Source organism: Aspergillus brunneoviolaceus, assembly GCF_003184695.1.
Source record: "Aspergillus brunneoviolaceus CBS 621.78 unplaced genomic scaffold BO95scaffold_19, whole genome shotgun sequence".
Lineage (NCBI taxonomy): Eukaryota > Fungi > Ascomycota > Eurotiomycetes > Eurotiales > Aspergillaceae > Aspergillus > Aspergillus brunneoviolaceus.
Window position 1 is genome coordinate 340078 of NW_020290749.1, and position 135559 is coordinate 475636.

Consider the following 135559-nt stretch of genomic DNA (forward strand, 5'->3'; position numbering starts at 1 on the left):
TATAAATCTTTTCTAATTATTATTTTTTTTAGGCCTTTATAGTTTATAATAAATAGAATTTTTAGAATCAAGTTTTATACTTTAGAATTATTTATTATCTATTATTTTAAACTATTAAGTATATTTAATTTAAATAAATAATTAATCTTACAGCTTTATTTTTTTATTAAAAACTAAATTCTTCTAATTGAATATAAATTAAAAATATTTTTTAAAATTATTAAAAAATATTTATATACAGCTGTTATTAAAGTTTTTAAATATTAAATAAAAATTAATTATAGTAGACTACTGGACTAGTTTTAAATTAAAAAATATTTCTTATTTTAACCAAATATTTTTTAATAAAAAGTATAGATTATTATAAAGTTCTACTAGACTTTTAACCAGTATCTAAATCTTATACTAATAAAAATCTAGTTATAATTATTTTATTAGTTTTAAATAAATATAATCTGTTTTATTAGTTATTAGATATAATAACTAATAATACTAGTAATAATAATTTAATATTTAATATAATTTTATCTAAATTTTAGATTTAGTTTAACTAAAATATTTAGCTTTATAATATATTATTTAATTTTAATCTTATAATAATTATTTAAAATCAGTATTATATATTTTATTTTATCTATATAATTTAGCTTATAGTTAATATTCTTCTACAGAAATTTTAGATTAAGATTTTAAATAATACTATTAAATATATATAAAAAAATTATAATAAAAGTCTTAAAGCCTTTTTGAATATTTTAAAAACTCTTAAAAAAATATATTTTAAAAGCTATTTATAAAAAACTAATATAAAAAACCTCTACTATAGTAAAAATTATTTAAATTAATTTTTTATAGACAGGTTCTAAAGGTCTTTTTTTAATAATAACTAATAATATTAATTCTTAATTATAAATTTAGAAGATTATATAATTTGTAAATATAAGCTTTTAATATTATAAAAAGTTTTAATTTATGTAACTTAAATTAAACTTAATTTACTATTTTTTTTTAACTGTAAAACTTGCTAGAACTTAATTTATCTTATAATTTACCGGATATTAAATTTTTATTAAGTAATTAATAGTTTTATTTAGTACTATAATTATAATAATATTAATTATTTTTATTCTATTATAATTAAATAAAAATAAATAAAGTATTTTTTTAAACTTCTATATTTTTTTTTATATTCTATCTATCTTAAAATAGTAGGCCTACTGTTTATAAGATTTTTAATATTTATAATAATTTTTTTAATTATTTAGATTACTTAATTAACCGACTAATAAGAAAGTAGATATTTTAAAAAAGGATTTTTAAAAATTTAAGAATATATATTAAAAGCTTTAGAAATACTATTATTATATTTACTAAATAAAAGACTATTTTTATATAATTATAATTATTCTACACCTAATATTAAAGCTTAAGAAATTTAAAAAAAATATCTAGTTAAATAATAATATTAACTGGTATTTTAAGTACTAAACTATTTTTAAAAAAATATTTTATTTTTATTATAGTTAAAATCTGGCTATTAATATATTATTAACTATTTTCGGATTATTATTAGATTTAGATAAAGTCTTTTGTAATACTTTTAAATATTAAAAATTCTTAACAGCAGCCGAAATATTTAAAAAACTTAAAATATATTTAGATATTAAAAATATATAGCTTATTAAAATATTTTTAATTAAACTAATATTATTCTAGATATTATAAAGTATACTAATATTCTTATTTATTAAAAATCCTATTATAATTAGTTTTTTATTTTTTATTAGATAACTAGAGATTTTCTTTTAATTACTACTAATAGTATTAATATTAAATATTTATTTAATAATTTTTAAAATATCTGCTACTATTACCAGCGCTGTTTTTATTCTAATATAATTAAAATAATAATACTTTAAATATATACCGAATATTTTATTATTAGTAAGAAATACCAGGATATTTTTAATAATTTTAATTTAGATTTCATTATCTTTATATTTAAAAAATAAAAAAAATAAGATAATTATTATCTTTTATATTAGTAAAAATAAGAATATAGATAATTTTAAAGATAATCTAAAAAATAAATTATTTTAAAAATAGAAAAACTAGTTTTATTTAAGTCTTTAAATATAATTAGAGTGGCTAACGGCCAGGTCAGATCAGATTAATTAGAATTTTTATACCTGACCGCCAGGTTATAACTAGATTAAGAAAATTTTTATGTCTGACTGCAGTATAGCTAAAAAAAAAATAATTAACTATTTTAATTATTTTTAATACTAAGATTTATTTATTATATCTATTTAGGCTCTAGTATGGTTAAAATATATCTAGATTAAGTAGTTATTAATCTAACTATCTTAACTATTGTTTAAAAGTATATAAAAACAAGCTTTTAAAATTAGAAAAAATAATTAAAAAAAGTATTAGTATCTTTTTTATCTCTATCTTAAAGAATTAATTAGAGATTTCTAATAATATTAATAAAATTTAGTTTTTTATAAAATTATAGTTCTTATAGTAAGAAATATATATAAAAATATATAATTATAGCTCGGTTTAAGCCATATACCTTAATTATAATATGTAATATTAGAAAAACTGTATATTTACTAATAATCAGACTACTAAAAATAAATATATTATTTTTATTTTACTATTTTTTTTTTTACTTCAGTTTAGATAGTCTATTATATTTTTATTTCTATTTAAAAGAGCTGAATTATCTGTATAATAAATTAAACTTAAAAAAAAATTTATATAATATTATTTATATAATTTTTCTCAGTAATTATATTTTTTCATAACTATTTTATTAAATATTAGATACTGTAAGAATAGTCTACTATTTTTATTTTTTTAATTTAATTAATCTTTTTTATTCTTTTTATCTAGTTAATCTTTTTAATTTATTTAATTTTTTTGACTTTAAATACTCTAAAAATCTGTTATTAACTATATTAATTTTATTTTATTTATTTAATTTAACTAATTTTTCTGTATAATAATAATATATATTCCAAAGTCTTTCTGTATTTTTTTTTTTTTTTCTTTTTTTTTTATACTTAAAATTCTTATATTTTAGTACTAAATAGATTAGTTTTTAATTATTTAAACAGCTTTTATAAATATTATATTTTTTATAAAGAGCTTTATATAAGTCTTTTTTAAATCTTTTTTATAAATATTAAAACAATCTTACTAATCTGACTAATTTAATTAACTAAAATAAATAAAATACAGCAGGCGTCTTAGCTGTATTTAAAATATAATAAATTATATTTATATAAAAGTATATTTTAAAATAAAATAAATTGTTTTTATAGAATTTTCTACTTTTTTTTTTCTATATCTATTATTTGTAGAGTAGTTTTAGAATTATAAATTAATTATAATTATCTGGCTTATTTTTAAAAAATATTATTAAGTCTTTTTTTTCTGTTTCTTAAATATTTATAAACTATAATAATATTTAAACTGAGATAAACTTTTTAAATTAGATTTTTTTTTTTTTTTTAAATCTCTAGATTACGCGCGTTGCAAAGAATCGAAAGATTATTTTATATTTAATTTATAAAAAAAAATATTCTATTTTCTAAAATTAATAGCAGAAGATAATTTTTTTTAAAGCTTATATATAAATTTAAAAACCGCTATTTTACTTTAGTTAAAAGAAGATATTAATAATATAAAATAGTTTTTAAAAAGATATATTATTTTTTAATAGAATTTTTTATATTTACTATATTACCTGTTTTTATATTTTATAATACCCGGGAATTAAAAACTTAGAAACTAGTTCTATAAGCTATTATCTTTATAAGAATTATAAGAAGAAAATACTATTAATAATATTTAAACAAATAATTAATTAGATATTAAGTAAAGAACTATTATAGATATTTATTTATTTTTTTAATATAAATTTTTTTTAATTATTATTTTCTCTAGGCCTCTACAGCCTATAATAAATAGAATTTTTAAAATTAAGTTTTATACTTTATAATTATTTATTATCTATTATTCCGAACTATTAAGTATATTTAATTTAAATAGATAATTAATCTTATAGTTTTATTTTTCTGCTGAAAATCAAGTTCTTCTAATTAAGTATAGATTAAAAAATATTTTTTAAAGTTATTAAAAAATATATATATACAGCTGTTATTAAAGTTTTTAGATATTAAAAGAATATTAGTTATAGTAAACTGCTAGATTAGTTTTAATTAAAAAGTATTTTTTATTTTAACTAGATATTTTTTAATAAAAAATATAAATTATTATAAAATTCTACTGGGCTTCCAACCAGTATCTAGATCTTATATTAATAAGAATCTAGTTATAATTATTCTATTAGTTTTATATAAATATAATCTATTTTATTAGTTGTTAGATATAACAACTAATAATATTAATAATAATAGTTTAATATTTAGTATAATCTTATCTAAACTTTGGACTTAGCTTAGTTAAAGTATTCAGCTTTATAATACTTTATTTAATTCTAATTTTATAATAATTATTTAAAGCTAGTATTATATATTCTGTCTTACTTATATAATTTAGCTTATAATTAATATTTTTTTATAGAAACTTTAGATTAAAATCTTAAATAATACTGTTAAATATATATAAAAGAATTATAATAGAAGTTTTAAAACTTTTTTTAGTATTTTAAAAACTTTTAAAAAAATATATTCTAAAAATTATTTATAAAAAACTAATATAAAGAGCCTCTACTATAATAAAAACTATTTAAATTAATTTTTTATAAACAGATTTTAAAGGTTTTTTTTTAATAATAGCTAATAATACTAATTCTTAATTATAGATTCGGAAGATTATATAATTTATAAATATAAGCTTTTAATACTGTAAAAAATTTCAGCTTATTTAATAATTTAAATCAGGCTTAGTTTATTATCTTTTTTTTAATTATAAAACTTACTAGAACTTAACTTATTTTATAATTCGCCGGATACTTAATCTTTATTAAATAATTAACAGTTTTATTTAGTACTATAATTATAATAATATTAATTATTTTTATTTTATTATAATTAAATAAAAATAAATAAAATATTTTTTTAAGCTTTTATATTTTTTTTTTCTTTTTATATTATATCTATCTAAAAATAGTAGGCCTACTGTTTATAAGATTTATAATATTTATAATAATTTTTTTAATTATTTAGATTATTTAATTAACCGACTGGTAAGAAAGCGGGTATTCTAAAAAAAAAAGATTTTTAAAAACTTATAAAATATATATTAAAAGTTTCGAAAATATTATTATTATATTTACTAGATAGAAGGCTATATTTATATAATTATAATTATTCTAAACCTGATATTAAAGCTTAAAAAATTTAAAAAAAATATCTAGCTGGATAATAATACTAACTGGTATTTTAAGTACTAAACTATTTTTAAAAAAATATTCTATTTTTATTATAGTTAGAATCCGGCTATTAATATATTATTAATTATTTTTGGATTATTATTAGACCTGGATAAAGTCTTTTATAATATTTTTAAATATTAAAAATTCTTACCGGCAGCCGAGATATTTAAAAAACTTAAGATATATTTAGATATTAAAAATATATAGTTTATTAAAATATTTTTAATTAAACTAATATTATTTTAAGTATTATAAAATATACTAATATTTTTGTTTACTGAAAGTCCTACTGTAATTAGTTTCTTATTTTTTATTAAATAGCTAAAGATTTTCTTTTAGTTACTACCAACAGTATTAGTATTAAATATTTATTTAATAATTTTTAAAATATCTACTATTATTACTAGAGCTGTTTCTATTCTAATATAATTAAAGTAATAATACTTTAGATATATACCGATTATTTTACTATTAATAAAAAGTATTAGAATATTTTTAATAATCTTAATCTGGATTTGATTATTTTTATATCTAAAAAATAAAAAAAAAATAAAATAATTATTATCTTTTATATTAGTAAAAATAAGAATATAAATAATTTTAAAAATAATTTAAAAAATAGATTATTATTAAAAATAAAGAAGCTAGCTTTATCTGAGTTTTTAAATATTATATATACTTAAATAAAGATAGAGATCTGGTTTTTTTAATTTTTTTATTATTATAATTATTATTCTAAATAGTATAAAGAATAGTATAATTTTATTAGTTTATCTAATATTAAATTCTATATTTCTTATACTGGATTCTGTAAATATTTTTTTTAAAGTATAGTATACTTCTCGAGATTATAGAAAAAGAGGTCAAGCAAATTAAATAAATTAAATAAATTAAATAAATTAAATAAATTAAATAAATTAAACAAATCGAGCAGATAAGCTAAATTAGAGTGGCTAACGGCCAGGTCAGGTCAGGTTAATTGGAATTTTTATACCTGACCGCCAGGTTATAGCCAGGTTAAGAAAATTTTTATATTTAACTGTAATATAGCTAAAAAAAAGATAATTAACCGTCTTAACTATTCTTAGTATTAAGATCTGTCTGCTATATTTATTTAGGCTTTAATACAGTTAAGATATATTTAGATTAAATAGTTATTAATCTGACTATTTTAACTATTATCTAAAAATATATAAAAACAAGCTTTTAAAATTAGAAAAAAATAACTAAGAGAAGTATTAGTATCTTCTTTATTTTTATCTTAAAAAATTAATTAGAGATTTCTGATAGTGTTAATAAAATTTAGCTTTTTATAAAATTATAATTCTTATAGTAAAAAATATATATAAAAATATATAATTACAGCTCGGTTTAAGCTGTATATCTTAATTATAATATATAATATTAGAAAAACTGTATATTTACTAATAATCAGACTATTAAAAATAAATATATTATTTTTATTTTATTATTTTTCTTTTTATTTTAGTTTAGATAATCTATTATATTCTTATTTCTATCTAAAAGAGCTGAATTGTCTGTATAATAGATTAAATTTAAAAAAAAATCTGTATAATATTATTTATATAGTCTTTTTCGGCAACTGTATTTTCTAATAATTATTTTATTAAATATTAGATACTGTAAGAATAGTTTATTATTTTTATTTTTTTAACCTAGTTAACCTCTTTTATTTTTTTTATCTAGTTAATTTTTTTAATCTATTTAATTTTTTTGACTTTAAATATTTTAAAAATCTGCTATTAACTATACTAATTTTATTTTATTTGTTTAGTTTAACCGACTTTCCCGCATAATAATAATATATATTTTAAAATTCTTTTATACTTTTCTTCTTTTTTTTTTCTTTTTCTATACTTAAAATTCTTGTATTTTAGTATTAAATAGATTAGTTTTTAATTATTTAAACAGCTTTTATAAATATTATATTTTTTATAAAAAACTTTATATAAGTCTTTTTTAGGCCTTTTCTATAAATATTAAAATAATCTGACTAATCTGACCAATCTAACCAACTAAAATAAATAAGATATAATAGACGCCTTAGCTGTATTTAAAATATAATAAATTATATTTATATAAAAGTATATTTTAAAGTAAAACAAACTGTTTTTATAAAATTTTCTACTTTTTTCTTTTTGTATTTATTATTTATAGAGTAGTTTTAGAATCATAAGTTAATTATAGTTATCTGGTTTATTTTTAGAAAATATTATTAAATTTTCTTTTTCTGTTTTTTAGATATTTATAAATTATAATAATACTTAAACTAAAATAAGCTTTTTAAGCTAGATCTTTTTTTTTTTTAAATCTTCAGATTACGTGTATTATAAAGAATTGAAAGATTATTCTATATCTAACTTATAAAAAAAAATATTCTACTTTTTAAAATTAATAATAGAAGATAATTTTTTTTAAAGCTTGTATATAAGCTCGAAAACCGCTATTTTACTTTAATTAGAAAAAGATATTAATAATATAAAACAGCTTTTAAAAAAATATATTATTTTTTAATAAAACTTCTTATATCTATTATATTATCTGTTTTTATATCCTGTAATACCCGGGAATTAAAAATTTAGAAACTAGTTCTATAAGCTACTATCTTTATAAGAATTATAAAAAGAAAATACTATTAATAGTATTTAAATACATAATTAGTCAGATATTAAATAAAAAATTATTACAGATATTTATTTGTTTTTTTAATATAAATTTTTTTTAATTATTATTTTTTCTAGGCCTCTACAGCCTATAATAAATAGAACTTTTAGAATTAAATTCTATATTTTATAATTATCTGTTGTCTATTATTCCGAACTATCGAGTATATTTAATTTAAATAAATAATTAATTTTACAGCTTTATTTTTCTGCTGAAAATTAAGTTCTTTTAATTAAGTATAGATTAAAGAATATTTTTTAAAGTTATTAAAAAATATATATATATAGTTGTTATTAAAATTTTTAGATACTAAAAGAATATTAGTTGCAGTAGACTGCTGGACTAGTTTTAATTAAAAAATATTTTTTATTTTAATTAGATATTTTTTAATAGAAGATATAAATTATTATAAAATTCTATTAGGCTTTTGACCGGTATCTAAATCTTATACTAGTAAGAATCTAATTATAATTATTTTATTAGTTTTGTATAAATATAATCTATTTTATTAGTTATTAGATATAATAACTAATAATATTAGTAATAATAGTTTAATATTTAATATAATCTTATCTAAACTTTGGACTCAGCTTAATTAAAGTATTCAGCTTTATAATACTTTACTTAATCCCGATCTTATAATAATTATTTAAAACCAGTATTATATATTTTGTCTTACTTATATAATTTAGCTTATAATTAATATTTTTTTATAGAAACTTTAGATTAAGGCCTTAAACAGTACTGTCGAATATATATAAAAGAATTATAATAAAAGTTTTAAAGTCTTTTCTAATATTTTAAAAATTTTTAAAAAAATATATTCTAAAAATTATTTATAAAAAACTAATATAGAAAGCTTCTACTATAGTAGAAATTATCTAAATTAATTTTTTATAGACGGATTCTAAAGATTTTCTTTTAATAATAACTAATAATACTAATTCTTAATTATAGATTCGGAAGATTATACAATTTGTAAATATAAGTTTTTAATATTATAAAAAGTTCTAATTTATTTAATAACTTAAATCAGGCTTAGTCTATTATCTTTTTCTTAATTATAAAACTTACTAGAACTTAATCTATCTTATAATTTACCGGGTACTTAATTTTTGTTAAGTAATTAATAGTTTTATTTAATATTATGATTATAGTAATATTAATTATCTTTATTCTACTATAATTAAGTAAAAACAGATAAAATATTTTTTTAAGCTTTTATATTTTTTTTTTTTTTTATATTATATCTATCTAAAAATAGTAGGCCTACTGTTTATAAGATCTATAATATTTATAATAATCTTTTTGATTATTTAGATTACTTAATTAACTAATTAATAAGAAAACAGATATTCTAAAAAAAAAAGATTTTTAAAGACTTATAGAATATATATTAAAAGTTCCGAAAATACTATTATTATATTTATCAGGCAGAAGATTATATTTATATAATTATAACTATTTTAAATCTAATATTAAAACTTAAAAAGTTTAAAAAGAATATCTAGCTGGATAATAATACTAACTAGTATCTTAAGTATTAAACTATTTTTAAAAAGATATTCTATTTTTATTATAGTTAGAATCTGACTATTAATATATTATTAACTATTTTCGGGTTACTATCAGGCCTGGATAAAATCTTTTATAATATTTTTAAATATTAAAGACTCTTACCGGCAGCCGAAATATTTAAAAAACTTAAGATATATTTAGATATTAAAAATATATAACTTATTAAAATATTTTTAATTAAACTAATATTATTTTAGATATTATAAAATATATTAATATTCTTACTTACTGGAAGTCCTACTATAATTAGTTTTCTATTTTTTATTAAATAACTAGAGATTTTCTTTTAGTTGCTATTAATAGTATTAGTATTAAATATTTATTTAATAATTCTTAAGATATCTGCTATTATTACTAAAGCTGTTTTTATTCTAATATAATTAAAATAATAATACTTTAGATATATATTAATTATTTTACTATTAATAAAAAATATTAGAATATTTTTAATAATTTTAATTCAGATTCGATCATCTTTATATTTAAGAAATAAAAAAAGAATAAAATAATTACTATTTTCTATATTAGTAAAAATAAGAATATAAATAATTTTAAAAATAATTTAAAAAATAAATTATTATTAAAAATAGAAAAACTAGCTTTATCTAAGTCTTCGAATATTATATATACTTAAATAAAGATAGAGACCCGGTTTTCTTAATTTCTTTACTATTATAATTATTATTCTAAATAATATAAAAAATAGTATAATCTTATTAGTTTATTTAATATCAAATTTTATATTTTTTATACTAGATTCTATAAATATTTTTTTTAAAGTATAGTATATTTCTCGGGATTATAGAAGAAGAGGTCGAGCAGATTAAACAGATTAAATAGATTAAATAAATTAAATAGATTAAATAAATTAAGTAAATAAGCTAAATCTAGATAATATTATTATACTATAATTAAAAGTATATTATACTTTATATATTATCTATATAAAAGAAATATATATATTACTAATTAACCTATGATTATTAATCTATCTGCTATATCTAATCTTTCTAACCGGCAGGTATAAATAGTTAAAATAATAGTTATATCTTAACCTAACCGTAACCGTATAATTAAAATTTTTTTGTATCTTAATCTAACCGCTAGGTTATGGTCAGGTTAAGGTTAAGGTATAACAGTCAGGTTAATCCACTCTAGTAATATATATATTTTTTTTATATAAATAATATATAAAGTATAATATACTTTTAATTATAGTATAATAATATTATTTAGATTTAGCTTATCTGCTTAATTTATTTAACTTATTTAACTTATTTAACTTATTTAATTTATTTAATCTGCTCGACCTTTTTCTCTGTGGTCCCGAGGGATATATTATATTTTAAAAAAAATATTTATAAAATCTAGTATAAAAAATATAAAATTTAATATTAAATAAATTAATAAGATTACACTACTTTTTATACTATCTAGAACAATAATTATAATAGCAAAAAAATTAAGAAGACCGGATCTTTATTTTTATCTAAGTATATATAATATTTAAAAATTTAAATAAAGCTAGTTTTTCTGTTTTTAATAATAATTTATTTTTTAGATTATTTTTAAGATTATCTATATTCTTATTTTTACTAATATAAAAGATAATAATTATTTTATTTTTTTCTTACTTCTTAAGTATAAAGATAATTAAATCCGGATTAAGATTATTAAAAATATTTTAATTCTTTTTACTAATAGTAAAATAATTAGTATATATCTAAAGTATTACTATTTTAATTATATTAAAATAAAGACGGCTTTAGTAATAATAATAGATATCTTAAGAACTATTAAATAGATATTTAATATTAATATTATTAATAGCAACTAAAAAAAAATCTTTAATTATTTAATAAAAAATAAAAAACTGATTACAGCGGGACTTTTAGTAAATAAGAATATTAGTATATTTTATAATATTTAAAATAATATTAGTTTAATTAAAAATATTTTAATAAACTATATATTTTTAATATTTAAATATATTTTAAATTTTTTAAATGTCTCGGCTGCCGGTAAGAGTTTTTAATATTTAAAAATATTATAAAAAATTTTATCTAGGTCTAACAGTAACCCGAAAATAGTTAATAATATATTAATAATTAGATTCTAACTATAATAAAAATAGAATATTTTTTTAAAAATAATTTAATATTTAAGATACTAGTTAATATTATTATTTAGCTAGATATTTTTTTTAAACTTTTTAAGCTTTAATATCGGGTTTAGAATAGTTATAATTATATAGATATAATCTTCTGTCTAATAAATATAATAGTAGTATTTTTAAAGTTTTTAATATATATTCTGTAAGCTTCTAAAAATCTTTTTTTTTTTAGAATACCCACTTTCTTACCAGTTGGTTAATTAAATAATCTAAATAATTAAAAAAATTATTATAAATATTATAGATTTTATAAATAGTAGATCTACTGTTCTCAGATAGACATAATATAAAAAGAAAAAAAAAATATAAAAGCTTAAAAAGATATTCTATCTATTTTTATTTAATTATAATAGAATAAAGATAATTAATATTATTATAATTATAATACTAAATAAAATTATTAATTATTTAATAAAAATTAAATACCCGGTAAATTATAAAATAGATTAAGTTTCAGCAAGTTTTACAGTTAAGAAGAAGATAGTAAACTAAATCTAATTTAAATTATTAAATAAGCTAAAACTTTTTATAGTATTAAGAGTTTATATTTATAAATTATATAATCTTTTAAATTTATAATTAAGAATTAGTATTATTAGCTATTATTAAAAAAAAATTTTTAGAATCTGTCTGTAAAAAATTAATTTAGATAGTCTTTACTATAGTAGGAATTCTTTATATTAGTTTTATATAAATAACTTTTAGAATATATTTTTTTAAGAGTTTTTAAAATACTAGAAGAGGTTTTAAAACTTTTATTATATTTTTTTATATATATTCGATAGTACTGTTTAAGATCTTAATCTAAAGTTTTTATAAAAAAATATTAATTATAAACTAAATTATATAAGTAAAATAGAATATATAATACTAGCTTTAAATAATTATTATAAGATTAGGATTAAGTAAAGTATTATAAAGCTGAATATTTTAGTTAAACTAAGTCCGGAATTTAGATAAAATTATATTAAATATTAAACTATTATTATTAATATTATTAGTTATTATATTTAATAATTAATAGAACAGGTTATATTTATATAAAACTAATAAAATAATTATAGCTAGATTCTTACTAGTATAAGATTTAAATATTAGTCGAAAGTCTAGTAGAACTTTATAATAATTTATATTTTTTATTAAAAAATATTTAGTTAAAGTAAGAAATATTTTTTAATTAGAACTAGTTTAGTAGTCTACTATAACTAATATTCTTCTAGTATTTAAGAACTTTAATAATAGTTGTATATATATATTTTTTAATAATTCTAAGAAATATTCTTTAATCTGCACTTAATTAGAAGAACTTGATTTTTAATAAAAAAATAAAGCTGTAAGATTAATTATTTATTTAAATTAAATATATTTAATAGTTTGGAATAATAGGCGACAGATAATTATAAAGTATAGAACTTAATTTTAAAAATTCTATTTATTATAGACTGTCAAGACCTAAAAAAAATAATAATTAGAAAAGATTTATATTAAAAAAATAAATAAATACTTATAATAGTTTTTTATTTAGTATTTAACTAATTATTTACTTAAATACTATTAATAGTATTTTTTTCTTATAATTCTTATAAAAATAGTAGTTTATAGAACTAGTTTCTAAGTTTTTAATTCCCGGGTATTATAAAATATAAAAACAGATAATATAATAAATATAAAAGATTCTATTAAAAAATAATATATCTTTCTAAAAACTATTTTATATTATTAATATCTTCTTTTAACTAAAATAAAATAGCAGTTTTTAAGTTTATATACAGATTTTAAAAAAGATTATTTTCTACTATTAATTTTAAAAAATAGAGTATTTTTTTTTATAAGTTAGATATAAAATAATCTTTCGATTTTTTATAACACATGTAATTTAAAGATTTAAGAAAAAAAAAAATTTAGCTTAAAAAGCTTATCTTAGTTTAAGTATTATTATAATTTGTAAATATTTAAAAAATAGAAAAAAAAAACTTAATAGTATTTTCTAAAAATAAGCCAGATAACTATAATTAACTTATAATTCTAAGACTATTCTATAAATAATAAATATAGAAAAAAAAAATAGAAAATTTTATAAAAATAGTTTATTTTATTTTAAAATATACTTTTATATAAATATAATTTATTATATTTTAAATACAGCTAAGATGTCTGCTGTATCTTATTTATTTTAATCGGTTAGATTAGTCAGATTAGTCAGATTATTTTAATATTTATAGAAAAGATCTAAAAAAAGCTTATATAAAGTTTTCTATAAAAAATATAGTATCTGTAAAAACTATTTAAATAATTAAAAACTAATCTATTTAGTATTAAAATACAAGAATTTTAAATATAAAGAAAGAAAGAAAAGAAAAAGAAAATATAAAAAGACTTTAGAATATATATTATTATTATATAGAAAAATCGGTTAAACTAAACAAATAAAATAAAATTAGTATAAATAATAGCAGGTTTCTGGGATGCTTAAAATTAAAAAGATTAAATAAATTAAAAAGATTAACTAGATAAAAAGAATAAAAAAAATTAATTAGATTAAAAAAATAAAAATAGTAGACTATTCTTACAGTATCTAATATTTAATAAAATAATTATTAGAAAGTATAATTGCTGAGAAAAACTATATAAATAATATTATATAGATTTTTTTTTAAGTTTAATCTATTATACAGACAATTTAGCTTTTTTAGATAGAAATAAGAATATAATAAACTATCTAAACTAAAGTAAGAAGAAGAATAATAAAATAAAAATAGTATATTTATTTTTAATAGTTTAATTATTAGTAAATATACAGTTTTTCTGATATTATATATTATAATTAAGATATACAGCTTAAACTAAACTATAATTATATATCTTTATATATATTTCTTACTATAAGAACTATAATTTTATAAAAAGCTGAATTTTATTAATACTATTAGAAATTTCTAATTAATTCTTTAAGATAGAGATAAAGAAGATATTAATATTTTTTTTAGTTATTTTTTTCTGATTTTAAAAGCTTATTTCTATATATTTTTAAATAACAGTTAAAATAGTCAGGTTAATAACTACTTAATCTGGATATATTTTAACTATATTAAAGTCTAAATAGATATAATAAGCAGATCTTAATACTAAAAATAATTAAAATAGTTAATTGTTTTTTTTTTAGCTATACCGCGGTCAGGTATAAAAATTTTCTTAACCTGGCTATAACCTGGCGGTCAGGTATAAAAATTCCAATTAACCTGACCTGACCTGGCTGTTAGCCACTCTAATAGTAAATATAAAAAGTTTTATTAAAAAATAATATATCTTTCTAAAAACTATTTTATATTATTAATATCTTTTTCTAACTGAAATAAAATAGCAGTTTTTAAGCTTGTATATAAACTTTAAAAAAATTATTTTCTACTACTAATTTTAAAAAATAGAGTATTTTTTTTATAAGTTAAATATAAAATAATCTTCTGATTCTTTATAATATACGTAATCTAGAGATTTAAAAAAGAAAAAAAAATCTAGCTTAAAAAGCTTATCTTAGTTTAAGTATTATTATAATTTATAAATATTTAAAAAATAAAAAAAAAAAACTTAATAATATTCTTTAAAAATAAGCCAGTAAAAAAAATCAACTAGATTAAAAAAATAAAAATAATAAACTATTTTTATAGTATCTAATATTTAATAAAATAAGTATTAAAAAGTACAGTTGCCGAGAAAAACTATATAAATAATATTATATAATTTTTTTCTAAATTTAATTTATTATATAAATAATTCAGCTTTTTTAAATAGAAATAAAAATATAATAGACTATTTAAGCTAAAGTAAGAAGAAGAATAATAAAATAAAAATAATATATTTATTTTTAGTAGTTTGATTATTAGTAAATATATAGTTTTTTTAATATTATATATTATAATTAAAATATACAGCTTAAACCGAGCTATAATTATATATTTTTATATATATTTTTTACTATAAGAACTATAATTTTATAAAAGACTAAATTTTATTAATACTATTAGAAATCTTTAATTAATTTTTTAAGATATAAATAAAGAAGATATTAATACTTTTTTTAGTTATTTTTTTCTAATTTTAAAAGCTTATTTTTATATATTTTTAGATAATAATTAAAATAGTCAGGTTAATAACTACTTAATCTAAATATATCTTAACTATACTAAAATCTAAATAAATATAATAAACAGATCTTAGTATTAAAAATAATTAAGATAATTAACTATTTTTTTTTAGCTATACCGTGGTTAAGTATAAAAATTTTTTTAATCTGATTATAACCTGGCGGTCAGGTATAAAAATTCTAATTAACCTGACCTGACCTGGCTGTTAGCCACTCTAGCCGGTAAGAATCTTTAATATTTAAAAATATTATAAAAAATTTTATTCAGGTCTAATAGTAACCCGGAGATAGTTAATAATATATTAATAACTAGATTATAACTATAATAAAAATAGAATATCTTTTTAAAAATATTTCGGTACTTAAAATATGTTAGAAACTACTTGATGTTAGAGTGGCTAACAGCCAGGTTAGATTAGGTTAATTGGAATTTTTATATCTGACCGCCAGGTTATAGCTAGATTAAGAAAATTTTTATATTTAACTATAGTATAGCTAAAAAAGAAATAATTAATTATTTTAATTATTTTTAATATTAAAATCTGTTTATTATATTTATTTAGACTCTAGCACGGTTAAGATATATTTAAATTAAGCAGTTATTAATCTGATTATTTTAACTATTATTTAAAAATATATAGAAACAAGCTTTTAAAATCAGAAAAAAATAACTAAAAAAAATATTAGTATCTTTTTTATCTTTATTTTAAAGAATTAATTAGAGATTTCTGATAGTATTAATAAAATTTAACTTTTTATAAAATTATAGTTTTTATAATAAGAAATATATATAAAAATATATAATTACAGCTCGGTTTAAATTATATATTTTAATTATAATATATAATATCAGAAAAACTGTATATTTACTAATAATCAGACTATTAAAAATAAATATACTGTTTTTATTTTATTATTCTTTTTTTTATTTTAGCTTAGATAGTTTATTATATTCTTATTTTTATTTAAAAAAGCTAAATTATCTGTATAATAAATTAAACTTAAAAAAAAATCTATATAATATTATTTATATAGTTTTTCTCGGCAACTGTACTTTCTAATAACTATTTTATTAAATATTAGATATTATAAAAATAGTCTATTATTTTTACTCTTTTAATCCAATTAATCTTTTTTATTTTTTTTATTTAGTTAATTTTTTTAATTTATTTAATTTTTTTAACTTTAAGCACCCTAGAGACCTGCTATTAACTATATTAATTTTATTTTATTTATTTAATTTAACCGACTTTTTTATATAATAATAATATATATTCTGAAGTTTTTTTATATTTTTCTTCTTTTTTTTTTCTTTTTTTATATTTAAAATTCTTATATCTTAGTACTAAATAGATTAGTTTTTAATTATTTAAACAGCTTTTATAGATACTATATTTTTTATAAAAAGCTTTATATAAGTTTTTTTTAGATCTTTTTTATAAATATTAAAATAATCTAATTAATCTGACTAATCTGACCGACTAAAATAAATAAGATGTAGCAGATATTTTAGCTGTATTTAAAATATAATAGATTATATTTATATAAAAGTATATCTTAAAGTAAAATAAACTATTTTTATAGAATTTTCTATTTTTTTTTTCTGTATCTATTATTTGTAGAATAGTTTTAGAATTATAAATTAATTATAATTATCTGGTTTATTTTTAAAGAATACTATTAAGTTTTTTTTTTCTGTTTTTTAGATATTTATAAACTATAATAATATTTAAACTAAAATAAGTTTTTTAAGTCAGATCTTTTCTTTTTTTTTAAATCTTTAGATTATATATATTATAAAGAATCAGAAGATTATTTTATATCTAACTTATAAAAAAAAATACTCTATTTTCTAGAATTAATAATAGAAAATAATTTTTTTTAAAGTCTGTATACAAGTTTAAAAACTATTATTTTACTTTAGTTAAAAAAAAATATTAATAATATAAAACAGCTTTCAGAAAAATATATTATTTTTTAATAAAATCTTTTATATTTACTGTATTATCTGTCTTTATATTTTATAATATTCGGAAATTAAAAATTTAGAAACTAGTTTTATAAGCTATTATCTTTATAAGAATTATAAAAAAAAAATATTATTAGTAATATTTAAGCAAATAATTAGTTAGATACTAAATAAAAAGTTATTATAGATATTTATTTATTTTTTTAATATAAATTTTTTTTAATTATTATTTTCTCTAGGTTTCTACAGCTTATAATAAATAGAACTTTTAGAATTAAGTCCTATACTTTATAATTATCTGTTATTTACTATTCCGAACTGTCGAATATATTTAATTTAAACAAATAATTAATCTTACAGCTTTATTTTTTTATTAAAAACTAAGTCTTTTTAATTAAGTATAAATTAAAAAATATCTTTTAGAATTATTAAAAAATATATATATATAGCTGTTATTAAAGTTTTTAAATACTAGAAGAATATTAGTTATAGTAGACTGTTAGATTAGTTCTAATTAAAAAATATTTCTTACTTTAACTAGATATTTTTTAATAAAAGATATAGATTATTATAAAGTTCTACTGGGCTTTTAACTAATATTTAGATTTTATATTAATAAAAATTTAGTTATAATTATTTTATTAGTTTTATATAAATATAACCTGTTTTATTCAATTATTAAATATAATAATTAATAATACTAGTAATAATAGTTTAATATTTAGTATAATCTTATTTAAACTTTGGACTTAGCTTAGTTAAAGCACCCAGTTTTATAATACTTTATTTAATTTTAATCTTATAATAATTATTTAATATTAGTATTATATATTCTGTCTTATTTATATAATTTAGCTTATAGTTAATATTCTTCTGCAGAAACTTTAGATTAAGATTTTAAATAATATTATTAAATATATATAAAAGAATTATAATAAAAGTTTTAAAACCTCTTCTAATATTTTAAAAATTTTTAAAAAAATATATTCTAGAAGCTATCTGTAAAAGACTAATATAAAAAATTTTTATTATAGTAGAGATTATCTAAATTAGTCTTTTATAAATAGATTTTAAAGATCTTTTTTTAATAATAGCTAATAATACTAATTCTTAATTATAGATTCGGAAGATTATATAATTTATAAATATAAGTTTTTAATATTATAAAAAGTTTCAGCTTATTTAATAACTTAAATTAGACTTGGTTTACTATCTTTTTTTTAACTATAAAACTTACTAGAACTTAATTTATTTTATAATTTATTAGATATTTAATTTTTGTTAAATAATTAATAGTTTTATTTAGTACTGTAATTATAGTAGTATTAATTATCTTTATTTTATTATAATTAAATAGAAATAAATAAAGTATCTTTTTAAGCTTTTATATTTTTTTTTTTTATATTATATCTATCTGAGAATAGTAGACCTACTATTTATAAAATCTATAATATTTATAATAATTTTTTTAATTATTTAGATTATTTAATTAACCGATTGGTAAGAAAGCGGGTATTCTAAAAAAAAAAAATTTTTAAAAACTTATAAAATATATATTAAAAACTTTAAAAATATTATTATTATATTTATTAGATAAAAGACTATATTTATATAATTATAATTATTCTAAATCCGATATTAAAGCTTAAAAAGTTTAAAAAAAATATCTGGCTGGATAATAATATTAACTAATATTTTAAGTACCAAATTATTTTTAAAAAAATATTCTATTTTTATTATAGTTAGAATCTGGTTATTAATATATTATTAACTATCTTCAGATTACTGTTAGGCCTGGATAAAGTCTTTTATAAAATTTTTAAATATTAAAGATTTTTACCAGCAGTTAAAATATTTAAAAAACTTAAAATATATCTAGATATCGAAGATATATAGCTTATTAAAATATCTTTAATTAAATTAATATTATTTTAAATATTATAAAATATACTAATATTCTTACTTATTAAAAGTTCTATTATAATTAGTTTTTTATTTTTTATTAAATAACTAAAGATTTTCTTTTAGTTGCTACTAATAGTATTAATATTAAATATCTATTTAATAATTTTTAAGATATCTGTTATTATCGCCGGAGCTGTCTTTATTCTAATATAATTAAAACAGTAATATTTTAAATATATACTAATTATTTTATTATTAATAAGAAGTACTAGAATATTCTTAATAATCTTAATCCAAATTCGATTATTTTTATATTTAAAAAGTAAGAAAAAAATAAAATAATTACTACTTTTTATATTAATAAAAATAAGAATATAGATAATTTTAAAGATAATCCAAAAAATAAATTATTATTAGAAATAAAAAAACTAGCTTTATTTAAGTCTTCGAATATTATATATATTTAAATAAAGATAAAAACCCGGGTTTTTTAATTTCTTTATTATTATAATTATTGTTTTAAACAGTATAAAAAGTAGTATAATCTTATTAGTTTATTTAATATTAAATTTTATATTTTTTATACTAGATTCTGTAAATATTTTTTTTAAAATATAATATACTTCTCAGAATTATAGAAGAAGAGGTCGAGCAGATTAAACAGATTAAATAAATTAAATAAATTAAATAGATTAAATAGATTAAGTAGATAAGCTAAATCTAGATAATATTATTATACTATAATTAAAAATATATTATACTTTGTATATTATCTATATAAAAAAAATATATATATTATTAATTAACCTGCAGTTATTAATTTATTTATTATATCTAATTTTTCTGACCAGCAGATATAAACAGTTAAAATAATAGTTATATTTTAATCTAACTATAACTATATAATTACAATTTTTTTGTATCTTAATCTAACCGCCAGATTATGGTCAGGTTAAGGTTAAGATATAACAGTCAGATTAATCCACTCTACTTGATGTAGTAGACATGCTGGTTAGACAAGGCAAGCAAGATAGTTAAAAGTAGTCTTTTCTTAATTTTAAGACTAATTCTTAAAAAATCTTTTTTTTTAAAGAATCTCAGGACAATATATTATATAGAAAGAAGAAGTAAGTAATATAATAATATAGATATTCGGATTAAAAGCCTGATAAATCCATATCAACCCCGAAGCGGGCTGCCATAGTAGTAGGTATGGGCTGCTGTAGCGATAGGTATTGTATAACATCTTTAGCTTATTTTAAGAATTTATAATCTGTTTAAATAATTATAATCATTCGCGGAATTTATAAATAAAAATATATATTTTTTTTCTACTATATAAAATCTTTTTTCCGCGGTCAATATATAGTTTTCTGCAATTAGATTAAAAAGTTACTTCTGGTTCAGCTTTATATATTATATTTAGTTATTATTTATCAAGTTATTTTGTAGAATATAAATAATAAAGTTATAAAAATTAATATAATAAAATAACATAATAAATAAATAACTCTTGCAAGACTAAAAATACTAATATATTATTTTAAAATATTATTACTAATCTTTTTAATTCGCGAGATATCTGCTTTTAAATAAGAAGTCGCGGTCTGCTTGCCTAATTATCATATAACCAATTTCTGAGGCCCGATATATATAGATTTCCCTTCGCGGTATCCGCGAAGGTTGGAAGGGCTGGCTTAGCCCTTACACCGAGGATGAGAATATCCATATCTTGCAGGCTCACCGAACCGATACTCTTTTTACCGACGCACAGGTCCTGGTCTTATTCGCTATTGTAATGCCGATTAGGCTGGTCCTCACGTCCTTAATTTGCTGCTCGTAATCCAATCCCTTTTTAAACCAGTTGAAAAGAAATAGATTTATAAATCTGTTTAACAGTATAATAAATAAAAAGTATGCTTTTCTTAAAGATATAACTATTACGTGCTTAATATAAAGATTTTTGGTTCTATAAGAATTGGTTTAATTGCGTACAAGTTATTATAATATAATATAGGATTGTATCTGAAAATATCTATAATCTTAATAAGACTATCTTTACTATAGGTCTAGTAGCTACTGTCCGAGTAGTCACTAGATCTAAATTTTTATTAAAAAAAAACCTACTTATACAGCCAAGAAATCGGAATAGATTACTTCTATTGAGTGTATTAATGCTTCTGGATGGGCTCTTCCCAGTGAGGAGCATGTGGCTGGTTGGGGCGGAGCTTATAGTGGTGCAGCTAGAGAGTAGCCGCATGTAAAACGCCGTGCGGAAGAAGCAGGACGTGGTGAAGAAGAAGAGAAGCAGGCACAAAAGCAATAGAGCAAGTCTAACAGAAGACAGAACAGAAACTGCTACTATATTAAATAATCTAATTTAATTTTCTGATTGTTGTGTCTACTTTCTGTCTAGCGTTATCTGTATTAAGACGGTTGCTTTTAAACTAGAACGATAAATGACTTGGTTAGTCGCCTGTATAAAGAAAGAGCGTCTGTAACATTTCTACTTCTGCTTTCCATGTTTCTATATTTTTAAACTTTTTATTATGGGAGTTTAGATTTCTACTATTGCTTTGAGTTTTATATATTAATTGGATAGTATGAATCTAACTATTAATCTGTGGTACAGTATTGTGTTATTTATTCAGCCCTGCTTAAGAGTATCCTCTTGATCTTCAATATTATTCAATGTAAGAAGCAATCAGGTGTGCGACTGCTGGAAAGAGTGGCGGCTACTGCAATGAGAAGAAGTAAGTTACTTCTTGATTTGAGCTGCTGTTCCATCCCTACGTATTCCATGCTAAACAGCCTGATAGGGTCTATGCACCTGCCATTAGATGAGGATAATGCCTAGTCTCGTCTGCCAAAGAGGTGATCGTTATGGGGAATATCATTCATTGGGGGGCACAGAAACCGCGTAATATCATGGGAACCCAAGCGACGTTATTTGGACAATTGCATATCAGTCGCAGTTATTTCTCGCTGAGCGCCATCTTGTAATTTACACTGCGGTCTAGAAGATATTTTCCAATAACCTAGTGATACAGATTATGGTAGGCTAGTGGAAGCCCCCCAGCAGTTCTCAGTATGTGAATAACACGATCCCATCGTTGAATGAGATCTTCATACCCATTCCTGTCGTAATCCTTGGATATTTCCATTCTGTTCCTGTCCGTGCGCCGTCCTTTCAAAGCATAGTCCATTGGAGTTAAGTGCAAAGGCTCTTTCATCCAATTATAATTCTGAACCATTATAGCGTTTACTGGCGCACCATGCGCAATAGCTGCCTGCACACAGATCGGCATGCAATGAAAGACAAAACGGTGTAGTAAAGTATCTCCATTGAAATCACCGTCTTCTATCATCCACCGCAGTCCCCCTTTGTCGGTGTGGTTGAATAGATGACCTGCTAGGATCTGAGCCAAGGCAGCGTCGTTGTCCTGTCGAAAGGGACTGTCTATCCGGGCAAGCTTAGCGAAGATGCTTTGACCGGAGACCGGATGCCTTTGGTCAATATCCTTGCATTTGGAGAGCAAGAGCTCAGTAGTATGAATGAACCCCGTGCTCGCGTAGTGGAATACTGCGGAAAGACCGTCATTACTTCGATGATCCGGATCAGCTCCGTGATGCAGCAGAGCAGAAACGCATGCATACACCTGATTTTGCATCTTTCCGTCCACGAAGGGGACAAAGCTTATCGCTGTACGCCCCTGTTCATTCTGCTTGTGAATATCGGCTCCCGCTGCCAGAAGAGCCTCCACTACGTCCGGTAATCCAGCAGAAACAGACATCATGAGAGGCGTCATAGAAGGACACGAGAAGTCGAATCCCTGCGCATTGTGCTGGTTCGGAGTAGAGAGTAAATCAATGTCTCCGCCCAGTGCCTTTATAGCTTTCACGGTGCGGCCTAGCTTGGCTCTCATGTGCCCTGCGTTCCCTAAAAAGGGCCGAGAAGAGAATGGGAGTCCTCGTCTGGTGTACCATGTCTGGGAGTGACTAAGCCTGTGGAATACATTAAGCCCTTCTTCATCCACTGCATTAATATCAACCCTCCTCTTGACAGAGAGCAATAACTCGAAAATATAAGGGTCATGCTGCATAGCAGCGTAGTCCAGAGGGGAGAGGCCTTGAGTTTTAACTTTCGAAAAGGAATATTGCTCGAGATTGGAACCTCCAAATTGATTCAAGCACCGAACTCGTTCATCATGGATATACGGATCGCATCCATCTCGAATCAGAGCATCTGCGGCCCCATTTTGAACAAGAACTTTGATTGCATTGCAGCTGGAGGTAACTACTGCCCAATGTAAAGCAGTTGCCGCCGGAAGGTGAAACGGATAGTAAAATAGCGGGACTGGTTTTGAGGCAACGGAGTTGATATCGCCGCCAGCATCAATTAATCGCTTCACGGCAACCGCTTGATACTGCTCTCCAAGAGCAAATGTCCAATGAATGCAGCTAATGTGGTAAGGTGTGCACCGTGGGGAGGCGCTGGCTCCAAGATTCAGAAGTTCCTCGATGATGTCCCAGGATCCTCGCGCGCAGGCCAGATAGAGTGGTGTCTCCAATTGACTCGTCATTTGCTCGATATCTTCTCGGGGGTGAAGCTTGAAATATTCACGGAGATCATACATTGTCCGATAGGTAGCCAGAAAATGAAGAGCGGAGAATCCCTCGTCCACGTGTGGGCTATAGAGCTCATTGAACCCGCCCTTGTCATGGAAGTACCGCACACACCGATCAAGTGCCTTCGGATCGCGCTCCCCAAGGGCGGCTCTCGCTGAGATGACGCCCTTAGAAACTGCGTTTTTCAGCCATCGGGTAAGAATATGACTCTGTCGCTGCCCAGGATCTCTCTTATAATACTGGTATAAATCCGGGAGGGCAGCTTGGGCCGCGGCGTGTCCTGCAGAGGCAGCGGAAACCGCTAAGCTGAGCCTATCGGAATCCTGAATATCCAGTAGACTTGGAACGGTGAGTGCCAAACAGAGAGGGAATAAAATTGGCAATGGCACTGATCTCTTGTTCTCCTGGAACCTGTCATAGATGTCCTTGGCGAATTCAACGGAGAGAGGGTGTGGCTCCCAGTCATGAATTTGACCGAGGTTACGATCCATGAATGTACGATCAACAAATAGTCCGTGCGGGTCATCCGGGTCTATTCCACCTGAGGGCTCTTCTCTGCAAGCTTCTTGTTACTACCTGTATGGACGCATTTGATATTGCCTCGACTTACACTTTTCTGGCTCCCCTGTGCCGGTTGAACGAAAATCCTTCGCATAGCAAACGAGGTCGTAGCTTCGGATCTACCTCCAGAAGCTGAGACAAAAACCCCACTGCCGTTGATACCTGGCTAATCTTCGGGATTTCACTGTTCCTGCTGGCATCTTTCACCACCAACGTGGCATGCGACTCCTCAATTGTTGCCCGAGGGGGGATCTTACCGGATAGGAAAAGAACGCTCCATGCTAGCAAGCCAAATGAATAGCTATCAGTAGGCACTAACTCCTTGATCGTCAAAACACGTCCTTCCTCCACCTCTGGCGCCTGCCAGCCTGGAGTCCCCCCCAGGCAAATCCCGCTCTTTGCAAACTCGACCTCATCAGTAGAGAGTGCAAAGTCAGCAAGCTTCGCGACGGGCCCGTGGCCAGATGGGAAGATCAAGATATTCGCCGGCTTTATGTCCCCATGAACGAGCCCGATCTCATGTAAAGCGTCTAGACCTGCAGCCACATCGCAGCAAATCCGGTAGGCCTCTGCTAGTGTCGGCGGCTGTTCGGTAAGGAACGTATTCAAGTCCCATTCTGCAAGTTCCATTACCAGGAGGGGAGGCCAATGAAATGAGTCCCCTTTCGACCATGCAAGTAGCTTGACGATGTTCGGGTGGACACTCAACGATGGCGTGGTCAGTGACATAATTTCCAGATAGAAATCATGCAAATGCTTCCATGTGCCCGTGGTGGCAAGACTTATTTGGGTATTGAAGCCTATATCGAATTTGGGTTGTTTTACAGCGACAGGGATTTGCATGACTGCTCTGGGAGTGGAAGTCTGCATGTACTGCCGCGACACGACAAACTGAGTACCCTGTCCAATATAGGCATAATCAGTCAGAAGGACAGGGCCCGGGACCCCGGATTTATAGATCGCGTCAACGAGGACCTCCACCGCTGTCCATCCGCTACGGGAGGCGTCACGAAGGGACGACAAGCGATCCCTGGTTACTGAAAAAGTATCCCGGCTGAACCCCTCTGGCATCCGGGATGATCGCCTACTGCTATAACCAGCCGAGGAGATGTATGAACGGGGGTGTTGCCAGCCGGGGTTGTTGCTCATCTTGTTCACTGCCGTGGGGGGTTGTTTGGTCTTCTGTCCGATCGTCCGTGTCTTTAATCATCTCCGTTGGCGGCAGCTTCTGAGGTGATAAGAGCCATGGTTTATGATTGATTGTGCAAATGACCTTGTTCCAACAGCCGAAGCTAGCCCCCATTCGGGCAGAATTGGGCACAAAAGCCAAGGACTTGAGTCAGCCTCGTCTTCCAGCCCCGCCGGTAGCGCTCGGATTCCACCTAACATTCCACCCAACAGACAAATGGAATTGTCCGAGAAAATTCCCTGCATCTGGAAAGAACATAAAGTTGAAGCAGACGACAACGCACCGAGGAAACCATCGAAGCAGCGAAATGCCTACAGACTCCGCTGGCTGGAAGGACGACCTCAACCGGCGCCTGAAGGATTCAGCACAGCGCCAAGGATACGCGGCGGTCAAAGCGCTGATAATCTATTGGGAAGAAAGCGACCCCGGATTTGAAGAAGAGGGTAGAGCACTGGCACAGCTGTTCCAGTCCTCATTTGAGTATGACGTCGACATATTTCCCATTCCAAGCTCGCACTCGTATCTTCGATTACACAACTTCATTACGCAATCATTGCTGGCAGTGACCTCCGATGCCGAGAGCAGAAAAGGGGCGCCATTGCTCATTATCCACTATGGAGGCCACGGGGATCGCAATGATGATCGACATGGCGGCGAGGAACGACAGTCAGTCTGGGCTGCGCATGCGCACGGGGGTCCGAGCCTGGAATGGTTTCGCATCCAGGACGATATTAAGGCGACCGATACTGACACCCTCCTGCTTCTTGACTGCTGTTTTGCGGCCCAGGCTGCACGCAGTCGCGATACCCGACAGCGTCCCGGGGGACTAGAGATTCTCGCCGCCGCGGCGATGGGGATGGAGACCCTCGGGCCGGGCCGAAGATCGTTCACCGTCGCCCTGATGAAGGAAATGCAAGGCCTGCTCGATGCCACCGGCGCCGTGGCAATCACCGACTTACACGCCCGATTGGCCCACCGGGATGCAAATCTCTTCGCCACGCCGTTTTATGTCAACCTCCGATCTGGGGCCCGAACGATCAGACTCGGCCGACTTGCCCCCGTCCATGGGCGGGAGGATATTGACATGGTAGAGGGATCTGTTTTACAGCTACTCATCCAAACAAAGGAGCAACTAGATGGATCGTCCGTCGGTCAAATTGCCGAATGGCTAGAGACGGATATGCCTCGAACGATAGCGAGACTGGAGGTTCTGGACACCTCCACCAAAATTGATCGATTTGTGGAAGGCATTCGACAGGAGAAGCACGCATTTCCCCAAGAACTAACCGATGTCGGCCGACGAGACATCATGGAGGCATGGAATAAGGTCGCTACGCTAGTCAAACTCCATTGCACCCAGAGCTCCAACGCTCACCATCGTCAGGAAAATGGGCATGGCATGGGTGATGATCTCGACAGCACGAGTGCGTTCCTTCGGCAGCTCAACGTTCAAAACAGTGCCTTTGTAGATACTGTGGAGCGTACCATCTTGGAGGCCTCAGCGGATCCCGACTCCAATGTCTTGGAAACGGCTATAGAAGATCCTGGCGTGCAGACATTGGGCATCGTGGATCATCTACGTCTCCGTCAAATTGTTCTTCGGGAGACGCCACTCAGTGAGCAGGAAGCTCGAGGGTCGTTGACCTACAACCAAGTGGTCCTCGTGGAGACGAAGCAGTACAGTCAATACGTGGATCCGGCTCAGATTCCCGATCTTACCTCCAGGGTCCGTCGTTTGGCCGAACTGTTAAAGGCCCCAAAGGGAAGACAGTTCCTTTCCCTGAAATGCTGTGCATGGGAACATCAGTCGTGGGATCATCGTTATGTACTTCATTTTGAAGTCCCGGAGGTGTATGTCGATGGATCGAGCAGTGACCATCATACACTGCAGTCAATTATAAAGCAAGTTAAAGGGGCCAGGCGACCCTCGCTGGACCAGAGATTGAGGATTGCTTTATTAATTGCCCAGGCTGTGCGAAGCTGGCACCAAGTTGGTTGGGTGCACCAAGGAATCAGCGCGATGAATGTGATTTTCTGGAGCTTCAAGGGATCCGAAGAGATTGACTACGCCAACCCATTTCTTCACGGCTTCGACTTTGCTCGACCAGATTCAGATCCCTCGATTGGCCGTTCGACAGACGACATCGCGTTTAACGTCTACCGTCATCCCACTCGGCAGGGGGCTGCTCGTAAAGGCCACCGGAAGGTGCATGATCTTTACTCGCTGGGTGTCGTTCTACTTGAAATCGGCCTCTGGCAGTCCGCCCACGATCTTGTCGCCTCGAGGAGGCCCGAAGCCCCGGCCCCCTACGTGTTACAGAAGAAACTGCAGGAGGCTTGTTTAACACGACTTGCGCACTACGCGGGGACTACCTACCAGCAGGCCGTTGCGGCATGCCTCGCTTCGGACTTTGGGGTTGACCTTGATGATGCCCAAGGAACCAAATTGAATGACTCTTTCCGAAGACTGGTAATTGATAGAATAGCCGAGGGCATTACCATTCGTTAGATGATACAGTGGTTTTGGCCGACTCTCGTCCCTTCCTCACTATGCAAATTCGAGATTCGCCTCGCTAAAGACCTTTCCATTGTCCACCCTTGTCCCATCTTGTAGGCTGAGAGTATAGATTCCACCAGCTCCGACGCTGGCAATTAGGTAAGGTCCTCGCAATGCACGGCCGCCAGGCTCGCTGAGGTAGACCTCGTCACCAACACAGAATTTGGTTTTCTATGGCTTTCAGTGATATATCAGCACTGGGAAGCAGGCTAAGTACATGCACTTACGTTGGCATAAGCCCCAATCCTTGGGCGACGGTCCCAGTCTCCTAATTTCTCACGATCCATGGCAGCTTTGCTTTGTTGGATCAGTATCACAGGCGAAACGCATTTGATGAAGATGAAGACTATAGTAAGGCCAAGGAGATAACATGCTTACCAGTCCTTCTCAACTCGCAAAGAGAAACGGGTGGGGATGACATCAACTACTCTCCTGGCCGGGTGAACCATAAATAAATATCACGTTTTTGGGGCCAAAATGAAGAGCCCCGCTTACCCTCAATTAATACGTGGTTGTAGCTGATTGGACATCAACAGGTTGTCCACCGAATATGTTATGCAACTCGAAAACAACGGCGCGACATGGTCATGCCATTTCCAATTTGTTTTCCCTCTTCGTCAAAGTACCGGTCTTAAATTGGCCGCACTACTCCAGAGACCTATCCAGCGCCCACAGCGATAAATCCATCAGAATGAATTCAGCCGACGGCGAACCTCGTGTGTCTTACTGTATGCTGACTCGTGGTTCGTTAATGTTCGTTCACAAAGAGTGCTCTAATACCTGTCCCTAGTGGAGACTTTCCGGCCTGGATATCCCAGATATTCAGCGTTATTGAGCACACACGCATCATTTCAGAAGTTCCGTCGATTCACAGAAGTGCGGATGCGACTTCTGTTGCTAAAACAAGACGAAATATCTGTTCTCGAGCAAGCGCTGAGCCGTGCCGATGCCGATGAACCCCATGGGCTATTTTTAGGTTGCGCTCGTCGTGACCAGAATTCTACTCGCAAAAGAATTCTGGACGAGCTGAGAACGCATCTCGCCGAATATGGTAGAATCTTCCAACCCGCAGTATAGTGGGCAGCTCGAAGCTTATATTATTTTAGATACCATGTTGCAGCAGAGCCAATGGGTCCAGTCCCTGTCTGACTCCAGTGCAAGGGATATTCAAAGTCTGCAGAATTGGGTGCAAGGAACCGGCTGTATCGCGCGAGAAGAAAGGGAGTACCTGGATCATGGCCAAGACCTGGCGAGTTTGGTGACGCCCCCTGATATTGCCGTCGAGCGTACATTGCCTTTGTTGGAAGACTTTCTATGCTTTCTTCAACGGACAAGTCGAAGAGTGTGTATTGCCCTAGCCCATGTTTTCATTCTACTCATTATGGAAGATATATTTCCTCCTCCTGTGGTCAATCAAGGCCAGAAAGGAAGAAGAGAGATAGGATGGAAGAAGAACCGTTCATCAGCGCCGCATATTAATTTTAAAGGCAATGCTTATATTACTGTCGACTGATATGATCATTCCAGCTCTCATTCTCTCCGGCGACAAGAAAGAATCACTACATTACAGAGGACGAAAATATTTTCATTGTCGGTCCTTGGATACGCCGCGTCAGCCAAGCTATTGCAACATGGATGGCCACACTCGCTCTTCTGACTCCGATTATTATTCTCTTTGTTACAACAAGTCCAGTCGCGCGGCTAGTCACTATCATTGTCGCCGCTGGGGTATCCCTAACAACCATGTCCCTGTTCACCGGAGCAAAAACCATGGAGATATTCATTGCCGGGGCGGGGTAAGCAAGTCCAAGCACAAGGAGACTGTACAAGGAGCTAATGCATATACCATTGCACAGCTATGCAGCGGTTCTCGTTGTGTTTACATCGGCTAGCAACACGTTGTTTTCCACACAGGAGTGTTCTTGTCCCTAAGCTTTTATTGCATGAGATGGTAAAACGAGGCAAAACCGGCCGGACAGAGTGGTAGACCAGTGGCCGACTTGATGTCGAGCTATTTGAAGTTATTATGATCATGGCCCCTCTAGTCTTAGAGGTACTCAATCTTCCGCGGAGATGACGAGAATATGATATGGCACGCCACCTGTGCAGCTGAATTCAGTTGAACAGCCTCTCATGAGCTCTCTTACATTGTAACAAAAAGAGCCTTCCAGCTTGACTAGGAAGGAATGGGTTCCACACCGCTAGGAGGCCCTGCTATGTAGGGGCAAGGGATAGACAGCGTTGAGATGCTCCAAGAGGAACATGACCGTTCCTGTCCTCGGGCAGAAGACCTGGCCGGAAGCTAGGAAACATGGCATGCATGTGAATCACGCTATCATTCCCACTGGGCCTTTGTCATTCACCACATGTTCAAACCGGTTGCATTTGAAAAGAGCATACATCTCAGAAATGAACAGCTAGAGTCCTACCCACGACCCGTGAAATCAGAAGGGAAAATTGGCTTTCAGCGCTGCCCTGAGACACCTACAACACGAGTAGACGTCGCGGATTGCTGCGTGTGGTGATCTCCTGACTACCCGCAAGAGCGAAGATCGGGAATTCCGGAAGATAACCAAAATTGCGGAAGTTGAAACAGTTCAGATGTATTTCGCAAGTACTGGAGTGGACACAAAGTGGGGTGCCTAAAATTCATGATTTGTCAAAGCCAGGCAGCAGCACGCAGCAGCACGGAGCTTCACGGATCTTCACGGAACTTCAGCCCTCTAAAACGCAGTCGCACTAAGCGCGAGCGCAGCCGTGCTGAGCACCTTTAGAGGCACCCACCCGACTACTGGCCGCAGAGAAGCCACACGCCGGGAGGTTAGTAGTTGGGTGGGTGACCACCAGCGAATCCCTTCTGTTGTATATTTTTGTCTTTTTGGTCGCCTCTTTCAAATCATTTGTTGACATGGACATGCGAGGTCCAAAGGGCTATTTACTGCATGTAAGTAGAATTGAATTCATTCATTGATTTTATTATTTCTTGCTGCTTGGTCGTAGTTGTTGAGTGGAAGATTTGTGCTACTGCCCCTGCATCAGTGCAGTTACCCCAGTTATAATCACTGCGTCAACACTACGAGCCGCGAGCCAAAAGGTCGCTTGCTGTAGTAGAATCTCCTGGTAGAGAAGTTTAACAATACTTCAGCAACTGACAATGAGACTAGTTGTTAGATCTTTCAACATTATACAAGTCATTCGCTCATGGTTTCACAAGTCAATCCAGTTATCCCTTGCACATACTTGAATCCTTGTGGCTGTGACTGCTGAGGATTTAGGATCTGACGCTCGCTACCAACACTCCTACAGACTCGACGCATCGAATCGGCCTATGAACATCAGACCTCGGCTGGAACAATGCAGTCTGACTATAATCAATTTATTACCCTTGGATCCTGCTGGTCATGGCTGCAGCATGATATATTACGCCAAGACCTACGACTGATTGTGAGGGAGCAGGGAGCACGCGTCATGCTACGCCGTGTGTAAGCTAGACTAGTGGCTACCAACTCCTGATAGTATAGATTGTGGCGTCTCGTCCATTTTCGCAGCACGGTCTCAGTACGTGAGCAGATTGTACGAGGAAGATCATTCCAGATCTGGCCAAGGCGGCGTAACGACATTCCCTGTGATTCCACCCGTAACAACATTAGACAAGCTTAATGGGCCGGCAGAAGTTCGGCTGCGGCCAGACCCATGGTCAAGGTCGTCCGACTCGTCATCAGCGATTCTGCACCAACTTTCGCCAAGAACTAAGCTTATTGTCCGCGCCGAAGTCTGACGGCAAGTCTGATGACCCCAAAGTTGGTTAAACTTCTTATCAATCTCAAGCTTCTCCCCAAGTGGAACCCTACTCTGCACGGCACATGCGGAGACTAAACTTCTTGCAGATAAGTGCCTCCATCCGCGCCGTCTTGGCAATTTTCGGAGCGGGGCGGGATCCCTCGGAGCCAACGGGATCTGAACTATGTATTCCGTAGTACCTACCTGCTTGCGATCATGCTTCAGCTGTTTCCTGGCAATCCTTCTTCACCACCAGATAGCTTGGTCAGCCATGCTCCGCAGGAACTGCTCTATATATTCAGCGAAATATCCCACCGAAATCTGACTGACAGACACGCAGAACTTCTCTGATCATGTTTCCCTCTCTTTTCCTCGCCCTCGTGGGCATCTCTGCTCCCTTGGCTGCTGCAAAGACCAACACTCCAGGCTTGGAGCTGGTCTACTCGCTTGAGCGCGCCACCCAGGGCATCAGTATCTCCGCCGATGGCCGCAAATTCCTGACACAGCGTTACTCCACGACCGCCGCGCCCCAGATCGTCGAGCTTCTCGCCGACAACAGCACCACTCTCTATCCGGACGCGGCGTGGAACGCATACAATTCCAGTGACCCGAACTCCGACCCGACGACAAGCTTTGTCAGTGTCGATGGAGCGCGCATCGGTCCGGATGGCCGCTACTGGGTCGTCGATGGCGGCTCGTCGGGCGTCAATGGCTCCACCAAGCTGGTCGGTGTCAACCTGACCACCAACGCAGTCGACAAGCTGTACTACTTGGACAATGTCAAGGCAGAGGAGAGCGGTGTTGACGATGTCCGCTTCAACGCCGCTGGCGATGTCACCTACCTCAGTGACACCGCGGGCGCGCTCATCATCCTGAACATGACGACCGGCGACGGCGTGCGTGTGCTCTCCGACCACTCTTCCGCCCAGGCCTGGTTCCCCATGATGTACAATCACACCCTGGTGCCTGGCTACGGCGCCGCCGGCAGCACCCTCGCCGTCGGGCTCGACCAGATCGAAGTCTCCCCCGACGGCGTCTGGCTGTACTACCAGCCCTGCAACGGCGGTCTGTACAAGATCGAGACCGCCTATCTCGACGCCGCTCTCACCAACACCACCCTCGCCGCCTCGCTTGGGGACTACGTTCAGGCTGTTGCTCTGACCCCCAGCACGGGCGGCACCACCATCGACGGCAACGGCAACATCTATTTCAGCGATACCAACCTGTTGGCCATCTGGAAGGTGACTCCCGAGGGCGTGGCATCGATCCTCTTCCAGGATGACCGCCTGATCTGGACCGACCTTATGTGGGTTACCCCGGACAAGAAGCTGTGGCTGCCGGCTTCTCAGATGCGTCCTGGTGGTGATGGCCTGATGGCTGCCGGCCCTAACTACATCTTTACCTACCCTATCGAGGCCGGTCCCTCCCCGATTGACCACGCCTAGTGAATAACTGTACCGGACTTGTATCATAGTATTGGCATATCCCCGGCTTGTATTATGGCATTGTGATTGTGTATATCTAAGAAAGGTTATCTCGGCACGAGAGAGCGACAGAACATAGAACTTCCAGATAAGAATCCACTCATGGCTTGTTCATGATACAACCTTTGTGCTGTGAATTCGAATTGTAACTGTTCACCGCACAGCAGGATCACGTGACTGTAGCAGCTACCAGGCGGAGGGTCACGGGCCGCGCGGCGGGGTCTTCCCGACAGATCCTGATTAGGTCTAGCATCTCAGACGGTGCGGGGGAGCTTTCCCCAATCTGGAATTAGGTTGATTGTGAGTCTCCTGGATTCACACCTGGATTCGCACGCCCCACCTGCTAACTGCGCACTCTCCCATACTGCATCTGAATTGATCCTTACACTTATCTGAATGAGCATGATGAGTGTTACCGACCTGTCAACCCACATTATCGACTCTGACGGCGATGTGGTGATCGTCTTACAGGATTCCAATCATGCGTTTGCGCCCTGGAATGAGGCCGGATCCCCGGAGATGGCTCGTCCACCTTCGTCATTAGGCATCGATGAGGATGATGAGTATCAGGAGAATTCCAACGTAGAACCTGTCGAAACCGCCGGTGACTACAAAAAAACGCCGACAAAAGAGGTTCACCGTATCTTAGTATCCGGAAAACATCTAGCTCTCGCGTCATCCTACTTCAAGAAGATGCTCCGCGGGACGTGGAAAGAGACCACCTCTCACCTCCCAGCAGACCCCATGGTGTTAGCCGCCAAAGGCTGGGATTTAGAAGCACTCTTGATCGTCCTCAAGGTATTGCACTGCCAAAGCTCACAGATCCCGAGGAAACTGAGCTTAGAGATGATCGCCAAGATCGCGGTCGTGGCGGACTACTACCAGTGCAAGGAGGCGCTGGACCAAACACTTACTGCAGGGACCTCTTCTTGTGGATCTGGATCTCGTGGTTCTTCGGTCGCCAGAGTCAGTTCCGACAAACCACCTCGACGGCGGCGTCGCGGAGCACCTCGCCTGTAGCCAGCCTCGGCTTACCAATTCCTGGCGCAATCATTGGTAGGGGACAGAATTCCGGGAGATTGGGGTGGTATCCAGCTGATTGAGATTGGGAATATCCAGGTCTCATCAATGCAACGCGAACCACGGCCATCGCCGCCATTCTGCACGGACTGTACAGCACGCTGGATCGGCTCCTCGACGACCGCTGTTGTAGCTTTGAGTGCAACGCCATGCTGTATGGAGCTCTCAGTAAGAGGATGCATTCGAGCGGTCTGCTATACCCCAGGCCCGTGGCGCCTTTTCTGGGTATAAGTCATGAAGAGCTTGTGCAGCAGGTGTTGTCCTTCGAACCCCCAAAGTGGACCTTAAGGTACGACGATCGTCCACACAGATGCGCTCAGTCTTCCTTCAAGGACCTCCTGGGCAATCTAAACACTTCCATCTCCGGACTGGATCTTTCTAAGATGGGAACATTGTGCACCCATGATGAGACGGACACCCTAGTGCGCTCATAGCGCCGCAATGAATCCAAGTCAAAAAGGCCAAGTCAACAGTTCAACCAGAGGGAAGTGTATTCAAGAATCGTCTTAGTCTCGAGCGTGACTGATCGCAAATTATGGGTGTTTGTAGCTCGTGTAGCCTGGTTCTGATAAAGTGAGTTAGTGGCCTTTGACCGAGGGTGGGGGGGAAAGCCTGCAACCTGCGGAGGCAATCTACACTCCATTGGCCTTTTTTGACTCTATCGTCTAACACGATGCCTAAGAGAAACAACCTCCAATCGAGCATCTCATGTCATCAATAATACGTAAAGAGATGAGCTTTTCTTCTATGTTGACTTATTGTGTAGTATTTTAGATGGTTTAAATTGTAAACCATGACGGGCTTGCGATCCGATGCGTAACTAAAGTAGAATATGTAATGAATAATTCGTACTCAAAGCAACAGACCTTGTCCTTCGTCAAGAGGTTTTCCAATTTGTCAAGCCTCGAGGGATGATGCTAGATAAAGGTTTATCATCGTGCAGCCACAGACGTCCCTGTCTGAGAGCGAACAGAGTCTCGGTCGCACGTATCAGCATAGATATCCAGCCCATCGCCGATGATCTTCAGGAGAAGCCACTGCTCATTGCCTCGAATCAACCGCGCCCAAAGCTTCGCGACAGCAAAACCCAGGTAGACACAGTCCGAGGGGACCGCCGGTCGGGCCCACAAGTCCTCGTCTCCGGAGGTTCGTCCCTCTTCGACGATGTCGGTGATCCAGCTTACCAACCGTGTCTCGTGCTCTGTGCGTTTGGCATGTCAGTACTGAGGTTTTGATGATCTCCCATGACACAACGCGGAAGAATACATACCGTCCAGCGGCCGCCTCGTCTGGCAATCCGCGATACAGAACAGCCACTTGCTGAGGAAGATGGCGAACTCCAGCCCGCAAAGCGAGTGTTGGATGCTCCAGACGAAGGCATGGCTCTGCGCCACGAAGTTCACGCCCAGCTTGACGGGAATGCTGAGGGCGTGGGTGGCATGCAGGATAGCGGGAAGGAGATGTGGCCCGGCGGGAAGCCGTGGCATGTGTAGCAGCCGGCTGGCTATCTCGTTCGCGTCTCGCGATCGAAGGATTCTGTAGGACCCGATGTCGAGGCCGAGGCGAACATATGCCACCCCGAGGAACGCGGTTGAGGTGAAGGTCACGGGGCCGTTGGGGTTGCGGGGATCCAAGCTCGATTCCGGGGCGCGCTGCCATAGAGAGGTCCACGCGTGAAGGGCATGTCTAAGAGCATGAGCACGCTTTCGATCAGGGCCAATGAGAATTGGAAGGAAGACTCGGTCCTCATGAACTACTCCACTTACCGCATGATCTCCTTCTGCCCATTGATCAAGGATTTGTTCGCGTCGTTGTATGGCCCGAGAGCACGGTATGCGAGGAGGATCTGCTGGATGAGCGCATGCAGCAGGATATAGTTTGCTTGGGGTGATGGCACCGGATGCGCGTTGGGGAATCCCGGCGCCGGCGGGTTCTTCATGATGTGACAGAGGGCATCTTGAAACATCATCTGCTCCCGAAACCCGGGCCTGGTTCGGATACGGTTCCATTTCTCCGAGCTTGGAGCAATCCACTCCAGACAGCTGCATGGCAGGCGAACGCGAATCTCATCGGTCAGGATCACGGAGGGGGTGCCGAAGGCCAGAGACTGCAGGTTCAGGAGGGCAAAAGAGAACAGCTTGATCCTGCGGTCTGTTTCTTCTTGGACCCAGGACCGCCAATCTGTGGCACTAGCATCGGGCCCCTGATCGGCCTGTTCGAGCTGACATTCCCGGATGCATCGGGCCAGGAAGCTTTGGAGGTTGAACGCCTCTCGTGCTAGATCGTCCTTTCCTTGCCAGGTTGCGAAAGCGATCAGTAGAAAGGCGCAGCGTGCGTCGCGCATGGTTTCGCGGTATTGCGCGCTTTTGTGGTTTTGGACAGATCCCTGATGTAATGGAGTCGTACTGTTCCCAGACGGCGCAGCTTTCCCATCATTTGTCCTTTGCGTTTCACGCGTTCGTTGCTGCAATATATCCGTAGCCGCCTGAAACAGTAGCACCGCTTTGCGATTCTCATGCCGGAACTCAGCACCCAGGGCGCACATAGCTAAGAGACATTCTGGCTCACATTCATCGATCCTGAAGGTTGGGATGTGCACCATGGGGTAATGGGGATAGAAACCATCGAAAAAGCCATTCGCGAACCGTGACAATGAGTGGCAAGACGGCAAGTCGTTGGCCGCTTGAATGGAATGGGCCCGTGTCAGCGCTCGAAGTAGGCGTTCGCGATGCTGATTTGTTACAGTCAGGATTGGCAACGTCAGGACGCCAAATTCCGCTATTGTTGATGTTTAGCTGCGTCTTTAGACTCGGGTAGACGTTGAAGGTGTCTTAGGCGTCTTACCAACTGCTTCTCGCTCGGTTGGTAACTTGCTCAGAGCCTGATCAGGACCAACGGGAAATGCGCCGGATGCTGGTGCAGTAGATGGATTTGTGGTGAGATTGAAGCTGGAATCGCCCGCGAAGATCTGTGTTATGCTGGGCTCAGTTGGGAGATACCACTCGTTGTTCAGCCCCATGTTGTTACTAAACATCTCCAGATCTTGCAGGACAAGCAGATCCTGGGAGCTGAAGAGCGGATTCCCTGCATGAAGTCAATCCCGCTCCGGCGATTTATCGAGATTCAGCATTAGAAGATGCTACTACACCATACCTTCAAGTTGCACATTGGGATATTGGCTAGTCTGGCTTGGAAGGACTTGGGCGATGTCATGAAGATCTGCTAGCTCCGGCAAAGAAGACTGGAAATTGGAATGGGAATACTCTACTTGAGACTGCACATTGCTGGTATTGTGAACCTCTGCAGGTGACGGGTCCTCCGTCGATGGAGTAATCGGAGCGTGGCCAATATTTTGGTGGCGCTTCAGCAGATCTCGCCGACTGAACGTTGCGCCACAGTCACACTCGTAGGGTTTCTCATGTGTATCTAAGAGTTGCCATTATCTCAGCCTCATAGACCCACATTCGGTTTCGTGGGAGTTCTGCACTAACGAATTCGAAGATGTCTTTGGAGATGTTCGTAGCGCCGGAAGGATCGCTCGCAGTAGGAACATATCCGTGGCTTTCGTTTGCCTGCTGATGATGACTCCTGGGTTGGCTCTACTGAAGACAACTCCATACGTGATTTTTTGAGGGTTGGGGGATAATGGGGAGAGCGTGTGCAGGATGAAGAGAGTTGGGTTAGGATGGAGGCATTGGAGGTGTGGAGGTGGTAGCCGTCACGTGGCCATGGATGACGTCAATGACATGTCTAACTGGGGACCAGTACACCTATACTAAACTCATGCTTCTCTATACTTTCATTGTTCATGTGCATCGTACCTCCATATTATGCTAAGAATAGAACCAGAAAGAATGTATAACTGATATATATATTTGTTACACCTTAGAATTCGCACACACAACAAGCGGGACGGTTGAAACTGGAGAAATCTTCTGGTCATTAGCACACACTCAGATCAAAGATATTTAATACCCTTACATCAAGGCACTGATGAAATGGAGGCAACGTTAAGCTTGATTGTTGAATGCCTCAACCTCGACCTCAATCAACATCTCCGGGAAAGCAAGGCGGGGAACTGAAATAGCAGTCCAGACTGGTCGATGTCCAGGAATGCGCTTCTTGAGCTTCTCGACTAGATAGTCATAAGAAGCTCCCATGTCGACGTGGTAAGTCCGGACAAGATAGACGTCTTCCCAACCTTTCAAACCTGTGGCTTGAAGTACCTTATCGACGTTCTCAAATGCAAGGTCAACCTGCTTCCGAGTATCGCTAGCATCGAGGTCTCCCGAGTTCGTCCAGCCACCCTGCCCAGCGCATTTCACAATGTTCCCGGGGAGAAGAACAGCTTGGGAGTAGTGGCAGAGATCGCTGTGCTTCTGGCCAGCACCATCTTCGTTAACATAGGTGAGGGATGCCATATTCAATATTGGGGGCAATGAGTGATGAAAGCTGTCTGCAAAGTCTTTGGCTGATCCTGGTGGTCTGGCTTCGAGAATTTATAATGATTGCTGCTGGAGAGTTGCGGTACTAGGCGGCGACTTGCCTGCATGGAGATGACGTGGGAGCTTTTGGGGGCGTCTCGGCAACGTGGAACCGCTCTTGTTGGAGAGTGCAAAGTAAGAAATGAGAACATGGCATGCTTTAATGACTTCGAATCTCAATTCACTCCGTGACTCTAGTCGCCACATATCCTGCACGGCTCTTCTCAATTTCATTGCTGTGGTCGGGTTGCACATGGGTCGGTAGATGATCTAGACCTTTTCCGCCTTCCCTGGCCAAAAAAGGGTACAGTCCACTGCGAGATCTTTTAGTGATTCGAAAAGCGATGATAGATACGATTGGCACTCACATGGTGACATACAGGCCTCCTGCATTGCCAATTTCATGAGTAGTGGGTTTGTCATTTTCGGTTTGTCCTGCTCGTTGGAGGTGCTTGGAGGTGGTTTGGAGGTGGTACCCACAATCCCCCCACAGCCCTACTCGCGGCCAGATGCAGCCGTGGCAAAGGAAACCAATCTCCAAGACCTCCAAAATTGTATAAATCATAAATCCCAGCTTGGGGAATCATTTCACAGCATGAAAAACAACTACTGTTCGGGTATTCAATTCCTAACCAACAGAAGAAGGGAAACACCACAAGCATTCAAGACACCACCACTGAAGTCGATCCGCCATGACGCCCTCCAAGCTCTTCGAGCCTCTGCAGATCGGAAACCTCCATCTCGAGCATCGAGTCATCATGGCTCCGCTTACTCGACTCCGCGCCGACGCAGAACACGTCCCTTTACCCATAGCCAAAACGTACTATAAGCAACGAGCATCTGTGCCAGGGACGCTGCTCATCGCCGAAGCCACTCAGATCTCAGCATCCGAAGGTGGGATCCCACATGGGCCAGGAATCTGGAGCGGGCCCCAGATTCAGCGCTGGAAAGAGATCATCGACGCCGTACATGAGAAGGGCAGCTTCATTTATTGTCAATTGATTGCGCTGGGCAGGGCGGCTGATCCCGCTGTGCTTCGTGCCGATGGCGAATATGAGCTACACGCCCCCAGTGCAATTCCCATAGACCCGGAAATGCCTGTTCCCACGGAGTTGAAGGAGGAGGAGATTCAGAGCATCATCAATGACTTTGCGACAGCGGCGAAAAACGCAATTCGAGCTGGGTTTGACGGCGTCGAAATTCACGGAGCCAACGGCTATCTGGTCGATCAGTTTCTTCAGGATGTGTCGAATCAGCGAGTCGATCGATGGGGTGGCAGTGTTGCCAACCGCGCACGTTTCGCGCTGGAAGTTGCTAAAGCTGTGGTGGATGCTATCGGGGCTGACCGCGTTGGATTCCGGCTCAGTCCGTGGAATACTTGGCAAGGTATGAAGATGGCTGATCCGGCCCCTCAATTTGCCTATTGTGTGGAGCAGCTCAGGCATTTGAACCTGGCTTACTTGCACCTCATTGAGTCGCGCGTTATCAACAATGTGGACTGTGAACAAGGAGAGAGTAACAAGTTCCTTCTCGACATCTGGGGCAAAACCTCCCCTGTCCTTGTCGCGGGCGGATATACCCCGGAAAATGTGGAAGCTGCTCTTCAGGGTGATTACAGGGACTACAACGTCGCGATTGTCTTCGGACGCCATTTCCTTGCGAATCCTGATTTGCCCTTTCGCATTCGCCATGGACTTGCTCTCAACCCGTATCATCGAGATAGCTTCTATACCCCTATACAAGAGAAGGGTTACATCGACTATCCCTTCAGCACGGAATTTGCCAACGGCAACGCTTGATTTTTTCCTTGGAAGACTTTGGACACGCCTAGACCGAGGACTTAGAGAAAAGAATAGATATCGTATCGTTCCCTACGGGTGGTATTTGGGACCACTGTCATCTATCTTAGCGACCAAAGAATGCTAATATATGTTTAATATATGTTTACTAGTAATTACGGTGCGGACCCTTATGGCGGAACACCTTCATAGTGTTGTACCATGCTTGTATTGGGAGAATAGATAAGAGTTCGATTGAAATTCTAAAATTCGCAATAAGGCCACCTCACACGTTTTCTTCAGTTGCGAGTGTAGCTGCTCAAGATGTGACAGAAAGACTGCGATCAAGCCTCTGCCATCCCCTTCCTATCTATGATTCACCGCCTTGATTGATAAGCAGCAATGCGAGCAGTCACGTGGCTCCGGATAACGATAAGAGGAAAGGATGTATTTCTAATCTTATCGAGCAACCCCGCGGCTTCATCTTCACATCAACAATCATCGCCACCCAGACAGATCTCGTTAAAATGCAGCAGGAGATTCCCATAGCAATAACGCTGGACAACAGCGAAGAGTCTACTCCCACGTGAGTACCTAAGGTCCAATTTGCCTTCCTCATAGTCCTTCTGCTAAGCTCTCTTCCCCAGGACACTATGCTACGAGTGCGGTGCGCCTTTAAAGGGAACGACACTCTGCATTGACTGCATCAAAACCTCGGTCGACATCTCGGCGGGCATCCAGCGCGACGCGGTTGTACACTACTGTCGGGACTGCGAGCGATGGCTCTCACCCCCGGCAACCTGGACGGTCGCCGCCCCGGAGTCGCGCGAGCTATTGGCTCTGTGCCTGCGCAAGCTGAAACGCCTCAACAAAGTGCGGGTGATGGACGCCTCGTTCATCTGGACGGAGCCGCACTCGCGGCGCATCAAGCTCAAGCTCACGGTGCAGGACTCGCTGGACAACGACGCCCTCGTCCAACAGAGCTTCGAGGTGACGTACGCCGTGCTGTACCTGCAGTGCCCGGACTGCAAGAAGTCGTACACGCACAACCACTGGCGGGCCAGCGTGCAGGTGCGCCAGGCGGTCATGCACAAGCGGACCTTCCTCTACCTCGAGCAGCTGATCCTCAAGCACAAGGCGCACAACGAGACGATTAACATCAAGGAGGCGCGCAACGGTGTCGACTTCTTCTTCGCGCAGCGCAACCACGCGGAGGCCTTCGTCGACTTTCTGCATTCCGTCGTGCCCATCGAGGTCACCAAGTCCCAGACGCTGATCTCGGAGAACATCCACACGTCCAAGAAGTCGTACAAGTTCAGCTACTCGGTCAAGCTCGTGCCAGTATGCAAGGATGACCTCGTCGCATTACCGATCAAGCTCGCGCGGCAGATCGGCAACATCGCGCCCTTGGTGCTGTGCCAGCGCGTCGGCACCTCCATCACCTTCCTTGACCCCAACAACCTCCAGACTGCCGACCTGCAGCCCAAGATCTACTGGCGCGCGCCGTTCACGCCGCTCGCGGAGGCGCCCAACCTCGTCGAGTTCATTGTCCTCGACATCGATCTCACCGGTCAAGGCGAGGGCAAGTGGCAACTCGCCGAGGTGACGGTTGCGCGCGCCTCGGACTTTGGTGGGGATCGGCAGTACTTCACGCGATCGCACCTTGGGAGCATTCTGCACCCAGGCGACTCGGTGCTGGGTTACATGATCACGGGGGCCAACTTCAATAGTCCCGAGTTCGAGGCTCTCGAGGAGTCGAAGACCTACGCCTCCCGGATTCCCGACGTGGTGCTGGTGAAGAAGCACTACCCACGGCAGCACAAGAAGAACAAACGCAATTGGAAGCTGAAGCGGATGGCGGTCGGGGAGAGTGAGCTGCTGCCCACCGACCACGAGCAAAGCCGCGTGGAGAACGATCTCGAGATGTTCCTGCGGGATGTGGAGGAGGATGAGGAGCTACGGGCGACCCTCGCGCTGTACAAGAACAAGCCCAAGGATGACGAAGTCAGCGTGGCGGGGACCGAGTTGACCGATGGGGAGGTGCCAAAAATCAACATGGAGGAGCTGTTAGATGATATGGATGCGTTGGAGATTCATGAATCTTAGGGTACATTGTATTCGGGAAGTTTAAGTGAACAAAATGCTTCATCTTGGCTAACTTTGCCGGATACTTTCTCGATATGTCAATCTTCAGAGACAGAAAAAAGAGTGTATCGGATGATTGAAGACCCAGGAAGAACTAAGGCAAAACATAATCATGCCTTGATTACTTCTGTCAGGGGTGATTAAGATTATGTCATGCTGTTACATACTTGGCCCGAGGCCTCGCCGCACGATAATACATAGTCCCGTCCGTAGCGAGCCTTGGCTAGCGAAATTGATCATTCAGCCACATCCCTCAGTTCTTGATAGACTATTTAGGTTTGAGCCTCGTCTCTACCTGTTGTTTAGCACCGCACACGTTTTGCGCATCCTTAGGTTTATTATCCCGCGTGTCAGTTATAGGTGACTGGGGTGTAATTAGCAATGAATGCATCCAGAGATACTGGTTTCATAGTGATACTTCTTGAAACACGATTCCATTGACTTCAGGGGCTGTGCCCTTACACCTGATGGATTGGAGGTAAGTTCTCTCCATGGTTCCCCTGGCGGGGTTCCAGGGAACGCAGGTGATCTGCCAAAGAAGCTATACGTACAGCATATATAATCTCGGTAAAACGGGTATTAATAGCTATGCAAGTCACTGAGCAGAAGTCACAGGCATGATATCAGCGAACTCGGCCGGGAACTCGAAGTCCAAGGGAATTGTGATCGAAGGGTCCATAAAGGCAGGGTAACTCTCCCTCTCGTTGGGGGTCCATGTTTCAGACAGATCAGACGGAAAGGAATTGGTCGTTGTGTCGGCCCAAACAAGTGTCCCAGGGTGATGAGCGGTGGAGACAGCGTCGCCCGCAGGGAAGATTTGGTTGTGAGACTGCGAAGGTCGCACCTGGGTAAGCGTGGAGGCGTCCCTGACTTCGGCCGCATTGCCCCCGCGGCTCTCCATGTCAGAGAAAAGCGACTGCGAGAGGGCAATGAATTCCTCAAAGAGACGTTGTATGACCGTGACGTGATGACTACTCGAGATACTGGGCAAAAGAACCGTCGCCACAGTCTTGAGAAGGTTTATATCTCCCAGATTTGACGTCGTCACGGCGTTGCAGAACAAGACGAAACACGCGGTCAAGGGGTAAAAAGTCAATGTCCTGTTTGGATAGAGCGAAATTGGTCAGCGTTGCGGGCAATATGGCACAGAATGATAAGAGAGGGGGGTCCAAATGACTGACCAATGGAGGAAGCCGATGGCACGGTCTTTCTCGTTGATTAGACATATAGACAACAGTGACGATAGCTCTTGACGAGCAGATTGGAGGAGCAAGTCTCCCGACCCAATGGCCCGCCCTTGAAATTGGTCAGAGAGATAAAGAATCGTGGTTCGGATGGAGTGGTGCGCGAAGCGAATGGCAGCAATCTCGTTCTCAGCATCAAGGCCCATCCAGCATTGCGCCGAAGACGCAGATATCTTGTGTTGTAGTCAGCGTCAGATCGCATGCCTATGCGTCGGGAATTTAAAGCTTGTTGAGGTAGCATCGTACCTGCTCAATTTGTTGCTCAATCTCATCCACTCTCTGTAATAGCGATTCGACGGAATAGCGCGGGGGAAGTTGCACTGAATGTGAGGCACTCGACAGGATGTTCTTGAGTAATGATAATGTGTCATCCTGTACTCGGGCCATGGCAATATAGATTGCCAGAAGATCGGCGGTTGTATCATGAACATAATCGTCAAGCATCCCGGGCTCGATCTCGAAGAAGGTTCGCGAAGGTTCGAACTTCCACGCGTAATTCTTATCTAGCATATAACACCAAAGAGCGCAGAAGACTTCCTCCTCTGTCCTGGGTTTCCGCTCCGAGTCAGGACTCGCCTTATCGAATCCTAGGTCAGTGGCTATCCGACAAGCAGTCCGAGTCAGTTCATAGCAAAAGTGGGTGTTGCCAGAGCCTTGATGGAGGAAAACCTATAGAATCTCCGTTAGAAATCGACAAAAGCACGATGTATCACAGACGTTAGGTAAGAAATATACCCACCCCGCAAAGAAGGGCCTGAAGAAGTGAGAAGGAAGGAGTGATCGTGAGTCGAATGCGCCCTAACGCTGCCTGTGCGGCAGATTTGTATTCGACAGACCGAAGTCGCAGATGGTCGGTGAGCTCGTCATCGTGCTCCCCAATCATGAGAACGGTCATTAGGAATTTGTGAGCAGCGGCGTTGACGCAGACACTGAAGATGTCTCTCTCGTCATTCGAGACATCGTTGGACAACAGCCTTAAACACATACCCTTTAGGGTGGTCTTGGAAACGTGTTTGAAATAATCTGACACGTATATTCCAAACTTGTTACTGCCGATGTCTTGTTCAACCAAGCAAGACCGTATTAGCCCCAGCGCGCATAGCCGTTTCCTTTCAACCTGGCATTGAGGACGTTTCTTACCTTGTAGCATCCAAGTCAGAAACTCAAGAGGCACGCCACGTTCGTCCTGGAGGGGTGGTCTTAGCCCTTGAGGGGCATGAGTTGCACGAACCAAAGCTGAGCGTAACACTTCCTGCGCTTTGCAGACCAAGCCGTGCTCGAAGTTGCCCATGTGGCTCGGAATTTCAAAGCGAGTCTCGATTGATCGATTTAATGGCACCCACGCAGCCAAGTCACAACCAGCTGGTATTGGCTGATCACTACCTGTAGGCTTTGCCTCTAACCTGGGTACAGGTGTGTTGCTTGTTTCAATTCTCCCAGTTGAGGTCTTTAGTTCTTGCTGTAAGCCAAACCGTTCAATGGACATGTCAGTCTCAGTCAACGCGACCTGCTCAAGTCGACTAGGGGCGAGTGCCTGAACGGTGGTTGTTGCTGAAGTCGTCGTCTGAACTTTAGGGTTTAGGATTCTTTTCGGCAAACGTCGCCGGATCCGCTGTCTTTGACAAGAAAGACCTTGATCAAGGCAGTTGCTACATGGTAATCCTCGATTGCACCGGACCTGGACAGGAGATCAATGTAAATGTCGACGCTCTAGACTGCTAAAAAAAAGGTTTGGCATTTTGAACACGATATCAGGGATGGTAATTTACCTTCCGCGCATGACAAGAATCGCACTGTGTAGATGTCAGCCTAATTACCTTGGCGGGGAAGACCGGCGGGTGGAATTACCTACAGCTGGAAAGGGGTAGATCTGTTGACGATTGTAGTCTGTGGCCTGCATGATCTGTCATTGTCCTAGAGCATCAAATTTCCATGCTCCTGTGATGGCTATCTTATACAATAATCTCGGATTGTGAATACCGAAGCGAGAGATGTAAGGCGCAGCAAAAGCCCTGCAGGCGATTTTGACTGCTATTTTGACTGTGGCGAAGACTTGACTTATGCTTGGCGATTAGTAATATCATCTGGCATTGCTATGCACGCTCAGGAAAATGGACAAAAATACATTTCTCCCACCAAACCTTAACGCCTGAAGCCCCACAAAATTGCACGGTAGCGGAATAGTACACACGCCAATTGGTCTGGTTTCGTCCGCCATAAGGCAATCGCACCTTGCCCTGAAAGAAGATTGTTACAAAATCCCCCTCCCCGACTGGTGAAAGGCCTTGAAATGGTAGCAATAAAACCGGGGTAGAGGGGTCATTGATAGACAATTAGTCTAGTGCTGCTTGGGAAAGTGTACAGTGCCTTGTAGTTCATTGAACGCCAAGCGCCCAAGACCACCTTCAACCTCGAACTACTAGGTAAAAATAAAGAGCACAGGGCCATCTTCCAAGGCTTAACAATGAGAATATCCAATGTCACTTGGCTCGCAGTGACACCAGTAGCCAGGTCAACTGTTCGCGCTGGCTCGCATGGCACAGTAGGTACAGCATGAAATAAAAGTGAATGTTGTATCTAGCCACTAGCCACCCTCGTCGGGGCCCGCGGGGCCGAGCTGAGCCTCACTCATCAGAATTGATACATATACAGTTGCAGGGCAAGGTTTAGCCTGTTGTAAGGTGCGATTGTGTTTGTGGAAGTGATCAGACATCTTGGGTGCCATAGTTCAAAGTTGGCTTGGCATTCAGATTAAACACGCTGGTGATACACCCCGAACTCCTTTTGTCTCATTAGTTATCTCCGGCGCATATCAAATAATGAGTCGGCCACTTGGGAATATTCTTTCAGGAACCATGACGTCCCGTTGAGTAGTAAGTATGAGTGTCTCACAGCCGCTCAGGAAGGTCATACTTGCCCATCAAATCTGAACTTCAGTGATCGCCAATTGAGGCCATCAGCATCAAAAATAAAGCCCTCTCAATAAACCCCCCTTTTCCCAGAAATTTACAGGATCGCGACCGAAGAGAATACATCCATGATCTGGGCAGGAAGCGAAGGCTTCTGTTGAGGTGATGATTGGGTAGGGGAGCCCCATACTTATCCCGAACCAATGGGAGTTCCCGGTTACTCTTAGCCCACCGGTTGTGCGCGCCCCGCTCTTATGCCGAACCCCCCGGCTTGGAATTCCCCCCCCCCCCCCCCGGGCCGGGACTGACTCGGGATTGTATGTAAATCTTGTCCCATCCTGTAACTCTTAGCTAGACAAAGGTTCATCTGACTGAAAACAGATACACGAAACGTGAGAGAACCCAAATGGACAGAAATCTTCATCTTGAGACTACGCCAGGAGCCCCGAACAAAAATAGCCGCAGTATTGCGCTCCAAAACATGACAAAGGCCAAGACAATGCGCCCGCGAAGCCTGCAGTGATATTCAATGACAAAATATCTCTCGCACCGTCGAATAAATTTCCGAGGATCCTTGGTCAGGGACTCGAGAATTCGACGATAATCGGCTTCGATCTCATTTTGTTGAATGTTCTGACCTTCCATGTCTCTTATGATGAGTTACTTTGTTCCTACCTCGCGTACGGACTTGCAAATCGAACTAGACAAACCTGAGCCGACATATACAAACAACGATTGCGTCACGGGGCACGTGATCCTCAATCTAGACTCCCCAGTCGACATATCGCAGATCACCGTTACCCTGCTGGGACGGTCTATTTCAAGAATGGAACGCTCAAGCCACACAGAATGCCACCAGGTATGTTTTTTAACCTACCTGTGGCGCCCAGTAATATGCAGGCTGACCTTATCCAAGCTTATTCAGGAGACACTGCAGATATTCCCCCCATGCGGGCAGCTGGATCAGAATACCTCGAGATTCCGGACCCTAGGCCCTAAGCAGTACACATTTCCATTCTCCCTCGCGGTACGTATCCTACCCCTTAGATGACCAGTATAATACCGTTAGTGACAAATTCCCACTGCCAGTTTCCTACGGTATCAGGATGCTACAAAGCACACTCGACCAGGTGCTTGGAGAAACAGTCCCAAACAGAGCCTGCGCCACCCGTCCGGGGCCAGGAGATGCCCCATTTGCTCCGACGGCTTCCTCCCTCCACGGGCGATCATTCCGGCCCGGCCGAGATTGCATACGCCGTCGAAGCCAATGTCAACATTGGCGGATTCCTGAAGCAATCCATCAAGCAGGTTGCGTGGCATGCACACCTTCAAACATGCCCCTCTTGCTGACCCAACAAAGCAGTCCCGCAGAATATTCTTCTGCCCCACATCCAGCCTCCCGCCACCCCGGCAGTCTCTCTCGCGGCACCGCGCCGTTATCATCCGGTGCCATCAGAGCACCAACGAAACCACCGCACACGAGGTCACAGCGGCGATAGCCACCACGTACCACGTCAGCATTGAACTCATGTGCGGCGCCTATCTCCACCTCGGCCAGCGACTTCCCATCAGAGTGCAAATCACCAAGGTCAATTGCGCCGATCACGACCTCATGCTGAACGATTTCCAGGCGATGATCGTCGAGGAAACAGAGGTGCGGGCCGCCGGCCAGGTACGAGTCCAGCGTCTCTCGCGTATCCTGCGCACCGTAAGCAATCTGCGCATGTTTGTCTGTCTTGCCGAAACGCCCGTCGGGACGACGGTGAATATACCGGATGACTACTGGGGTGGACAGCTCCTCCCGACAGCGATCACGCCAACGTTCGAGACGTGTAATGTGCGGCGCAGTTACAAGCTTGAGGTTCGGCTGGGGTTCAACAGCCGGCCGTCCAAGGTATGTGACCAGCATGAAATCTCTTCCCTTGCACAAGAGTACTCCGTACCGGAGTTCGTTCCCTGACTGCTTCATTTTAACGCAGGTCCAGACGAGGATCCTCGAAGTGCATTTCCCGGTTCATATCGTGGCGACAGAGCCTGCGCCTGTTCCAAGCTCGATTCTCCGGTTCTCCGAGAAGCAGCAGGAGAACGCGGAGGATGCCATTCCATGGCAAGGTATGACCCAATGATCTAGATATAGAGATTAATATATTTATGACTGGAACACGCATTGCTGAAAGGAAGCGGTCTTCCAAGTATAACACAACTTCTTGTGACAAACCTATCTGGCTAGTAGAAGGGTTGGCTATAAGTTGGGGTCGCTCAAGGTAGCTTAAGTAGTGTATTTGATGTGTCATTGAGTAGGCTCTTGGTAGTAATTTGGTTCTGCTTGTGATTTAAACAAATGGCTACGTCACTAAGTACCAGCGCTTCAGAGTAGTTAGACGCTGTGTTTTGTACCCGGAAGCATTTTTACGGCTATGGACCATCAACGCCCCGACAATCGAAGGCCTTCGGACATTGCAACTTGCGGGTTTCTATGAATTCAACATACTCCACCTCTCTTTTGAGTCTCCCTGTCCGCAATCAAACCCTAACACAGAAGAGCCATCACCACAATACCCACTAATCCCACCGCAGACTTTGTGGTGAAGGTGACAGCACCGCCCCCTCCCGTTGCCGACGCCGTCGCAGCAGTCCCTGACTTTGTGGACGAGGATTTCTTGTCCTCAATGGTCTTGGAGGTCGAACTCGATACCGCTTTTGTTGGCGTGGGGAAGGAAGTGGCAGTGGCCGTGGAATTGACACCGCCAGTGCACCAGACATCCGCCCAGGCGACTCCGCCCTTGTACAGACAGTCGGTCAGGTCTTGCACGGATTGCCCCACGGCGAGAGCGTAGAGTGCGCAGTCGTTATCGTAGGGCCGCACCCCGGCGGGCAGCGCGCACGAGTCGAAGACGGTCGAGTAGTTGGCTTGGTTGGGCACACCGCAGGCGGCGTCGTGGACCGGGAGTTCGTATTGATAGGAGGTTCCGCAGGCTGTGGAGGTGGTGGCTGCGCCGGTTGCTGTGGCGGTGACCATGGTTGGCGTGATACGTGGTTTGACGGGAAGAGGAGTAGATATCAGGATGCAGGATGTTGGAGGACGGAGAGTGCGAGATAGATTCATAAAACCACTCTGTGGATGAGCCTTAGCCCTGAGTGTATATATTGGGTCTGTCTTCTTTGCCAAGATGCCTTCAGGGTTGTATAATGGGCGCGTCAGCCGGGCTTTCGGCCGCCTATTTTTAGCCGGGGTAAGGCCTCTAAAAGTGCGACCTTTCTATACCCGCTGTAAAGGGCAGTGTGGGCTGCACAGCCCTGTCACCGATATAAGGGGCTACTACCATGTAGCACCCCGCTAACATGCGATGACGGGGCCCTCGGATTCCGGTTATGAGTGGACCGAAGACTTGCCCCATGAATGTACCGGGGAAATCAGGTCAACTCAATTCTTATCTGCTAAGCATGTATTATGGACGTTGATGACTCTAGCAACTATCACCCTTGATCCTAACCTCTTCCCCTACTTATTATCTTAATGCATCAATTTTTACTCCTTCAAATTCTCATTCATTTTCCATTTACGATATCGTCTCAATGCCTTTCCCTTAGCATTGACCTCACATTTCCCGGCTGACGTGCTTTTATCTTGTTTTTCCATCAACTGTCTCTTACATATTGTAATGGATATTGAAGGGAGGACACACCCAGAAAATCCAAGTCTCTCCCACCATGGTTTGGAAGGCAGAAGAAGCGATGCAAGAAGAGGTAGTCCACATGCTTGTAACTCGATACGCCTGAGATCTAACACCAGCACTGATAATCAAGGCACGGATGGACAACGGAACGGCAAATTCATTCCGATGCCAATGGTTGTATCACACAACCCAGAAAGACAGGGCATATTTCCATCTCCGAGTTCCACCCATCGTGTGCTCAGCGAGAAGACTGCTGCAAATGATCCTCCGCTGGCGCGGTCGGCGAGCGAAGTACGTCTGTATCTTCTTCGGCAGGACGGCAGGACAAGATAAAGGATCGCGAGGTCAGGAGTCGGTTGTGGGTATGGCGCTGTCTGCGGCCGTATTCCTGAGAACTGTAGGGATAGCTTTGAAGCCGGTGTTTCTTCGACCCGAGATGATGAACGAAGACCGGTCGCATTGGCGGGATGCAGCCGCAGACGATGACCACGAATAGCTCGGACGCGGACCAGATACTCGAGTCGAGAGAGGACCCTATTCCAATGCAGAGCGCCAGTCAGCGTTTCTATCGCCGTGTGAGTTGTAGACTAGGGATCTAAGATCCATACAGGTTAGATCCGTACGGGAGCGTAATTTGACGACGTAGGTGATCTTGACTATGCCACACGCCGCGGCTCTGTTGATGAAATGACCCAGCCAGTCAGTGGAAAGAGAATAGGAGATGAAAACAAAATCTTGACAATCATTCCATGCTTTCTCTGCTAGTGGAACTCACAGTGGCCCAAGTCCCAACATCGTACACGCGGCCACGCGCTGCTTCACGGACAGGCTTGTGTGCCAGATAACAGGAACGGGTATGGCGGCGAGGACTAAATCAATATAGATATTTCACACTACACTTGCATAAATCAGCGTGACATGATTCTTCAGCCCGAATCGATACATCATCCATTTGGACGAACCTGAGAAGAACAGCGAGAAACCGGTTTGCACGCTGGTGTCCCAGCATTTGTGCGGAACCCACGGTTCCCACATAGCACGTGGTGGAGTGCACTGCACGAAGCCGAAAATATAATCAATTCCACAGATGGTACATGTTAGGCATATGACGAGCCAGAGTAGCCACCTCGTTTGGCGGTTGTTTGGGCCGAGGATGCGCCGGATCTGCAGCGCGACCGACGTCTTGCTGGTCGCAAAACCCAGAACCCCGAATGTTTGAGCAATCCACTCATACTTGACCACGTGGAGTTGTTGCGCCGTGGTCAAGTAGTATATATGGCGGGCAGCCCCGATGACGGCCAAGTATTGGGCAAAGGCGACCATGACGATGAACAAAATCTAGGGATATAGTGAGCGATGGCAATGGTGGTAAACGTGAATCCGCGTAGCCTACCTACCACTGTGAATGCCATCAGCTGATCATCAGCGCCAAAGCTCTTGACCAAGCGTCGACCATAAAGTCGAAGCACGAGGGCTGCAACTGCCACGGCAGCTTCAGTCCAAAGGACCGCCATGATAGCCGGACCTCGATCACGATCACCGCTAGCGGGCGGTTCGGTGGTGGCCATGCCAGTGCACTACTACTGAAAGACCATGAAGATTGAGAGATATTGAGAGTGAGATTCAGCAGGAAGAGGGTGAGTACAGTCATATAATGGACAGAGACGAGTCCATGTAGCATAGCGAACCTTGGCCCCAATGTTTGCCTCGGGGGCTGATCGCTTGATCGTGGCCGCCGGCCCGTGGTTAGGGCTGCGACAGACGCATGTCAGATTTTAGCTTCGGCTTCTTGATAGACATCCACCCTCAAGCAAGCCCCAAAACAAGGAATGTACAGAACCCCTGATCATTCATCTGCAAGCCTATTTGCAGATTAAACAGTATCCTGCCAGTCTTATTTATGGTTTCTTGATGGCAGACGGAAAGTATCTTCAGCAGTCGTCAAATAGAAACTTTGCAATACATAGAAGATAAGTTTACGTACATGTCACAACTGCGGATTCCAAAATCACGATGAGTTTAGTTTCAGGACGATTCTTCTCCCGAATGCACCGTACCCAATCAATTCAGCAAGGGATGCCAGTATTCCAAATCATGGTAGTTCGACAAATTGGCTAGGCAAGGGCTTTGGCCAGTTGTCGGTCGACTTACCCCTCACAGATCGTCGTCTCCTGCATTCTTGGTGGCTGTGACTTCTTGGCAATCGGGAACGACGTTCAATGCCTCGAGTGACTCAAGGACAAACTGTTCGGGGCACATTGACATCAGCAAAGTACCAGAAAACTAGTTGACCTGCCAGCCACAACGGGCATACACAAACCTTGGTCTTTGCAGTAATTGGCATGCATGAGCCGTTCCGCGAAGGTTAGGTCCACAAAGGCTCAAGTAGCAATTTCAAGTTATGTTGGAACTAGATTCCATCACCATTGATCGACGTATAATTACAGGAAAACGGCATCGGGGCGACTGCATGGTAAGTGATCCAAGCTAGCCCGAACAAACACGCCCTGTTTTGGAGACTCTGAGCATCAACTCTGCTATAAATTGTCCTATCTACCACAGAAGAATCGGCTTGATTGTCCTTCCACTCTTCACATTGCGGACCGCCTCCTCGAAGTTCTCCGCTGGATAAAATCCAACGATCTTATGCAAGGGTAACAGACCCGACTTCACCCACTCGATCATCTTCGGCACGAACTCCCGGTGCACCACATCCCCCTCCACGACACCCATGAACACCTTTCCTGCCACCATAAACTCATGGATGGGGAGATTGAGCGTCGCCGTTTCGGGCGCCGTCCCCAGCTGCACGATCTTGCCCTTGTTAGCCGTCATGCGCACCGCCTCGGCCACAAGCTCCGGCACCCCGGTAGTCTCCAGGGTGACATCGACTCCCGTGCCACCAGTGAGCGCACGAACCGCCTGTGTGACGAGGCTGAGATCCGCATCGGGGTCGATCCGAACCACATGCGTTGCTCCCAGCTCGAGGGCCAGCTTGAGGCGGGCCTCGTTGCGTGCGATCCCGATGATCGTCTGACACCCCGCGATGCGCGCGCCCATCACAGCGCTCAAGCCCACCCCTCCCAGCCCAAGCACCGCTATCGTATCCTCTCGCCGTGCGCCCGCCGCATTGAGAACCGCTCCTGCCCCCGTCTGGATCCCGCAACCCAATGGGGCCAGCAGTTGCAGTTCTTCCTTCTTCTCGACCATGCCCGCCACATTGATCACCGCGGACTCCTGCACGATCGTCCAGCTAGCGAAACTCGATTGTCCGAAGAATCGGCCGAGGATTTCTGGTTCGCTGGTGTGTGGTGTTGCTGCTCCTTCCTCCCAGAACACGCGGTCCGTGGACGTTGACTCGAAGTTAATGCGGTCGAAATTGTAGCAATGGGCCGGGTGGCCGCGGCGACAGCAGCGGCACGTCTGGCAGGAGGAGAAGGACATGAGAACTGGGTCGCCGACGCGCGCGGTGGTGACCCCGTGTCCGACCTGTCTCACGTATCCCGCGCCTGGAAGGAAAGACAGTCTGTCAGGATCGTGGTTTAAATATGCCTTGAAGAGCGACAACGGCAGGGGAATGACGGCAAATACCTTCGTGACCCATCACCCGCGGATAATGCACGCCAGGGCCACTTTCTAACCCGGCGAAATGCAGGTCAGTCTGACAGATGCCCGAGGCAATGATCTCAATCAGTAGCTCGTGGTCGCGGATGGGTCGCAGAACAACGTTGCGGAGCTTCCAGCCTCCATCTTTGTACGGACCATAAGATACCAGCGCTCGCCCGGTGGTGCGTTGGAGGTCAGCCATGGTCGATATTTGTTATACAGCTTACGCAGGTTCTCACATGGTCTTAACAGATATATGCTCGTCTCAGCCCATTGCCGAGTGAACATCCCGAGAACCATAGCGCAGATCATATAGTCTCAGGGGGTGGTCGGCATGCCGACATCGAGACCGCGGCGTTTGAATACATCCGGATTTCCGAACGCTGAGGTGGGAACAGGCCAAAGGATGATTCGTAATGTGGATTCCTGTCGCGGGTTTATTGGGACACGGATATAGAGAATTTCTCTCGGGTTAATCAGTTGCGCCCGAGACCCACTCCGCCGAGCCCTGGCGGAAAGTCCGGCATTTGAAAGATCCTTCAAATGTGAGTCTTGATTAGCTTTGTTATGAGTATGATATAGTCGTGTGTCAACCACCATAGCCATCCCTCATCTTCTCTATAGGGAGCATCTGGCCGTCGGTATGCGCTGCTACTGCATGCTACGGCCGGCATGCCACGAGGTTTTGCCCATTACACGCGCACTGCGATAACTTCTGAAAAGTCATCTTTGCAGTCACCTTCTCAATCAGTTCTAGATAGCTCACAAGACATAGACATACACGTGATAGGCGAAGCGGAGGGCAAAGGTATGGGTCGATTCGCCTGAGGCATCATATCTCGGGGCTAAGTTTTTCAAAGCACGTGCTGGCTCTCTTCTCGGCACCCCAGGCACCAAGGCCCTTTATCAATGGGTTCTCGAATGTTGACTATAGAAACGTCCGGCCTACAGCAGGTCACTTTGGACGGACTAAAAAGCGGCATCCCCGGCGTGTTGCTTTCGTTCCGTTTTCTCTTTCTTTATGTGTTCTCTTTCTGGGATGGGAAGAATGCCATTTGGGCTTCCCCAATGCAAAGAGCAGCGAGAACATCCTTTCTACGCTTCATATACATCGTCCAGACGTTCTACCACCTCGGCGGGGCCTCTAATCCTCCACCTCCAACGGCTGCCCAATCTTCCCCAGCAACCCCACCAACGCCTGCTGATCTTCTCCCACGCAATCCACTCCATCACCATTATAGGATGGCTCCTCGTCATCGCTGTCATAGATCGTGGTATGCATATACGGCGTCGGCCCGAAGCCGTCGCAGAAGACCATGTAACTGTCGTCATGCATCCCAACCGTAATCTCCGTCTCGCGCTCCAGGGGCGTCATGTCATCCTCCCCACACGGTTCCGAGCGCCCGTAGCGGAAATGGCGCAGGTGCGGGAGCCCCGCCTGAAAAGCCCGAAAGTAGTGGTGCCAGCGCTTGTCGTACGTCGCGAAGTGTTTCTCGCGTAGCCCGGGTTTGTGGGTGTATCGGCCAGAGTCCAGAAAGGCCCGGTCTTTGTTGTAGACGGAGACCTCGAAGAGGATGGGGGTTTTGTCGAGGTAGAGCTCGGTTAGGGTCTCGCCGTGCGAGAGGATCCATTGGAGCTGGGAGTCGTGGACAAAGGCGTACTTGCCCAGGGCCAGTGTCTTGAGGCGCGGGAGGTGAACCCCTCGTAGATCCAGCTTGGGGTAGAAGCCGAAGTAATTGCTGGAGTAGATGGTGAGGTGTTCGAGGGTCGCGGCCGCCGGGGTCAGCCAGAAGGAGGGAAGTTCGGGGAAGAATTTGTGCGGATCGTCTTGCTAGAACTTGGTCAGGAGACTGGGAGATGCGAAAAGCTAAGGAGAATGAAAAATGAGAGCGTCCCACCTCAAGATCGTTTTCGCCGTTGCCTTCGTCGTGTTCATTCGCGATATTCAGCCGCAGTGCGCGCAGACTGCCCAAAATCTGGGTGAGATTCAAGACCACCGTGGGGTCCGTCGGGTTGATGTTCTGGAAGTTGCACAGGGCCAACTCTTTGACGGGCTCGTCGAGGGACGCCACCGCCAAGAGAAACTCAGTCATTACACAGGAGCGGAACTCGGCACTCTGAAAGTAGTCATCCCAGGTATCTTCGACATAACAGCCCGGATGAAAGCGAAGCACGATGCTTCGTAGAGAGGGGAGTTCCTTCAAGCGCGGGACGAGCTTCATGAATCTGCGCAACTGGAGGATCTCCTTATCGCGGTTGCTTTGATTGACATAGCGTGCTTGTGTGAAATACTGTGTCGATGAGTACAGGGTTCAGTGTGCATGAGAGAGGAGGAGAATCTACGCCGGCCCAAGCGCTGACATCCAGGTATAACCTGTGCACCAGTCGTGCCCGAGTCCTGTCTTCGAGGATCTCCTGAAATCTTTCTCGACTCTCTTTCCGGGGGTACACGGTCACCACCTTCAGCAGCTCCCTTTGACTGATTGCACTCAGGCGGCGATTGGTGAGGGCAAGTTCGCAAAGCGAGGATAGATCCATGAAATAAAGCACGCGGTGAATGATCTCCAGCGGGAGAGACGCGAGGTTGGTGCTGGTCATTGTGAGGTTGTTGATGTTTGTGTGTATGTGATGCCCTGTGGGGTGTGGAGGCTCTGCATATATTTATGGTTGTTGGTGGCCGTAGGCAGCAAGTCCCGCCGCTGCCTGGTTGTGGTCTTGGCATCCGCCCGATCGTTGAATTCCCTGATCCACACTAGCTTCTCCAAAAGTTTCCACTCGGACTTTGTGTCTTGAAAATGAGTCAACCTGCCTTTGCATCATTCACAAACCTAGAGAGCAAACCTTGGCATCGCCGGCCCAGATTGTAGACCAACTCAACTGGTCCGATCGAGCTCAGCATCAGACTACCATTTATCACATCACCACTCCAGGCTATTCGGGGTTTAAGTCGAGAACTTTGGTTCATCCATGGCAGATCAAACAACTATTTCAATTCAACTAATTATTCGAATCACCTTAAATACACAGTACATTCTTTAGTCAGACATAATAAGGTCAGACATCGACCGGAACAGCTCCGATCAAACTTTTGCGCGCCAAATCCCGCACCGAGTGAGGTTCCACCCCCGCGCGCAGACAAGCGTCGTCTAGGGCTTGTCGTAGCACGTGTCGCAACCGCGTCTGCGTCAGATTGAGATCAAGCATGTTATCCAGAGCGACGCATAGCACCTGGACCAGTGCATCCATCAAAGGATGAGTCAGAAGATCCGTGTTATAGCCCAGCCGCAGCGACACCCCCTGCTCATCGGCCGTGAAACGCCACTCGAACAGGAGAGCAAAGATCGCGCCATCGGGCGAGACTGGGTGAGGCACCAATCCATCGATGTCCGGGAGCTGCTGGCCATCCTCAACACTGCGCTCCTCTCGAAAGGTGACGGCGCAGTCAAAAACGGCTTCGTGAGTGGAGGGAAATGGGAGTCCCAACAGCGCTAGCAACGCATGCCACGGGACCGCATGCGCTACGGCGGACTGCGCTGTCGTTTCCACCGCCCGCAGTAGATGTTCAACTGTCTGTGTTGACTCTGAGGAATCTGCCACCCTGAAGCGAAGAGGCAGCGGCTCCAGGTGGAGTCCGATCGTGTCTGCGCCTGCTTCATTGGAGTGGTTGATGTATGGGCATCCGAGTACGACGTCTCGGGTATTGGCTAGTGTCTGCAAAGTGATCGCTACAACACCTAGAGCAAAATGTCGCAGCGATACATGGCAATCCGCACAGGTCTCCCGGAGACGTTTTGCTGATGATACGGGGATTATGGATTGCACGGAGGCTCCACGGTAAGAACGGGCTCGCTGCACCGCTAGAGAACGTGGAACCTCAAGGCCCGTTAGATGGGCGCTCCAGAAGGCTTCTAACTCTTTTGGCAGTGGCACCGGGAAGGACCAGGGTTCCTCGTCGAAGTATTCACGCTTCACAGCAGGTATTCGTTTACCGTGATACAAGTTCCCAATCTCCTGCAGGAGATGTGTCAGGGTGTCATTGTCACAAAGTAGATGAGAGAAATTGAGAAGCAATGTATCTTTGGTCATGGCGGCTCGAACCAAGCCTTGATCAAGTTGGAACGGCTCACTGATCCATTCCCCTATATCGATGGTCGTCTCATATGCCACCTCGATGGGCTGGTCCGAGATGGTGCGCATGTTCCCGTTACGAGTCCTCTTGATGCGAGTCCGCAAGATGCGGTGTCGATTTAGTGTCTCCTCCACGCTCGAGGCGAGCCTGTGGAGATCAACGCGTGGCGAAAGGCTAGCATAGAATGGAACATTGAACGCGCTTTGACATTCAGAGGTGGTGTAGTAGTGCACCCACAATGTCTCTGGAGGAGACAACCCGGTGGTTCCTAGGCGCCTGGTGTTCTTCCCTTGGGCCTCCTCTGGGCTGAGTGAAGCTTTGGGGAGGGCATCGATCAAGGCCGCAAGATCCCGCAGGACAGACCGCAACACGACATCCCGCACCGTCACCCGAATCTGAAAGGTGTCGTTCAGCTCGCGTGCCAGCTTGAGCATTGATATTGAGTCTCCGCCGAGTTTAAAGAAATCATCTTCTCCGTTTATATTAGCGGAGGGCTCGAGGCTTAGAATGCGTTTCCAGGCTTCAGCTATAGCTCTTGCCGTTCCATTGAGTGCGTGGATTCGCGTGTCCGGTTTCGACCCGGAGTCTCTCCTGGGGTTGACCTTCTTCAGCGCTTGTAGATCCATCTTCCCATTTTTCGTCGTCGGCATTTTATCCAGTATCTGTATCTGAGAGGGCTGATAATGAGGCGGTAGGGAGGTGCGCAAGGCTTCACGAATACCGGCCTCATCCACCCTACCCGGGCATACAACGAGCACGATTGTACTATCTTCACGCAGAACCGCCACGGCTTTGCGGACTGTGGGCACCAGGCGGTAGACTGCATGCGTGATGTCGTCCAGGTTCACTCGATATCCGCGGACCTTCACCTGGCGGTCTTTGCGGCTGCAGTACCAAAGATTGCCCTCGTGGTCAAAGTGGCCCAAATCTCCGGTGCGATACATTCTTTCGTGCCCATCGACAAAAGGATCTTGCTGGAATTCATTCTGTTTTGGCAATGTCGTATTGATGTATCCATCACTCACCTGCACACCCGCAATGTGGATGTGTCCGACCGTATTCGGTGGAACAAGATCCCCGTCATCGTTCAATATATACAGCCGAGAGGACGGGACTGGACTGCCCAAGCATATTGGCAAATCGGGGGCCAGTCGGCCTAGGGTATTCATTACCGTAGCCTAGCAAATTTCGTCGTCAATAAAAAGAGCAATGGCAAAAGAAGGAAGATATCTACCTCGGTAGAGCCGTAAGCATTGTACAGCTGCCGCTCTGGGGACCACCAGCGGGCGACAATGGGCTCTGTGGCCGGTTCGCCGGCAAAATAGACCTACCAGCCATGTGGTGTCAGCAATGTCATGTAAAGAACCAGGAGAGGAGAGTAGATGTCCCACTCACAAATTTGATGTTAGGAAAGTGCCAGGGAACCATTTCGGCGGCAACGGATGGGGTAAGAATGGTGGCGTCCACCTGGCCCAGATGTGACAACATGTCATCGTCCTTTGCTCGTAGCACCAAAGTGGCTCCATAACACAAAGTACCAAAGACCTCGAATACGCAACCTCCAAAGCCAGGAGAGAGAAACTGGGCAATCCGACGTCCCGGTCGGCTGAAGACCCGATATTCCTCGCGGGATTGAAGGGCCACTAATCCCCGGTGAAGACACTTTACACCTGTTTGCAATGAGAACATTAGACGAAAAGCGAGCTTCTGGGGAGAATCCTCGAGGAAACACACCTTTGGGAACCCCAGTCGACCCAGAGGTAAAACAGACGTATGCCACATCACTTGGTTTTTGTGTCGGCCTCGATCTCATAATGGGGATTTTGGCGGTCTGTAGAACTTCCTCAGTTGCAACAGCTGTCACGCCTTGGAATCGCCCTCGTCTGCGTTGCTCTGACGATGGAAATAACACTAGAGGGGCACGGCTTTGCATTACCAATGATACCTGATAGTCGATTGAAAATGAAGCATCAATCGGGCAATAGGCCGTGTTAGCCAGCACAGCAGCCCAAACTCCGATAATCCAGTTGATGGATCGATCAGCAATCACGGCAATGGCATCTCCTGGGCGCGCGTGTGAAAGGACGGCAGAAGCCACGCGCTGAGCCGAGTCGAGTAGTTGGCGATAGGTTATGGAAATTGTGTCCTTTGTTACAGCGATGAGGTCGGGATATTGACTCACTGTGTTCCGGAATATGCTGCCGAGTGTCGGTCCAGCGTTGGTCACTCGTGATTCTGGTCGATCGGTATTACCCAGCTGCAGGAGAGTGTGATGCATGGGCGATGGAAGGCTGTGGTGAAGGCAATGCCCTACAGTGAGACGGTCATCGGTGCTGGTAAGAAGGTGAACGATGTTTCGAAAGATAGCCGCCACGTCCTGTATTGTTGGAGCAGTGAACCGATCACTACGGTACACAAGGCGCATCCCGCCTGCGCTTTGCACCTCCATGACAAGGGGAAGGCTGGTAGTTTCTCTCATGCGTGGTTCACGCAATGGGGGCAGGATCACTGATGGCCTGCGCATGTCGTTGTCCTGCACCACGAGCATGGTGGTAATCGGCGGGGTGCCCACGGGGCTCTCAAAAAGCTGAAATCGCGCGTAGTCTCGAATGTCCTTATGAACGCGCTGGACGAAGGTAGACACGGCCATTTGTCTTTTGATTGCGCAATTGTAAGGCAGCTGATTAATTAAAGGGCCGATCACAGACGGGGCCCAGGTGAAAGGCAAGTCCCGGCCCGAGAGAACCATCCCAAACATCACCTGGCTGGAATTAGAGTACAGTGAGACCAGCAAGGCCCAAGCGGCGTGTAGAATCGAGGCCGAGGTTACCTCCAATCGTTTTGCCCTCTGGTTCAGTTGCACTCGGTCCACAGGTTCCGGGTGAACATACTCGATATTCACCGGGCCACGCCTATCCTGGGACACTGTATCAGGAATATTGAATTCGCCTTTGGACTCTAACAGCTCCTTTTGACGATCTTCCCAGAACCTCGATGCCTCATTCTTTGTCCGTTCTCGGAGCTGGTACAGATCTTTTCCTGTTTGCGCAAAAGGAATAGAGGGTTTGATTCCGTGTCCTTGAAATGCCAGATCCAGCTTCTTCAACAATAGGAGACTTGAGAATCCATCCAACAGAGCACGATGAGTGGTCCACACTACCATGCTTTCACCGCGTGGCAGCTCGATCCCTTCGTGGCGTAGTACCAAAACGGACATACCTAGAGCGGTTCGTCTGATAATCTCATCCTGAAGTTTCTTGACTTGCTGTGAGGTGCGAACTGCCTGTTCCTCCCAGTGAAATTGGCTCTCCGTTACCACCTGTTGAATAATATCGGATTCACTTTCTGTGAAGACCGTCCAAAAAATCGGCTCTGCGCGCGTCACAGTCTCCCATGCCTTCTTGATGCGCCTGATATCCTGGGTGCGATAGTAGGAAATGTGTTGTGCATAATTCACTCGGGGGTCAACCTTTGTCTCCAATACCATCTTGTGCTGTAGAGGGCTAAGGGTTGAATGCGTCACGAGACCTGTGTGCTCGCTGGAGAACTTGCTACTCGGCGCGGTTGGTGGCGCTCTACATCGGGCAAACACCTGCTTGAGTGACGGTGCTTCCAGAATATCAGCTACGGAGATTGCATAACCAGCCTGCCCGCAGAAGGAGGATAGGTTGACTGCAGCGAGCGAACTGACTCCCATTGACATACACGAAGCATTCAAGTCAATCTCAGTGGAAGGAACCTTCATCTCATCCTGGAACCAGGCCAGGACAATTTGCTTTGGCGTCTGGTTCAATTGGGAGAATGAAGTCTTTGATCTCTGGGCTTTCCGGGGTTTTTGAAGCCTCTTCTCCATAATGGATGAGAGTTGATGCGGATCCACTTTGCCGTTGGAACTCAAGGGCAGCTTGGGCAGCCGAATGAAGTGGTCGGGAACGGCGTAGGGCAGGGCCGCTGACTTCCAGGTGGTCAGAACTTCTCCAGTATCCAGGTGCGGGCTGACGATGGCTGTACAGAGCATTCCATTGAGCTTCAGTGAATAAGCCGCTTGCACCGAGGGACACGATCGGATGATCCCCTGATCGACGTCCTGGTCTAAGTTGACTAGGAACCCCCGGTTTTTGATCAGGCGATCTTCACGCCCATGGAATTGCAGAATACGAGTGCCATCCATGTTCTCTACCCACTCTGCTATGTCCCCAGTGCGGTATGTTGTATGGCCACCGAGATGAATGAACTTCTCGCTGGTTTGAATCGCGTCGTCGAGGTAGCCGGCCGAGAGACAGGGTCCTGCAATCCCGATCTCCCCTGGCGTCTTGAGCTCAGTAATGAGGCTATCATCTGTTGGGTTTAAGAGCATAATCGTGGATCCTGGAATCGGATGCCCGAGTCGCGTGGGCGAGAACCGTCCCGTTTGTGGGTCACGCTGTAATCTCTGAGTCAAGACGGCGCAGGTGGCCTCTGTCGGCCCATAGGCAATCCAGATCGGTACGTGTATGCTATCCCATAGGTCAAGCAGATGTTCTGAGGCAGTCTCACCCCCCAAGACAATGCGCCTCAATTTCGAATACTTCGCGGGGGTAGGGGGCCCGAGCGCCGCCAAGATCGAAGGGGTGGCAATGATGATGCTGCTTTCTCTTGCGCGGTCTGCCAGAGAATCCGAGTCGGCCAGGACTAACGTACCCCCATTGCACAGGGTGTTGAACATGGTCCCCATGCACGCTGTGAAATTCACCGTCAGCATGATAAGCCGTGATGATCGAAATCGGTCGATGGAAAATCGCAAGATACGTACCATCAAAGCCAACGGATAAGACCAGCAAGACCCGATCAGCCGGCGTAACATCGTAGTTAAACCCTGGAGAAGTCACAAAGCGCGCTACTGAGCTGCTTCTGACCCGGACACCTTTGGGTTTATTCGTTGTCCCAGAAGTGAATATGATAGCGAGAACATCGTCGATGCGATTGGCTACCTGGTCGTTATAATCAGGAGAGACCGAAGCCATCGGTAGGCGAATTGCTCTTGCCTGACCGGCGGAGAACTCAGTTCCCGTATATAGCACGATCTTGGCTTGGCTTTTGTTTATCACATACTCTATGCGGTGACGGGGACATCGTTCTCGGTCGATGGGGACATACACAGCGCCCGCTTTCATAATGCCAAGGATCCCTACCACCATCTGTATGCAGGTGGTGGTAACGATAGGCACTATGTGGCCTGGTCTCACTCCGTTGGCCTTCAAGGACGCTGCCAGGTCGGTGGACTCTTTGTCCAGTTGTCGGTATGTCCTCGAGCCCTTGCGCCCATCGTCTACCGCGATATGGTCGGGCCAGCAAATCACTGGCCCAGCGAAAAGACCTAAAACAGTGTCTTGCTCGGCAAGCACCATGGCAACAGAGTTTTATGAGTCGCTTTGCTTTGATTCTTGAATCTTCAATCATGCATTTATATATTATTTCGTAGTTTGCCCAGAAGATACAAAGATCGGCAGAGGAGCGGGGGCCAAGATGCAGTGTCGATTCTAGGGTCAAAAGACGTCAAGAACAGGCAATCGAGAACGAGCCCACCCACCGGGGTCCAGCGCCATGGTCAGGTCACCGACCCATCGCTGTCGCCGGCGCTTGAGTCATGTGTCATATCCTCTGTCATGGCATTGTAATGGTCGATTACGTTATATGTCTTCTGAACGGCATGGTCTTTCGGCATGTCCGACCCTCCTCATCCAAAGAATCTAGACCGACACACAGCGAGCTAGAAGCACTCGGGATTACGACAGATTGACACCAAACCAGATCTCTGCTGCCCATCTAAGCTTTGTGGGTCCAGATCCGGTGAGCTTGTCATCGGGAATCTGCTTTCCCACTTGCCGAGCCATAATCATCAACAATAAAATGCCCCCAGATTATCATTGACCTAGAGCCGCGTTTTGAATGATCATTGAAATGTTCATACAGAAAGAACACAGATTTACTTTCCCTGAGATGAACCTCGCTCTCCCTGCTGGATCTACAGTCGTCGTGACGGGAGCCAACGGCTACCTGGCGTCACACACCAGTAATGAACTGCTCAAATTGGGGTACCGCGTGCGCGGCACCGTTCGCAGCCCTAAACCTTGGCTAAATGCCTTTTACGAGAGAGAGTTCGGGCCAAACAGCTTTCACACAGTTCTCGTGCCGGACTTTCGTGATCCCGAGGCCATCGAAGCTATACTGACCGGCGCGGATGGGGTCGTACACCTGGTGACCAATCTCTTTCTCTCCCTGCGGACACGGTCCACACTTTCCATGTCATCGTTCATTTTTCACTCGTACTGCTTCTCCTTTCCCAATCTACAGCCCTATGTCTCTAATGTCTGTGACTTCGTGTAGGTCTCCGACTTCACACTAGGAACTGACATCAATGAGGTGGTTCCTTGGTCCCGACAAGCAACCTTGAGCGTCTTACAGGCGGCGTCACAAGTATCATCCGTGCGTAGGGTGGTGCTCATCTCCTCGTCAATGGCGTCGTATACTCCAAACCCTGGACAGCAAGGCATGGTGGTCGACCAAGGTAAGCATAAAATTGAACGAAATGGCTGTTTGGCATTCACCTGAATTCCCACCCGAATCAGATACCTGGAATGTGTCCGCTGTTCTCAAAGCCTTATCGCCCTCTTGGAACCTCAAGACGCAACTACATGACGCTGCGCCCCGAGGGGTGCAGAAACGGCAGGTCGAGGTATACAGCGCCTGTAAGATGATCTGTGAGTGGGAGGCGTGGGAATGGGTGCACTGCCACCGACCTGCCTTTCAGTTCAACACTGTAGTCGCAGCGTTTGCGGTTTGTTCTCGTCCCTCCAATTCCTGGCGTGTGTTTCCCTCGCTAAAGCAAAACAGGTCGGCAAGATCCTGATGGACGAGATCCCCGGCTCGACCATGAACTGGGTACGCGGCCTGCTTCACGGGGACCGTACCCCAATGACTCTTGTTCCACCCAGTGAGCCTCTCAGCCTTTCAATTCAGGCCCTCTTCTTTTTGGATTGAATAGTTGTCCACCAACTGACTCGTCCCAGAGTGGTTTGTCGACGTCGAAGATATCGCCCGGCTGTTTGTGATTGCTTTGCTCGAGCCGACAGTAGCCTCGGAACGCTTGTTCGCCTTTGGTGAGTCGGCCAACTGGACAGATGTCCTCACCATTCTGGAGCAGCTACAGCCCGAAAACCCGTTGATTCCACGCCCGATGCCCGGGGAGTTGCACGATTGCGCGGACATTCAGCCCCGCGGGCGGGCGATGCAGTTGCTTCGCGAGTTTTACGGCCAACCAGGCATGACGCCTATTGCAAGGAGTATTGCCCGCGGAATTGGCTGTGAACCCTTGAAGAACTGAGAAAGGACATGTTGAAGACAGAAGAATTCTGCTGGTCTTTTTGCTTTTTCCTTACCTTTCCCTTTTCTTTTCTTTTCTTTTCTTTTCTTTTCTTTTCTTTCTTTTTCTTTTCTTTCTTTTTTTGCGGGGCAACAAATATAACAGGGAAAGTGGAAGACCCAGGAGGCGGGGTGTGGGTTGAGTCCCGCATAATCTAATGTTAGGGTTCTGGGCAGACTGAGCAAGGGATAGGAGTCACTTCTGTAGGTAACGTTGTGCGGTAAATAATCAAAAGCATTGTACACTACGAGTACCGATTTTTTCCATTCAAATCTTCCTGCCGGGGAGGCATATACCAAGGTAAAGACCGTATAACGGATAGCACACCGAGACAAAAAGTGCAGAAGTGAAGTAGGAGAATGAGAAGAAAAGCAGGGAAAGAATGTGAGCAAACCTGAATCCCGGGCCCTGGCATTTCCCGCCGCGTCACTCCCATTGGGCGGAACAATCGGCCGTCAAGACCAGAAGAATGTACTGTGCATAGACATGGCTGGATGGCGCATGCTCAATAGGTAGTTGGTATGATCCTTTCAAGTGTCATGGAGCTGCCAAATCGCTGTCAGACGCTCGCGGTGGGCCAAGGCCCAGAAGTATATTTGGCCCAACCTTTTTCCGCCGATCACCCAGCCACCGCAACCACAGTTTTGTCCACACATGGAGCATGCATGGCAAACCATTTTCATCATGATCCTGGAGTGTTAGTTTTGTAGATATCGTCTAAGACATAATGCTGCCACCAGCAGAGCGGCTTTTTGGGCCCTGAACTTTGGAACATGGATTCACTGCAATCATATTCTTTCCCAAGCACAGATCATATTTTATCGAGTATTCATTTTCCACGACTAACGAATATTTTCTCTCTGCATAGATACATTTCATTTCAATGATAATACACAGTAAGATACGGGCCCTTGCTCCTAGCGTACGAAAAAGACAACCACGCTTGGTGATGCGTGGTCTCGTCCAGGTTCTCCCCCGCACTAGGATCCCAGTCAGTTTCCACTGCGCTCCTGAGTCCTTTAGCCCTCTTGAAGGAGATGATAAACTCACAAGTAGTTCTGCAAGTTCGCAGCATAGACAGCGGCTTGATCTGACATGTCATGGCGTTCAAAGAAATCCGTCAGCACAGCCGCGACCTTGGTATCCGGAATCCCGGAGATGGGGAAGTAGAATTTGGGGATCGGGGCGCAACGGCCAGGATGGATCTCGTAATTGAGCATCAAAGGCAAGTACGTGGGAGGATCACCGGGCTGCGAGGGCCGGGTGGGATAAGCGCGAGGGCCCTCCACAATATCTAGAGCACGCCAGAGCTCCTCTAGCATTGACAGGCCCTCAGTGATATCTGGATCCTCCTTCGCCAGCCGGCCACCCATTGTCCAGTGCTCGATGACACGGTCGAAGCGGACGTCGAATTCGGCGAGGTAGAACTTCAGCCGTGTGCGATGCGGGTCGACTAGGTCGCAGGACACGAGGAAGATGTCCGTCTTTTGTTCCGGCTGTTGCAGGTATTCCTGGAGGGCGTCGCACCCCTGCGCGAAGAGTTGCTCGGCGTCGATGGTGCGGATGACATCCAGACATAGCTTCGTCGCCGACTGAGCTGTGACTTGGGCCTTGAGTGTTGGGTAGAAGTACTCCTTGACGGAGACTCCGGCTGGGTCCAGGTCGAGGGCAAGAATTGTCTGTGTCTTGAAGGGTAGGTTTGCGATTTCGGTGGGAGGTAGGTGTGCAATGTCGCTGTCGCTGAGTGTCAGACGCTCGAGGAGGGCATGGTGTAAGTCTAAGTTGATCGCGGCGCCGGTGGCCTTTAGGTCGTGCAGAGCGCAGGGTAGCAGAGCGCGGTTGAATGGATCTTGACCTGTAGTGGCCCTGTGGCTGGTCGGCTCGAATGCAATGCGCGTGGTTGAACGGGTCTTGGTGAAATTCTGGCTCAGTTCAAAGGGCCCAGTGCTGCCTAGGATGCATTGAAAGAGCTCGCGGCCTGGGCTAGGGAAGGGGCCCAAAGAAGGAACGATTAGGTAGGCGAAGAGGCAGAGATACTCATACTGTCGGTGCACACTGTAATTGCCGTCGAATAGTAGCTTCCCCAACATGGGGCCGTGGTGGTGCCAGTACTGATATTCATCTAGACTCGAGAAGCGCAGCGATCTACTGAGATGGAGATAGGGCTCAGATCCAGCCCCGCCTTCCTCATCCTCTTTTGTCGTCGATGGGCCCGTCATGATAGCGATGTATTGTCAAAGTCTTGGGAAATCTGCAATCGCAACATGATCTTACTTCCAAGGACAAATATCCAGGTAGTCCATGACAGAGCCTCACAATTATCAATGCGCTGCCCGCCAGCTCGGCCCGGCCAAGACAGCGAGAGACATGTCCTGTCACTGCCGGTCAAACTCGTTAACATGGGACAGGTAGGTTCTAGCCTCAATCCTGTGAGCGGATGTAGCATATCCGATCCCGGTGCCAGACTTCATCCTTGCCACCGCTTCCACAGAAAAATCGCATGGAAGTGGTAAAAGTTTCTAGCCCAGAAGCAACCAGAAGCGTCTCTGTTTGCGGCGCTAGATGCATGCATCCATTGCGCGAGTCATGCATGAGGTCATAAGCTGAACGGATAGTGATCTTGGAATGACGTCCAGTCATCTAGTATGCATCAAAACTGCGACAGGCATTGCTATGGTCTTTTCTCATGTTGTGCAGTAGCCAGTGCAGGTTGATGCATGAGTATACTTGACTGCATCAGTGTTATTGCACTAGGCGCAACAGTTCCGGCAGCATAGGCGGCGAGTCCTTTCTACGATCAAGGCACTTGGGAAAGTGGGTGAATTGTGCAAGTTAGGCTGGGCAGTCAAATGTCGGGGATTCTGCAGCAAGAATGACATGACATTCCATAGCCTGCGGCCTAGCCGGAGTGGGAACTGGATTTCAACTCAGACTAATTCAGACCTTTCCTTGCTGTCTCACCTTTCTTCGGGATTTAATCTCCGGAAGTCTCCATCCGCCGTTATTGGTGAGAGTGTCAAGAAAATTCCATGCTCCACATTCCCCTTCTCCCCGACAAGGTTTGACACCCTGTGTTCCAATGCCTCCCTGTTGTCTCATTCTCTGGCACCTCGTTGAGGTAATTCATCGTCACAGATGAACCTTGGATGATAATTGATAACTTCGAAGCCATCATTCTTGAAGACAGCGCGACGGAATTGGACATTCGGGATGGCTTGTTCAATTCCAGGTCGTCCTCGTGGCCATTTTACTATGGACTGATCATTCCTTTCCCATGTCTTAATCACAGACTGAAGCGCAAGCTTGTGTCTGCGTTGACCTAGCTATGACGGCCACAGGAAGGTTGACTCGACTGTATACATCCGCCTGCAGTGTCTGTAGTGTAGCATCCACACCATACCCTCCACTTGGCACCCGTCATGCACGGCTTGACGCAATCTCTCAGGCCTGGATCGCGCGGAGAGTGGAGGCCAACATAGTCACTGACGTGTAGAGACGCTGCTCGAGTTTCTAGCTGTGAGTGGTCTTTTGCTCATCAGGTCTTTCGTCATGCTTGCTGTCCCGCGAAAAGGGCGAAATCACGCGACCGAAGCCACAAGTATTTCCGAGCACTTCCCTTTTGATTGCATGCAAAGCGTCGGCATCCTCGCATCCATACGTAATTCTGTCAAGTGGCTTGAATAAGGCGTCCAGGAGCGCTGGAAGCTGTGTGGTGAGAATCGTCAGGTTTCTGTACAGGGCCGCCAGCTGCTGCAAGGCGCGTAGACCAAAGACCCATGGCTGCGAATATGGAGAATATAGGTCCCGTGTTTGGTGGCGAACAAGCATGCCTTCGATAACAAACACCGTGGCCTGACCAGATCCTCAGACCCCTAAGCTAACTTTCACCATCAGGAATTTCTGGAATCCCTGCCTGTCTAGATCAGCCAGCGTTTGTATTCTTCGACTTCATTCTCATAGTTCTACGTAGGCTTGTTTCACCCACACGATGGAGTGTGATTGGCGCCGCGTGGAGCCACCACTTCCGCAGCAGGAATGCCAGTTGATGAGTACGTCCCTTTTGACCTCTTGTTTATATCATAAGTATACTATGTAGTGTCCAGTCACACAGCATGGCGAGTCGTGTATCACGTTTGTGAGGCAAAATGGGATTTTACCAGGTGACCCCAGGTCGCGTGGAATGTAGCAGGGAAGTGATATTGCCTTGGGAGAATTGGCCGCGCTATAGACCCTTTTTATTCACACGTCTTTGAACCAGGATTCTCTCTATCCCGGGAGCAAAGGCGGTTGATGAGGTTCTGATTGACTCAAAATGAGTCAGGTAAGTCCGGCGTCAGACTAGACTACATGTCCATCTGGTTAATCCGTGCAAGAAGGGTTGCAGTTCTACATAATGTGCATATATCTACGCCAAGCCAAGAAGGACATGTGCGAGTTCGTGAATATGGCTAGGATTGCTGATTTGATCTGCAACACACGCGTCAGAACAGTATTTACAAGCTATCATATTCCCCGTTCCCTGCCTAACCTCCACCTATGTTCCATAGCGAGTCTGCTCATAATCTCTCAACATGCTCCATTTCCCCCCCCCGGTGCTCCCTTCAGCTTGCCTACCAACTCATCGACTATACCAGGTTTATTTATTCGACTCGCATTTGTCTCAACTATCACCAGACGAACCTCTCTGCCTCACCAGCCATCGCCTTAAGGGGTGCCATCTAGCTGAAAATCTCGTCATACCTGACCAGGGATTCCTACAGTCACAAGCTTATTAAGTGTTCCCGAGTTAATTCGAGCCTCGGGCGTCGAATCCGAATAGCTTGCACAGTTACTCGCAGGGTTCACCATCCCTTCACAATTTTCTCCAAATATCGCCAAAGTTTCCACCCGCCCGAGTTACAACCAGTTGGTCTGTCACTGTGTTAGAAGTTGCAGGCAGCCGCGCGAAGTCACCATATTTCAGTCAGTCGCAGCGCAGATCAGCCGTCTACCGCATTTTGAGGATAGCGTTGCATTCACGTAGGAGGAGGAATAGCACGCCGCGTCCGCCCCTTTCCCTCTCCGTCTTGCAAGATTAAAGCCTTCCACCAGGTGCAGAGACCAAGGTTTTATATTAGAAACAGCGGATTCGGTCGGCAAGTGGCATAAGAATGAATCCTCGAGCGATGGCTGACGGTCAGATACACCAGACCTCGATTCCGCTGGCAGAGAGTCCCCTCCAACACCTCCTACTCCATTGAAAACCGACAGGAAATTGAGACCTGCGCGCATCCCCAGCAGCACCGTGATCAAACGATCTGACAAGATCCGACTCTCCTGTTCTCGTGTCCACTCCTGTCGACGCGTACCAACCAGGTGTAGCAAGGCGGGGCAGCCCTAGATGTGGACCTTCGTGATACTTTGACATCTCGACGACGGAAAAGGTGGGATTGGTTGACTGCACGCGAATCCCTGAAGGGGTCAGCCCTAAAGGTGGATTCTCGTGATACGTTGAAATCTCGACACAGGAGGCAATATGATTGGACATCTGGGGTCTCATCCCTGTCGACGCGTCCCATGCAACACGTCCAGAGCGGGACAGCCCCAGAAGTGGACTTTCGTGATGCTTTTGACATCCCGGCGGAGGGAGCGCTGTGCTTATGTTGAAGTTCGATTTGGTGGTTGCCGGTGTGCGGTGTTACAGATCAAGAACGCAGCCGGTCGAAGACTCCGAGGGGGCTCAGACTCAACCGATGACACTCACGGCCATGGTCAATGCGCCTCAGATCCGGGTCCGCAGCGGCCAGAGACAGGCCCTGACAGCGCCGCATGCGGAGCCAGTAATGATGCTCAGGGTGGCTTCTCCAGTCCTTCCGAGAAGGCTCACGCTCGAGGACATCAAGACTGGGCGCAACCTCCCCACCTGGGAAAGGCTGTTGGTGTCTTGTCTGCTTGTTCCTCCGAGGCTGACTTCGGACACGCCTCGGATGGCTTTTCCCGGGCGACTTTTCTTTCGGGGGTTCTTCAGTTCCGCAGTTGACGCGCTGATGATTTCCCCTTCCCTTAGGACTTTTACAACAAATTCCTTTTGTCAGATGCTCCGTCACAGTTCTTTAAATGTTGCCTCTCCATTTATCCTCCCTTTCAGTGCCCGGTGAGCATCGCGCCGAGCAGATGGGTGGCCACCGGACTTGTTCAAGTAGCGAAAGCTTTCATGGAGATCTCAAGACCAGCTTCAATTTTTACATTTTCTGTTTAATCTTTGTATCACTGATTGCCTATGTCTTAGGCGGATCCAGATTGAGATAGTCCCGTTCCCTTCATTTCTCCCGCCGTCAGTGCAGCAGTCGCCAATGCGCCTTTGCCACACGAGGCCATCAAAGTGCTTTTCACCTGAGCCTTAACCAGCTCCGTCAATAGAAACCCGGTACCAAGCCCATGCTCCCAGCCCTAAGAACGTAGCCCAATGACCCCAAGCTTTCTGTCTCCGTTCCGCACCTCCACAACACCACACCACGACGCCGTCCGCCAGCCCTACACAGGCCATAACCGCCGCCAACGTCGTGACGGCCGTCTCTTGGCCCTGGGATTGTAACCCGATGAGCAACAGGCCATAGCTGATCTCCCGGATGCCTTTCAGATACATGAGCGGGGAGACGGCGGAGCCCCGGTGCGGTGGAGTCTGACCGCCGCCGTGTTCCAACGGCAAACCAAAACGCGGATGCTCTGCCTCAGGGCGAAAGATGGCGTTCAGGCCCAGAGCCACGCTAAGAGTTCCGATGGTGTAGGCGGGGACATGGCTGGGGACGGTGGCTGCCATGGGCGCAATTGTGAATCTCTGCAGTCATCAGTTCCTGCGCATTGAGCCAGAGTTCCAGGGAGAATATACCTAATTATGTGAGAGAGAGGGAACAGACAGATTGGGGAAGAGAGAGCCCTTGCTCGCCACGAACGAGAGAGAAGGGCGGTTGGTGAATTTAAACCTGCAGTCGAGGAGAAACGCTAAAGCAACCTTCCCATGCACATTTTCAGGCGGCTCATCACAGTGACTCTCATCATCGGAGATAATCGACCGATGCGTTGCTCCGGGTGCGAGATTGGAATATTAGTGGCGGGCTCGTCTAACCTCTAGCCACGAGTACAGCGTGGAACTGTAAGCACTAAGCCCAAGGCGCATGAAGCCTGCTTATTATGCTACGCAGCTAGACCCCCACAGAGCCGGGCGTTTCCATGCCTTATTTGTTGTAATTATCCCCACAACGTGCCGAAACTGCGGCAGATCTCTTCTTCTGAGGTCTGTCGCAAGCAGAAGGGCCCGAAGGAGTGATGTTCAGTGGTAGCACTACCATTTCCAACACCGTCTTGACATTGAAAATAGGATTAAAACGTGTGCGGTTTAAGCTCTGATAATTGAACCTCAACTACCTGGCTTGAAGTATGGTATACGACGACTCGACTGTTGCGTCTTCCTCAGCTCTACGACTGGTATAGCCGCCTAAACGCAGTATCCGTGCTGAGCAGTGCCTCGGGCGTATCGAACTCGACCAGGTGGCCCTCGTGCATCACTGCGATGCGATCGAAATCCCGAATCGTCTCGAGCCGGTGCGCGACCGCGAGCACCGTGCAGCCCGCAAAGTCCTCCCGGATCACCCGCTGCATCCGCGCATCCGCCACGACATCCACATTACTCGACACCTCGTCCAGCACCACCACCCTGCTCTTCCGTAGCAGTGCCCGCGCGAGACAGAGCAGCTGTCGCTCGCCGTGCGAGAACGCGTTCGCGTCCAGGGCGACTCTGACTCCCCCCTTCGTCTGCACCGCCGCCCACAGCCCCACACGGCGAAGCGCCCGCTCCACCTCCGCATGGCTATGTCGGCCTCCCGGATCCAGATTGGTCCGAATGGTGCCGTGTGTGAAGAATGTGTCCTGCGGGATAGCATTGAGCGCGTCGCGGGTCATCTGCCGTGGGATGCGCGCAATGTCGACATCGTCGATCAAGATGCGGCCACGGGGGTCGAGCTCCAGCAGTCGGAACAGGGCCGCCAGAAGAGAGCTCTTGCCACTCCCGCTGCGGCCACAGATGCCAATCTTTTGTCCTGGTTGCACTGACAGGGATAGGTTTCGAAGCACCGGAGTGTTGGCTGCGTCTCCGGCCGTGTACGATGCGCAGACGTTTTGGAACTCGATGGCTCCCCTAGACGGCCACGAGGACCATTCTACCTGCTCGGCCAGCCCCACAGTTTCGCCAGGTTGATCCTCGGACGGCGTGTGGGTCACAAAGTCCCGGATGCGGGCGATCGCGCCGATGGAGGTCTCCAGGTCCGCCCAGTTGCGGAGGATCTGCGACAGCGACTGGCTGAAGGTGATAACGTTCAGGATGGCAAGCCCGACGTAGCCGGTGCCTAGCGTCCCGCGTAGCTTAACCACCAGCGCCATGAGAATCGCACCGAGCACCGCAACGGACAGGTCCAGCGCGAGTTCCAGCCATCGCTGGATGCAGAATAACAGGTAGAAGGGTCGCTGGGACCCGTCGAGAAGGGTGAGGCTCTGTTCTTCGCAGGCGGATGCCCACCCAAACGCACGGATGGTCATCAAACCGGACAGGGTCTCGAGAAATTGCGAGAAGAGCGGGGATTTGGCCTCCAGATCCAGCAACCGCATCTGCCGGGAGGTGCGGAGGTAGAATTTCTGCAGCATCCATAGGAACAGGCACAGGGGCGGAATCACGGCTGCGAAGTACCGGGTCGAGATGCAGATCATGACCGCGGAAATAAGCCCTCCTGCGAGAGCAAACACGAAATCTAGGACGGCGTATGGTAAGTCATGATCGACCAGCGTCATGTCCTGACTGAACCTGTTTATAAGCCGTGGTTAGTAGTGTGACGCGACGGCATGGATCGATAAACCAGAACGGCTTACCGATTCACTGTGGTGCCAGTATCGACCGAAGTGAAAAACGAGAGAGGCGCATGCATGACCGAGTTTAAGAGACGCTCGTGCAGTCTCTCAGCACTGCGGGGCGCAAAGAACATAAGTAGGTGGTACGAGCCACCAACGAGGCTCACAGCCGTTATGATCGATGACATGCTATAAAGACCCAGGTAGAAAGGGTTGACGGCGCTGCCCTGGCTCGCGACTGCGCCCATCCAGATGTTGACCAACCATTCGCTGATCTTAGGAAGTATGCCTTCTAATATGAAGGAACTCATCCAAAGAGCCGTGGATGCCCAGTGCACGGTGCCAAAATACCACAGGTAAAGAGTCCAGTCTCCACTCTGCCTGGTCCTCTCCTGGCTGGCGGTTTCAGCCCGCTGTCTTTGCTCTAAGCCGGTATGTGCATCGTTGACAGGCGTATGTGTTTGCGAACTAGAATCCTTAGATGTTCGATGCTTATACTGGGCTCGCAATGTACCCATGTAGCCGCCACTCGCCTCGAGATCCTCTAGTGTACCCTGTTCTGCAATAGACCCATCACCTCGCATGGCGACGACATAATCCGCATAAGAGAGATTGTGTACAGAATGCGTAGCCATGATTACCGTTGTCCCCAGCCGACGAAAGAGGCCCTGGTTGGCAAACAGGCTCTTCATAATATGGTCTTGGCTGTCGAGGTCAATTCCTGACAGAACATCATCTAGGATGACAATCCTCTTGCGTGCATACACTGCACGAGCCAGGGCCAGCCTTTGCTTCTGTCCACCAGAGAGGGAGATACCAGATGAACCAACCTTAGTAGCTGACGTTGTGGGTTAGAGTGTCTTTTGGTAACACAGGCGCTCGAATAAGAATAACTCACCGTGGCCATGCGGAAGATGAGCAACATCTTGATCCAGTCCACATGCGCTGACAACTTGGTGATACCATGTCTCGGTGAATCGGGAGGCGCCCACAACATTATCACGGAACGACATATTGCAGATCCAGGGCGTCTGATCGACGAATGCCGTCTCTCGGTGTCTTGCGTGTAATAATCCCTTTGTTGAAGGCGTTTCGCCGAGAATACCCTTCACGAGTGTGCTCTTCCCGCAGCCCACTGGTCCGATTATGAAGTAGAATTGGCTTTCGCGAAAACTCAAATTGATATTGTGAATCGAGAAAGACGATGGTTGATTCCATGAAAAGCTCACATCGCGGGCAGTGATTACCTCCGCAGCACTGTGGTATCTGGGGCGGCTCATATCTGCGAGCTCTATGTTCTCCGAGGTTGCCTGAGATTCCTGGACAGAGGCTCGAGGATCTTCCGTGAAGATGCGAGAATCCCGTCTGCTCTCTGACTGCAGATATTCTTGGATACGGGTGAGCGAGGCCAAGGCAGTATTCATGGCAGGGAGAGCTCGAATGAAAACATTCACGGGTGAGGCAGCCAGCGAGATCAGCGACAGCGTCGAATAGGTCGAGTTCACATTCAATCCCTGTCCCTCTTTGGCTCCTAACGCGTAGATGGCTAACGTAATTGGTGGGGCAAGGAACCTGAGACTATTTGCAAGGAATACACGTAATACGAGCAACCGGCGAAATAGCTTCGCCTCGTGAAGCTCATGAACACGAAGCCGTTGTATATTTCGCGAGAGCCAGTCGGTGAAACCCAGCATTTTGACTGACTTCATAGACCCTAGCATGGTTGCCGTGACATCGACTCGCGTCTGAATGCTTTTCATCCAGACTTTCTGTGCGTTGCTCATGTATTTAGCCATGGACAGAATAGCGGCCGTGCAGAAAATTGCCAAGCCAGCCGGGACTATCGCTGCCATCTTGATCTCCTGCGCTAAGAGATAAACCACAATAGCCAGTTCTAGGGGTACCGCCCAGAGATCATGAACCAGCTGCAGCCCGTTGCAAATGGATTGAACGTCACTGGACATGAGTGTCACTGCAATTGATTCATCGAGAGCCGTGATGTCCAGATCCAGCGTTTTGGCATAGATGAAACTGATCAAACTCCCGCGAGCACTGGTCACGAAGCGAAAGGTCATGTGGTAGAACACGCCATTCGACAGAGCAACCCCGAGGAGCACGAGGAAAAAGGCGCCAGTTAGACCCCATCCAATACTCTCAGGTTGGCGCTGATCGTTCGCAAAGCTGACGGTGCGGGTTAACAAGAGGGGCTGGGTATATCTGAACCCAATCTGAACCAAACGGGGAAGAACACAATAAAGAAAGGGTTTCAGGTTCGCACGTAGCACTGTCCAGAACAAGGCTCGCGGCTTGTTCTGTGCCGCCATATTCCACGCATTTTTGATGCGCTGTTGAAGGAACTGTGAGGACATGTTCTTATCAATGGGATACAGGTCTTCGTTCTGAAGGTCACTGTGAAAGCCCGATATCATGAGTTGGTTCAGCCAAAAGAAAAAGGATCGGCTGTAAATGCCACTCGTTTCCTCTGGCGACAAGCCTCGGTACGGCGGCAGGAGAATCTGTCGCTTTTCCACAGCCTCTGCCAGTAGAACCATTACCTTCACAGCGATCATGCTAGAGAATACTCCGGAAAAAAAACTGGCGGCTGAAGCGCGGAACAAGCTTCGCACGCGGGCAGCGTCAAACACCAGAGTCAGAAGGATGTAGCCATTGATGATGGCCGATGGGCGGACGGAGCGAGTATGTTCCAGCCGCGAAAGTAGACAAAGGCCTAGACTGGCAACAAATGTTACGGCGGACTCGGGAAGAGTGGCGGGCGTGCGGAGTGATGGGCTCAGAATGTGGAAGATCAACAGCGCGAGGTGAGTGGCAGCCAATGTGGCTAAGAAGATGAACTTGCTTTCGCGTAGAAAGCCTCCAGGAAGGACTTTCGGCTGCTGACCATGAAGGCATGCGATGCGATACGGTAGGATTAGTAACAAAAGTGCCGATGGTAGCAGCGACAAGACAGTGTCTTCGAAGATGGGTGTAAAGTCGGGGCCTACAGAAGTCACCGGCCTGCGCTTGGGCAGTACTGAAGTATTCCAAGGCCCTGGTGGCTCGAAATATGTTGACATGATTAAAAGCTCGTGGGGACCGCCCAATGCCCATCGGTGGAGTCACTTGGGGGTCCAAACTTTATGTACGAAATTCTTTGCACGGAGAAAATGAAATCGACGTGTGAAGATTGCAGCCTTCGCCTTCTTGTAGTCTGTTAGTATTCGATGTATTTGGTGGCTGCTTACTGACTCTGCTTATCGGCCCAATCGGACACTGTCAACATGCATATTGCGAGGTCAATGTGCCTGAGTATCCCTGTCCCATCCCCCAATCAACCGCCGTGAGCATGTCGTCATTATCTGCCAGGCAGCAGCAGCGCAGCAAGTCTGTGGTTTGCTGCAGACATGATATCGGGAGAAATCGGCTGTTGGGTGTTCATTTGCGCTCCCAGCGGTCACCCTTACAGAATCGATTAGCACGTTCCATTCTGCCATTTCAAGCCCAGCTCCTCCCGTTGAGCCAGAGGACCCCTGATATTTAGGGCCAAGACATAGATGTCTCTGCCGATGTCGATCACAGGAATGTTCCGACGAAACCCCGAGTACCGAAGGAAGGCTTGGCAGGTGGAGCTGCGAAACCGATCCAATGCAATCCACCCAATTCCCCCGAATGCCCAACTTTATATAAACCATTCCACCGTGCCAGAGGAACGTTGAACCTTAACAAATTGACCAACTGGAACCTTTCCACTCATCTTCATCCGACCGTGTCCGGGACCCTGCAGGCTGTGTCTTCTTGGCAATCCTACGATCCATGATCCGGCCAAAGGTCGCTCTATGATGAGTGTTTCGACCTCGCTCTCTGGGCCAAGTACCAAGTACATGAGCTTGGCTGCGTCAATGAGGCGAGGTAAAGTACATGACCTCCTGAATCGAGGAGTGCATGCTTTTCGAAGCTGTGTCGTATGAAAAGCTATATAATGGAGCTCGAAGGCGGCTGCACCTGAGCTATCACTCGCACCACCCAGCAAACACTCACGTTCCTCAACCCCCTGTCACTCAAGCACCATGCTTCCCAAAACCATCATCACCATTCTTACCACCCTCACTGCGGCGCAGGCCTCGCCACTTGCCAAGCGGGCCGTTGTCCCCCACGACAGCATCACCCCGTTCGCTGAGACGGTCCCCAACGATGCCGTCGGCAACGCCTTCAAGAAATTTGAGCCCTACCTTCACATCGCCCACGGCTGCCAATCCTACCCAGCTGTCGCCGCCAACGGCGATACCAGGTCAGGCCACCCGCTCCCTCCCGTCTCAACCCGTCATCATCCCACTAACAGGCAAACAAAAATAGTGGAGGCCTCCAGGACACCGGAAGCGCGACGGGCGGCTGCCGCGACCAGTCGCGAGGCCAGACCTACGTGCGTGGAGGCTGGTACAACGGCCGCTACGGGATCATGTACGCCTGGTACATGCCGAAGGACATGCCGACCAGCGGGGTCTCGACGGGGGCGCACCGCCACGACTGGGAGAACGTTGTCATCTGGGTGAACAACCCCAGCAACGCCAGCCCGACGCTCCTCGGGGGCGCCGCCTCGGGCCACGGCAAGTATAAGAAGACGACCAGCCCGCCGCGCCAGGGCGACCGCCCCAAGGTCGAGTACTTCACCAGCTTCCCGACCAACCACGAGCTGCAGTTCACGGAGACGCTGGGCCGGGACCTGGCGCTCGTGGCGTGGGATTCGCTGCCGCAGGCCGCCAAAGATGGGTTGGAAGGCGCAGACTTTGGCAAGGCAACGGTGCCGTTCAAGGATGCCACGTTCATGAACAATCTCGCTAAGGCGGCGCTTTAGATTGCTTTCGGAGAGAGACTAGCCCCCTCGTTGACCCTCGATGAGGTCTCTACATCAGTACTATGAGGTGTATTGAAGGATTTAGTCTCACCGCTCTTGAGCTCAGAGAACGGTTGTTGTGACTATGAATCTTTTACTGTGTTTTGGGTTGACAGAATATATCTTTTGGGACTCCGTGTTCGGCATCGTTGACCTTCCATACCATCTAAACAAATATAACACTATTATTGTACTAACCGCTCGGCAGTCTCGGCGCGCATTGAATATTGTTAGCACTTGTCCAGCTCGCCGTGTGCTCGGATTTGATCTTGCTTAACCGTAGCCGACGTAATGGTCAGTGCCGAGCAGCCGAAGCGTCGATTCAGCCCCGGATTTGTAAGCAAAGCAGACTACCTTTCATACCTTTTCTCTCATTTGCTTCATTCTTCACTCTTTCTCATCGGATTGTTTCATCATTCTTTGTTCAATTGAACAAACGATGACCCGGTCAATTCTGATCACAGGGGTTTCGGGTTACATGTAAGCCAGCCCATGGGCCTGTACTGTACACGACGGTGACCAAAATGCTGACTCGCCTTTCACCTGTAGAGGCGGTGCCATCGTGGCCGAAGTCCTCGAAGCCCAGCGAACAACGACCTGTCGGGCTGGCGCATTGCAGGACTCGTGTGATCAGAGGCCCAGGCAGCCAAGATCCGCTCGCTGTCTCCAGTCGAACCGATCGTCGTTTCGGATTTTGTTGAGTTGGACAAGCTTGAGGAAATTGCCCAAGAATTCGATGGTGAGAAAAAGATGCATGCTGCTTTCATTGTTTGGCTTCTTCGATGCTGATCCTCGAGGGTGGGCAGTCATCATTCATGACGGAGCAGGCTGGCACACGGCCTCGGCGAGGGCATTCCTGAGGGGACTCGACATCGGAAAACGCAATCGGGCAGGGCATCGCCATCCCCACTACATTCAGGTATTCTCTAGAACCTTTTTCTCCGCCCCTGTACAGAGAGATGGGCAGACCATCCGAATAACATCCCCCCTCGCCTAGATCTCTGGCACATCCAACTTAAGCGACCGGCCCCACTCGGCGAATTTCATCGAGGATCACATCTTCTCCGACGCGGAGGATGATATCTTCGCCTACGAAAAGGCGCGAGAGGCGCGGGAGGTGTACTACCAGCGCACCACGGATATTGCCGTGGTGGAACTGGGCGAAGAGCTGGGGATCCCTACGCACATTGTGATGGCAACTACCATCTTCGGGCTGTCTAAGGACTTGTTCAACCGCTTCTCCGTGCAGCTGCCCGCTATTATTGCGGACGCGGTGACGACGGGCCAGGTGAAGGTTTTGGGCGATGGCCAGACCGTCTGGACCCACGTGCACATCGACGATCTGGCCCGCTTCTTTGTGGTTCTGCTCCAACACATCGCCGACGAGGACGTTAGCAGGGAGATCCCCTCTGGCCGACGAGGCATCTATTTTTGCGAGTCCGGCCAACACACCCACCGCGAGTTCTCGCAGCGCTTGGTCGATGCGGGGCTGGAGCTGGGGATATTCAAATCGGCGGAGCTTGCCAGTGTCTCGGTGCAGGAGGCTGCCGATGCATGGGCCGGGGGGAATGCAGCTCGGGTCGAGCTGTCATTTGGTGCAAAGTGAGTTTCGCATTGCAGACCCCTTGTGATACCCAGAACCTTTGACTTGTTCTTTCTTCGTTTTCATGGTTTTTGTTTCCTTGGTTCCAGATGCTCTTCCGCTGACTGAGATCCTATGCAGTGCTCGTTGCAAAGCCGTCCTTGCCAGACAGCTTGGCTGGATTCCCAAGCATGAGAAGAAATGGGCGGAAACCTTCCATATCGAACTCCAGGAGTATGTCGAGCGACCTCCCGACCCTAAGACCCTACCTATGGTGATGCAGAAGAAGAAGACCTCCACCTGATCGATGGCGTCTGGTCATTCATCACATGCTACTTAGTTATATGCCCCGGCCGATACTGGGTTTCTTCGAATACCTCTTTTCCCAGCAATCATAAAGCTTCGCGTAAACCGCATCCTCCTTTCTTCAAGTAATCTGTAAATCCGCCACTCCAGCCTTGCCCTGCAACGAACGCATGGGCCTCCTGATCCGTGGTAAGGTAAATAGGATCGGACTATGCACGAATTACACATTATCGGGGAAAGATACCGGCACCGAGCGGTACCAGGTAGATAGACGTTCGCGGCTCTCATTCCGAAATGCCGTCCGCTGCGCGGAACCTGCGCGCATTCGATGGGCTGTTGGGGTAAATGTAAATGTGGAGACGCCAGCTAGCGGAATATGATTTCCGCCAGCCATCAATGATCGGCGTATGACGAAGCCCCACCAATTCTTTTAGGAATGCAATGTGGAAGATTCCTTAGAGGGCATTACTTATAGACCTACTGTGCCATTTCTGTACTAGGTACCCGTTTCTCAACTGGCCCGTAAATCATTCGCGTAGCATGGTCAATATCCTTATTTCATTGTTTGAAGCAAAGCTGCCCTCCAATTTCGCAGTGCCCTGTATTTCTCCTCTCCACTCTAATAACGTCCCCGCAGATATCCGATGACTTGTTAGCCCAACTGCGCATCCCGTTCCTGCGCTGTTATGATTGTATTGTATGCCAGCGTACTGAATAGGATCTCTCGCATGGTAGTGCGTGGATTGTCTGCCAATCGTGATATGTCCTTATGCCATGCTAATCTATTGCGTAGCAAGAATCCGAAACAGCTGTTCGACAGTCCCTCCCTCGCTTCTATAGCCAGCCCGTGGGTGTTCAGAATCAACCTTCTATATGTCGTGTTTTCTGAAAATGCGCTTGAGGGGGATAAATGGAAGCTGTAGTTTGCAGGAATAATCGCCGACAGGAATACGGCGACCTGCTCAGGCCGTTGCTGGGGTTTGATTCGCTTGTCCAGGGCTCCGATTAAGTTGTTTGCTCCTTTGAATGGGCACTAATTCTCCAAGCAATCTTGAGATGCGCATGGTAGGGAACTCGAAGTAGTGGAGAAATGATTCCTAGCGGAGAGGTGACAACAATTAAGGAAGCTCCCCACCGCGGGAAGCCTGCGCGCTGCAATCTCATCGATGTTGCAGAGATTTTGAGGTTGGCCAGCAACATCTGGCTCATCGCTTCGAGTGTGCCAAGATCCTCTTTAGGTGAGTGGAGCTCACGTGCGAGGAACTCGGCTATTGATTCATGTGCAAATTCGACCCTTGACTCCGAGTTGACGGCCGTTACGGGATTTCAGCAACCAACTGCTCCCTTCGCCGACCACTTAGCCCATGATGGTTTTCAGCCGCTCTTCGTACGCTTTAAGCTTCGCCATCAGGTCTATAATGCGGCTTTCATCCCACACAGTCCCGTAATACCTCGTCTTAACCGTCCACCATCAGGATAATAGGAAACAATGCACTGGGTCAAGGATAGTCAAGGATAGCTCTGGCAGCTTCTCCTTCATAGTCAGTCAACTTGCTCAAATCGCCCCTATTCAGCTATCTCCTGCCCCGGAAATGCATGTGTGCTTGGGGTAACACGAAACTCGTACTGCCTGAATACTGGTCTATCCTGATGGAGGTTACCTTTCAGCCATCTTGTCGCACAATTTATCTCAAGCTTTCCTTGCCAGATGAGAGTAAATCTGTATTAGACGGGTAGTATTATGCTATTAGACTTGTGATGTCAATTCTCACCTTGACTCTGCATGAGTGCTTCAATTGCTTCTGCATTCCGATCGGCAAATATGTACAAGGTCCGGCCACAGGAGATATGAGAAGTCCAAAGAAAAAAAGACTCTCTTTCGCTTGCAGCTCAAGCCGATTTCCAAAGTCAGTATCTGAAGTATCATGAACCGTGGATTTGATCGGCTACTACCACTACTGCGAGGTGCGCTCATCTGACAGGATGAAGAACTTTCAAGATCTTCTGCAATCACCAATTAGGGACCCCCATTGGCTCGTGTGGGAACAAGGTATGCCTTTTCTGCGAGTAAAAATGTTTCTCAGACATGGATGACGGCGGGGCTACTACCCATACCACGTAATACCCACAAGTCTGCCAGGACTACGGTACATCAATCGGGTCATGGTTATCATCTTCAACAAAGGTGCTTTGTTCCTCGTTTCCAATCATCTGTTGTTATAATTCTGTGATCAAAGACTATTGTTACACAATAGGATTATATGATTCTTGCTTCTTTGTGCGGCTAGTTGTATTTCTGCATTGTTTCTTAAAAGAATAAGATAACTGGATGAGATACCAAAAGCTGTTGATAGATGATCACCGACTGGAGCTCGGTTCTTCCTTATCAACCCTCTTCTAATCATAAGTCTCTGCCTTTGGCTTTGTTCCTGCAACCTCTAGATATCTTCCAGCCCCTACGACATTTTCGCGGTATAAATACCGCGGTCGACCCCTCAACAAGATCCTGATATCCTGCCTCAACCACACCGCCTTACAGAAGAACTTCACTCAGCCAGGTTCCAGTACTGACATACCGATAGCCACCATGTCTCGCCAAAACGAGACGAAAACCTTTGAGGAAAAGCTTCAAGAGCTCCAGGAGCTCCGAGAGCTCCGGGAGCTCCGGGAAACGCTATCCAGGATCCGCGAATCAAACTCTGACCAAACTCGAGATCAAGAGCAGAGGCAGAATCCCGCTTTACTCGAAATGATTGATAAGTGTGTAAACAACATCGAAGAAGTTGAACAGTGGGTGAAACTGTGGACAAGGATGTTGCAACTCCGCGTTCCAGAATTAGAAGAAAACACAGAGACGGGTAATATCTAGTCTCAGGTGCTTTGAATGCTGCAAAGGCGGCCTGTAAGCGGAGACCAGTGGCAGTCGAGATATGACGATCTTTGTCGGACTTTCGACCTGGAGCCCAGGCATCCTAACGACGGCCCTGGGTCTTGGTGCCTGAGGTTGCAATCCAATGCGGACCTTTCTTGCGTTTAACTGCTATATTCACCAAGTGAATTAACAGCCGTTTGTTTTCATTATGTTGCCTGCGATCCCTCCGCCTTCAAACAAACCATGTAAGTAGATTGTTTTCAAGATAGCTAGATAGAGAGATTTATTACCTAGTTATAGTATTATGATTCTTTCAAGGCTTCGACTGGCAAGCTTGATGATATATCCTACTACGATTCTCAGCCTATCCAAGAATCGAGCAATCAAACAGACTATCAATACAAGTATTATCAAATTGATATATCTATTCAGAACCGATACTTCGCCCAGTAGAACGCCTACAGCTCTATTAATAAACTTTTATCTATTTTTTTTCTATACCGCCAGGGATGAGGTGGTAGCAGCGGATTAGCCTTTTGACGAGCACAAGATCTTCCTCACAATCGACAGGCTCAACAAGCTCGACCCAGCCGACCATCCCAGAATGATTCGGGCGTTAAAGGACTGGGTACAGGCCAGGCCGCACAATGTGAAGATCTGTATCTCCAGCCGCGGCAAGAAGGCGTTTCAAGAGGCTTTCGAGTCATATCCCGGGTACAATATCGATGGAGTCAACTTGGTTGATATGCTTTGATATGCTATGGTATGCCCGTGCAGAGCCCTTACTCCAGGCCTTTCCGCGTATGACCAAGCTAGTGTCCCCAGATGAACCATATAAGCTAGAGTACAACATGGTAAAGAGGGCCGATGGCTCGATGCTATACCTCCTCAAGCTCGTGCGAGGCCTGATCAGGGAGGAAAGTCGTTCCTGTGGAAGTATCGAGGAGATCGTAGACGCTCTTACCAAATGCATGCTCCGGTACCGAGGGAGCTATGACTCAGATATGCTCTGCCCGCCGCGCGATAAGGATTAATATCATCCTTCTGAGGATATATGCTGGTCGAAGGTTGGTTTTTCGCAATTAATTTGGACTTTTAGGTTTAACTTCAAAGTTGGCGCACACCTCTCCTTATAATATCTGGTCTTGTTATCAAAGTACTTACCCAGAGAGCAACTCACCATGTTTCAGCCTCCGCAGTCATAATGCGAGCATCCCTTAATATGGTTTTCAAGACATATTACATTCCTCGGATCTTGGACAGACCAACGAAATACCGTGGTCGTCTGCTTTTTTGTCCTTCAAATGATTTAAATAATGGTTATAGTCTCCCCGTACAACTAGAGCCCACCATTCCCTTTACAGGTTACTCCGACAGCAACCTCTTCCACCCTGATCTGCAGCAGCAGTCTCACTTGCCTCCTTCTTCTTCACATACTCGTACTCATTGTCATTTAGGTATTCTTCTTAGAGGCGGTGCTATATGGTAATGCAGACTAGATAGCAATGGCGGAGGGTCAAGAACGCCATTAATCGAAGTAAGCACTGTTGTACCCGCACATATACCTCGACAACGGCTGATCGACTGACAGCTCAGATCAGATCCACGGGGATATATTTGGACCAGTCGCCCTTTACCTTCATAAAGTCCAAGGGCTCCATGTGCTCGACGGACCCACCGTACGGTCGGCTCACGGCATAACCTAGGAACCGCTGCACCGACGTAGGGTACCTCTCGACCACCTCCCACGGCACCGCGAGGTATTGGTTCTCCTCCTGGCGGCGGTATCCTGCGGTCGCGGTCGCGCTCAAGAGCACGGTGTCTTTGTCGGTGGTGTTTGCCGCGCGCCCGAAGTAGGTAGAGCCCAGCCTGACAGAGAGATCGTCAGTTCTATGAAAGCACGCAGCATGGTGGGTATCAGACTCACCAAAGCAAAGCGTCGCCTTTGCGCAACTCGACGAGATATTCATCCTCGGAGTTGGGGTCCCGCGAGTCCGTCCAGTGATTGGACCCGATGACCACGCGCACCGCACCGTTATCGCGGGTGAGGTCGTGCGCAGCGTACATGATCCCCAACTGGGCTTCGCGCTTGGCTGGGTGGGAAATGTGGTGGCATTCGTCTTGACGACGAAGGCCCCAGGGGAGGCTGTTCGGTTGGGCAGACAAGATTGAGGTCTGCGAGACCTGGGGCTCTGAGATTGACACGGTCCGTTCCTGCTCATAGTATATGATACATGCGTCGGTGAGGATTCGGTTGCTGAGATCGAGGTACAGGGGATTCATCAGGAGCTGGGTCGCGAAGGCCACACTCTTGGCTGCCAGTGCAAAGGTCTGTCCATCAGGGACAGTGCCGACTTCCTCCAAGACGGCGTCGATGGTCTCGCGCGTGGTGGCACCCTCCACAATCACCACGCCGTCGGCCTTGAGGTATTGGTGGATGATGTGCGGGTCTGCAGCGGCGGCCGAGAAATGCTTAACAGCGGCGGGCATGGCGGTGGAAGACCTGGGCAAGTGCTAGAATGGACGCGTTTCGTGTAGATGGTTACTTGGTAGGCGGGGTAAATAAGTAAACAAGGTAGACGAGATCAAGAATTAAGTATTTCCAGCCCCTGCTGATCCTGATTATAAGTGAATGGTTGGCTTATAGGCGTAGGGTCGCCCGAGAGTCGGCATTCGCCACGAACGGCCACATTGAGTGTTGATAGCCGGCAATCATTATTGCGCTAACTCTCGTGCTGAGAGGTGGTAATTTCGTGGGAAACGCATTGGTTTGAGCCACGCGAAGTTGATGACCTGGGAGATGTGCGATATCCTATCGATACCTCAAACGTACCGCGATTGCCGAGGCTATGATGACCATTTTCGGCCTCGCCCCAAGTGTCACGGAATAACCGCAATACGACAAGAATAAATAGTCCAAGGAAGGACAAGGCCCAAGACATCGAGTTACAGCACCAGCCCCTACCTTCTGTATATCCCCCCAACACACAGTATGCCTAACCCCCCTCACCAGGCTGGAAACCCCGAAGTGGTGGAGCTGGATGCCACAGCCCCCATTGAAGCCATTGTCAACATTATCCGGCGAGACGGCGGCATCATCATCAAGAACTTCCTGAGTCCGGAAACCATCGACCAGATCCATGCCGAGGCGCAGCCCTACTGGTCGAAGCTTGGGACCTATGTTGGGAAACTCTTCGATGCCGCGGATCCCCCCCTCAGCGGTTTTTCAGGGAAGTCCCCGACCTTTGCCCACCAAGCGATCAACCACCCCACATTCCGCGAGACTGCCAAAGCGCTACTGAAGGAAGAATCGTGAGAGTTTTGGTCGTCTCTATCTTGTACTTCTTGGACTCACCGTTGTTTTAGAAATGTGTATCGCGATGGGAAAAGGTACCACACGGTCTCCTACCCCGTCTTGGCCGTGTCGGAGGCCTTCAACCGCGGTTCTCCCTCAACCGCCCAGCAGCTCCATCGGGACGACATGGCCCAGCACTTCGAGCATCTGGAAGGGAGCGGAGAGAGCTCCCTCCTCGGTCTGCTGGTTGCGGGGGTGGTAAGCAGAATTCTCTCCTTTCCGGACGAAGCATTTCCCAGCGAAGAAACCCGAACGCGCAGCTCATACAGGCCAATTTCATCTTTCTAGGACACGAACTTCGATAACGGCGCCACTCAGGTCATTGTCGGCTCCCACAAGTGGCCCGAAGCATCCATCTGTGGCCCCGCGGATCGATCCCTCTGCTCGACCTGCGAGATGAAGAAAGGCGACGCGGTGTTCATCATCGGGAGCATCTGGCACGGGGCGGGTGAGAACCGGACAAACCCGCCCGAGCGCCGCATCATCTACTCCTGCCATATGACCCGGGGCTCCCTGCGCGCAGATGAAAATCAATACCTCGGGGTGGACTTGGATGTGGTCAAGACTTACCAGCCGGAGGTCCAGGCCTTACTGGGATACTCGGTTAGCCACCCCAGCTGTGGTCACGTCGGCATGAAGGATCCGATCACGCTGTTGGGAAGCAGGGAAGACCCGTTCGGCTATGGTGACTTCCACGGCCAGGTGGCTGGCGCAGCCTCCTAAGGCAAGATCTTCGTGTGCAGTTATTGGTACTGGTACGTTGAAAGGGAGGGTGTTGCTTAGAATTTGTTCGGTGGAGCTTGACTTCACGACGCTATTAAAGATAGTCGTGCAAAGTAGTATTAGGCTTGCCGAATCTGATGCTCTCGCTGTTTCTTCTCGAGGTGGATATGTCCAATTCTTCTGCAAATCTGTAATCAATACTCATTGTAATACCACCTGCATAGCTATTAGCGTATATCAGAAACTCATTGAAAGGGAACTCCTAAATTATTCGATGATGATGCATTTGCATCATTTGACTGTCATCACTGGAATAGCTTTATAATTCTCCATACTTCTGTGGTATTCTTTCTAAGTTCTATCACTAACTTGACATTTATTGCGTGTGTACCTAAATTCTTGATGTCACGGTATCTGGCAAAATTGTCTGTGAACTAGCCGTCGACCTACAAGGGACTAAGCCAAACATCAAACTTTAAAGCCGCCTGGCGACAGATTGTTCCGTCTTGGGAAACAGGCTTGTCCAGAACTGTCACTCAGATTGCTTTCTTCACAAATGAACAAGTTAACTAGATGGAACTATCATCTCCCGAAAACTCGATGTCCCTTGCAGCATGGCAAACTCCAAATGGCAGGATTACCCAAATCGTTATCCAGAATGCCACCATAGATCTCTTCAACTTGGAAGCCTGGAATCGAAAAATCCCTCCTCTGAAAAAAGGGCGTGTTGAGTGAGTCGACATCCCTAGGCCCATTAGCGGCATTGAATACGCATATGGCAGGACATAACGATACCGGTGATCAAACGAACAAGTTTGGAAGGGCCCTATGCAGAATGCGGGGGAATGCCTGGGTGCCCTGGATACTCCAAGTCATTCACTGGTTGTTGTATGGTTTCGGGTATCATGGGTGATGAAAGCTATCTAAGGTGAGCGGCAATGACGGCCTGTTTGGGTTAAGCCTGCCGATAGCCCTGACTGGGCCTGCCTCGCCACATGAACTATCTCCCACTAGGTTATTCAAACTGTGTATAATTATGGAATGAAAGGGCAGGCAAACATTTTTCCGGTCAAAAAGCTTATGGCTAGGATAACAAGATCATAGAATGTTCGACTCAGGCGTCACGGAAAGGTTGTAAGATCCGTCTCTAATGCCATTACGATTTGAGACGCCCGGCTACCCATAGCATTCGGAGCTGCCATGGAAGCACAGCGTCTGGACATGGGTTAAGATCTGACCTGTGTGCAACGCACATATATTAGGCCTTGAACCAAGGGTAATAGGTTGATAATTCAGTTGAAGCATGTACAGTAACTGACTAGGGTTAGTGGGCGAGTTGTTATTGAGCTATCCCAATGCTACTGCCCGATTTTGTATAGTATCGAGGTGAACCTTCCTATTTTTTAATGGTTGTTGCCAATTCAAATCGTAAGTGTCTAATGCCTTTTAACCAATGAATCTTTCCACTCCTGTGGGGTTTCCAATTAATTCATAAGGTATTTCTCTAGTGCCCGAACTGTTCTTCAAATGTCGGGTATGGGGCCAGTAGTGGGCGTCTGCTCTGAGTCCCAATCCTCACGGTCAACATGGCGTAGTCTCACGAATGTCAGATCCAAGACCAAAGCCGAGATCGAGAGAGCGGCACCAAACCAGAGGGCAGCCCTATAGCCCGCGACTTCAGAGTCTTGGTGCTTCGCGACCTGCACCTCAATAATACCCGCAAACCCGAGTCCCAGGCTGTTGCCGTACAAATTCAACGTGCCGATCAAGCTACCCGCAACCCCCTGCTCGTGTTTCTGGACGCTATTGCTAGCAATGATCTGAGCGGCGACGTAAACAAAATCGGGGCAGAAACTGCCGAGCACGGTCGAGGGGAAAACCTGGGCCCAGTACAGCTGCTGCTCCGGCATGGTCGCTAGAAGCATTGTAGACGCCAAGGAGGCGAGGCACCCCATAGCGAGAATATACTGCGCCTCCAGGTGTGGGATCAGCCAGGCCGCACCCGTCACCGCAATTGACGCGCCGAGGCCGTAGGGAATCCACCCCACTGCGACATGAAGAACCGTCCAATCGCGGATCAGCTGTTCCCACGCCACCATGTACCAAAGTGAGATTCCAACGGACATGTAAATGAACAAAACGACCAGGATCAACGCCTTGAAACTGGGGGCCTGGAAGACGGCCACCGGCATGATCGGCTCCACGGCATACCAGGCCTCCCAGACGAAGAAGAAGACGATCGTAACCACCGAGGACACTAAGATCACAATAGTGCTCGGTGATTCCCACCCAGTGGACGGGGCTTGACTGGATTACGATGATCATCAGTTATAGACAACGGCAGGATTGTGGAGGGGGGCCACCATACTTCCACGCAACATTGAACAGAATGAGCCCACCCAGGCCAAGCACGGCGCCCACGTAGTCCACTTTGCCATCTTTTGCCAATCGCTCCTCGCGCGGGGCGGCAAAGAAAAGACCCCCAAACGCTGCAACGCCCAGACACGCACTAAAGCTGTTTCAGTTCTGGATGTGGGTTGTATAGTATCGGCCTTTTCTTCCGACCATCGCAAACTTACATAATTACGAAAATCCATTTCCAATCGGTAGACTCCAGGATGGCTCCAGTGATCAGTGCCCCGATCAAAGCGCCTATGGGCGGTGACGCTGCAAAGAGGGCCAGGGTGTAGTTCCGGGCTCTGCCCGGTGGGATCATGATGGTAAGCACCGCCACGGCGTTGGGCATGAGAATGCCCCCTCCGATCCCGGTCAGCGCACGCATGGCGATGAACGAAGCATACGTGGTGCAGAATGCGTTGCAAATCGAGAAGATGACGAAAATCGCTCCTCCCAGCAAAAGAAGTCTTTGGTGGCCATAGATCGCTCCCAACCGACCGCTAATCAGAACAAATGCACTTTGAGTAAGTCTGTTACGAAAATTGTCAACTGAGGTTCTCCGGTCTAGCAGCCCCGCTCTCGGCCGTCAGTGTCCTAGAGCATGCGACAAGTTTCCAAGTTCCAAGGTTGCAATTCAATCCTTCCATTTCTGGGGCACCTACCCATATGCGGCAGGCATCCAGTTCGCTTGTGAAGCTCCGACTTTCCGCCCGAGTCGAGCACTGAATTCATAGCCTCCAGCTACGGTGGAGAACATTGAGGTAAACTGGGAGAGGAAGGCGTCGATGTTAGACAGTTTTCAGGATAGACGGAGAAGAAAACTCGCAAGAAGGGTGCAGACCTGGATCAAATTGCACAGTAGAATGAGGCAAGTGACGAGTCCCTGCCTAGCTTTTCCCAGAGGGGCTGAACAGCCGGTGTCTAGAGGCTCCCTCTGTCGAGTTTCCGAGGTCACAACCCGGCTCACAATTGAGAGAACATCATCCCCGTACCCTTCATGGGCCGCCAAGGCTTCAGGGTTCCGCATGTTTCTATAAGGGAGAAGGCGACGGCGAAAGAGTCTGGAGATAGAACAGAATGAAAGGATGGTCCGGGAGATTCAGATTCTGCCCAGATTATCAGGACTCACATGTCCTACAATTGATGCAAAAAAGGCTTGCGATGCGATGCGATGCCGGGAGATGTTCTGCAGTGCAGAGGCCATCGGCTAACACCACCAAATCGGGTTAGACTGACCCTATTCCCATCGACAGTTCACTCGGGATATTCATCCAGGCTTCAGTGTGGAATATGTTATATACGTGAATCCAATTTTCCGCAAAATCCAGAGAAGAAGTTCTTATAGTACGCCTTGAATCTCTAGCTTTTTTTCTCCCTGTCTTAGCTCTTATTTTTCCCTTTTTTTTTTTCTCTTTTTATCGCTACAGAACACTTTTCTTCTTTTTTTTTGTCTTTCTGTTTGTGAGATAGAATTCCGAAAGTTTCCAAAATCATGTCAAATCTTTGAATTTGAATACATTCACTAGCAAGTACGGAGCACGTCAGACGTGCTGTATATCCAATAATGAAGTGGATCGAAGCTAGTCCACCCTTATCTAATCAGGCTCCGCGGAGCTTCTATAAGAGGGCATCTTTACCGATAAGGCGGGGTATCAACTTTCTTCCCCCGCTCAACTGATCACGATAACCTGGCCTGTCAGATCGCTGCAGTGGCACACGAGAGACACCCGTTATGCCTAACAACCATGACGATAATCTGCTTAGAAAGAGATCCAGAACTGGTAGGCTCTCTTCCTGTATGCTGACGGTTCATCCTAACTCCCTCCAATTTGACACATTCGGACTGTTCTAGGATGCTGGACTTGTCGAAAACGACATCAGAAGTGTGACGAGCATAAGCCAACTTGCATGAACTGTCGCCTGCGTGGGGTCGACTGCGGAGGGTATGGCATTATGTTGACCGACTTTACAGCCCGTGGCAATCGGAAAGGGCAGATGGTGTCGAAGATGAAGAGAAACCGACCCGCTGACCACGAAGTGGATGTCATTCCGCGGGCCTCACGACCGAGCGCCACATCAGGATTGGAAAGCATGGAAATTGGTGAAAACTCGAAATCGCCTTTTGAGCTGATAGACGACTCTCTGTTTCTGGACCTCGATTCGCGCTGGGATGAAGATCTGGACTGGATTGTATCTGCTGAACCTGAGGCGCAACGTAATGCCCTCACGCCTCCCACCGTGGCTGAAGTAGCAGGAGACTGCTTTGTAGATACTGCGCACTCAGTGGAGATGTCGACTCTCGACCCTTCGCTCATATTCATGCATGAGTCAACAGCCCTGCCACCCATTCCTCAGGATCCTTTTGACCAGTATCTATTTACCTACTGTGAGTCGCAGTCCCCCCTTCGTGACTCCATCTGCCGAAAGATTTGGTAACCTTTTTCTTCCTTTCTAGATATGGAGACCCTTGCTTTGCGACTGTACCCGGTCAAAAAAGACCAAAATCCCTATCGAACAATATATGGGGCTCTTGCAACGGAGTCAGAACCTCTATTGAAATCGATCATGCTAGCGTCTGCACTCCATCTCACTAAACAAGGACGGTTACCCAGGTTTGCCATCAAGCCCTACCGCATGGCAGTGCAAGAGTCATTCCGCGAGGCCTTGAAAAGCCAAGATGAGGCGTGGAGCCTGGGAGTAACTGTCCTTCTCTCCGTTGTCTTTGATGTATACCGTCTTCTTCCCGTCATGCAGAAAACGCATTAACTCTCCACAGATCATCGGTACCGGATTGGCGACATGGAGCTCGAAGCTTATAGGCTGTCGTCGACTGTTGGAAATCGCTTTCTCGGCTTCAACAAGTACCAAGACGCTCACCGGCCTGCATTGTGTCCTTCTTCAATACAACTGGGCAGTTACGATGGGCAAGACCCTGGTTAGAGGCTTGGTACCGGAGGAAACTCTCAACGAGCTTAAATGCATCGATGAATGTGAGTCTCGCCCTACCAATCTAGTTTATACTTGATACTGCAGATAGACTGACGGCACGCCTTTCGTTCTGGCAATAGTACCATCTCGAGGCAGCTTCACCGAAGGGCTAGAGATGGCCTCCCATCAGCGTCAATGGTGGGACAACTTACCCGACTACCAGATGCATCTCTTCCTGCGCGAGGCGACCGATTATTCCCTCGCTGTGGCTCGGATCAGCGCTACCGGATCAAAGGACGAGATGTTGCGGTTGATGCCCCGGGTCGCGGATTTGGTCAACAGGATCCAGGGATGGCACCCGAATATATCCACGGTTCCTGAAGAATTCGTCAGCTCAATTCAGCACTTCAATTGCATCTGGAAGGTGGGCATGCTGTGTTTTGTGTACAGCGAGATATATGCCCTCGGGCCCAATGACGATCTGATCAAGGACTTGGTGCAGGCTTCCATGGAGCCGCTGGATAAGTTATCTTGGCTCCAGGCTTGTTTGTTCCCTGTGTTCATGATTGCCCTGCATGCTCGGACCGAGCAAGCACACTCAAGGTTTGAGGCGAAGTTGAATGAAATGCACACCGTTTTAGAATTTCAGGGACCGCTTTCCGTGATATCGATTCTGAGAGCCATATGGCAACAGACGAGTGCCACTCACGAGGGTAGAGTGCAATGGAGGGAGGTTATCAGGGAACTAGGAGCGGAGATCAACGTTTTACTTTGATGGGCTGATTATCTCTCATGTTTCCGTGAGTCTTGTCATGGAGAGGATTGCAGCCATTTTATACACTTAGCTCAAAAGCCTCATTGTAGGCCCCAACTGCCTTATTTTTCAGCTTTCCTCGCCCATAACACGCTTTTATAGGAAACATTATCTCGGTGCAAAAACGCTGATCAATCTAAAAGGAGTCCAGAGGCCGACCATAGAGCTCACTCCCTATGCACGTAATGGCCGCCCGAGTAGGAACAGATGAATGAAAATTGTCACTTCACAGGTCAAGTTATCAAAATAAGATCTTCAGTAAGTTGAGCAAATAATCACGTACATGCGCCCGGACCAGCCAAGTCAAGACATCTTCATGTCTATTGGCCTGCGATAGAACTTTTATAGATTGCTTATCAGTGGCAAAGGCCTCATAGTTCAACCTTTCCTTTCTTGTCTCTAATATGCTATCAAGATATCTTATCATCTCTGATAGGGAGCAGGATGCCAATACCGAATGTCGGCCTCCTTTCAGTTCGGTGTAGTGAGCCAGGGAACTAAATAGCACTTTCCTTTTTAAAGGCAGACAGATAAGGTGATGATCCTTTCAAGCGTCAAGCAAATCTGCGAACAGAACTCACCAAGCCCCCGTCGCTATGTCTCTAGAACCTGAAACACAGTCTCCCCATATATTTGGTCTCTGGAGCGCGATCGGTCTAGGGTGGCTGACCCTCAATGTCTTTGGAACTCTGTCATTTATCATCGTCGTAGGGCTACCGGCCGGCGGTGTCCCGGTCATTCTTTACGGATTGTATGTACAATCCCACCTAGCCAGCCGGAGAAAGTTTGGCGCCCTGTCGTTTTTCGCATCTGACCGTCATGTGGACAGCATCGGCTCCAATATCGCGGTGATCTGCATGGTGATGACCTTTGCCCAGTGTGCATCAAGGTTCTCTACTGCAGGTAAGCAGTGCATGGTTACCTTAATATAGATGTACTACACAGCTCCAGATCAGCTCATCTAAGACCAGGCGGCGCCTATCATTACGCATGTTTTCTGATTCCTCTCCAATACCGCCGCCAAATAGCGTATCCTCTTGGCTGGTTGAACTATCTCGGCTGGATCTTCACCCATGCGGGCGCATGCGCGATTGTTGCTACCTTGACACTGGGGCTGGTCAAACTCTGTAACCCCGAAATTGACATATCGCCTCGCTGGAAGCTCTTCGTCGTCTACATCTCCATCAATATCCTATGCTGGCTGTTCAATCTCGTGGCCGTTCGCGGCATTCCAACGTTGGAACTCCTGGGCTGTGAGTCCCACAAGTCATCTGGCTTAGGTAAAGCCCCGGGAAAGTTATTATGACTAACGTGATGTCTACAGGCTATGCGACAGCCTTTGGGTTTGTGGCTTATACCATCGCTCTACTGGTGAAGGCCCCAAAGGCTGATTCGAGATCTGTGTTCGCCCAGGTCAACGATGAGACGGGGTAAGCAAGCACTCCATCGTTTTGCCATGTGCCCCTACTCCAGGACAGGAATTGCTAAAATCCGATTGGCTAAAGCTTCCATTCGCATGGCTTCGCGATTTTACTCGGGCTGGTCAATAGCTTCGGAACCATGATGGGGTTGGATGGACCAGCCCACCTCGCAGAGGAATTGCCCCGGCCGAAAGTCCTGCTCCCTCGGATAATGATGATTGTCGTTCTTTCTCAGTTCCTCGTCGGGCTGGTGTGGATCATTGTCTTGGGATTCTCCATAACCGACGTGTCCGCCATCACAAGCAGCGCCACAGGGTATGCTGGATTCTTCTGTCCTTCCCGATCCACCCCCAAAACTCACTTCATGTACTGTACATCGTTGCTAACGGCGATCACGCAGGGTGCCTGTGCTGGAGATCATCCGATCAGGCACAGGAAGTAATGCCGCCACCATCGTGTTTTGTCTGATTTTGATTATCAACAATGCCGCCTCGGCGTTGGGCAGCGCGGTAACCATGAGCCGACAGGGCTATGCGTTCGCCCGAGACGGTGGCCTTTTTTGGAATGCTCAGTAGGTTCTTTGGGATTCTTGAGGTTAGGAAGGTCACTTGACATTAGACCCCTAACAAATGATACTCTGGGCTAGGCTCGCCAAGCGCTGCTTAAACTCCAATCTGCCATTTTGGTCGATTACCCTGCCGTCCCTGATTTGCGCTCTTATGGGGTTGATGTGCGTATCATTTGAAGACGCCTTTCTGTCGCGCAGTGAGATACCCGATCTGACACAAAGTCCAGTTATCTCCTTTCCAGCTCCGCCTACAACGCTTTCGTCGGCTCTCAAGTTACCTGTATGATAATCAGCTTCGGTATGGCATCGGCTCTGGAAACCCCTAGCGACCTACGAAGGGCGCTAATTGGCAAGTTATGCAGGCTCTCCGGCCCTTATTCTTCTTATCACCAGAGGCCAACTGTTGCCCGAATGTGATCGATGGAATTTTGGGGCCTGGTCCACCCCGATCTATCTCATTTCGGCGCTATACTCGATCCTGGTTGTCGTTGTTTCTGTCGTAAGTCTCATACCCGTTACTATCCCAGAGAACCACGTCCTTGTATAGTAGCCCCGATTTATTGACAATGGGTGTAGCTCCCTCAGTCCCATCCAGTGACCACTTCCAATATGAACTACACGGCTCTGGTGATGGGCTGCTTGGCATTAGCGATGACACTTGCGTGGATGTTTGAAGGGCGCAGATTATTTTCACCTCCGACAAATGACGATGTGTTGGCCGGGATAGTCCCAACATTGAGCGGGATAGAGCCGGACCCTGAGGCAGGTGAAGAAAAGGCATCTTCGTTGACTAAACGACCGGAGTTGGGAAAGGGAGTATTCATTACGCCCATCACACTATAGTACATGCTGCTCTGAAATGAGCTACGAGTACCTTGACAGTCTGCCAGGATTATGATAATAGTGAGCCATATATGTAACTCATCCGCCGTAGGTCAAATTCAGTCCCACGCAATTGACCTGTTGTCCTTGAAAATGAAAATTTTAAAGTCATCTCCTCTGCAACCTCTTCTTCAGCCTCTTGTACTCGTTCAAGGACTTCTGAAAACACAAGTATGCTAATTAGACTAGAGTGATGTATGTATATATTCCTTTGTGATTTTATATAGCTCGTGTATGCCAAATTAAATAAGTGCGGGCAAGTACCTGGAGGAGCAAAAGGCGGCACCAAATCAGGTCTAAAGCGGAAAGGGAAAGTTACCTAGTAACTTAGCCAGTAGTAGTAACAAGTCACTAGGTCCACAGCACTAACTTGAAGGTCAATCTAGTCTAGGCTCCAAGCAAGGGTCTTCCAGGCATCCTTTGTGTGGACCCTTAGCGTCCCGCCACCACCCGATCCCACCAAAATAAAAGGCCACATCGCACCCCTTTTACAAGAAGAGAAAAAGAAAGACACTCCATAATATCTCCAGTCGCTTCCACTGCGACACCCTGAAATCTCAACACCCATCACAAATGGCCACTCTTCCAATCATCTCCAAGGCCATCGTGGTGCTATTCCTGACCTCGTGGACCTTAACCGCTTTATCCTTCACGGCCCTGGACGCGCTCAACTCCGACCAAAGCCTGATCAGCCTGATCGTCCCTACCAGCCTGCTCACCTTTCTCGTCTGCCGTCTGTTCATCGCATCGCAGCCGTCTGATGGTGCCGGAGCTGGATCCCCCACGGTCGCGCAAACCATCACCAGCGCGCACCGCCACTCGCCGCGCAACGCGCTCATCCTGCTCCTGTTCACCCTCTCCTGGCTCTACGAATTGCTCTTCAAGTGCTTCGGCATGTTCATTGTAACGCTCGTTGGCGGCTTCTTTTTCACGGCCATCCACAACGATGCCCTCGTCGCGAAGAACGGGACCGGCGTCAGCGAACTGGAGTCCACGGCGATGGCGGGGATGGCCGATTTCCAGGACAAGACCGGGGTCGACCCCACGCAGATCATCAAGGCGATCCCCCCGCGCGCGCTGCTCTACTGGGTTCTTCTGGTGTGGGTCAACCTGGCGACCTTGGGGCTCTATATCTTGCGGCTGGCTTGGAAGTCGCTGAGGATGGTGCTTGGGGGCCCGATTGCCGCTCCTGCGGTGGCTGATGAGAAGAAGGTAGAATGAGGGAGGCATTTCGGTCGGGAAACGATTCAATGGCTTTCTGTTTTGTTGGCAATCATCACAAGACGCGGTAACAGTTGGTGTACATATGACTGTTTCACCCGGCCGGGGACCAGGTAGGAGAAGTACTAGCCTTCACTTGGATCTACACCATTAAGTCGCCGAGAACACCCACTTTATAGCCCATCATAGACCTCACACCCCACAGACTGAAAGACGGTCGCCTCCTCAATCGTCCTGACTCACTCCGTCAGCGAAAAAGCTTGCCTTCAGGTAATCGATCCCGTAGTACCAATCCCCATCCCCCACGACAAACATACTTGGCAGACTCAGCGGGACGAGCATCAACGCCCCGTCATCATCAGCCCGAACTCTAGCCGATACTACTCGCACGTCTCACACGCACTCCGCATGGCATGGTCGAGGCATTCTTCCTCCAGGCAATCCGCCAGACCCATCACCGCCACAAGGTATGCCGCCTCTTTGGAGCGGATCCGGGTCTTGCCCTGGCAGAGAGACAGCTGGAATCGAGCGCTATAGTTGTATGACCAGCCGCGGAAGGCCAGCTTGCCTCTGAAGTTGTGCGTGTCCCCGGGATTGCGGGAGCCGCTGTTGATGGCATAAAGAACGAAGCCGGTATCGGGCTGGTAGAAATGTATTCCGTCGGCAGAGATATAGACTTGCTCAGGATCCTCGGGGTGTGGTGGTGTCGGAAAACATCGTCTTGGTGATCGGGATGACCTTTTAGCTCTCCGATGCATTTTTCATTGTAGAACATTCGGGTCTCGTCGGTCGAGAGGAGGAATATGCTACTCTTCCAGTGATAGTCACGTTCCAGTATGAACCAATTATCCCGGTAGTGAACGGCGAGGTTTTCTCCAGTAACTATGAATCGAACAAGCTTCCGGCACGCTCATGCTCCAGGAGAGGCTGTTTATATGATCTGGATACCATAGTGAGACGTGCTGCACTTTCCGAAGGATGTACGCAGTTGAGAGTTTGGGTCCGGGGATTAAGGGCCCTTTTGTACGCCATGTGGGTCCCGGGCACCCACTGCGTCTCCCAGCCTCGATTGAAACAGATTAGAGTCCTCCTAAACAATGGGATATGCGCTCAATCCAAGAAAACATAGGATCCAAGCGAGGAATTGAGGGCCTTGTCTCAGCCAAGCCACCCCAACAACATCATCACCCTTCCAGCACGGACACACCTTCGAGCAATTCCAAGTATATACTTCGGATCTGCTCGCAAACACCCCAGATCCTCCGTCGGTTAGCCAACCCAAAGTCATAGTCGTCATTCTCAGCCGTGTATCGACTTCTACGATCAATGTTGAGCAACAGCTCTGAAGCCCGAGATTCCACCTCCTGAGATTGGAAAACGTCACAGTCCGCAAGTTCCCACAGCCACGGCACCTCGCATTCTAACTTCCGCCTCCAGACTCTGGCAGGCAAGGGGGTCGCATGCATCGCTGCAGAAGCAGCCTTCAGAGAAAGGATCGAACCAGCTGGCAGGGCTCTGAAGATCTCATGGCGAAGCTCAATTGGCAATCGACTGAAGACTTCATGTTGCTGAGGGCCTGCCTTCGCCGCCGTCTTCTTACTCATTCCGCGATACTTTGTGATCCGGCCGATGTGAGCATCCAACTCGGGTATCTTGACCGGATTCACCACCAGGACCTCCACAAACCTTAGCCGATAGTCTCTGACGCACGATCCTACACAGGGCTGGCTGTGACTCCAACTTACCTCTTCGCCCTTGTTGGGTTCCCAGTATTGTCCTTCTGGCGGATTTGGCGCTCCGTAGTCCACATTCAGCCTGACGTAGCCCCAATCATGCAGAGCTTCGAACGCATTGAAGAGCACTTGGCGTTGGAGCTGCCGGGACACTTTCCAAACGCATCGCAGAAGGATATCCTCGTAGCAGATGAAATGGAAAGGGAAGTCATGCGGTGCCTCCTCGTCGTTATAATCCTGGTATCTATTGGTGGGTTTTAGAGCAGGCCTGGGTAAGTCAACGCGGTAACCCTACGCAACTAGGTTTATCTCCTCTTGAGGCTCCAGATCGGGGCGCTCCATGACAAGGTTGGGGTCTGAGGAGAGCATGAATTAGCTGGAGCCAGCTTGGTCGCCAGGGGGCGAGGGGGGCGGGGGCGGCGGGGGGGCTACCATTTCCGATGGCAACATCTATACACCCCTGATCTGGAAGGTTAGCCGGTAATGGATTGATTCTCGAATGGGTATTGTAGACTTACCATGCCAGAGTAACAACCGAGACCAGTTAGATATGATCTAGCATCGGTAAGAATACATGTCGTTTTGGTGGTGGTGAGGGGAAGGCAATGGGAGCGCACCTATCGGTTGCGGGTGAGTCCGCATTGATCCCCAGGGCACGGACTTCATCGAGCCATTTCAAGCTGGAGTGTTTGAGGATCTCGTAGCGGTAGTGATTTTGCTCGGTTCCTTTCGGGTCGATATCCACCCGGCTGGAAAAAGGAGCCCCGCAAATCGCACAGTAGATATCCCACTCTCCCATTCTTGCTGCTTGAGCGCGGTATGATTTTATTTTGGTTTCGCTGACGAGGGGGCTCATATGTAAAAAGGGACAAAAACGACATAAAAGGGGAAGAATAGGCGGATAGATTTATACATGATTCATACTTTGACTCTATGCGTCCACAACATTCCAGGCAGAAACTGCTGGCTGCCTGGAACAAATCGGTAATCGGGTTTGTTTGACACGTTTGCAAGTGACATGCGATATGTGGGATCCGACGCGACAGGGCTGGCTCAACGACCTTGGCGAGCACATACAACACGAACTGCAGCAAATGCACATCTTGCACGCCTTCGTCTGATGTCATTTGGGCCCAAGTATCAGTCAAAAAGAAATCATGAAGAGAAGAAATATACAAGTTTGATGTGAGGTGCATTTTGATTGGTTCACAGGAACAGAGAAGAAGACATAAAAAATGAAACATGTGCTCCCACGCGGATTCGAACCGCGGACCTCATGATTACTAGTCATGCGCTCTACCAACTGAGCCATAGGAGCCTCTTTGTTGAAGTAAGCTTTGCGCAGCGTAATATATACGTCATTTGCTTTAGCAATATCACTTGACCTTTAACACCACTCGCTGGTTTAAAAGTGCATCGGCAGTATGACATGACTTCCTTGGATTAAATTATGTGTCTCGTAGTTCAACTACTAGTAAGACTAGTTAAATGAAGGCTTGGAAATACCGTCTTTTTTTTCTGTGCTTGTGGTTTCGAAGGGGCGGTGGGGTAATCTATATATTTTTCAGGTTACGGTCAAGTTTGCGTCTTGTGCACCGGGCCGACACACCCAACCAATTCTCACCGAGCTCGATTATGAGGTAATCCGAACCATCTACAAGCACCCACAACACAGGAGGTACTCATGAATCCTGTATCTGTAATATAGTTGGAGGGGATTGTATTCACTGAAAAACCTTTGCCAAAGGGGTCAACCGATCGAATCTGCACCAGCAAGTGAATGCTGATACCAGGGCACCAAATACGAGTATGAGATAATTCACAAAGGGCCTTCGAGACATGGCTGGATACTACAGCAATAGTTCACTTTATGCGCCTGGATTTGTGTTCTTCTTACGGGGTAGGGGCTCTCGTCGTGGCTTCACCGAATTCTGGCTTGTCCTGTATGGTCAATGCCAAGGTTTCTGCTATTCATTCTACAGTACCTCACATACAAACTCTAAACCATGTCAGCATCTTCCCAAGTCTCTAATCGACTGATTACCAAGTAGGAGGAACGAGTGGCAGATCCGTTCAACAACTGAACAAGAATCGACATGCGGATATAACCCTCAACGTTACGGGTCACAGGTGAAAAAGGTGCTGCCTTGCAGTAACTTACTACACTGTCATATATCGAGCAACAGAGAACCCATCTCGACGGATAGTCATTGCCGAAGGATCGAGTTACCATCGTGGTTTTTGATTGATGCCTGGCAATCTAGACCCACTGGGGAAGGGTCTCCGGAGAATTGTGGAGATGGTGGAGTCGGGTCCATCTTATCTTCTTGGCGAGTGAGTTGGCTCCGCTCGTCAGGCAACCATCTTTCATCTGCTAGAAAACTCGATTCTTACCACTTTCGGAAACGACGTAAACTCCTTCGTCCTAGGTGATCTCTACACAGTAGCTTAGTGCTGATGCAGAAACCAACATGGGTAGATCATTGGCGAACATCCGAGCAACAAGATGGAGATCTTTTGGGGGCTTAGACGTTAGACATGAGACTTGACCAACCAACGCCAATCCTGTGCAGTACATCTTTTGCCAGAGGTCATGATGCTTTAGCATATTATATAACATAACTTAGGCGTCGGTGTATCTTGCATCTTATATAAAGCCCTGCTCCCCCTCCCCCCTAATCTAACTACCATCAACTCAAGCCTCAACAGCAGAACAAGTACCCAGCAAACCTCTCAAACAATCTCAACGCAGACACAATGCCTTGCAACGTCATCAACAACCCGAGTTTTGAGACCGGCGCTCTCGATGGATGGTACGCCTCCACCGGTAACGTCGCCAACATCGTGCAGGGCACTATCGCGCACGCCGGAAACTACTACCTGTAACAATCCCTCTCTCCCACCCCTGAAGTTCGTTCTATTCAATTCTAACACTTCATAACCCCCAGCGATGTCACTGGCACAGCCAAGGTACCCCAAGTCTCCGTCGCACAGGACCTGTACTGGCTCGATGACGAGAACGAGCACGACCTAACCCTTTGGGTCCGCGTGGCCGATCCCATCCCCAGCACGGGTCACTGCGAAGTGAGCGCTTATCTCGGCGAGGACCCCGAGGCGGGTGCGATCACCTCCGACTTGATCTGGCACGCCGGCGAGTGGATCCAACTGACTGGATCCATCCAGCCCCCGGCGCGGGATTTGACCCTGCACTTCGTCGGCTCCTGCATTGACGCTGGGAAGGAGGTCCCCGCGCATATCCTGTTTGATGATGTGGTCCTGAGTGACTGTTAGATGTGGCTGTGGATTGACAAGTAGAGTGCCACGGAATGTTGAACAAGATCGGATCTTCCGCGTTGAGAATATACTGTATATAGGCCTGCCTGTCGATCATTCACCAGTCATATCTAGGTACACACCCAACCGGCTCTTCTGAAGTTGAACGTGCATTATGGTTACTGGACAGGATTGTACAGAACTGTTGGAAGAGAGGAAGCACCAATAGTGCCACTGCGGATAAAGACCGTGTGGTGCTCAACCCTAATCATCCCATCTATTGGCGCCCAATGTGCATGTTGTTCGAGTGTTGAGTATATAGTGACGCAGAAAGGCTCCTCTCCTTTCTTCCACACATCGTTTTCTTATAGGCTTCCTTAGAAATAAACTTTTTGTTCCAGAAACCAGAGCGACCGCATGCCTTCTGGATTATAGATGGAGGAGGCCCTGTAAGCACAGCCAACGGCGAAACAAACGCCGTTTGTGATCAGGGTAAAGGCATGACTATCATTCATTGATCAATGACATTTCTGTTTGGGGTTGGTATGAATTGATGTTATACTTCCCTTTCTTTTTTTCTTTTTTGGCTATCATTAAATCGCCTAGGCAAACAGATGGCAATGGTATAAAACAAGGCTCCGGTTCGCTGTTTATGGTTCCCCTTTCCAGTCGCCGCTATCTAAGCTTCCCTCAAGCTTCGCCCTCAACCACCACGGAATCTCCTCCAAGCCGTACCGATACGCCCGGAACAAGGCATTAGACTCCCCCGGAAACAACCGCGCCGTCACCTCATCGGGATACGGCGCGAAGTGGGGGTTAACATACTCCCAGCAGATCTCGCCCTCGCGCGTGACCTCAAATACCCGCCCAAAGGCACTCTCGCACAGCAGCGTGTTCCCGTTCCCCAACCGCTGGGCACTGCCCATGAACGGCGTGAAGAAGGCGATGGGCTGCGAGCGATCGCGGTACTCCCAGACGATCTGCTTCGTGGCACGGTCGACCTCGATGGCGCGGGAGTAGGTGATCGACTCGCCGGTGCGGAAGGCCCCGTTGTCGAAGATGAGGATGTTGCCGTTGTCCAGCTCGGTGGCGTTGTGCTGCTGCGCCAGGGTCTCGGAGCCCAGGTGCCAGACGATGGCGCCGGTGGCCTTGTCGATGATGATCACCGCGGACACGGAGCGTAGCGAGGCCAGAATGTGCCGCCCGTCGCGCAGGGGCAGGACGGAGTTGATGAGCGGGTAGTGCTCGCGGGTGTAGTGCGGTTGCAGGGGGAACTCCGCCGCGCGGGGCAGCAGGTGCTCCGAGACCTTCCATTGCCACACGAGCTGGCCCGTCGCGTTGACTTCGTTGATTGTGTCCGCATACGTGCGGCCGTCAATCTCGCTGCCGGGAACGCCGCCGAGCACCTGTGCCGCTTGCGTGGCGGACAGCAGTTCCAGGCTCGTGTAGAGCAGACGCCCGTCGCCGTAGTGATATTGGTCGTGGTGGGCGAGGGGGTCGGTGGATTGGCGCACGATGGTGCCCTCGGGGTCGAGCTCGCTCATGATGCCCCCGCCGTACTTGTTGAAGAAGGGGAAGGGGAATGACCCGCCCTCGTGTGTGGTCTGGTTTGGGAAGGGGCGAAGCGTGTTAACGGCCAGGTTGCCGTTGGCGAGGATTCGCGCGTGTCGGCCGATTCGACCAGGGAGCTTCCAGGTGTGTACTTCTTTGCCATCGATGTCGATGAGGTGTGCTCGGTCGCTGGTGAGAGGGCAGAAGAGTGTGTAACCTCCGAAGGATCGTTGCTTGTCGACTCCAATGAGACCAACGCCTCGTCTCTTCAGGGTGTTTTGCTCCATTGCAGGGAAAGAAAGGATGAGGCTGTGGAAGTATCTTGATAAAAGCAGTGGTATACACCAGCCAAGGCCGAAAAAAAATAAAATTCGACGTCTTAAATGAAAGTGGCAGGGGTTGACTCTGTTATGTGCCTGTGCAAACGAGATGCCGCGGGCCGGCGGCTTGCCGGCGGCATCCCGCCGGCATCGGATCCCGTCGCACTTCTGCTACAGTGACACTTATTCTGATATCAGAACATGGCTTTATCACCTCATCTACCAACCTATCCGGTGCAGGTATCGAATCAGTGCTGGACAACCAGTAAAGGATAAAAATGGAGGGATTTCATCCGAAGCATGTTGGGAAGCCTTGCTATCTCCCACCTGATATACAACGCCAATATGACTGCTTCAACCAAGTCAATGTCGGTAGTGCCTGAGCCAGACGGACACATCGATGACCTTATCAACATCCCGGGGTATGACCCGGACCTCCAACCCACAGCTGGTGAGACCCGCAAGGCCAAGATGAAGGTCGACTTGTGCATTCTACCTTTCATCGTGGTCTGCTTCTGCTTTTTGCAGTTCGACCGCACAAACATCGGAAATGCTTTGACAGATACGCTGCGGGCTGATATTCATGTGAGCAACTCGGCGATCAATATGGCCCAGACCCTGTTCACCGTGGGCTTCATCATTACCGGGTTGCCTTTCAACGTAATCAGTCGATACATAGGCCCCGAAAGATTCTTGCCTATTAACATGTTCGTCTGGGGCGTCGCCACATGGTCCCAGATCTTCATCAAGAGTGCGTCGGGGCTGATCGCCGCCCGATTCTTCATCGGAGCCCTCGAAGGCGGGTATATCCCCGGGTTCGCCCTCTACATCTCCCAGTACTATACCCACCAGGAGCTTGCGCTGCGATACGCGATATTCTGGGCCTCAAATAGCTTTGCTGGCATTCTTGGTGGCCCTCTGTCCATCGGACTTCTCTCATTAGGCGGTCGACACGGGCTTCAGGGATGGCAGTGGCTTTTCTTGATCGGTGAGTTCTTCGTTCGAGATCGACTTCCCACACAATCCAACTGACAAACAAGCAGAGGGCCTCCTTACCTGCTTTCTCGGTATTGTGGCGTATCTGTACCTCCCACACAGCCCCATCCGCCCCAAGACCTTCTTCCGCCGATCATATAACATCTTCACCCCCCGCGAGGCCTCTATCCTGATAACCCGGGTGCTCAACGGCGACCGCACCAAGGCACACCGATCACAAGGGCGTCATCAGCGGCAGTCTATCACACTCTCTGACGTGTGCAGCACCTTCACCGACTGGCGCCTCTACGGACACCTGGCCGCCGCTTTCTTGTCGATGTTGATGATCTCACCAATGAACACCTACGCGCCCTCTATCATTAAGAGTCTCGGCTTTACCAGTCTGCAAGCCAACGGCCTCAACTCTGTCGGCAGCGCCGGCGCATTACTCTTGTCTGTTGCATTGGCACTTAGCAGCGACCGGTCGCAGGAGCGTGGGGTCCACATTGCCGTCGGATACCTCTGGGGTGCGGCGGGGTTGTTGTGGTTGGCGTTGGCGCCGGATTCGAGTGGGAAATGGTTGCTCTATGGTATGTGTGTTTCCCACTCGGTGCTCCTGTTTCTTGTTGATATACTTTCTTCTTTTTCCCTTCCTAGTTTTAATTTTTTCATCTATGATAGACATTGATAGTAAGCACCAGGGGGAGTCGTGTGGACCCAAATGGGGATGGGCTGCGCCCAAGCGATCAGCGCCGCCTGGCTGACGACGAAGATGCCGGAGCGGAAGCGGCCAGTGGCGCTGGCGGCGTATGTCATGAGTATTCAGCTGGCGAATCTGCCAGGCAATCAGTTGTTTCGAACACAAGGTATGTTGTAGTTACTCGTTTGTGGCTCTTTTATGGTTGCTCAAGGCTAACAAAACCAAAAGATGCACCGCGGTATACCCGTGGGCTTATCATTGCCGCCTCTTGTGCCATTGGAGCCGCCGTCATCATTTTGGTTTGGAAAGTGCTCTACCGCGTGTTCGATCAGGAAGATCATTTAGCTGAAAGAGAGCAGGCGGGGTTTTACGATGCAAGTCGAAAGGAGGATCAACCATGAGAAAAGTGATACAGAGCGGACAACTGGGGGATGTAGTTACCCGGCAATCAGTTGTTGGAATACTAGACAATTAGTCATGGCTTGGCACTTGATCTATGTAGTGATTTACATTATTTTGTAGAGCTAGCTGGCTAGACTCACTTGCGGCTCTTTGTGCTGGTTAACCCCTCGTAGCCATAGTGAAGTGCACAAGATATGCTACAACTGCCAAGGTACGGATACAGTTGCAAGGTAACTTCGCGTACCTTATCAATGCCGCTAAACCACATTCGTGGACCTGATATCACCCCATTCTACGCTAAAGTTCGCCATTGGCCCACTCCCCGATAAGATAAGCACTCCATCAGCTTTTCCAGTGTAAGCTACCTTATGCCCCCGACGACCGCACTGTCTTCAAACTTGGCCGAACCATGCCTCCTGTACGGTCAGCTAGGGCCTCGAAGGCGTGTACGTCGTGCCGCAAGAACAAAACACGATGCTATCCATCGCAAGGTCCCGGCAGCGGCTGTCTTCGCTGCGCGACGCTAGCGCAGCCTTGCTCGCTGGATCCCGAGCCGACGAGCCCTAATTGCAGGTCGAGCCCGTCAACTCATTGCCGGTCGGAACATACTCAGAACACAAGCACCGTCGCTTCCGAGGTTAATCAGCGGAGTGCGGTTGATGAGCGGTGCTATCTCTTCCTGCAGATGTTGTTTTTCTGATATTGAGAATAGTCCTGAGCTAACAGCCATAAGCACAGAATCGCCAGACTGGAAAGAACGGTAGAGAGTTTGGTTGACCGTCTGGATGCCAAGATCGATGCCCTAGCTAGCCGGTTCAACGAGGAAACCCCTCCGAGGAGGACAGAACAAGGTATCATTGAGCATGAACCAGCTCCTGTGCTCCTCATTAGGGAGGCTGCCTTAGACGCTGGCGTACGCTCACCGGAGCAGAACGACGCTCGTCCTGAAGTGTATGCCGACCCGATATCTTCAGGGCTAGTTTCATCGTCTATCGCCCACTCATTGGTCGAACTGTGAGTGTGCGTCCCCAATCATACCTCAACTGGCACCGCTAGCTTACACTAAGCCCCCAGATTCCATACCCACTACGGCAGATGGGTGAAGTTTCCAGAGGATCTCTCAACACCGGCCCTTCTCTCGCGAATCAGACGGTCGTCGCTTCTTACATGCAGTGTATTGTTAATTGCAGTCAGACACACCACACCAGACCTTGCGGACAGACTCGCGCCTCAGTTGTTCCGAGAAGCAAAACGCCTTGTCACCTCCTCCTTACTCATGGTCCCCCAGACGACGCCATTCTTCCAGGCGGTTCTGATTCTGAGCCTGTGGTCGACGACCATCGGCCAAGTGCCGCTGAGTGTTGACAGCTGGCTTTTGACCGGCTATGCTTTGCAGCAGGCATTGATCAGCCCGGACTTTGTGGAAGTCATGCGACCCGACGCAGCTCTTCCGACCGTACAGAAACATGTCGATGCATGGTGTCTTTGGAATCACCTATGCCTGGCTCACTTACAGCACGTCCTTCCCCTTGTCGCTTTCACAATTCTACCTTACTGACCTATCTCTCAGATACTGCGTAGGCACCCGCCGCCAGGCTCAACTGACCGACGTCGACATCGAGCGCTGCGCACGATTGATGCAAATGGACAGCATCACCAACTACGAAGCGCGAATGATCGCCGAGGTCAAGCTGTACTGGATCATCTACCGCAAGTGTTGCGGATCGCATCCGGATCTCGAAGCCGTGAAACGCGCTCTAGCGAATTGGCAGCAAGAGTTCCTCGTACTGTTTGGTATCTGCTGTCCTTCCCCTTGTTTACTCGCACCTGCGGCTCCTGACCATGCTTTCAGCGCAACCTCGCTCCCAGTTTCTGCGCATGGGCTTTCACTTCGCGCATCTCCTCGCCTACAGCAACCGCCTGAAATCCTCATCTCAAGAGTCATTAGACAACATGGCCAGCAGCAGCAGCAGCAGCGCATCCCTCGTCGCCGGAATGCTGTCCCACGCGAAGAACATCATCGACCTCGCGATCGACACCACGGACGACCGGACCCGCCATCTGACGGACCAGATCTACCACCTCGTCACATTCGCGGCGCTCACCCTCTGTCGCCTCGTGCACACCTACGAGGCGAACCTGCGCGCCACGGGCCACGATCTGAACGCGCTGGATGGTCTGGTGGTGCAGCTCGTCGACTGGCTGCGGTCGATTGGGCTTCCAACATGCCACGCCGCATATATGCTGGGCGATATTGTGTTTGCGCGGTTCGCCAAATTGCGACCGCATTCGCGAGTGCTGGCGTCAATCACCGCCAGGAGAGGGGGAGGAGAGGAGAAGGAGGACGCCGACTTGGCGCAACCGCTTCTCGACGACAGGTTGTTCTCGGATGACGTTCCGGCGCTGGAGTATCCCGGGTTCATCGGGCTGGAGCTTTTCGACATGGGGCTGGGCGGGGCAGAGGTGTCGTGGCCGCAGTGGGAGGGGGAGCTGTATTCGTCGACGTAGGCGGCTCTTTCGTCGTGTGTATGGGCATTCCAATGAGTGGGGTAGGCTTCTCTAGGTGAAATGTAGGAGAATTTCCTCCCGCTCCAGCCCTAACTCCGTGTATCTTGGAGAAAGGAAGCGGAGAGTCGCGTCTGCTAGAGTTCGAGGTTGAGAAATTTGACGCAGTCTCCTTTTCGCTTTGTTTGCTTTACTGGTGGATGACTGCGGGATCAGGAATAAAAGGTACTTCTCCCTAAGTTAGGGCTAATCCTGTCGCTCATACTCTTTCTGTTCCACAACATCCGAGGCGATCCTCTGTAACAAGTGGCATTGTATGAAAGGCTTCACCTGAGCACTGGCGACATCAATACTATGTACCAAGTATATAAGCGCAGGACATAAATCCACCTCACCCCATCCAATCCAAACCCAACCCCACACGAACTACCAACTCACAAGTGACCTTTACCTCGACCAACCACTGGCAAACACTAGCAACGATGGCTCCCACATGGCACACCGACCTCCGCAAGCACGCGTACGCCAAGTACGAAGAGCTGAAGAAGCACCAAGTGCTGCTGGAGGACGTGCGCGGCGACGCCGGCACCTGCGATCTGTGCCAGACGGGGCGAAGCGAGCACCAAGGAGCGCTGTGTGAATGCTGGGCGTGCCGGCACACGTACCACCACACGTGCATCGACGTGCTGCGGGTGCGGGCGGCGAACCGGGGCGAGCCGCTGGCGTACGGATGCCCGCACTGCGGCCGCCCGTGGGCGACGCTCGCCATGCTGGAGCAGCAGGCCGAGGAGGCCGCGCGGCGCCCGGGCCCCGGCGGCTCCCCGCGGCGCGGCCTCCCCTTCACCGACGGCATGTATACCTTTAACTTTCGAGCGGCCACGCGCCAGTACCTCTGTAAGTGGAAGGACCGGGTCACGGGCGGCATCTGCGGGCAGGGTCCCTTCGATACCTTTGAAGACTTCTATCGGCACCATTCCTCGGCGCACGTGGAGATCCTGGACTACCTGTGTGATCTCTGCGAGCCGGGGCGGGGCTTCGTCTCGGCCAAGTTGCTGGTCCAGCATAAGAAGGTCGTTCACTTTGGGGATCCGCGGCGGGGCGACAAGACCGAGCCCGAGCCGTCCTCCGCGGTGGCTGAAGGTGAGGCCGCTGATGGCTCCGTTGCGTCACTAGCGGAGCAGGTAGAGCTCATGGACCTCGACGTGGTCGATAGCATCGAGGACGAAGCCATGCAGGTGGACAAATAGGTGAGTCGAGTTCCTGGCTGTGTAGATACTGTCCTGTAGTATTTCTGCCGACATATCACGAATTACATTGTCGGCGGCTGCGCACGTCCGTGGACCACGATATTAGTACGTCTATCGATACTTTCTTATTTCGTCTAGCAGTCTGAAAAAAAAAAAAAAAAAAAAAAAAAAAAAAAAAAAAGGCGGCTTGAAAAAATAGGCAGGAAAAGACAGAGTACAAAGTCATCAAAAAATGGATATTTAGCACCACATATAATCTCGCTGAGTCAATTCACCTTTTGAGTTCGAACAGTACACCACACTATGATTATAAATATTTCAAAATATTTGCCGACTCCAGTCACTCGAGCAGAGATCCACCCATTGCAAGAACAATGAGAAAACACTATCACAAGATCAATTCGCACACCATTCCTTCCAATGTGGCTCAGTTCTGCCCCCGGCCTCTCCAAATAGATCCCATTATCTTTATCTGTTCTTGGTTTTAGTCTCGCTTACTAGGCCAAATTTCCTATCCTCAACCATCTATTGGGGCTGTGGTTTAGTGGTATAATATTCCCTTAGCATGGGAGAGGTCCGGGGTTCGATTCCCCGCAGCTCCATCATTTTTGTCTTTTTGGTTGCTATTACCGTTAGCTGGAGAAGATCTGTGGTCAGATGCTGAGGCGGGTGGTGGGTCTGCGCGCTCTGGCGTGATCTACTAACTTTAGAGAAGGGCGATCAGATCTGCCGCAGAGATTCTTACGCCCAGATAACTTACCAGTTGCTGGAGGATGCGCCAGTAGCTTTATGAATCAGTAAAGAAAAACCTCCACTTCACTGATGTACAAATCCGTCTTTAACGACATCGGAAATCATAATATCCAAGATTGCACGCAGCAAAAATGCTGTTTCATTTGGTTGTGTTCGGCTGCCCACTATAATCCAGATATCCTTCCCCAAAATACACCAGCAATTTATGAATGTGCGAAACCCCTTTACCATTCAAATACAGCCCTGTAAGCTCGCCACCTGTTATCAAGCAACGTGTCTACAATTATAGAATAGCAACCTCATCTTCCAGACCGTCATCCCTACCTGAGGATACTGGGACCATCGATCATTGATTCAATGCGGCACGGCAATTACACGCGATGTTGAAGCCGCCAGGATGGTAGTTTTTGGTTGTAACAGCCCGACACTTCAGGCAAGTGCTGGTGATTTCGACATTAAAACCGGATTGGTAATGGGTCACGACAGAATGATACCATTGCTTAACTCACGCTCGCTTCCCAATTGCTGTGCGAGGCGTGTTTGTAACTCAAGCGATTTCTTGGGTTGTCTCTGCAATTCCTTTGTCCGTCTCTCCGACTCTTTTAGTTTTTCGTTCAAGCGTTGTAGCTCAGGCGACTTCTTGGGTTGTCTCTGCAATTCCTTTGTCCGTCTCTCCGACTCTTTTAGTTTTTCGTTCAAGCGTTGTAGCTCAGGCGACTTCTTGGGTTGTCTCTGCAATTCCTTTGTCCGTCTCTCCGACTCTTTTAGTTTTTCGTTCAAGCGTTGTAGCTCAAGCGACCTCTTGGGTTGTCTCTGCAATCCCTTTGTCCGTCTCTCCGACTCTTTAAGTTGTTCGTTCAAGCGTCGCAGGACTTGGAAGGACGCATCGTGCGTGAAGAGATCCATGCGACTGTCAGTCCCTAGAAAATCGTCGAGATGGTCGGCGACGGTCGCTGCAAGCCTGTCGCGCAGTACGCCATTATCGCCAATGTTGAAAGCCATCGTCACCGCATCAGCGAAGCCCTCCGGGGACCACGGCAGTTGCAGCGTCTCGTCAACCTTCTTGTGAACGAGTTCTTTGAGTCCCGGCACGTTGAAGTAATCCGCGATCTCGGCCATATGGATATGTGCAACAAGGTTCTTCGAGAGATCCTCGGTGACGGCAGCGGTAGTAATAGCAGCAGTAGTAGCGGCGGCGGAGGAGGAGGAGGAAGAGGAAGAGGAGGAGGGGGAGAGGGAAAGAGAGGGAGGCAGCACGAGGTCCGGGTCCGAGGGAGACTTGTCTGCCACACAAACATTTGCAATTAGCCTGATTCTCAGCAAGGAAGTCAAAGTTAACCTTGTGAGAACATACCGGCGTCGTTTGGAAGGCCATAGTCTCCGGTGTAGAGAAACTGTACCAGATGGCGGATCGAGGATAGTGGGAACTCGTCAATTCGATAGACGCCGGAACAGCCCTCCTTGTTAGAGTTAGCTTTCTCTGTATATCGGTTTAATTGGGCGATTGAAATAAGACCTTGAAGCCTCCGGCGCAAGCAGCTGCGAATGCCTTTATCTGAGAACAGACGATCACTTTATGGACAGGGATTTCGACACCGTCACACTCCAGGGCGAAGTCGGTGTACTCTCCCATCTTAGCTTTCTTGTAGACGAGGTCGTTGACTGTGTCCATGTGGTCAATAGACACTTTACGTTTGAAGGCCATCTTGACGGATATCGAGGTATAGTTGGTCAGATTAGGAGGAAGTAAGGGGAGCGTGGGAAACCAGAGAGTGAAAGGTGAAAGAAGGTGATGAGGTGTAAAGGAAATAACAAAGAAGTTAATGTGTGAAACCTGTTAGGAGACAGGAGCTTGGTCGCTGTCATTCACTTGAGTTCTAGTCATGCCAAAGTGGTCCAAACTCAGGCACCGATCTCTTGTGTTCTCTGTCAGTCGGCTTTTCACTTCTTCATCTCCTGCTACCTACTATTTTGTCGACCTCCTGTTTATCTTCCTGGAACCACAACTCTCTTCCCAGCCTTATATTCTCATATTCTTCCTAGTTGCCATCTCTTTCACATCTGGATCACCTGTCCACAACCACTCCGCCATCCAACGTACAAGTCATTGTCAACTGGGTCACTGCGGTGATCAATCTGAAGTGAACGCTTTCGAAATGTTCGCCAAGCCCCATTTAACAGGGACCATGATGCACATTAGAGCGATTCAAGAATCTTATGTTGTCAGCTTTCCATTAAATGAACCGGACAAAAGGCGAAAGAGCGAAAGTCTGCCAACGCAGACCATTCACCGAGTCGGAAAGCTCAGTGCCCTCCAAGGTTCGAGAAAGCTACAATATTGAGGAACACACCATAGAAGCCAAGAGCGGAGTCTTGACCTACGTCTGGCAATTGCGACGACGGCGAGAGAATGCTCAATGCTTGTCGCCTCGAAGTAGGTGAAGGGGTAAGCGAGCGTAGCAGTTCTCTCGCCCCTAAGCCTCGCCCTCCGCCCCTTCCCCGCTTTTTCCGTTCTTCTCCCCTCGGCAACATGACCATCATTATAAAAGTTGACCCTGAGCTGATACAGCCTTCTGCGAGTCATATGCCATCAGACACACAGCTTTCTTGCATCCCTCGGAGCCGGATTCAGTTCTGGCTATGCGCGCTTATGTTGCCAGCATTGGGTCACTGCTAATCAAGATAATGACTCTGATGCCGTGGACGCACAGGTACAGAATTCGCCGGTGAACACGGCAGCCAGATTCGAGGGAAGATAGTGACCCACCCCGTCTATTGGGGTACCGCCCCGCACCTGGCAGGGAGTGCCCGATATCCCCTCGCTTGAACTATTCATACTTGCAGTATAGTTGGTGTATAGGACGGGCAGGTTGAAGAAACACGACGGGAGGGAGGAGGTCGAGTATCCGGATCCCGGAATGACTGTCGGGAGAGGGATGTAAGCTGCATGATAGCGGTTGTTTGTTGACTGGCACTGCAGGGAGCTCCTGACCAGAGCAGTCTGGTTGATCTTATAAGTGCTATATATCAGGTCCGAGACGTTGCCGCTGAGCGGGATGGAGATGTCCGTGTTGCTTGCCCCGGATCCGGGAATTTCAAGCGTGTAGCACACGGGATCGTCAGAGTCCAGGTCCAGCACCACTCCGCCCCACATTGAAGCGCACTCCTCGACAGGGTGACCATTCTGAACGATGTACACATTGGCGCTGGCGAGTAGAAGACCGAGCAAGACCTGCTGGATAGGCAGGATGAGCTCGTCGGCGAGATTACTGCAGGCCATGTTGGGGTCGGCGAAGCGGCCCCCAGCAAAGACTTTTGGTAACCGGGTAGTGTAGTAGGCTTCGAACCGATCATTGGATGTGTCAAGTGCATAGCCTGGGAAGGAGAAGAGATTGCCGGTAACGAAGACGGCATGGGCGAACTGGAAGAGGCTAGTATTATATCTCTGAACTCCGGCCAAAAGACGAGTCTTCAACGCAGTGCTAGGTTCGGACAGAAAAACACTGCTATTTGTGGGATCGGTGAGAGTCCGAAGAACAGAAGCCATGCTGAAAATTCCGCCGAGTAATGTCGCGAAAGAACTGGCAAACTCGTCGATAGGACCGAGCCCGCTTCTGACGACAGTAAGTCCCGCAGCTACGGCACCTATGGCCCTGTCCAAACCGGCCTCGTCATTATGCAGTGTCAGATACCGAGTTATACTGTTGACCAGATTGTCAATTTCCAAAGCGGATATGAGATTTTCTCCAAACACCTCTGAAGCCATGCCCCGCAGGCACCGCTGGAAAATCGCGAAAGAGCGCTGAGCAAAGAAATATGGCACATGGTCAGTACTCAAGGGGCAGGTTTCAGGTATGGAGCAGGAGCTGTTATCGCTAAGATTCGCACAATTCGTGACATTGACCCCATCGAAAGCGTTGAAGTGGGCATCGAGGCTCGGGAGTGTGCTTGTCAGAGCACGGCGAGTTGACAAAGAATGACGAGTCGTCTCGAATTCCAAGGCCAGCCCAGCTTGACTAAGATACCAGGAGTCCGTGGCTGATGCATTCAACAGCAACTGCTGACAACCAACCGTCGAATTTGCGCTGTTCCAAGGGATGTATCGCAGAGCAGAGGTCTCATAGGTACAACCGGTTGTCGTGTGCCCCGGTACCAGTGGCAAGACCTGATAGTTCAGGTTGTAGAATCCATCCCTACAATATGAATCAGGGCATTTACCTCCTGAGGCATGGTAAAGGAAGTCGCCACCTGAAATAGGAGCTAACACCATGGTAACATCACTCCCGCCATGCACATCCGGGCCCTGAGCGAAATTCAGGCCGGCAGTCAAGTTGCTGGCCACCACCCGAACACCATCACCAGTGGTGATGAAGAGCGCCAGTTCGCTGGGGTTATAGCCTCCGACCGTCTCATTGAGAACAACCGCCCACTGGGTCGTGTTGGAAAATGTCTCGTACCCTGCAGGTTTGCTCCAGAAGGTGGCAGTAGGCTCCCCGATGTCCTCAAAAGGGCACGGTATATCGAAGGCCGGCGTCTGGTACCAGATGGCGCCGGCTGCCTCATTCCCATTCTGAGGTCTCATTTCCGATGGGCCCCGAAACGCCCTGAAAGCGGTCGCAAACGAGTGGATGAGCGGCTGCAGGCCTGTATGAGGCCAGATCGTCATGTTGGCGTAGTTGTTCAGCGCAGCTTCGCCATTCTGTTCCGGCCACAGATTTCCAAGATAGTGTCCCTCGGGACCATCGTTCTATTTGAATTAGCTCTGCATTATATTTTATCATCCAATTCTGGTACAGATGACTCTTACCCAAGTAATGTATTCAACGAACTGCAACGTGTTACTCTGGATGTTCAAGATGTTGCTCAGGCGTTGCATGAGGTTCTCTCCACCTTGGCGATAGATATTTATTCCATACTGCTCAGTCCTAGTCAGTCTCGAAGTTTTAATTGGTAGCATTGTGAAAGCTGCTCATACTGAATTCTTATACTGCATCAAACTCAATGCTGTTGACAGTCATCAGTGAAAAGCTCAGACCAGAAAGATACACAGGAAGACAAACGTATCATATAGGATGCACCCTGTCTAGCAGCCGCGTCAATGACCACTTGATCCCGGGCAATCCCTCCCAGCCCACCAGTCTGCTTCGAAGCCAGTTGTCCCAGACTTGGCCAGGCAGATTCCCAACTGAAGAGGCCATCAGTGAGATTGCCCCATGCATCCCACCAGCCCGCTTGACTGTCCCAGTAGCCCTCCGTGTCGTCGAGATCCGGGATCCAATACACCTCGAACCCCAGGTCGGACAATGAGGCCTTGAAATGATTCCACGTCTCCCACGTGCCCCCACCTGAGGTGAAGGTGCTGACCACATACTTGCCGTCAACCTGGTAGTACGCCTCGAGTGCCATCGCCTCTTGACACAGGGAAACGTAGTCGGCAGCGCCTGCGCTGCTGCACGATGCCCCTCCCGAGGCGTACACATCCATACTGATAAAGATCCCGAATTGGAGCTCCTGCGCCTCGATGTAGCGCCCCATCTCCAGGATTAGGTCCTTGGCGAACGCATCGGTCGGACATTGAACATTCAAGGCGAAGCCATCGAGACCCATCGCGATCGCGTCGTCGACATCTTGCTGGATATGGTCCTTTGTGGTGGTGCCGACCTGATTAGGTGAATTAGGGCTTACTCACTGCTGGCTGCGGAGAATGATATACTTGCCATGTAATGCGCAAATACTCCACGATTCGCGGCCTGAGCGATTGGCACTAGTGCAAGCGTCAGAGCTAGAAGCATTTTGGAAAGGGCTAATGGCGCTTTTTTGTCGTGAAAATCTTGCTTTCTTTGTTCTATTGTTAATTCATGGTGAGTCAAAAACGGCAAAAGGAAAGATGGCACTTGGTCCGGTCCCGAGACACCAGAAAGTAGAAGGATGGAAAGCGAGTGAAAATATATCAGAGATTAGATTGTAAATGAGTAGAGAAGGGGTTGACGCATTTGCCCGGTTCTAGATACGATGAGGCCTATCCTGAATATATGCATTCTGAGGTTATATGGCAGCGTCCGTGGTTGTAAAAATTTCTTTCATCGTGCGGAAGGCGCCAATCAAGAAGGATGCTGGGCGAGATAAATCCTTTGTTTACAGTCCCGAGGAACAAGCACATGTCGGAACGGAAACAGTTTGTGAGTTTCAAGCGTGGGGCAAAGCGCAAGAATGCTGACGGTTGGTGTGCGATCCAACCGCCATCATTCCCTAATAGACGCGCTGCACGTGAAACATGCCTGCATGTTGAACCCTGGCGTCTAATTAACTTTGATCTCGCAGATGTCTAGATCCATAGCAGGATCGCGTCAAGCACAAAGTTCTAACTCAAACAAAAGTCCATTCATTCAAATCAGAGGAATTCGACCTTTCCCTCGTATCGTCCTTTCCCTTGGTCTATCTCAAAATATAATGACACTCGGTAATCGAGATAAGAGAAAAGCTTAGGGCAATAATACAAAATCAATTCTAATAAGTCAGCCGCTTTATGACACCCTAATAGTTGCAACTTATCCATTTTATACTGTACTGCACTCATACGAAAGCCCCTATCTAAGACCCTTGTCAGATGCTTTAGAATTGCTAGACTAGTTTCGCTAAGTTTTAATTACTACTTAAATTATATTAGAACTGGCTTCTTCCTGCTTGTTATGGGACCAAGGCCCTGATAACGAGCTCGGCTTCAGGCACCTGTTGGCACCTGAGGCCTCGCATGCTATGTACCAAACTAGCGCTAGTTTAATATATATATAAAAGAATTTTATATAAACAAATAAAATAGCTCTCCAGCTATTTCTGTTTATTTTAAGATATATTTTAATTAGTATAATCTATCCGTCTCGTAATTTTAAAAATAGCTTATTAAAAAGTTATAGACAGAGCCCGACTAGATATATAAATAGATTAAAATAAAACTAAAAGAATTATTAGAATAATAAAATAAATAAATTTAAAAGAACTACAGCCGACTGCAGTATCTGCAGTTATATATAATAACATATAACTTTTTTTACAGAAGCTAATCAGCTTTTATATAAAAATAATAAAATAAAAACTAGCTTTTAAAAAATAAAAAAATAAATTATAAAGTTATAATATAATTTCTACTATTAATAGTAAACCAGAGAAAAACTTTTTATAATAATTATATAAGCCAAACTAGAGTGGATTAATCTGACTGTTATATCTTAATCTTAACCTGGCTATAATCTGGCGGTTAGATTAAAATAAAAAAAGATTTTAACTGTATAGTTATAATTAGATTAAAATATAATTATTATTTTAACTGTTTATATCTACTAGTTAGAAATATTAAATATAATAAATAGATTAATAACTGTAGGTTAATTAGTAATATATATATATTTTTTTATATAGATAATATATAAAGTATAATATATTTTTAATTATAATATAATAATATTATTTAGATTTAGCTTATTTACTTAATTTATTTAATTTTTTTAATTTTTTTAATTTATTTAATCTACTTAATCTACTCGATTTACTTAATCTACTTAATTTATTTGATTTACTTAATCTATTTAATCTACTTAATCTGTTTAATCTGCTTGATCTGTTTAATTTATCTAATCTAAATAATTTATTTAATCTAATTAATTTATTTAATTTGTTTGATCTTTTTTTTATAGTTCCAAGGGATATACTACGCTTTAAAAAATATTTATAAAATCTAGTATAAAAAATATAAAATTTAATATTAGATAAATTAATAAAATTATACTACTTTTTATATTATTTAGAATAATAATTATAGTAGCGAAGAAATTGAGAAAACTAGGTTTTTATTTTTATTTAAGTATATATAATATTTAAAATCATAAATAAAGCTAGTTTTTCTATTTTTAATAATAATTTATCTTTTAGATTATTTTTAAAATTATTTATATTCTTATTTTTACTAATATAAAAAATAATAATTATCTTATTTTTTTCTTACTTTTTAAGTATAAAGATAATTAAATCCGGATTAAAATTATTAAAAATATTTTAATATTTTTTATTAATAATAAAATAATCGGTATATATCTAAAGTATTATTATTTTAATTATATTAAAATAAAATCAGCTCCGGCGATAATAGCAGATATTTTAAAAATTATTAAATAAATATTTAATATTAATACTGTTAGTAATAACTAAAACAATTTTTTAGTTATTTAATATAAAAAAAAAACTAATTACAGTAGGACTTTTAGTAAATAAAAATATTAGTATACTTTATAATACTTAAAATAATATTAGTTTAATTAAAAATATTTTAATAAGCTATATATTTTTAATATTTAAATATATTTTAAGTTTTTTAAATATTTCAACTACCAGTAAGAGTTTTTAGTATTTAAAGATATTATAAAAAACTTTATTTAGATTTAATAATAATCTGAAAATAATTAATAAAATATTAATAGCCAGATTCTAATTATAATAAAAATAAAATATTTTTTTAAAAATAGTTTGGTACTTAAGATACTAGTTAATATTATTATTTAACTAAATATTTTTTTTAAATTTTTTAAATTTTAATATTAGATTTAAAATAATTATAATTATATAAATATAGTCTTTTATTTAATAGATATAATAATAATATTTTTAAAGCTTTTAATATATATTTTATAAGTTTTTAAAAATCTTTTTTTTTAGAATATCTGTTTTCTTACCAGTCGGTTAATTAAATAATCTAAATAATTAAAAAAAATTATTATAGATATTATAGATCTTATAAACAGTAGGCCTACTGTTTTTAAATAGATAGAATATAAAAAAAAGAATATAAAAACTTAAAAAAATACTTTATCTATTTATATTTAATTATAATAAAATAAAGAAAATTAATATTATTATAATTATAATACTAAATAAAACTATTAATTACTTAATAAAGATTAAGTATACGGTAAATTATAAACTAGATTAAGTTTTAATAAGTTTTATAGTTAAGAAGAAGATAGTAGACTAAATCTAATTTAAATTATTAAATAAACTAGAATTTTTTATAATATTAAAAACTTATATTTACAAATTATATAATTTTTTAAATTTATAATTAAGAATTAATATTATTAGCTATTATTAAAAGAAGACCTTTAGAATCTATTTATAAAAAACTAATTTAAATAGTTTTTACTATAGTAGAAGCTCTTTATATTTATTTTTTATAAATAATTTTTAAAATATATTCTTTTAAGAGTTTTTAAAATACTAGAAGAGGTTTTAAGACTTTTATTATAAATTTTTTATATATATTTAACAGTATTATTTAAGATCTTAATCTAAAGTTTTTATAAAAGAATATTAACTATAAACTAAATTATATAAATAAGATAAAATATATAATACTAGTTTTAAATAATTATTATAAGATTAGAATTAAATAAAATATTATAAAGCTGGATATTTTAGCTAAATTAAGTCCGAAGTTTAGATAATATTATATTAAATATTAAATTATTATTACTAATATTATTAGTTTTTATATCTAATAACTAATAAAACAGATTATATTTATATAAAATTAATAAAATAATTATAGTTAAATTCTTACTAGTATAAGATTGAGATACTAGTCGGAAGTCTAGTAAAACTTTATAATAATCTGTATCTTTTATTAAAAAATATTTAGTTAAAATAAGAAATATTTTCTAATTAGAACTAGTCTAGTAGTTTATTATAATTAATATCTGTCTAGTATCTAAAAAACTTTAATAATAACTATATATATATTTTTTTTAATTCTTTTAAAAAATATTCTTTAATCTACACTCGATTAGAAGAATTTAATTCTTAGTAAAAAAATAAAATTATAAAATTAATTATCTAGTTAAATTAAATATACTTAATAGTTCGGAATAGTAAATAACAGATAATTATAAAGTATAAAACTTAATTTTAAAAGTTGTATTTATTATAGACTATAAAAACCTAGAAAAAATAATAATTAAAAAAAATTTATATTAAAAAAAAATAAATATCGATAATAGTTTTTTATTTAGTATTTAACTAATTATTTATTTAGATATTACTAATAGTATTTTTTTTATAATTCTTGTAAAAATAATAGCTTATAGAATTACTTTCTAAGTTTTTAATTTCCGAGTATTATAGAATATAAAAACAGATAATATAATAAATATAAAAGATTATATTAGAAAATAATATATTTTTTTAAAAACTGTTTTTTATTACTAATATTTTTTTAATTAAAGTAAAATAGCAGTTTTTAAGCTTATAGATAGATTTTAAAAAAATTATCTTTTATTATTAATTCTAAAAAATAGAATATTTTTTTATAAATTAAATATAAAATAATCTTTTAATTCTTTATAACACGCGTAATCTGGAGATTTAAAAAAAAATCTAATTTAAAAAACTTATCTTAGTTTAAGTATTATTATAGTTTATTAATATTTAAAAAATAGAAAAAAAGAGCTCGATAGTATTCTTTAAAAATAAACTAAATAATTATAATTAATTTATAATTCTAAGACTACTCTATAAATAATAAATATAGAAAGAAAAAAATAGAAAATTTGATAAAGATAGTTTATTTTATTTTAAGATATATTTTTATATAAATATAATTTATTATATTTTAAATACAGCTAAAACGCCTGCCGTGGAAAGATTTTAGAATATATATTATTATTATACAGAAAAGTTGGTTAAACTAAATAAATAAAATAAGATTAGTATAGTAAATAACAGGTCTCTAAAATACTTAAAGTTAAAAAGATTAAATAAATTAAAAAAATTAACTAGATAAAAAGAATAAAAAAAATTAATTAGATTAAAAAAACAAAAATAATAAACTACTCTTATAGTATTTAGTATTTAATAAAATAATTATTAGAAAGTACGATTGCCGAAAAAATTATATAAATAATATTATACAGGTTTTTTTTAAGTTTAATTTATTATATAGATAATTTAGCTTTTTTAGATAAAAATAATAATATAATAAACTATTTAAGCTAAAATAAAAAAAAGAATAATAAAATAAAAATAATATATTTATTTTTAGTAGTCTAATTATTAGTAAAGATATAGTTTTTCTAATATTATATATTATAATTAAAATATATAGTTTAAATCAAGTTATAGTTATATATTTTATATATATTTTTTACTATATAAACTATAATTTTATAAAAAACTAAATTTTATTAATACTAGAGTGGATTAATCTGACTGTTATATCTTAATCTTAACCTGGCCATAATCTAGCGGTCAGATTAAAATACAAAAAAATTTTAACTATACAGTTATAATTAGATTAAAATATAATTATTATTTTAACCGTTTATATCTACCGGTTAGAAAAGTTAGATATAACAGATAGATTAATAACTGCAGGTTAATTAATAATATATATATCTTTTTTATATAAATAATATATAAAGTATAATATATTTTTAATTATAATATAATAATATTTTTTAAATTTAGCTTATCTATTTAATATTATAATACAGCTCTAATTCTTCCAACTTATTTATTTAATCTATTTAATTTATTTAACTTATTTAATCTACTTAATCTACTTAATCTATTTAATTTATTTAATCTATTTAACCTTTTTCCTCGTAGAGCTGAGGAGTATACTATACTTTAAAAAAAATTTTTACAAAATCTAGTATAAAAAAATAATATCTAATATTAAATAAATTAATAAGATTATACTATTTTTTATACTATTTAAAACAGTAATTATAATAGCAGAGAAATCGAAAAAACCGGGTGTTTATTTTTATCTAAATATATATAATATTTAAAGATTTAAATAAAGCTAGCTCCCCTGTTTCTAATAATAATTTATTTTTTAGATTATTTTTAAGATTATTTATATTCTTATTTTTACTAATATAAAAGATAGTAATTATCTTATTTTTTTCTTGCTTTTTAGATATAAAGATAATTAAATTTAAATTAAAATTATTAAAAATATTCTAGTATTTTTTATTAATAGTAAAATAATTAGTATATATCTAAAGTATTATTACTTTAATTATATTAATATAAAGACGGTTTTAATAATAATAATAAATATTTTAAAAACTATTAAATAAATATTTAATATTAATATTATTAATAGCAACCGAGAGAAAATCTCTAGTTATTTAATAAAAAATAAAAAACTAATTACAGCGGGACTTTTAGTAAGTAAGAATATTAGTATATTTTATAATATCTAGAATAATATTAGTTTAATTAAAAATATTTTTATAAGTTATATATCTTTAATATCTAGATATATTTTAAATTTTTTAAATATTTCAGCTGCTGGTAAAAGTCTCTAATATTTAAAAATATTATAAAAAACTTTATTTAAATCTGATAGTAATCTTAAAATAGTTAACAGTATATTAATAGCCGGGTTTTAACTATAATAAAAATAAAATATTTTTTTAAAAATAGTTCGGTACTTATAATACTAGTTAGTATTATTATTCAGCTAAATATTTTTTTTAAATTTTTTAAGCTTTAATATTAGATTTAAAATAGTTATAATTATATAAATATAGTCTTCTATTTAATAAATATAATAGTAATATTTTCAGAGTTTTTAATATATATTCTATAAATTTTTAAAAATCTTTTTTTTTTAAAATATCTGCTTTCTTACCAGTTAGTTAATTAAATAATCCAAATAATTAAAAAGATTATTATAGATATTATAAATCTTGTAAACAATAGGCCTACTATTTTTAAATAAATAGAATATAAAAAGAAAAAAAAGATATAAAAGCTTAAAAAAATATTCTATCTATTTTTATTTAGTTGTAGTAGAATAAAGATAATTAATATTATTATAATTATAATACTAAACAAAACTCTTAATTATTTAATAAAAATTAAATATCCGGTAAATTATAAAATAGATTAAGTTCCAGCAAGTTTTATAGTTAAGAAAAAAATAGTAAACTAAGTCTAATTCGAATTATTAAATAAACTAGAATTTTTTATAATATTAAAAGCTTATATTTATAAATTATATAATTTTTTAAATCTATAATTAAGAATTAGTAAAATTAGCTATTACTAAAAAAAAATCTTTAGAGCCTGTCTATAAAAAACTAATCTAAATAATTTTTATTATAAATAGTAAAGACTTTCTATATTAGTTTTTTATAAATAACTTCTAAAACATATTTTTTTAAGAATTTTTAAAATACTAGAAAAGGCTTTAAGATTTTTATTATAAATTTTTTATATATATTTAACAGTACTGTTTAAGATTTTAATCCGAAATTTTTACAAAAGAGTATTAACTATAAGCTGAATTATATAAACAAAATAGAATATATAATACTAGTTTTAAATAATTATTATAAGATCGGGATAAAGTAAAATATTATAAAGCTAAATACTTTAGTTAAGCTAAGTCTAAAGTTTAAATAAGATTATATTAAATATTAAATTATTATTATTAGTATTATTAGTTATTATATCTAACAACTAATAAAATAGATTATATTTATATAAAACTAATAAAATAATTATAGCTAGATTCTTATTAGTATAAGATTTAAATACCGGTCGGAAGCCCAGTAAAACTTTATAATAATTTATATTTTTTATTAAAAAATATCTAATTAAAATAAGAAATATTTTTTAATTAGAACTGGTCTAGTAGTCTACTATAATTAATATTTATTTAATATCTAAAAACTTTAATAACAGCTGTATATATATATTTTTTAATAATTCTAAGAAATATTTTTTAATTTATATTTAATTAAAAGAACTTAATTTTCAGCAAAAAAATAAAACTATAAAATTAATTATTTATTTAAATTAAATATATTTAATAATTCGGAATAGTAGGCGACAGGTAATTATAAAATATAAGATTTAATTCTAAAAATTCTGTTTATTATAGACTGTAAAGGCCTAGAAAAAATAATAATTAGAAAAGATTTATCTTTAAAAAATAAATAAATATTTATAATAATTCTTTATTTAATATCTGGCTGATTATTTGCTTAAATATTATTAATAATATTTTTTTTTTATAATTCTTACGAAGATGGTAGCTTATAAAACTAGTTTCTAAGTTTTTAATTCCCGGGTATTATAAGATATAAAGAAATATAGTATAGTAAATATAAGAAGTTTTATTAGAAAATAATATATCTTTTTAAAAACTGTTTTATATTATTAATATCTTTTTTTAATCGAAGTAAAATAGCGGTTTTTAAACTTATATATAAGCTTTAAAAAAAATTATTTTTTATTATTAATTCTAGAAAGTAAAGAGCTTTTTTTTATAAATTAGATATAAAATAATCTTTCAATTCTTTGCAACACGCGTAATCTAAAGATTTAAAAAAGAAAAAAAAATCTAACTTAAAAAATTTATCTTAATTAAAATATTATTATAGTTTATAAAAATCTAAAAAACAAAAAAAAAAAACTTAATAGTATTTTCTAAAAATAAGCTAGATAATTATAATTAATTTATAATTCTAAGACTACTCTATAAATAATAAATATAAAAAAATAAAAATAGAAAATTCTATAAAGATAGTTTATTTTATTTTAAAATATACTTTCGCGTAAATATAATTTATTATATTTTAAATATAGCTAAAATATCTACTGTATTTTATTTATTTTAAAAAACCTAATAAGTAGAAAATTATATCTCGAGCCTAAAGTTATAAAAATTAGATTAATTAAATTAATTAGATTACTTTTATATTAATAAAAAAGACTTAAAAAAGACTTTTATAAAACTCTTTAAAAAATATAATATCTAGTATTTAATTAGATAATTATTGGAAAGTACAGTTGCCGAAAAAAACTATATAAATAATATTATATAAATATTATAATACAGTTCCAATTCTTCCAATTTATTTATTTAATCTATTTAATCTATTTAATCTATTTAATCTGCTTAATTTATTTAATTTATTTAATTTATTTAACTTACTTAATCTGCTTAATCTGCTTAATCTATTTAATCTACTTAATCTACTTAATTTATTTAATCTATTTAATCTATTGAATTTGCTACTTCTAACCGCTTATTATATAATTTTAAATCTACTTAAAAATCTTTTTGTTTCTAAATTTTTTTATAGTTTTTTAAGCTACGTTTTATTTATAAACCTAAAAATAGTCTAATTAAGTAGTTAATTAAGAATAAGAAAATAAGTTATTAAAATATTATTAATTTATTATTTATTTTATTATTTTATTTATTATTATCTATATCTGCCAGCCTGTAACTTAACAGCAGGTTTTTTTTAAGTTTAATTTATAATATAAATAATTTAGTTCTTTTAAATAGAAAATAAGAATATAATAAACTATTTAAGCTAGAGTAAAAAAAAATAATAAAATAAAAACAGTATATTTATTTTTAATAATCTAACTAATAATAAATATATAGTTTTTTAGCTATTATATAATATAACTAAAGTATACAGCCCAAACCGAGCTGTAATTATATATATTTATATATATTTCTTACTATAAAAATAATAATTTTATAAAAAGCTAAATTTTATTAATACTATTAGGATTTTCTGATTAATTTTTTTAGATAGAAATAAAGAAAATACTAATACTTTTTTTAATTATTATTTTCTAATTTAAAAAACTTATTTTTATATATTTTTAAATAATAGTTAAGATAGTCAGATTAATAACTGTTTAATCTAAATATATCTTAACTATACTAGAGCCTAAATAAATATAATAAAAAAATCTTAATATTAAAAATAGTTAAAATAATTAATTATTTATTTTTTAGCTATACTATAGTTAAATATAAAAGTTTTCTTAACCTAACCATAACCTGGCGGTCAGATATAAAAATTCTAATTAACCTGACCTGACCTGGCCGTTAGCCACTCTAATTAATACTATTAGGATTTTCTGATTAATTTTTTAAAATTAAAATAAAAAAGATATTAATACTTCTTTTAGTTATTTTTTTTAATTTAAAAAGCTTGTTTCTATATATTTTTAAATTAATAGTTAAAATAGTTAAGTTAATAATTATTTAATCTAAATATATCTTAACTGTACTAGAGCCTAAATAGATATAATAAATAAATCTTAATATTAAAAATAATTAAAATAGTTAATTATTTTTTTAGCTATATTATAGTTAGATATAAAAGTTTTCTTAATCTAGCTATAATCTGGCGGTCAGGTATAAAAATTCTAATTAATCTGATCTGACCTGGCCGTTAGCCACTCTAAGCCGAACTACAGATCCTTTTCTTAATATTATAATATAAAACTATTTAATAAAAAAATAAATATAACTATAAACTATTTAAATTATATATATATATATAAAATTTATAATTAATAGAAATTATTATTTTATCAGGCCGGAATACGTCTTTTATATTTATAGTTAATTATATGAACAGACAGTATAGCAGATATTTTCTTAAATTAAATTTTAAAATACTAAAACAGTACAACTTAAAGATATAGTTATAGTAATAAATAAAATATTTAAAGATTCTAATATATAATAAAAAATTCTAAACCAGATAAATATAATTAAATAAAAAAGAATAAAATTGGAAAAATTTTTAAATAATTTTAATAAAGCTCTACTATAAATAGAAGAATATAATTAATTAGATAAATAAAAAAAGCTATACTAGATACTACAGTAAACTAAAGACTTATTAAAAATTATTTAGAATTTTTTAAAAATTTATATATAAAGATTATTATAACCAACTATACTGTATAAATTATAATCTTAATAAAATATTTAAAAAAAACTACATTAAAACTATACTAGTATAATATAAATCAAGCTTTTAACTAATAGAATAAAAATCTACTTAGATAGCTGCTGTATAATAAAAAAGATACTATTTTTATATAACTACTAATGATTTTTAAAAATAGATTTAGTAAATAATACCCAGCGAAATATAAAAAATATAAAGCAGATTATTATTTTTATTATAAATAAAATAGATATTTTATTTACTAATATTCCTCGAGATCTGTTATATAACTAATAAGTATAGCTGTTATTATATCTGTTTTTTAGCAACAAAAAGAATAATATATCTTTTTAAATAAAAACTCTAATTTGGAAAAAAAGAAAGTCTAGTAAAAAATTGTTATACAATACCTACTGCTACAGCAGCCCATATCTTAGAGTGGCTAACGGCCAGGTCAGGTCAGGTTAATTAGAATTTTTATACCTGACCGCCAGGTTATAGCTAGATTAAAAAATTTTTTATATCTAACTGTAATATAGCTAAAAAACAGATAATTAATTATTTTAATTATTTTTAGTATTAAGATTCTTCCGCTATATTTGTTTAGACTTTAATATAATTAAAATATACTTAGATTAAGCAGTTATTAATCTAACTATTTTAACTATTATTTAAAAATATATAAAAATAAGCTTTTTAAATTAGAAAATAATAACTAAGAGAAGTATTAGTATTTTTTTTATTTTTATTTAAAAAAATTAATTAAAAAATTCTAGTAATATTAATAAAATTCAGCTTTTTATAAAACTATTGTTTTTATAGTAAAAAATATATATAAATATATATAATTACAGCTCGGTTTAGGCTGTATATTTTAGTTATATTATATAATAACTAAAAAACTATATATTTATTATTAGTTAAATTATTAAAAATAAATATACTATTTTTATTTTATTATTTTTTTTTACTCCAGCTTAGATAGTCTATTATATTCTTATTTTCTATTTAAAAAAGCTAAATTATCTATATTATAAATTAAATTTAAAGAAAAATCTATTATTAAATTATAAACTAATAAATATAGATAACAGCAGATAGAATAATAAAATAAATAATAAACTAGCAGTATTTTAATAACTTATTTTTTTATTTTTAACTAGCTATTTAGTTAGATTATTTTTAGATTTATAAATAAAATATAGCTCGAAGAACTATAAAAAAATTTAAAAATAAAAAAATTCTTAAATAGATTTAGAATTATATAATAAACAGTTAGAAATAGCAGATTTAATAGATTAAATAAATTAAATAAATTAAATAGATTAAACAGATTAAATAGATTAAGCAGATTAAGCAGGTTAAGTAAGTTAAATAAATTAAATAAATTAAATAAATTAAATAAATTAAATAAATTAAGCAGATTAAGCAGATTAAACAGATTAAATAAATTAAGTAAATAAATTAAAAAAATTAAAACTATACTATAATATCTATATAATATTATTTATATAGTTTTTTTCAGCAACTGTACTTTCTAACAATTATTTAATTAAAAATTAGATATTATATTTTTTAAAAGATTTTATAAAAGTCTTTTTTAAATTTTTTTTATTAATATAAAAATAATCTAACTAATTTAATTAATCTAATTTTTATAATTTTAGGCTTGAGATATAATTCTCTACTTATTAGATTTTTTAAAATAAATAAGATATAGCAAGTACTTTAGCTGTATTTAAAATATAATAAATTATATTTATATAAAAATATATTTTAAAATAAAATAAATTATTTTTATAAAATTTTCTATTTTTATTTTTTTATATCTATTATTTGCAGAATAGTCTTAGAATTATAAATTAATTATAGTTATCTAGCTTATTTTTAAAAAATATTATTAAATTTTCTTTTTCTATTTTTTAGATTTTTATAAATTATAATAATATTTTAATTAAAATAAACTTTTTAAGTTAGATTTTTTTTTTTTTTTAAATCTCCAGATTATATGTGTTGTAAAGAATCGAAAGATTATTTTATATTTAATTTATAAAAAAAACTTTTACTTTTTAGAATTAATAGTAGAAAATAATCTTTTTTAAAGTCTGTATATAAGTTTGAAAACTACTATTTTACTTTAATTAAAAAAAAATATTAATAATATAAAACAGTTTTTAAAAAAATATATTATTTTCTAATAAAATCTTTCATATCTACTGTACTATATATTTTTATATTTTATAATATCCGGAAATTAAAAACTTAGAAACTAGTTTTATAAGCTATTATTTTTATAAAAATTATAAAAAAAATACTATTAATAATATCTAAATAAATAATTAATCAGATATTAAATAAAAAACTATTATAAATATTTACTTATCTTTTAAAAATAAATTTTTTTTAATTATTATTTTCTCTAGGCCTCTGCAGCCTATAATAAATAAAACTTTTAAAATTAAGTCTTATATTTTATAATTATCTATTATCTACTATTCCGAACTGTTGAGTATATTTAATTTAAATAAATAATTAATTTTATAATTTTATTTTTTTATTAAAAATCAAGTTCTTCCAATCGAGTATAGATTAAAGAATATTTATTAAAATTATTAAAAAATATATATATACAGCTGTTATTAAAGTTTTTAAATATTAAATAAATATTAATTATAGTAAACTGCTCGACTAGTTCTAATTAAAAAATATTTTTTATTTTAACTAGATATTTTTTAATAAAAAATATAAATTATTATAAAGTTCTACTGGGCTTCCGACTAGTATCTAGATCTTATACTAATAAAAATCTAGTTATAATTATTCTATTAGTTTTATATAAATATAATTTATTTTATTAGTTGTTAGGTATAATAACTAATAATATTAATAATAATAATTTAATATTTAGTATAATCTTATCTAAACTTTAGACTTAGTTTAGTTAGAGTATTTAGCTTTATAATATTTTACTTTATTCTAATTTTATAATAATTATTTAAAGCTAGTATTATATACTTTATCTTATTTATATAATTTAGCTTATAGTTAATATTTTTTTATAAAAACTTTAAATTAAAGCTTTAAACAGTACTGTTAAATATATATATGTAACAGTGGTCACAATATAGAGGAGGATGATCTTGTATTATTTACTAATTACAAGCTAGCTATGCTGGATATAATATTCTCCGAAGAATGGTATACTAAATAATAATAATTCTGTTATTCTTTATAATTCTGCCGGCTGTAATAATATCTTTTTTTAGATATAGCAGCATTCTTATCATTTTAATCGAAACAGCAACTTTTAATAAAAAAATATATAGACTAAATAGTTTTATTCTAGCTAATAAGCCAGTTATCCAGCTAGTTTAAGATTATATTATATTCTGTAATTCGGGCTGTCTCGATAGTATTATTATACTTAATTATTAAAGTATTATATTTAGTAATAAGTTTATTATATTCGATTATAATATTATCGCGGGCAGTTATTAAAATATTATATTTATTATATTTAATTTATAAAATTCTGCAAATCTTTTTACAATCGGCTATTTATTTATTATATTTGGTAGTAAGAGCTGTAATATTACCGAGTAATTAATTATATTTTAAAATAACTTATTTTAAGATCTTTAATTTTTTAGTAAAATTACTTTATAATATTTTAATTTTAAACTTAGTTTTTTTATATTCGCGTAAAATATTAATCTTTATAGTATTAATCTTATCGAGAAGATTCTTAATTACTGGATTTATAGCAGCCGCGGTATTAGTTTTTTTATTATTTTTAAAAACAGCCAGCTCTTTTATTAATTTATTATTTTTATAAAATAGTTTTATTTTCTCTTAGCTTTTTTTTTTAAAATAAAGTTTTAAATATTAAATCTCTTTTTATATAACTGCAAGTTTATTATCTGTAGTACTATCAGCAGTAACTAAAATAAATAGTTTATTTTTAATAATATTAGATATATTCTTATTAGCTATACTATTCTTTTTTAAATTCTTAATTTATATAGTAAGATTCTTAATTTCACTCTTAAGATTATTAATTATAGTATTATATTTTTTATAAAGTTTTTAGTAATAGATGGTTTTCTTCTCGACTTCTAATTTAATTAATATATTTTAAATTATAACGACAGCTTTGGTCGTAAATTTAAGTATTTTAATTATAATAATATTTTTTATATATAGCTTGTTAATTTTAATCTTTTCTATTTTAAGATATTTATTTATTTTCTAAAATCTATATAGCCAGTAGTAAATACTATATATTATTTATAAACCAGCTGTAATACGGTGTTCTATACTATATAGCTAGTAGTCTGTTAATAGCTGTTTTATATAAAAAATACTATATAAATTAATTAAAAAATTATTTATATAACCGGATTATAAGCCCGTATCTACTATAATAATTTTATTTTTATTAAATTTAGTTACTAAATAATTTTTTATATATTTATTCTTATTTTTTTATTAATAATCTTAATAATCTTATTAAGTTCGGTCTTAAGAGACTTCTTATTAGTATTAATTAGTTAAAAAAAAATAAAAAAATTGTATTTTTACTGTTGCTGGTTCTTTTTTTATTATAATATTTTTTTTATAAAAAATTTAAATATAGTAAGATTTTTCTTCTAATACTGTTTAAGAATAGTAATTATTATAGAGTATTTTATAAAATCTGCTTTATTAATATACTTGCTTACAAAGTTTTTATATTAAATAATATTTTTAATCGCGATTTTACCTGCTTCGGTAACTGTATACTAGTACTAATAACTATATTCTATATATAAATAAACAGATTAAAATATATAGTTGTAGAAAATACTGTTATTAAGTTTAATATTATTATTTTTTATAACTCCGACAAAGATCGCAGAAACCGAAGATTTTTTAAACTTAGATATAAAAAAAAATAAAAAAATATACTAAAAATTATTAAACAAAATATAATATTTATCGAACAGAAGCTTAATAGATAAAATAATAATCTTAAAATAGTCGAAGCTATTATTTTTATATAAATAATTAGAGATTTTTAATATATTACAGCTCCGAGCTGTTGCTTCTTTTTTTATTATTTTATTACTTTAGAAAAATATAATTAAAATACTAGATTAATTAATAATAAGATAAGTTTGGAAAGCATAAAAAAAATTTATTTTAGAAAAAATAAAACTAGAAAAGTATAAAAAGTAAGTTTTAGAATAAATAAAATAAACTAAAAATAAAATAATACTATAAAATAAAAAATAAATATTAATAGTAAAATAAATATTAATAATAATATATTACTGGGCTATAAGCTACTAATTATAGTCTGTTATAAGTTAATTAACTACTTTTATATTTCTTTCTTTATATTTTCTAATTAGATTATTAGCTTTAATATTATAATTATAAATCTATTAATTTTTATTTAATAGGTAATCTTTTTAGTAAACTAAATACTTTATATAGTATAATCCTCTACTATATCTTATATATTATAAAGTAAGTATTCTGTCGATCTCTTATTTATCGGTATTTTTATTAACTATAAAAGATTTTTTATAACTATATCCGAATAGGTCTTTAAATTTATTATTAAGATTTATATAAAGATTATTAATCCTAATATTAGCCGCGTCGATACTATTATTCCGCGGAGCTGGCTCGAGTTATATAATTAATATTACTAAATAAATATAAAATATATTTAATAATTTAAGTTTATATACTAAATATCCTATCTGATAAATAACTTTATAAAATCTAGAGAACTGGTAATCAAGCTTTATTAGTATTTTTAAATTAAAAAGCAGATTATATTTTTAATAAAAATATAAATAAATCTAATCTTTTTCTTCGAAGAACTTTGGCTGATAATATTAATTATAATAATACTTTATTTATATTACTATAAATTTAATTATCTTTTTAGTATTTAATTATAGTTTATAAAAATTCTGGTATTCTAAA

At 41.8% G+C, this 135559-nt stretch overlaps 39 protein-coding genes and 2 non-coding genes across 41 annotated transcripts; 20 read left to right on the plus strand and 21 right to left on the minus strand.

Annotated features, from left to right (window-relative positions):
• Window positions 1-17181: 17181 nt before the first annotated feature.
• On the minus strand, window positions 17182-26200 carry BO95DRAFT_512911 (ankyrin repeat and protein kinase domain-containing protein; the record flags this gene model as incomplete). Its single annotated transcript, XM_025591562.1, has 3 exons — window positions 17182-17192; window positions 23217-25045; window positions 25101-26200. The coding sequence occupies 3 exons, from the start codon at window positions 26198-26200 to the stop codon at window positions 17182-17184; spliced, it is 2940 nt and encodes a 979-aa protein (XP_025444284.1).
• Window positions 26201-26453: 253 nt separating this feature from the next.
• On the plus strand, window positions 26454-29124 carry BO95DRAFT_512912 (uncharacterized protein). Its single transcript, XM_025591563.1, has one exon. It carries the CDS (start codon window positions 26548-26550, stop codon window positions 28747-28749), a length of 2202 nt encoding a protein of 733 aa, XP_025444285.1. The 5' UTR covers window positions 26454-26547; the 3' UTR covers window positions 28750-29124.
• Window positions 28789-29084, minus strand: BO95DRAFT_461832 (uncharacterized protein; the record flags this gene model as incomplete). The annotated part of the gene is made up of 2 exons (XM_025588859.1): window positions 28789-28968; window positions 29025-29084. The coding sequence occupies 2 exons, from the start codon at window positions 29082-29084 to the stop codon at window positions 28789-28791; spliced, it is 240 nt and encodes a 79-aa protein (XP_025444286.1).
• Window positions 29125-29488: 364 nt separating the features above from the next.
• On the plus strand, window positions 29489-30310 carry BO95DRAFT_430108 (uncharacterized protein; the record flags this gene model as incomplete). Its single annotated transcript, XM_025584934.1, has 3 exons — window positions 29489-29513; window positions 29588-29848; window positions 29904-30310. The coding sequence occupies 3 exons, from the start codon at window positions 29489-29491 to the stop codon at window positions 30308-30310; spliced, it is 693 nt and encodes a 230-aa protein (XP_025444287.1).
• Window positions 30311-32930: 2620 nt separating this feature from the next.
• On the plus strand, window positions 32931-34022 carry BO95DRAFT_491939 (major royal jelly protein; the record flags this gene model as incomplete). Its single annotated transcript, XM_025590673.1, has 1 exon — window positions 32931-34022. The coding sequence occupies one exon, from the start codon at window positions 32931-32933 to the stop codon at window positions 34020-34022; it is 1092 nt and encodes a 363-aa protein (XP_025444288.1).
• A 403-nt stretch (window positions 34023-34425) lies between these two features.
• Window positions 34426-35118, plus strand: BO95DRAFT_441029 (BTB/POZ domain-containing protein). Its single transcript, XM_025586093.1, has one exon. It carries the CDS (start codon window positions 34467-34469, stop codon window positions 35079-35081), a length of 615 nt encoding a protein of 204 aa, XP_025444289.1. The 5' UTR covers window positions 34426-34466; the 3' UTR covers window positions 35082-35118.
• An 874-nt stretch (window positions 35119-35992) lies between these two features.
• BO95DRAFT_472206 (C2H2-type zinc finger protein) lies at window positions 35993-38791 on the minus strand. Its single transcript, XM_025589639.1, has 6 exons — window positions 38633-38791; window positions 38295-38567; window positions 37986-38225; window positions 36908-37919; window positions 36412-36827; window positions 35993-36342 (listed from the first exon to the last, which is right to left on the minus strand). The coding sequence occupies exons 1-6, from the start codon at window positions 38757-38759 to the stop codon at window positions 36074-36076; spliced, it is 2337 nt and encodes a 778-aa protein (XP_025444290.1). The 5' UTR covers window positions 38760-38791; the 3' UTR covers window positions 35993-36073.
• Window positions 38792-38967: 176 nt separating this feature from the next.
• On the minus strand, window positions 38968-39566 carry BO95DRAFT_491965 (YjgF-like protein). The gene has a single exon (XM_025590674.1). It carries the CDS (start codon window positions 39560-39562, stop codon window positions 39152-39154), a length of 411 nt encoding a protein of 136 aa, XP_025444291.1. The 5' UTR covers window positions 39563-39566; the 3' UTR covers window positions 38968-39151.
• A 751-nt stretch (window positions 39567-40317) lies between these two features.
• BO95DRAFT_472208 (alkene reductase) lies at window positions 40318-41424 on the plus strand (the record flags this gene model as incomplete). The annotated part of the gene is made up of 1 exon (XM_025589640.1): window positions 40318-41424. The coding sequence occupies one exon, from the start codon at window positions 40318-40320 to the stop codon at window positions 41422-41424; it is 1107 nt and encodes a 368-aa protein (XP_025444292.1).
• A 460-nt stretch (window positions 41425-41884) lies between these two features.
• On the plus strand, window positions 41885-43811 carry BO95DRAFT_441031 (60S ribosomal export protein NMD3). Its single transcript, XM_025586094.1, has 2 exons — window positions 41885-41989; window positions 42051-43811. Exons 1-2 carry the CDS (start codon window positions 41931-41933, stop codon window positions 43507-43509), a joined length of 1518 nt encoding a protein of 505 aa, XP_025444293.1. The 5' UTR covers window positions 41885-41930; the 3' UTR covers window positions 43510-43811.
• Window positions 43692-46749, minus strand: BO95DRAFT_409720 (Zn(II)2Cys6 transcription factor). Its single transcript, XM_025584148.1, has 7 exons — window positions 46645-46749; window positions 46562-46585; window positions 45933-46470; window positions 45532-45851; window positions 45039-45461; window positions 44730-44965; window positions 43692-44648 (listed from the first exon to the last, which is right to left on the minus strand). The coding sequence occupies exons 1-7, from the start codon at window positions 46690-46692 to the stop codon at window positions 44144-44146; spliced, it is 2094 nt and encodes a 697-aa protein (XP_025444294.1). The 5' UTR covers window positions 46693-46749; the 3' UTR covers window positions 43692-44143.
• A 1607-nt stretch (window positions 46750-48356) lies between these two features.
• BO95DRAFT_358429 (uncharacterized protein) lies at window positions 48357-49827 on the plus strand (the record flags this gene model as incomplete). Its single annotated transcript, XM_025582404.1, has 5 exons — window positions 48357-48560; window positions 48618-48728; window positions 48791-49009; window positions 49062-49595; window positions 49681-49827. 5 exons carry the CDS (start codon window positions 48357-48359, stop codon window positions 49825-49827), a joined length of 1215 nt encoding a protein of 404 aa, XP_025444295.1.
• A 185-nt stretch (window positions 49828-50012) lies between these two features.
• On the minus strand, window positions 50013-50782 carry BO95DRAFT_441034 (uncharacterized protein). Its single transcript, XM_025586095.1, has one exon. The coding sequence runs from the start codon at window positions 50718-50720 to the stop codon at window positions 50232-50234; it is 489 nt and encodes a 162-aa protein (XP_025444296.1). The 5' UTR covers window positions 50721-50782; the 3' UTR covers window positions 50013-50231.
• A 369-nt stretch (window positions 50783-51151) lies between these two features.
• On the minus strand, window positions 51152-52946 carry BO95DRAFT_491978 (uncharacterized protein; the record flags this gene model as incomplete). The annotated part of the gene is made up of 5 exons (XM_025590675.1): window positions 51152-51912; window positions 51987-52054; window positions 52154-52247; window positions 52341-52716; window positions 52776-52946. The coding sequence occupies 5 exons, from the start codon at window positions 52944-52946 to the stop codon at window positions 51617-51619; spliced, it is 1005 nt and encodes a 334-aa protein (XP_025444297.1). The 3' UTR covers window positions 51152-51616.
• Window positions 52947-53931: 985 nt separating this feature from the next.
• Window positions 53932-55186, minus strand: BO95DRAFT_451663 (NAD(P)-dependent alcohol dehydrogenase; the record flags this gene model as incomplete). Its single annotated transcript, XM_025588096.1, has 2 exons — window positions 53932-54887; window positions 54970-55186. 2 exons carry the CDS (start codon window positions 55184-55186, stop codon window positions 53932-53934), a joined length of 1173 nt encoding a protein of 390 aa, XP_025444298.1.
• Window positions 55187-55955: 769 nt separating this feature from the next.
• BO95DRAFT_409726 (F-box domain-containing protein) lies at window positions 55956-57582 on the minus strand (the record flags this gene model as incomplete). The annotated part of the gene is made up of 3 exons (XM_025584149.1): window positions 55956-56815; window positions 56883-57275; window positions 57328-57582. 3 exons carry the CDS (start codon window positions 57580-57582, stop codon window positions 56129-56131), a joined length of 1335 nt encoding a protein of 444 aa, XP_025444299.1. The 3' UTR covers window positions 55956-56128.
• Window positions 57583-57730: 148 nt separating this feature from the next.
• BO95DRAFT_491986 (acetyl-CoA synthetase-like protein) lies at window positions 57731-64500 on the minus strand (the record flags this gene model as incomplete). The annotated part of the gene is made up of 5 exons (XM_025590676.1): window positions 57731-60291; window positions 60348-60440; window positions 60509-60783; window positions 60848-63832; window positions 63906-64500. The coding sequence occupies 5 exons, from the start codon at window positions 64498-64500 to the stop codon at window positions 58039-58041; spliced, it is 6201 nt and encodes a 2066-aa protein (XP_025444300.1). The 3' UTR covers window positions 57731-58038.
• Window positions 64501-65092: 592 nt separating this feature from the next.
• Window positions 65093-66476, plus strand: BO95DRAFT_451667 (NAD(P)-binding protein; the record flags this gene model as incomplete). The annotated part of the gene is made up of 5 exons (XM_025588097.1): window positions 65093-65350; window positions 65480-65660; window positions 65722-65930; window positions 65987-66086; window positions 66163-66476. The coding sequence occupies 5 exons, from the start codon at window positions 65093-65095 to the stop codon at window positions 66474-66476; spliced, it is 1062 nt and encodes a 353-aa protein (XP_025444301.1).
• An 878-nt stretch (window positions 66477-67354) lies between these two features.
• Window positions 67355-68734, minus strand: BO95DRAFT_491992 (Cdpnpt in complex with Thiolodiphosphate and (S) Benzodiazependione; the record flags this gene model as incomplete). Its single annotated transcript, XM_025590677.1, has 2 exons — window positions 67355-67495; window positions 67566-68734. The coding sequence occupies 2 exons, from the start codon at window positions 68732-68734 to the stop codon at window positions 67396-67398; spliced, it is 1269 nt and encodes a 422-aa protein (XP_025444302.1). The 3' UTR covers window positions 67355-67395.
• A 4160-nt stretch (window positions 68735-72894) lies between these two features.
• Window positions 72895-73314, minus strand: BO95DRAFT_430126 (DUF4267 domain-containing protein; the record flags this gene model as incomplete). The annotated part of the gene is made up of 1 exon (XM_025584935.1): window positions 72895-73314. One exon carries the CDS (start codon window positions 73312-73314, stop codon window positions 72895-72897), a length of 420 nt encoding a protein of 139 aa, XP_025444303.1.
• A 656-nt stretch (window positions 73315-73970) lies between these two features.
• BO95DRAFT_492000 (P-loop containing nucleoside triphosphate hydrolase protein) lies at window positions 73971-78466 on the minus strand (the record flags this gene model as incomplete). The annotated part of the gene is made up of 4 exons (XM_025590678.1): window positions 73971-75348; window positions 75414-76230; window positions 76291-77020; window positions 77234-78466. 4 exons carry the CDS (start codon window positions 78464-78466, stop codon window positions 73971-73973), a joined length of 4158 nt encoding a protein of 1385 aa, XP_025444304.1.
• Window positions 78467-79413: 947 nt separating this feature from the next.
• BO95DRAFT_480716 (NPP1 family protein) lies at window positions 79414-80444 on the plus strand. Its single transcript, XM_025590152.1, has 2 exons — window positions 79414-79677; window positions 79743-80444. Exons 1-2 carry the CDS (start codon window positions 79457-79459, stop codon window positions 80239-80241), a joined length of 720 nt encoding a protein of 239 aa, XP_025444305.1. The 5' UTR covers window positions 79414-79456; the 3' UTR covers window positions 80242-80444.
• A 266-nt stretch (window positions 80445-80710) lies between these two features.
• Window positions 80711-82227, plus strand: BO95DRAFT_512922 (NAD-dependent epimerase/dehydratase family protein). Its single transcript, XM_025591564.1, has 6 exons — window positions 80711-80760; window positions 80830-80879; window positions 80951-81019; window positions 81087-81199; window positions 81278-81882; window positions 82004-82227. Exons 1-6 carry the CDS (start codon window positions 80720-80722, stop codon window positions 82164-82166), a joined length of 1041 nt encoding a protein of 346 aa, XP_025444306.1. The 5' UTR covers window positions 80711-80719; the 3' UTR covers window positions 82167-82227.
• A 2528-nt stretch (window positions 82228-84755) lies between these two features.
• BO95DRAFT_461852 (uncharacterized protein) lies at window positions 84756-86074 on the plus strand (the record flags this gene model as incomplete). The annotated part of the gene is made up of 3 exons (XM_025588860.1): window positions 84756-84958; window positions 85611-85779; window positions 85832-86074. 3 exons carry the CDS (start codon window positions 84756-84758, stop codon window positions 86072-86074), a joined length of 615 nt encoding a protein of 204 aa, XP_025444307.1.
• Window positions 86075-86632: 558 nt separating this feature from the next.
• On the minus strand, window positions 86633-87530 carry BO95DRAFT_358290 (uncharacterized protein; the record flags this gene model as incomplete). Its single annotated transcript, XM_025582396.1, has 2 exons — window positions 86633-86909; window positions 86968-87530. The coding sequence occupies 2 exons, from the start codon at window positions 87528-87530 to the stop codon at window positions 86633-86635; spliced, it is 840 nt and encodes a 279-aa protein (XP_025444308.1).
• A 502-nt stretch (window positions 87531-88032) lies between these two features.
• On the plus strand, window positions 88033-89118 carry BO95DRAFT_430132 (phytanoyl-CoA dioxygenase family protein; the record flags this gene model as incomplete). The annotated part of the gene is made up of 3 exons (XM_025584936.1): window positions 88033-88352; window positions 88407-88593; window positions 88684-89118. The coding sequence occupies 3 exons, from the start codon at window positions 88033-88035 to the stop codon at window positions 89116-89118; spliced, it is 942 nt and encodes a 313-aa protein (XP_025444309.1).
• A 1523-nt stretch (window positions 89119-90641) lies between these two features.
• On the minus strand, window positions 90642-92542 carry BO95DRAFT_492010 (MFS general substrate transporter; the record flags this gene model as incomplete). The annotated part of the gene is made up of 6 exons (XM_025590679.1): window positions 90642-91425; window positions 91487-91627; window positions 91698-92045; window positions 92178-92281; window positions 92357-92449; window positions 92483-92542. The coding sequence occupies 6 exons, from the start codon at window positions 92540-92542 to the stop codon at window positions 90642-90644; spliced, it is 1530 nt and encodes a 509-aa protein (XP_025444310.1).
• A 654-nt stretch (window positions 92543-93196) lies between these two features.
• BO95DRAFT_441038 (Zn(II)2Cys6 transcription factor) lies at window positions 93197-95351 on the plus strand. Its single transcript, XM_025586096.1, has 5 exons — window positions 93197-93296; window positions 93368-93901; window positions 93971-94242; window positions 94292-94505; window positions 94584-95351. The coding sequence occupies exons 1-5, from the start codon at window positions 93248-93250 to the stop codon at window positions 95216-95218; spliced, it is 1704 nt and encodes a 567-aa protein (XP_025444311.1). The 5' UTR covers window positions 93197-93247; the 3' UTR covers window positions 95219-95351.
• A 502-nt stretch (window positions 95352-95853) lies between these two features.
• BO95DRAFT_358449 (amino acid transporter) lies at window positions 95854-98089 on the plus strand (the record flags this gene model as incomplete). Its single annotated transcript, XM_025582408.1, has 10 exons — window positions 95854-96008; window positions 96087-96160; window positions 96229-96510; window positions 96582-96687; window positions 96763-96993; window positions 97079-97249; window positions 97325-97408; window positions 97474-97544; window positions 97609-97745; window positions 97823-98089. 10 exons carry the CDS (start codon window positions 95854-95856, stop codon window positions 98087-98089), a joined length of 1578 nt encoding a protein of 525 aa, XP_025444312.1.
• Window positions 98090-98636: 547 nt separating this feature from the next.
• On the plus strand, window positions 98637-99552 carry BO95DRAFT_441039 (uncharacterized protein). The gene has a single exon (XM_025586097.1). It carries the CDS (start codon window positions 98702-98704, stop codon window positions 99347-99349), a length of 648 nt encoding a protein of 215 aa, XP_025444313.1. The 5' UTR covers window positions 98637-98701; the 3' UTR covers window positions 99350-99552.
• Window positions 99553-99574: 22 nt separating this feature from the next.
• BO95DRAFT_461859 (uncharacterized protein) lies at window positions 99575-100107 on the minus strand (the record flags this gene model as incomplete). Its single annotated transcript, XM_025588861.1, has 2 exons — window positions 99575-99665; window positions 99740-100107. The coding sequence occupies 2 exons, from the start codon at window positions 100105-100107 to the stop codon at window positions 99575-99577; spliced, it is 459 nt and encodes a 152-aa protein (XP_025444314.1).
• A 426-nt stretch (window positions 100108-100533) lies between these two features.
• BO95DRAFT_409740 (uncharacterized protein) lies at window positions 100534-101922 on the minus strand (the record flags this gene model as incomplete). The annotated part of the gene is made up of 3 exons (XM_025584150.1): window positions 101700-101922; window positions 101095-101350; window positions 100534-101025 (listed from the first exon to the last, which is right to left on the minus strand). Exons 1-3 carry the CDS (start codon window positions 101879-101881, stop codon window positions 100534-100536), a joined length of 930 nt encoding a protein of 309 aa, XP_025444315.1. The 5' UTR covers window positions 101882-101922.
• A 405-nt stretch (window positions 101923-102327) lies between these two features.
• On the minus strand, window positions 102328-102400 carry BO95DRAFT_t95. The gene has a single exon. It is a non-coding gene; the product is annotated as a tRNA-Thr (tRNA).
• A 1122-nt stretch (window positions 102401-103522) lies between these two features.
• Window positions 103523-104754, plus strand: BO95DRAFT_480721 (uncharacterized protein). The gene is made up of 2 exons (XM_025590153.1): window positions 103523-103964; window positions 104031-104754. The coding sequence occupies exons 1-2, from the start codon at window positions 103840-103842 to the stop codon at window positions 104371-104373; spliced, it is 468 nt and encodes a 155-aa protein (XP_025444316.1). The 5' UTR covers window positions 103523-103839; the 3' UTR covers window positions 104374-104754.
• Window positions 104755-104890: 136 nt separating this feature from the next.
• On the minus strand, window positions 104891-106224 carry BO95DRAFT_492016 (PQQ repeat-containing protein). Its single transcript, XM_025590680.1, has one exon. It carries the CDS (start codon window positions 106191-106193, stop codon window positions 105006-105008), a length of 1188 nt encoding a protein of 395 aa, XP_025444317.1. The 5' UTR covers window positions 106194-106224; the 3' UTR covers window positions 104891-105005.
• A 368-nt stretch (window positions 106225-106592) lies between these two features.
• BO95DRAFT_492019 (MFS general substrate transporter) lies at window positions 106593-108302 on the plus strand (the record flags this gene model as incomplete). The annotated part of the gene is made up of 4 exons (XM_025590681.1): window positions 106593-107225; window positions 107272-107791; window positions 107903-108067; window positions 108130-108302. The coding sequence occupies 4 exons, from the start codon at window positions 106593-106595 to the stop codon at window positions 108300-108302; spliced, it is 1491 nt and encodes a 496-aa protein (XP_025444318.1).
• A 410-nt stretch (window positions 108303-108712) lies between these two features.
• BO95DRAFT_472217 (uncharacterized protein) lies at window positions 108713-110811 on the plus strand (the record flags this gene model as incomplete). The annotated part of the gene is made up of 5 exons (XM_025589641.1): window positions 108713-108969; window positions 109030-109317; window positions 109378-109818; window positions 109874-110097; window positions 110156-110811. 5 exons carry the CDS (start codon window positions 108713-108715, stop codon window positions 110809-110811), a joined length of 1866 nt encoding a protein of 621 aa, XP_025444319.1.
• Window positions 110812-111290: 479 nt separating this feature from the next.
• On the plus strand, window positions 111291-112055 carry BO95DRAFT_461865 (uncharacterized protein; the record flags this gene model as incomplete). Its single annotated transcript, XM_025588862.1, has 1 exon — window positions 111291-112055. One exon carries the CDS (start codon window positions 111291-111293, stop codon window positions 112053-112055), a length of 765 nt encoding a protein of 254 aa, XP_025444320.1.
• A 530-nt stretch (window positions 112056-112585) lies between these two features.
• On the plus strand, window positions 112586-112657 carry BO95DRAFT_t94. The gene has a single exon. It is a non-coding gene; the product is annotated as a tRNA-Ala (tRNA).
• Window positions 112658-113285: 628 nt separating this feature from the next.
• On the minus strand, window positions 113286-114513 carry BO95DRAFT_461866 (uncharacterized protein; the record flags this gene model as incomplete). The annotated part of the gene is made up of 3 exons (XM_025588863.1): window positions 113286-114091; window positions 114163-114268; window positions 114325-114513. 3 exons carry the CDS (start codon window positions 114511-114513, stop codon window positions 113286-113288), a joined length of 1101 nt encoding a protein of 366 aa, XP_025444321.1.
• Window positions 114514-116961: 2448 nt separating this feature from the next.
• On the minus strand, window positions 116962-118457 carry BO95DRAFT_325142 (uncharacterized protein; the record flags this gene model as incomplete). The annotated part of the gene is made up of 3 exons (XM_025581837.1): window positions 116962-117555; window positions 117784-117812; window positions 117869-118457. Coding segments are annotated over 3 exons (1212 nt in total), but the record flags the coding sequence as incomplete, so codon positions are not given.
• Between the last annotated feature and the right edge of the window lie 17102 nt (window positions 118458-135559).

Excerpts from the sequence above, each read along its gene's own strand:
- BO95DRAFT_480716 (XM_025590152.1), top strand. The coding sequence starts at position 79,457 with ATGCTTCCCAAAACCATCATCACCATTCTTACCACCCTCACTGCGGCG. Across the intron at positions 79,678-79,742 it reads GCCGCCAACGGCGATACCAG|TGGAGGCCTCCAGGACACCG; the intron begins GTCAGGCCACCC and ends AAACAAAAATAG.
- BO95DRAFT_480721 (XM_025590153.1), top strand. The coding sequence starts at position 103,840 with ATGCCTTGCAACGTCATCAACAACCCGAGTTTTGAGACCGGCGCTCTC. Across the intron at positions 103,965-104,030 it reads CACGCCGGAAACTACTACCT|CGATGTCACTGGCACAGCCA; the intron begins GTAACAATCCCT and ends CATAACCCCCAG.
- BO95DRAFT_441034 (XM_025586095.1), bottom strand. The coding sequence starts at position 50,720 with ATGGTCACCGCCACAGCAACCGGCGCAGCCACCACCTCCACAGCCTGC.
- BO95DRAFT_409720 (XM_025584148.1), bottom strand. The coding sequence starts at position 46,692 with ATGCAGGCCACAGACTACAATCGTCAACAGATCTACCCCTTTCCAGCT. Across the intron at positions 46,586-46,644 it reads AGATCTACCCCTTTCCAGCT|TGCGATTCTTGTCATGCGCG; the intron begins GTAGGTAATTCC and ends ACATCTACACAG. Across the intron at positions 44,966-45,038 it reads TTGAGCAACAAATTGAGCAG|ATATCTGCGTCTTCGGCGCA; the intron begins GTACGATGCTAC and ends CTACAACACAAG.
- BO95DRAFT_512912 (XM_025591563.1), top strand. The coding sequence starts at position 26,548 with ATGCCTACAGACTCCGCTGGCTGGAAGGACGACCTCAACCGGCGCCTG.
- BO95DRAFT_441031 (XM_025586094.1), top strand. The coding sequence starts at position 41,931 with ATGCAGCAGGAGATTCCCATAGCAATAACGCTGGACAACAGCGAAGAG. Across the intron at positions 41,990-42,050 it reads AGCGAAGAGTCTACTCCCAC|GACACTATGCTACGAGTGCG; the intron begins GTGAGTACCTAA and ends TCTCTTCCCCAG.
- BO95DRAFT_491965 (XM_025590674.1), bottom strand. The coding sequence starts at position 39,562 with ATGGCATCCCTCACCTATGTTAACGAAGATGGTGCTGGCCAGAAGCAC.
- BO95DRAFT_472206 (XM_025589639.1), bottom strand. The coding sequence starts at position 38,759 with ATGGAGTTGTCTTCAGTAGAGCCAACCCAGGAGTCATCATCAGCAGGC. Across the intron at positions 38,226-38,294 it reads TCCCAATGTGCAACTTGAAG|GGAATCCGCTCTTCAGCTCC; the intron begins GTATGGTGTAGT and ends GACTTCATGCAG. Across the intron at positions 36,828-36,907 it reads GGGCAGAAGGAGATCATGCG|ACATGCCCTTCACGCGTGGA; the intron begins GTAAGTGGAGTA and ends TCATGCTCTTAG.
- BO95DRAFT_492016 (XM_025590680.1), bottom strand. The coding sequence starts at position 106,193 with ATGGAGCAAAACACCCTGAAGAGACGAGGCGTTGGTCTCATTGGAGTC.
- BO95DRAFT_441029 (XM_025586093.1), top strand. The coding sequence starts at position 34,467 with ATGAGTGTTACCGACCTGTCAACCCACATTATCGACTCTGACGGCGAT.
- BO95DRAFT_512922 (XM_025591564.1), top strand. The coding sequence starts at position 80,720 with ATGACCCGGTCAATTCTGATCACAGGGGTTTCGGGTTACAT. Across the intron at positions 80,880-80,950 it reads AGCCCAGCGAACAACGACCT|TCGAACCGATCGTCGTTTCG; the intron begins GTCGGGCTGGCG and ends CGCTGTCTCCAG. Across the intron at positions 81,883-82,003 it reads GAGCTGTCATTTGGTGCAAA|TGCTCGTTGCAAAGCCGTCC; the intron begins GTGAGTTTCGCA and ends GATCCTATGCAG.
- BO95DRAFT_441039 (XM_025586097.1), top strand. The coding sequence starts at position 98,702 with ATGGCCACTCTTCCAATCATCTCCAAGGCCATCGTGGTGCTATTCCTG.
- BO95DRAFT_441038 (XM_025586096.1), top strand. The coding sequence starts at position 93,248 with ATGCCTAACAACCATGACGATAATCTGCTTAGAAAGAGATCCAGAACT. Across the intron at positions 93,297-93,367 it reads TAGAAAGAGATCCAGAACTG|GATGCTGGACTTGTCGAAAA; the intron begins GTAGGCTCTCTT and ends GGACTGTTCTAG. Across the intron at positions 94,506-94,583 it reads GCTTAAATGCATCGATGAAT|TACCATCTCGAGGCAGCTTC; the intron begins GTGAGTCTCGCC and ends TTCTGGCAATAG.